General features: G+C 40.4%; 2 protein-coding genes across 2 annotated transcripts; both read right to left on the bottom strand.

The window, feature by feature from the left end:
* Window positions 1–38,478: 38,478 nt before the first annotated feature.
* HTR3A (5-hydroxytryptamine receptor 3A) lies at window positions 38,479–63,123 on the bottom strand. The gene is made up of 9 exons (XM_089673104.1): window positions 62,607–63,123; window positions 61,769–61,917; window positions 59,072–59,116; window positions 56,574–56,683; window positions 55,813–55,982; window positions 49,993–50,150; window positions 47,907–48,117; window positions 41,190–41,420; window positions 38,479–40,356 (listed from the first exon to the last, which is right to left on the bottom strand). Exons 1-9 carry the CDS (start codon window positions 62,671–62,673, stop codon window positions 40,073–40,075), a joined length of 1,425 nt encoding a protein of 474 aa, XP_089529230.1. The 5' UTR covers window positions 62,674–63,123; the 3' UTR covers window positions 38,479–40,072.
* A 31,077-nt stretch (window positions 63,124–94,200) lies between these two features.
* On the bottom strand, window positions 94,201–143,938 carry HTR3B (5-hydroxytryptamine receptor 3B). Its single transcript, XM_089673109.1, has 11 exons — window positions 143,896–143,938; window positions 143,563–143,602; window positions 138,840–138,892; window positions 137,979–138,139; window positions 133,428–133,472; window positions 130,785–130,894; window positions 126,728–126,897; window positions 122,308–122,465; window positions 101,047–101,257; window positions 98,040–98,240; window positions 94,201–95,038 (listed from the first exon to the last, which is right to left on the bottom strand). The coding sequence occupies exons 1-11, from the start codon at window positions 143,936–143,938 to the stop codon at window positions 94,773–94,775; spliced, it is 1,458 nt and encodes a 485-aa protein (XP_089529235.1). The 3' UTR covers window positions 94,201–94,772.
* Window positions 143,939–144,179: the final 241 nt, after the last annotated feature.

Genomic DNA, 144,179 nt, shown 5'->3' with positions numbered 1-144,179 from the left:
CATTCCATTTTATTACACATAACTTAATTTCTGAACTTAATTGTTTTGGTGTTTGTTCTTGGTGCATGTATGAATTGCATAGGTTGTGTCACAAGTTAGCCTGCAGCCTCTTGTTTGTTTTGTCTTACCTCCTTGCTGTTCTTTCAAATGTGTGTTTCTCTGTGCTCACCTATGGGCATTGTCTGCTATTCCCTGGGTTTTATGTGCTTCCCTTTCATCATTTCCTGGCCCGCCTCCTAGCTGGCTTGTCTATTTAAGACATGCTCAGTCTATCTCACTTTGCCTGAGCAATGTTGTTGTCTGAGCTCCCCTGTGTTCCTCTGAGAATCCGATCAAGTATATCTGTGTACCATCCCCGGCTTGTCCCTGACATTCCTCCTATATTGCCTATCCGTGTACCGACCCCGGCTTCGTTCCTTGTCTTCCGCCTGTCCTGACCTCGGCTCGCCTACTGGATCTCCTGAGTCTACTCCCATTGTACCCTGCTCCTGCTAGCGGTCTCTTCTACCTCAGCTGGGTGTACCTGGGGGCCGCGACCTGGTTCCAGCCTGCTCCAAGTCCATCCCCACCATCAGGGGCCCTGGTGAGCAAGCAGGCTGGGGCTTAGACTCCGCGCCCTGGGGAACCCCAAGCTGTGGATTAAGAGCTCACTACCACAGGTGCTGACAGGTTGTTACCTTTATGTGATGAAAATGTAATGTCAATAGAAATATATTTGCTGAGAAAAATGGTGCCGTGTTCAATACCTATTTTACCCACTGTATGTATTGGAACACACACAGCTTCATGCTTTTGCAGACCTCCTATCTGGGGTCTGCGTTCCTGGTAAAGGGCTGTGTTGGATGGTGGTGGATACACTGTACACTGAATTGATTTACAGAAGACACTTAATCATGGGAGATTTTATTGATATATGGATTTTTAGATTTTAATCGTTTTTATTGAAGTTTTAGTAACAAGACATTGTAGGTAAATACGGTTCAGTTAGAAATAATGTAGTACAGGAAAGTAAACAAAACAATATTTTCCCCACCATTTGGCTGGAGGTAATACTAGAATAAGTGGTGTTGGCATGAGAGGTATGCTCAGTATATTCTGAACCATGTAGGGTTGTAGAAGAGATCTATAGAGGGTGGAGAACAAGGAGTAGGGAAATAGGGGAGGTGGGAAAGGGGAGAGGGAAGGGTAAGTGCACCAGTCTAGGCAGATGGGTCAAGGTATTTTATAGTGAATTTATCAGAATTTTATGGAGCAGTTTGGGTTTTGTAACCATCGAGACCAATGGAGCTTAAATGTGGTAGAATTGTTTAGGGCAGATCTTTTTTCCATATCGCATTGGAAGTTAAGATCTGTTATCAGTAAAGTAAGAGAAGGGGATTTAGTAGTGTTCCATAATTTAGTTATGTTTATTTTAGCTTCCGATAATGTGTAGATAATAATGGTAAGGGAGTCTCGAGGGAAATCGTTGATTCCAATATGGAGGAGTGCTAGAGCAGCGTTTGGGATTATTGGAGTTTTAGATAATGTTGAGAGCATTTGGAAGACGCTATTCCAGAAGGATTTGAGTGATTTGCATGTCCATAGTGTATGGAGCATTGATCCTATTTCTCCGCATTGTCTCCAACAGGAGGAGGAGTGTTGTGAATAATGATATATGGATTTTTAATTTATTTAATCTATTTGTCACATTCAAGTATGTTTTTATTTTAATATATGGACTCACTTTATATGACACTCTATTTATGTAATATGTATGATTTTTAATTTATATATTCAGCATAACATATATTTAAACGAGTTTGAACACATGGTTTGATGTTGTTGAGTGCAGCTGGATAATTTATGGTTTAATTTGGGTTATCTCCAAAGCGCAGTGTAAAAGGTTTTGTACTGTTTTCACATATCAGGAAAATGAAATGTTGGATTTACATATCCTTTAATTCTTATTTTAATCTTTAAATGTAATCCTTTGCATACCCTGAAACTGAACCTACCACTAAATCCTAAACCTAAAATGTAATTTTAAAGCTAATTTTTAACCCTTAACCCAATACTTAGCATAAAACTCATTTTTAACCCTTAATCTTAACTTCTAACCTCAACCTTGCTTTCTGTAATTTTAAAATAGTTTTTTTGTGGACCCAGCTTGTCCAAACAAGCAATTACCTTCACCAATAGATGCGCACACTGTGAGCGCTGTATGAACTATATGTAGAGTCAGCTACATACACTATACTGCTCTGTGTTCTGGCAGCACAATGGGGACTTCCTGTTCCACTCCTGGGACAAAAACCAATCAGGCTGAGTGCTGGTCAACCATTCACAGGAAGCTTTGTATTTTGCAAAGTTGTGTGCAAAAGTGCAAAGTTTCCTCTGATTGGCTGAAGTGGGGAGGTGGGTTGGTTACAATCTCCACCTCAACCAAAAAAGAGAAAGCTATGTACTCATTAATAAAACACAAGGTTTCCTGTGAATGGCTGAGCAGTGCTCAGCCCAACCTGATGTGGTTCAAGGAGTGAGACAGGAAGTCCCCACCCGACTGCTAGAACACAGCACTGTATACTATATGGAATTAATACAGTTTATACAGTGATCACAGCAGGAACAGGGGCGGACTGACTATTCAAGCACTCGGGCACTGCCCGAGGGCCTGGAGTCAGTAGGGGGACCCATGAAATGCCTCTGGTACCTTTTATAGGCTTTTTTGGGTGTGCTTTGAGTGTGGGCAAGGACACAGAGGCCCCATGATTCCTTATTGCCCGGGGGCCCCATGAGTTGTCAGTCAGCCCTTGAGCGGGAGTATCTATTAGTGAAATAAATAGTGCATTTCGACCAGCTTGGTGTGACAGAAAGCTGGAGTTTGGCTTTAGTACCCGGTAATACCGGTGCGATTTCAAGAGTGATTTGTGAATTGAAATCTCACCTGAAATGACATTTAATGAATTTCAATATCAGTGTCTTAACATGTGTGATTTCTAAAGTAGCTCTTGCATTACTTTTTCTGCAGTTTATTGCAATTTCAAACACATAGAATATAATGTAAATCGCAATGCAAATTGCAAGAAATCGTTGAAAATCTTCACAAGTCTTCAGAAATCACACCTGAAATCACGGTGAAATTGCACAAAACTCGCTCAATTTTAAATCACAGCAGTATGACCGGCGACTTAACCCTGAAAGCTAACCTTAAAAAAACCACATAAATACTAACCCAAATCTGTAACCCTTAACTCACATCTCTAACTCTAATCTTTACTCTTACCCTTAAACATTACTACTTGGATGCATGCGCAGGCTTGATGGGCAGCCCAAGGACCAACTGGAATAGAGCACAGCTGACTGACAACATTTCTGCCAATTTTAGGGCAGTGGCAAACCGTTGTCAGCCTGAATTAGGAAGCACTGTCACTGGCAGGATCTAAACCAATAAATTTACTTTTCTTAAAGTAGAATTATAGACAAAACTTTTTTTTTTAATTTTGCATAGAGCAAGGGAGGGTTATAACCCCTGTCAGATTTTTTTTGGCCATTTGTGTCCCATTGGGGAGATTTCCCTTCACTTCCACTCCCATAGAAAAAAAGGAAGTGAGAGGAAATCCCTGCAATTAAGGGAATCCCCTGGGGACCCCCAGGTTACCAGAACTAGTGCCCCCATTGGAAAATTTCCCCTCTATTACTTTTCTGGAGACAAATCAAGAGTTGTGATTTTCTTTACTTTCACTTTCAATGATAATGGTAAACAGGACAAATGGAGAAGGTGGATTCCTTAAAAGGGGCAAAGACAGCAATAACAACTGACAGGTGTTCTAATTCCTCTCCATTCTATCCAAATCTTAAAAAAATAGTTTTGCCTTTAGTTATACTTTAAGAAAACTGTACACAGTGAGACATATGATGCCAAACTGGAATTACTCAGAATGCAATTACATCACGTATTTATTTAATAATAAAAAAAATGCCTGCTGTTAGGAGCGCCGGTCACCTACTGTTCCAGTGTTGCCCATGCAGTCTGTTTTGGCCTCCTGGAAGACTGCAGCTCACCCATCCATGAGAGTCAAAGGTACCCCCCTTAGACACACACTTCCGGCTGTGCCACTGTTCTGACTCTAGTCAATCTCTGGATTACCCTCATGTCTTCTGCCTGCCCTGACCCTTGCCTGTCTCTGGATAAGGATAATGTGTGCCTCCTGCCCTGACTCTCTGCCTGTCTCTGGATAATGATACCATCTGCCACCTACCTTAACCTTCTGCCTGTCTCTGGATAATGATACTGTCTGCCGCCTTCCCTAACCTTTTGCCTATCTCTGGATAATGATACTGTCTGATGCCTGCCCTAAACTTCTGCCTGTCTTTGGATAATGATACTGTCTGCCACCTGCCCTAGCCCTCTGCTTTTCTCTGGATAATGATAGTGTCTGCCACCTGCCCTAACCTTCTGCTTGTCTCTGGATAATGATACTGTCTGCCACCTGCTCTAACTTTCTTCCTGTCTCTGGATAATGATACTGTCTGTCACCTGCCCTAACCCTCTGCCTTTCTCTAGATATGGATACTGTCTACCACCTGCCCTAACCCTCTGCCTGTCTCTGGATAAGAATGTTGTCTGCCTCCTGTCTTGATCTTTGCCTTTTTCTGGATAAGATTACTGTCTGCCGCCTGCCCTAACCCTCTGCCTGTCTCTGGATAATGATACTGTCAATTGCCTGCTCTAACCCTCTGCCTTTCTCTAGATATGGATACTGTCTGCCACCTGCCCTAACCCTCTGCTTGCCTCTGGATAATGATACTGTCTGCCACCTGCCCTAACCTTCTGCCTGTCTCTGGATAATGATAGTCAATTGCCTGCTCTAACCCTCTGCCTTTCTCTAGATATGGATACTGTCTGCCACCAGCCCTAACCCTCTGCTTGCCTCTGGATAATGATACTGTCTGCCACCTGCCCTAAACTTCTGCCTGTCTCTGGATAATGATACTGTCTGCCACCTGCCCTAACCTTTTTCCTGTCTCTGGATAATGATACTATCTGCCACCTGCCCTAACCCTCTACCTTTCTCTAGATATGGATACTGTCTACCACCTGCCCTAACCCTCTGCCTGTCTCTGGATAAGAATGTTGTCTGCCTCCTGTCTTGATCTTTGCCTTTCTCTGGATAAGATTACTGTCTGCCGCCTGCCCTAACCTTCTGCCTGTCTCTGGATAATGATACTGTCTGTCACCTGCCCTAGCCCTCTGCCTTTCTCTAGATATGGATACTGTCTGCCACCTGCCCTAACCCTCTGCTTGTCTCTGGATAATGATAGTGTCTGCCACCTGCCCTAACCTTCTGCCTGTCTCTGGATAATGATACTGTCTGCTGCCTGCCCTAACCTTCTGCCTGTCTCTGGATAATGATACTGTCTGTCACCTGCCCTAACCCTCTGCTTTTCTCTAGATATGGATACTGTCTGCCACCTGCCCTAACCCTCTGCCTGTCTCTGGATAAGAATGTTGTCTGCCTCCTGCCTTGATCTTTGCCTTTCTCTGGATAAGATTACTGTCTGCCACCTGCCCTAACCCTCTGCTTGTCTCTGGATAATGATACTGTCTGCTGTCTGCCCTGACCCATGTCTGCCCCCCGAATTATGACACTGTCTGCCACCTCCTTCCTGACTTAGCCAAAGCTGACAGCTGCCTGTAGCCTTTCAAGGTCTCCCCATCTACAGCTGAACTGATCCTAGCATGCCCCAATAGCTCCTAAGAGAGATTGCCACCAGACAGTACATGGCTTCTTCTATACTTTACATAGTATAACTGATAACTGAAAACCAGAGCCCTTGCTAAAATGCTAGTTGCCTTCTCAGTCCTGCATCAATTTACCTTCTGGTGCAGAAAGGACCAGTTAAAAAAGCAATCACTCTGTAGATCTACTGTACTGTTATAAATGTATTTCTATTTTAGTAGCAATGGCATACTGTTTATACTCACAATTCAACAACCTGGACATCTGGGATCCATATGTTTGTTTTTGGAATTGAGATGATGCTTATATTTTCAAATTCTTCTGGTTCCCACTGTAAAAACTCATCTTTCCATGACTGTTGAGAAAATTAAAAACACAGTACTCTATAAGAGAAATTTACTAAAACTGGTGCATTCGGAATCTGGAAAAGCTGTGCATGGCAGCCAATCAGCTTTTAACTTAACCTTGTTCAATTAAGCTTTGGCAATAAAACCTGGAAGCTGATTGGTTTCTATGCAGAGCAGCACCAAATTTTGCACCATGCAGTTTTGGTAAATTATTATGTGTATTTATTGGCATTCAGTATATAACATGATTATAAAACACAGCATGGAAAGCAAAAAGAAATCTCAACAAACTATTGGTATTTGTTAATGAAATATGTACATGTGTTCTTGTCACATTCCTAAAACATGTTGTGTATGTATACATTTTCATAATATTATGACAGTAATGTGAAGAGCTGTCAATTTTTTATTTCTTTTTTATTTAGTGGCTGATTTAAGGTCACTTTTAGCTGCTGTTCCATCCATAGTAAACTGTTTTTTACTCTGCAAGGTTTTAATTTTAAAAAATGGGTTTTGTTTCATGAGACAGTATTTTGAAGTTTTCATTTATTTTGTGGGTTTTTTTTTTATTACTGTATTTTAGGTTTGTTTTTATTTTTTTATTATATTTACATTCTTATTATAGGTTCCTTTTAGGGCCTTTTTAAAGTCTGGGGTGCTAAAGTAAAAGCAGGTAAATTACTTTTTGATAGAAAAGCATGTGTCGCTGCTACAACTGAAAAAAGCTTTTTTTTTAAAAAAAAAAATGTATTATTCAAATAATATAGTGACAGTAATGTGAAGAGCTGTCTATTTTTTAATTCTTTTTATTTAGTGGTTGATTTAAGGTCAGTGGTCACTTTTAGCTGCTCTTCCATCCATAGTAAACTCTTTAAATCACAAGTGTCCTAAATATAATCACATTAATCCATTGTGTTACATTTCAAAGCAATAGACATGATCCTTGCCGAATCGATCGGACCTCTAAGCTACAGCAGACCACCTTCATGATCATCCAACTGGTATTACTCAGTCCCCTGATCACGTGTATTCATACGAAACAGGTTGAGTGGAGCTACCTGTGCTGGTGGCCTTATGTTTTGAGTACAACGCTTGTTATTACTGTTTCTTGCGAGTATATTTGTATAAATAAAACATACAACATTTCGGGTTATGGAAACTTTTGGATGGTTGGTTGGATGAGCGGGAAGGTGGTCTGCTGGAGCTTTTGGAGAGGGGTTGGAGTCAATTGATGTGATTTATTCTGGTTGTTGTTTGCTGTTCCTTCCTAGATCAATGTATGAGCGACCTCCTATAGCTTAGAGGTCTGATTGATTCGGTAAGGTACATGTATATTGGTGGTAGGACATTCTACTGGAACATCTTCATTTTGGAGGAGTTCATACATTTGGGAATTTATATTGCTTTTTATGGCACTTGCACTTTGAACACTTTCTTTGATCATTGCATTTTATTTAATTATTGCACAGAAGTTGCATGAAGTCAAAATTGAATTGCACTTTATATGAATGTAATATTTGCAGAATTTAGTTTTACAATTATTTGTATTGCTTAAAACAGGCATGTCCAAAGTCCGGCCCGCGGGCCATTTACGGCCCGGGGGTCGGTTTAATACGGCCCTCCAACAGCCCTCCCTGCTCTGTGTAATGTGGCCCTCCCACGGCCCTCCCTTCTATGGCAGACAGTCTTCTGCTTGAGAGCAGAGGACAGTGCGCATGCCTGACTGCGGCGCGTTCTCCCTGGTCTGTGTAAATGCGGCTGTCGCACGACCCTCCCTTCTGTGGCAGACAGTCTTCTGCTTGAGAGCAGTGCGCATGCGTGACTGCGCCACGCTGGGAGCGACAGAGGGCGGTGACGTCAGGGCCGGGCTTCCAGCGTGAAGTGCGTTTCTCTTCCCCTTCCGGCTGCCGAGCAGAGACTTCAGCTCCAGCTACCTTTTTCACCCTTCACATTAGTGCAGGTAAGTTTTTTTTTAATTTATTTTCAATACATTGTGAAAACTCAGCTGTCAGTTGATCTTAATGTTTTGAAATGAAAAGTATGTCGTTTGCAATTAACTTGGCATAAAATAATTTATTTGCATTTAATTGTAATGGTTCAAAGAATGTTCGGAAAAATGTTCGGCCCTCCACCATGTTCACTTCATCCAATCTGGCCCTCTTTGAAAAAAGTTTGGACACCCCTGGCTTAAAAGTTTAACACAATGAATGAATGTGTTTGTATTTAGGACATTTATGATTTAAAGAGACAGCACACTCTGTTCAGAGGAGTAAAGTATCTATTGCTGTCCTATTTATTGATTGGGCTTGTAGATTCCTACTCTGTATACTGTAGAGTTGTATAATGTGGAGCAAACACATTTATGTAATGCAGAAGGCTATTGATACTTAATAGATATCCATTCATGTTTATCTTACCCGGTTACACATGATGTCAATTTGCATTATATGATTTTTTTCATTCTGTAGTCAAGAAAACAAAGCAAATATTTTAGTACAAGCATGGAATGTATAAAAAGACACAGTTTTTGATTTAGGCTGCTTTCACACTGAGGAGTTTTTCAAGTGTTTTTGCATTCAAAAAGGTGCCTGATAAGCTCAAGAAAACTGCTTCCCTGTGTATATGAATGTATATCTATGTATGTTTTTACACTGCTGTGTAAAAACTCCTGCTTGCAGCATGTCTGGGGAGTAAAAAAAATACCCCAAAATCGCCTCTTCCCATTGATTTCAATGGAAAACACCTGAAAAATGCCTGAAAAGCACCTCAAAAACACCTCAAAGCAGTCACGTGTCACGTGTCACGTGTCATGTGTCCCGTAAACAATACTCAGAAAGCACGTTAAAAACACGTTAAAAATGCCTATGCGTTTTTGCAGTGGATCAGTGTAAAAGCCTTAGTAAAGACAAAAAAGGTGTTTACTTTACAATAGAAGTTATGCTTTGCAACAGATTTCCCCCAAGCTTAGTAAATGTAGCGAAATTTCACTTTGTAAGGAATATCCAATCATGTACAAGGAAAATGAAAAAAAAAATCTGCATTTTTGCTTGCACATGATTGGATGATGGAAGTCAGCAGAGCTTCACCGCATTTACTAAGCTGTGGGGAAAATTCCAAAGTGCAACTTCCTTTGCAAAGTGATCTGTCTATTTGTTTTTTGAAATTCAACACCTTACTTATATAAAAAGTTGTCCAAATGCACCTAGATTAGTGGTCATCACATGGATTTGAGTGCAATTGAGACTACACTGTTGTGTTTGAAGCGATCTTGCTAAATACATTTCTTCATTTTATTATATTTTTCTTTCTGTCAGTGTTTCTAGCTAGGTGTGTGTGATAACTGTTTCACTTTCTTTTCAGCTCCCAAACTGTGCTTTCTGAATATTGTCTACAGAACAACTTCAATATCAGTTGAGAACAGATTTGTGCATTAACATGTCAACAGTCTCTGAGAGTCATTGGTTACATTTGTGAATTATTCGATTGTCTTTGGCTATATCCATGCAGTCTATCCCAATCCTTAGTTACTAGCGAGCAGTATCTGATAAACATTTGTTACATGAAACATTAACAATAACATATAAAGCTATTTATAACTCTGCCCCAAATTACATCACCAATCTTGTCTCCTAATATCACCCAAACTGTCCTCTCCGCTCCTCACACGACCTCCTGCTCTCTAGCTCCCTTGTCTCCTCTTCCCATGCTCATCTCCAGGACTTCTCCAGAGCTTCCCCCATCCTCTGGAACTCTCTACCCCAATTTATCAGACTATCGCCTACTCTTCTCACTTTTAGGCGGTCTCTGAAAACCTATCTCTTCAGGGAAGCCTATCCTGCCCCAGCTATCAGAATACATTTCTGCCCCAATATCAGAATCTTCTATTCCTCCATCCCTCAGTCCAGTCTATCCCCCACAGTTACTACCTTTTGTACCACTAGCCACTCCCTCTTAAATTGTAAGCTCCAATGAGCAGGGCCCTCCTATCCCTCTTGTATGGAACTGTATTGTTGCTGTATTGACTCCCGTTATATTGTAAAGAGCTGAGCAAACTTGGCGCTATATAAATCCTGTATAATAATAATAACATGAGAGCAGGTTCTGGCAAGAGCTTGTAGCATGTGAACGGTCCCTGTCAGTCTCTTGTAATTTTTTTTTTGATACTCACAACTGATAGTATGGAGTATATGATGATATCTATGTTTACAGTGACGTTACTATTCCAGTTTTTTACAGGCCTCAGGTCCTTGAAAGTATTGTTCTCCAGGTATTGTAAAAGTCGTATTTGAGGTCGGTCTGGCTTGTTTGTTTCGTTAAGGCAGGCTTTGGCTCCAACAATCATAGAAACTAAGAAACATGAAGAGACAAAAAAAAAAAAAAAAAAAATACAAAGCATATATTAAATACTGGTATCCATTTTTGCAATAAAAATAAAATATGTTTACATGATCTACATGTTTTTAAGTGTTACTAAACCCAGGAGCCTGCATTCACTATATCTGGTCTCCCAGGACCCTGCATTCACTATATCTGGTCTCCCCGGACCCTGCATTCACTATATCTGGTCTCCCCGGACCCTGCATTCACTATATCTGGTCTCCCCGGACCCTGCATTCACTATATCTGGTCTCCCCGGACCCTGCATTTACTATATCTGGTCTCCCACAGTACACCGAACATGGAAATGCAATTATTTTAGTAAATATAAACTTAAAAAAATATATAAACCTTTTCTTATCAGCAGTATATAGCAGTCTAGTGACTTCTATTTTTTTCTAGTTTTCAGCAGAGCACTGGTTAAAGATTGCAGGAGGAGTTTTCATTTTGCTCTAGGAGGATGCAGAACCCCTGACCTCTGTCTGGACAGTGCTGATTGGCCCTGTGCTGATCACATGCACTCTCCCAAGATAAAAAAAAAATTTCTCTAGCAATACACACTAAACTGAGCACGTGCAGATGGCATTGGCTATGGTTTAGTCTGGCTTATCAGGATATCAGATGTGGACATTTGAACAAGAAGAGAATCAGAGAAATCAGGATCAAACAGCCGTTTTACACAATGCAGTGGATTAACCCCTTAGGTTTCACAGTGAGTATAACCAGCATGCTTTACTGCATATACAGACTGATTGTACTGTTGTGGGTTTAGTAACACTTTAACTAATTTATTTTTTTTTTATTCAGAAAGAACAGTATAAAAATGAAAAAAAACCTGTATAAAAATGAATACCTCATTAAGCCTGGGTCACACCTTAAGTTTTGTAGTGCTTTTTGCATTTTGCAGAAATGCACTACAGTCCATTTAACATTGTTTCCTATTTGGACTTATTACATCTATGCATTTTCACGAGCTGTGAGACATTTTTACCTGCAGCAAATTGCATTTTTGCTGCAATAGATTTCAATGGAACCTCGCTAAAAATGCAAGTGTTGTGTTTGTTGAGCATTTTTTATGCATTTTTTTGCCAATTGGAAAGTATTGAATGCAACTTTGATGTAAGTTTACATTTTCTGGCACTCAAGTCGCATCAAAGTAGTGCAGGAACATTTTCAAAGTCACAGCGAGTGCCAGAGAGTGTAGCTGTACTTTTTTGCAAAAAAAAGCATAACACATCAAAAAGCATGTTCAAAAATGCAAAATGCAGCAGAAAAACACATCAATCGCAACACGCATAGGTATGAACCAGGCTTAAAAGATAAACTAAGACCATTTTTTGCTGAAATATTCTGTTTCTGTCCAGATATTTCACCCTCCCTACTTTTTATTTCTGCTGCAAGATAACTTCATTTCAACCAAGGCTGCCCTGGACCACCCCAGCCTGTTACTGGAGAGTGAAAGGAGAAGCAGCACAGTAATGAGTTTGTCTCACTTTGACTTTACTTTTCTCTTCCTATAAGCATGATTCAGCACATGAACTAAATGTCCCTTTTTACTGCTCCCACTTATATGCCAGCTCTGCTTTATAGGGACTATACAAGGCCAATACCAGGTCAAACAATCTTACACTGCCTGCTTTAAAAATAAATGTATTGATAAAAAACCTGTATTACTTTGTGTCATTTACATCCATGTAGGGTCCAGGTTCAATACATTTTGACCACCATATTTGGGATGACCTGAACCCATGCTGTTCGCAGTTTACTATGAACTAATTATTTATTTATTTCAGGTACTCATATAGCGCCGTCAATTTACGCAGCACTTTACATATATATTAGACATTCACATCAGTCCCTAACCCTCAAGGGGCTTACAATCTAAGGTCTCTAACTTACATTCATACATACACATACTAGGGCCAATTTGGACAGGAGCCAATGACCCTAAAAGCATGTCTTTGGAGTGTAGAAAGAAACTGGAATACCTGGAAGAAACCCATGCAGACACAGGGAGAACATGCAAACTCAAGGCAAGTGGTGCTGTGGCTGGGATTTGAACCAACAATCCTAGTATTGGCAGGTGGAAGTGCTAACCCAGCAATGGGCAAACTACGGCCCGGCGGACCTTTTAATTCGGCCCGTGGATGTGGCTGTCAGGATGTGTGTAGGCGGGGCAGCGTGACGAACGTGAGGGGAGGGGAGCTAGGCTCCTCTCACAGTCCGCCCTGAAGACCAGAACGGCGCGGGAACACGGCGAGAGGAACGCGCGGAGGAAAGGTAAGTGAATTGACACAGGGGGGACTTGGCTTACTACTTGGGGGGGAATAGCACTGTGAGGGATGAATTAATATGGGGGATGAATTAATATGGGGAATGAATTACTATAGGGGGGATGAATTACTATAGGGGGGATGAATTACTATGGGGGATGAATTACTATATGGGGGATGAATTACTATATGGGGGATGAATTACTATGGGGGATGAATTACTATGGGGGATGAATTACTATATGGGGGATGAATTACTATATGGGGGATGAATTACTATGGGGGATGAATTACTATATGGGGGATGAATTACTATATGGGGGATGAATTACTATAGGGGATGAATTACTATGGGGGATGAATTACTATGGGGGATGAATTACTATATGGGGGATGAATTACTATGGGGGATGAATTACTATATGGGGGATGAATTACTATGGGGGATGAATTACTATGAGGGATGAATTACTATAGGGGATGAATTACTATATGGGGGATGAATTACTATATGGGGGATGAATTACTATGGGGGATGAATTACTATATGGGGGATGAATTACTATGGGGGATGAATTACTATATGGGGGATGAATTACTATATGGGGGATGAATTACTATGGGGGATGAATTACTATATGGGGGATTAATTACTATGCTTACTATGGGGGAATATTACTATACTTACTATGGATGACACATACACATCATTCATCTACTCTTGGTCCGGCCCCCGGGTCCAATATATGAACCCATTGCGGCCCTCAAGTCAAAAAGTTTGCCCACCCCTGTGCTAACCATTTAGTCACTGTGCTGCCACAAGGAAGCAAGCGTTTTACTTGGAATGATTACTTTCAGCCAGCCACCTGTTTATTTTAATTTATAAACAAGCCTGTGGGCAACTTGGGTGATATGATTGACCAAATATTGTCAATTAATATTTTTTGTGAGTGTTATCATTCATGGAGCGGGGTGGCCCAATATCTGGGGGTCCCCTTATTTTACAGAGGGCTTCCATATTCTAACAAGTCCTCATGCCTGCAGATCCCCACCTCCATTGGGCCAGGGACATAGGGATGAGGCCCTTATCTCCATTAACCCCTTGACGCTGATCGCACGCAAATTAGCGGCCTCACAGAACTGGGCTTTTTTCCGTGGGGGCGCTAATTCGCGTACCTGTCTTTGTCAAATTTGGCATGCTCACAGCACAAAGACCGGGGTATCACTGAGAGTCCCGGGCCCTGTTCTAATGATCTGGACCAGGAACTCCCAATTCTGGGTCACCTGATTGCTGTGATAGCCTCCGATTGGCTATTACAGTGATAAGTCACTATGAAGCCATCCTCCCTTGACCCATTGTTTTCTATCTATGAATGAAGGAGAGAGATGCATTGTATCTCCCTCTGTCCTTTCAGAGAAAAAAAGGTGTGTAAAAAAGAAATAAATAAAAATAATAATAAAAAAACAAACAAAAATACCTAGAAGGTTTGATCTAGGTCTGTGCCAGGGATAGTGTTTGGGTCAAGGTCAGTGTCAAAGGTCAAAGTCAGGGTCAAGGGTCAGGGTCAGTTTTTTTATTTTTTGTCCAGGTTTTGTTTTAATTTTTAAATTAGTATCAGTGTCAGTTAGTGGCCGGATTATAAAAAAAAGCAAATTGTGAACTATTGTTTCTGGGCGTACTATGGGTACAAACAACAACTAACATACACATCGCTGCAATCATCAGTCTTTGGTGGTAGGTTATGGCAGTAGCAAGAAATATACAGCTACATTTTAAAAACTGGGTTTTTTTTTTACTATTTTGGGCCAGTTTTCCTTTGGTAATAAAGAAAAATCAGGAGATATCCATTACCATTTACCACCAAATGAAAGCTCAATTTGTCCTGAAAAAGACAAGGTATAATCCACCTGGATGCACAAAGTAGTTGAGATGATATGTACGGTTTTGCTAACACATGTCAAAGTTGCAAAGTTGTGCTTAGGCGTTGACTTGTTTACCTTTAGGCATGAAGGGGTTAACCTAATAGGGACAAGGTGCCTTGCCAGGGTAGAGGCTTTGCAGCCCCAAGGTGCTATCCAATTTTAAGTGCATGTCTCAGTAGGGGGGTAAACACTTGTTGGCCCTCCCTTTCCTGGCCAACCAGGCTACAAACATAGTTAAGAGGCTGGTATTGTTTTTGGGGGACCCCACACCATTTTCAGGGGGAGGGGTTCCTATAGCCCCCCTCTACTGGATAAAGTGTCTTGGTTTTAAGAGGGATCTCATACCATTTTGTATTTTTTAAGGAAAAATACATATTGTTTACAAAATTCCTGATAAGGCTCTGGTATTGATTTTGAGAGAGACCCCAAAATCCCAATACTAGACACTTATTCAAACATGGCCAGGAAAAAAAGGGAAATGGACACATGGCCTGAAACTCCTTAACCATACAAGGCCACATGCTGCATCAACATAGGGACAAAGTGCCTTGCCATCTCGGGAGGCCTTGCTGTCCCCCTGGTAAGGTATTCTCCCTATGTTGAGGGGATTGTGGCTTAATATGTTTCAGGAGGGAGGATCACACACTTGCTACATCTCTCTTTCTTGACCAGCCAGGCTGCATGCATGGATAAAGATTTGTTTTGTAATCTTTGTTTTTCGCTTGGGGTCCCCCTCTAATGGGAGAGCTGGATATCTTGGAGCCTCTTATTTTAGAGGGGGCTTCTTATTCTGATAAATCCCCAATCACCAGGCCAGGAATGTAGGTATGAGGCTCTTCTCTCCATCAACATAAGGACATGGTGCCTTGTAGGGGTGCTTTGTGCTTCCCCCTGCAAGAAACCCTCCCAATGTTGAGGGCATGTGTTCTGGTATGGTGAAGGGGAAGGCACAGACTCTTGGTCCCTCCCTTTCTTTGCCTGCTAAACTGCATTCCTGGATAGGGGATGGTTTGGATTTAGGGGGATCCATGCCTTTTTATTTTGCCAGGGTTCTTCTTATGTTCATACCAGCTCCTTTTCAAAGAAAGATTCTGGTATTCATTTTGGGGGACCTCACTGTTCTTTTTCTTAAAAGGACAGTGCACATTTTTTGTAAACAATAAGTGAGAAGTCTATCTCAAAATCCTTAACAGTTCCTTATGGATATAGAGGGGGACCCCTGTGCTGGTTTTTGTTTTTTTGTTTTTTACAGACATAAGCCCAACAGCTGGGAACTGCCATTTAGCAACAACAGTTTTTTTTTTCATTTTCTACATGTCTTATTTGCAGAGTACATGTGCAGGTTCAAGGCATCCCTCAAGTATGTTAGTAAAGGAATGTTGTATATTTTTTAACCTCCTTAGCGGTATTCCCGAGTGTAGCTCGGGGTAAAATTTCTATACCAACAGCGGTAACCCCGAGCTACACTCGGGTTTACCATGCGGCACTGCTCTGGGGGTCCCTGCAGCACTTACCTTGTCCTTCGCTCCCGCGATGTGTCCCCTGCAGCATCCCCTGCCATCTCCTCTGGCTGATGCCGGTATCCGGCTTCTGTGTTCCGGTCCCTGTGACGTCGGAACGTACGGGCGCCGGAACTTTTAAATGTTTAAAAAATGTCATTTTTGCTGTCATTGCTGTTTCAATGCATTTCACATATATTTTGTCCCTACTGCTTTGTCCTGTGCCCTGCCTGCATTTTGAATGTTCTTTCTGCCTGGAAACTTAGAAAAGTCCATGGCGTCCAAAAAGCGTCCCTTTACGTCAATAGCGGTTTTAGAACAGCGATAGTAATTTAGAACCACTTGCAGAATTGAGTGATAATGATTCGTGGGGGAAATTTGTCATCAGACACTGAAAACGATTTTGCGACTTTGCTCAGCGATGTGCGAATTTGCCTCTGTATTTCAAATTTCAGTGTTTTTGGTTTGATTATATTATTGAATTAAATTTATTATTATTATATTATTATTTTTTATGAGTAATTATTAAATTATAATTTATGATTTTGTGTTTCAAATTTTATCATATCCGGAATGTTTAATAGACTCTTGTTCGTACAGATTTCAGTGAGTAATTCCTAAAAATTACAGCCTACAATAAAAAACTACATATTTCCATGCAAAAAAATGGTACCGCTTTCAGCACAAAAAATCGGAAAGAATCATACCGCCAAGGAGGTTAATGTTTCCCTTTAAGCTTGAATGGTATTTAAGAGCACTGGTACATGTCCCCGTGGAAGTGCTCAGCTCAACCCCTTTTATCAAAAGCTTGCAAATAGGCCTTGAAAAAGAACAGAATAACAAGATTCAGCTCCCATAGACTTTAATAAGGTTTGATTGCTACGTTTTGGGGTTCATGGATTTCAGGCCACAAACTGTAACAAACCCTAGCTAGTTTCTTCATCAATAAACCATATATCTTATCTTACTTTATCTACATGTTTACTCAATTATCGACTATGAGTGGTAGTAATCTTTAGACAAGCGTTGCTATACACAGTCACCGGCCACCTAATTAAGTACTCCTGCTCAATTACTTGGTAACACAAATTGCTAATCAGCCAATCACATGGCAGCAACTCAGTGCATTTAGGTATTTAGATGTAGTGAAGATGACTTGCTGAAGTTCAAACCAAGCATCACAATGGGGAAGAAAGGGGTTTTAAGTGACGCTGAATGTGGCATGGTTGTTGGTGCCAGGCGGGCTGGTCTGAGTATTTAAAAAACTGTTGATCTGCTGGGATTTTCATGCTCAACCATCTCTAAGGTTTACAAAGAATGGTCCGAAAAACAGAAAATATCCAGTGAGCAGCAGTTGTGTGGATGAAAATGCCTTGTTGATGTCAGAGGTCAGAGGAGAATGGGCAGGGTTTGAGATAATAGGAAGGAAACAGTAACTCAAATTAACACTCATTACAACCAAGGTATGCAGAATACCTTCTGTGAATGCGGACCACGTCAAAAAATGAAGCAGATGGGCTACAGCAGCAGAAGACCACATCGGGTGTCATTCCTGTCAGCTAAGAACAGGAAACAAAGACTACAAATTCCAACAGGCTCACCAAAATACTAATAGAAGATTGGAAAAACATTGCCTGGTCTGATGAGCTTCAATTTCAGTTGCCACATTCTGAAGGTAAGGTCAGAATTTGGTGTAAACAACATGAAAGCATAGATCCATCCTGCCTTGTATCAACGATTCAGACTAGTGGTGGTGGTGTCATGGTGTGGGGGATATTTCCTTGGTACACTTTTGGCCCCTTAGTACCAACTGAGCATCGTTTAAACACCATGTCCTACCTGAGTATTTTTGCTGACCATGTCCATCCCTTTATGACTACAGTATACCCATCTTCTGATGCACCATGTCACAAAGCTCAGATCATCTCAAACTTTTTTCTTGAACATGACAATGAGTTCATTGTACTCCAATGGCCTCCACAGTCACCAGATCTCAATCCAATTGAGCACCTTTGGAATGTGGTGGAATGGGACATTCGCATTAAGGATGTGCAGCCAACAAATCTGCAGCAACTGTGTGATGCTATCATGTTGATATAGACCGAAATCTCTGAAGAATGTCTCCAACACCTTGTTGAAGCTATGCCATGAAGAATTATGGTAGTTATGAAGGCAAAAAGGGGTCCAACCCGGTACTAGCAAGGTGTACCTAATAAATTGGCCGGTGAGTGTATATATCCACAGTTGAGAGTAGGACCACACCTGTATAGTTACTTTAAAGTGAACTTGTGCCCAAACTATGTGCATTAAAGTATTCACATATTCTGAACAAGCAATAAAAGCACTTTAAAACAAGCCCAGATTTGCCTTTATAGCTATAGGCATTGGAAGAAATGTGTTCTCAGAGCCCACAACAGAAGTACAGAAGTCTCAACCTTTTTCTGAGACCATATTTTGGCAGCCCGCTCATGTAAACCTGCAGGTGTTTTTAAAGTGGAACTTCACTCTCTCAGTCAAAGTTGACTATGTTTTAAGCTTTAAGCTTTTTTTTTTCATTTCTTCAGTTACTTCCTGGTTTCCATGCCTAGGCAAATGATGTCATACATCCCAGGAGTCTTCAGGAGGGGAGGAGGGGTTTTCTCAGCCAAATTCCCTCCTGAATGCATGCCTGAGCTAAGGGCAGATGGATTGCAGGAACGAAATGCCACGTGAATTATCTGCCCTTACTTGAGATAGCCACTGCCAGAAATGCTAGGGGGGTGCTTTTCAAAATGATTTCTCAGCATAATAAAGCATGAAGACATTACTGGATGTGTGAGTTTTCTTTGAATATTAAAAATGAATTAAATAGTGTTTTGGTTTGTGGTGCTCAGATGCAGTGTAGTTCTGCTTTAAGCTGTTAGAAACAGACTAAAACTGAGTCTTTAAATAAATAATATAATAGTGTAGCGCTTGATAACATATAAAAACTAAAATAAATAAATTAGGTACATAAACCTAGTGACAACGCACATAGTGTCTAAAATATACGTGCTCTTAGCAAGTGTGACTTAACTCATGAGTGAAAAAACCTCATAAAATATAATAGTGTAATTATAACCATACAACATAACATTTGGTGTTAGTGCCACTCCTAATTAATGTAACATGTGATCGTGCCAAATCACTAAAGTAAATATATTGTCCAATATCCGAAAACACAAATATAAAACAGTGAAGTCCAAGTGATGCTTAGATACACATGCAATGTGTTAACATGGTGTCACTCGTGAGATATCCACTCTTCCACTTTGGCTGCAATGCTTCCTCACCTCCTTTCTACGACCCCTAGGGGCCAACAAGCCTTTTGGATCAACTTGGATCCTCAGCACTCCTGGATGGTACCTCTCAGGCTATCCTTCTGTTTTGACCTCCTCCGCACCTTTCCGCCTCACGGAGACCTCTACTCCGATCCTCTGTAAATCCTCACTCTCACAATGGTGAGTTCAAGAAAAGAGATCCTCCATAGTGTAGTAGTTAAAACACCAGCATTTTATTTGTAAAATAGAAAGTCACTCACATTTGTGTACAGCGTTTTCTTCTCCCCTGTATGGGTAAACTGCACTCATGTAAGGCTCTGGGAAAATGGCGTCCCGTACCGGAAGTGCATCACTCGGGACTCCGGAAACTGCGTCTCTGCGTGCCTACGCGTTACGTCACGTACCTCCTGACTTCATCTGGGTACCGCTAGAGAGACTCAGATCTCTTTTATAATGAATGGGAGGTGTATGCACCTCCCCTTCATTACCATGTATATGGCCGCCGCCATTTTCATGAAGCCTACTCCCAGGGATTTCTATTAGGCAAACAGCCTAGTGCTCAAATCATTACAATGTCTTTTATATACGATTAGTTAGTCCACAACCTTCAACATTAGGCTATCTGTCTTAGCTGTGCTGACATAAATATATATTTAGTAACCTCTTTAATTAATGGCATAAAATAGATAAGAAATACATAAAAAAACTTTTTAATTATTAAAAAATTCATATTAAAAATCAATATTCATAATTTTGATTAAATAGACTTATGAACATAATTAATTAATTCCCTGTACCCCCTGTCTACAAATATGACTAAATATAATCAGATACCCACCTCATATACTCACATGAGTATACACATATACCCATATGCGCAAATATAAATAGTAATCATATAAAAAATGAATATTAAGTAAAAATACATTTTTTATATATATATAGCAAAAACTAAAATCCTTTATGCTTGCAGTTTACCCATACATCACAATCTTAAAAGCTATCTTAAAATGGGTCTAAAGCATAAACTACTCAGCTTCCACAGTATATTTAATATAATAAAAAAACTAATTAAAAGATTAAAAATCACTAATAAAACAATTGAGGTCAAATTCAACGTTTAAACCTCTTGGGACCAAGGTTCTCATATCATGTATCCAACGCGACTCTGCTTGACTTAATGATTTGACCTTATTACTACCTCTCCAATGCTTTTTGTGTCTCTCTATGCCCCAAAATTTCATTTTACTAGGGTCCCTGTTATGGTATATGGAGAAATGTTTTGATACATTGTGTTTCGGATACCCTTTTAAAATATTTCTCACATGTTCCCCCAGTCTCTTCCATAGTGGTCTCTTGGTTCTGCCTATGTATTGGTATCCGCATTCGCATTCCAGGCAGTACACCACTCCTATGGTTTTACACGTTATAAAATCTTTGATAGTATATTCCTGTCCAGTAGTGTTAACCCTAAAACTTTTCCGTTTCATATTTTTTGTGGCTTTACAAGCAAGGCAATTTTTACATGGGAAAAAACCTATATCATTTAAAAAAGTCAGTCTATTTGTACATGGAGGATCTAGCACACTTTTTACCACCCTAGATTTGACCGTGGGTGCTTTGCGATACACAAACCTCGGATGGTCTGATATGACTGTAGTTAGCCCAGGATCCAATTTCAAAATATTCCAATGTCTTTTGAAAATTGATTCTATTTTTTTATATTGGATATTGTAATCCAATACTACAGGAACCTCTTCATTATTAATACCTTCTTTATTTTTATCTTTATCCTTCAATAGTTCCTCTCTTTCCATATTGCCAACTTCTCTTATCTTCTGAGTAATCATATCTTTTGAGTAACCTTTCTCTATAAATCTGGATCCCAGTTTATTCGCTTGTTTCAGATAATCTTCATGTCTAGTACAATTCCTCCTCACTCTCACAAACTGGCCTTTCGGTATATTGTATAGCCATGGAGGAAAATGGCAACTTCCCATTGGTATGTAGCCATTCCGGTCCACATCTTTAAAGAATGTTTTTGTTGTAAATGTACCATTCCCAAGTATTATATTTAAATCTAGAAATTTAATTTCCTCTTTACTATGTTCCCATGTGAACTTTATATTTTTATCATTAGTATTCAATTTATATAGAAAATTCACCAATGCTGTTTCTTCTCCTTCCCATATTATTAAAACATCATCAATAAACCTCTTGTATACTTTTAGTTCTTCCGGATAGTTAGTATATATCTCCGTTTCCTCCCAACACGCCATAAAAATATTCGCCACACTTGGTGCATACCTAGCACCCATTGCTACGCCTCTTATTTGTTTATAGTAGGTACCGCTATGCCAAAAGTAATTGTGACTTAAAGAAAAGTCCAAGCATTCCAGCAGGTTGAGGATTTTGGATAAACAAATAGGGGAGATTAAAGAAAAAATTGTACCATTCAAAGATACAGTAGAGATACAAAATCTAACGAATCGCCTCAACAAAGACCTAGAAAGAGTAGACCAGGAAGTTAAATACAGGAAGACAAAAAAATACCAGAGAGATTTAAACGATATGAAGAAAAATCAAGTATTTAAATGGCAATCAGCGAATAATGAAGTTGAGCTGGCCTCAACCAATACTACTCCAGTAAAAGAAAGAGAGGAAAATAAAGGCGGTCCTGCACCAATTTATAAGAATCAACAACCCATTCAAGTGCAAGATAACACTCAGAACTATAGAACACCAAAAAATGGTTATAAACCAAAAAATGGAAATGGTGGCTATAGGGGACCCAATAATAACAACAACTATAAGAAAGGCCCGCCATATAATAATAGATATTATCAAAATAATAGGCCGTACTACCCACCGGGGCCCAATTACAATAATTTCCAGCAAAGACCATATATCCCAAGACCATATGGACCTAGGTATGATGGTCCAGATCTATATGACAGGTGGGATCCCCCAAGATATGAATATAGAAGCCCCATACCCACCTATAATAGGTTTGAGCCGTTGAGGCAGGAGTACAGACAAGGGGATTTTTTAGAGAGACACCCAGGGGAGAGGAGCCCCCAAAGAGAAAAGAAAAAGAGCCCAAGAAAAGGAGGGGATGTAGAGCCGGATTCAAAAAGCAAAAGAAAAAGAGAACAATAGGGGATGGGGTGTTTAATATTAGTGGCTCCTCATTATCCAAGAGGAGCTTATGGTATTGGATAGAGGCCTGAAATATGCCCCTCCTGCGGCCATGAACAAATTTAAAGTCTATATAGATACCCAAAAATTCATCAGAAGACTAAATATAAAAAAATATTTTATAGGATTACCAGGGGCAAAAAATTGTGTGAGTAATGCCCCGAGTAGCAGTTTTACCCATACTAATCTTAAAAACAGATCACTTTTTAACCCACAGATTAATAATAATAGCCAAATAGAGGTTTTTAAGAAATTAGTCAATCAGGATATAGAAAAATTGAAGGTTCCGATAATAAAGAAAAATATAGGCCTAGAAACAGGGATCAAGAGGTTATCCAAACGAGAGGATATAGTGATTAGGCCAGCCGATAAAGGGGGTGGGATTGTCATATTATCGAAAGATTATTATTTGAAAGAACTCTCCACTCAGCTTAATGATGAATCTACATACCAAGTGTTAAGGAAGGATCCTACTTTGATGTATAAAAAGGAATTAGAAAAACTGGTAAAGAAAGGTTTGGAAAAAAAGATTCTTAATAAGAAAGAATCCAAATATTTAGTCCCTGACCTATGTAGGGTACCTGTAATCTATACAGTCCCAAAAATTCACAAAAATAATGAAAACCCACCTGGCAGACCAATTGTGAATGGTATAGAATCGGTACTAGCCAGAATGGGGGAATATATAGATGAATTCCTGCAACCAGTAGTGAAAAGCACAAGGGCTTATCTAAGAGATACAAAACATCTTATACAGATTTTAGAAGAGTATAAAGGAACAAAAAAACTGTATGCAGCCAGTGCTGACGTGGCATCATTGTACACAATAATAGGACATGATGATGCAATGAAGTCAGTAGACTGGGGACTCAGAAAATATAGTAACTTAACATGGACCCAAAGGAAATACCTGCTGGAATGCTTGGACTTTTCTTTAAGTCACAATTACTTTTGGCATAGCGGTACCTACTATAAACAAATAAGAGGCGTAGCAATGGGTGCTAGGTATGCACCAAGTGTGGCGAATATTTTTATGGCGTGTTGGGAGGAAACGGAGATATATACTAACTATCCGGAAGAACTAAAAGTATACAAGAGGTTTATTGATGATGTTTTAATAATATGGGAAGGAGAAGAAACAGCATTGGTGAATTTTCTATATAAATTGAATACTAATGATAAAAATATAAAGTTCACATGGGAACATAGTAAAGAGGAAATTAAATTTCTAGATTTAAATATAATACTTGGGAATGGTACATTTACAACAAAAACATTCTTTAAAGATGTGGACCGGAACGGCTACATGGGAAGTTGCCATTTTCCTCCATGGCTATACAATATACCGAAAGGCCAGTTTGTGAGAGTGAGGAGGAATTGTACTAGACATGAAGATTATCTGAAACAAGCGAATAAACTGGGATCCAGATTTATAGAGAAAGGTTACTCAAAAGATATGATTACTCAGAAGATAAGAGAAGTTGGCAATATGGAAAGAGAGGAACTATTGAAGGATAAAGATAAAAATAAAGAAGGTATTAATAATGAAGAGGTTCCTGTAGTATTGGATTACAATATCCAATATAAAAAAATAGAATCAATTTTCAAAAGACATTGGAATATTTTGAAATTGGATCCTGGGCTAACTACAGTCATATCAGACCATCCGAGGTTTGTGTATCGCAAAGCACCCACGGTCAAATCTAGGGTGGTAAAAAGTGTGCTAGATCCTCCATGTACAAATAGACTGACTTTTTTAAATGATATAGGTTTTTTCCCATGTAAAAATTGCCTTGCTTGTAAAGCCACAAAAAATATGAAACGGAAAAGTTTTAGGGTTAACACTACTGGACAGGAATATACTATCAAAGATTTTATAACGTGTAAACCCATAGGAGTGGTGTACTGCCTGGAATGCGAATGCGGATACCAATACATAGGCAGAACCAAGAGACCACTATGGAAGAGACTGGGGGAACATGTGAGAAATATTTTAAAAGGGTATCCGAAACACAATGTATCAAAACATTTCTCCATATACCATAACAGGGACCCTAGTAAAATGAAATTTTGGGGCATAGAGAGACACAAAAAGCATTGGAGAGGTAGTAATAAGGTCAAATCATTAAGTCAAGCAGAGTCGCGTTGGATACATGATATGAGAACCTTGGTCCCAAGAGGTTTAACCGTTGAATTTGACCTCAATTGTTTTATTAGTGATTTTTAATCTTTTAATTAGTTTTTTTATTATATTAAATATACTGTGGAAGCTGAGTAGTTTATGCTTTAGACCCATTTTAAGATAGCTTTTAATATTGTGATGTATGGGTAAACTGCAAGCATAAAGGATTTTAGTTTTTGCTATATATATATAAAAAATGTATTTTTACTTAATATTCATTTTTTATATGATTACTATTTATATTTGCGCATATGGGTATATGTGTATACTCATGTGAGTATATGAGGTGGGTATCTGATTATATTTAGTCATATTTGTAGACAGGGGGTACAGGGAATTAATTAATTATGTTCATAAGTCTATTTAATCAAAATTATGAATATTGATTTTTAATATGAATTTTTTAATAATTAAAAAGTTTTTTTATGTATTTCTTATCTATTTTATGCCATTAATTAAAGAGGTTACTAAATATATATTTATGTCAGCACAGCTAAGACAGATAGCCTAATGTTGAAGGTTGTGGACTAACTAATCGTATATAAAAGACATTGTAATGATTTGAGCACTAGGCTGTTTGCCTAATAGAAATCCCTGGGAGTAGGCTTCATGAAAATGGCGGCGGCCATATACATGGTAATGAAGGGGAGGTGCATACACCTCCCATTCATTATAAAAGAGATCTGAGTCTCTCTAGCGGTACCCAGATGAAGTCACGAGGTACGTGACGTAACGCGTAGGCACGCAGAGACGCAGTTTCCGGAGTCCCGAGTGACGCACTTCCGGTACGGGACGCCATTTTCCCAGAGCCTTACATGAGTGCAGTTTACCCATACAGGGGAGAAGAAAACGCTGTACACAAATGTGAGTGACTTTCTATTTTACAAATAAAATGCTGGTGTTTTTAACTACTACACTATGGAGGATCTCTTTTCTTGAACTCACCATTGTGAGAGTGAGGATTTACAGAGGATCGGAGTAGAGGTCTCCGTGAGGCGGAAAGGTGCGGAGGAGGTCAAAACAGAAGGATAGCCTGAGAGGTACCATCCAGGAGTGCTGAGGATCCAAGTTGATCCAAAAGGCTTGTTGGCCCCTAGGGGTCGTAGAAAGGAGGTGAGGAAGCATTGCAGCCAAAGTGGAAGAGTGGATATCTCACGAGTGACACCATGTTAACACATTGCATGTGTATCTAAGCATCACTTGGACTTCACTGTTTTATATTTGTGTTTTCGGATATTGGACAATATATTTACTTTAGTGATTTGGCACGATCACATGTTACATTAATTAGGAGTGGCACTAACACCAAATATTATGTTGTATGGTTATAATTACACTATTATGTTTTATGAGGTTTTTTCACTCATGAGTTAAGTCACACTTGCTAAGAGCACGTATATTTTAGACACTATGTGCGTTGTCACTAGGTTTATGTACCTAATTTATTTATTTTAGTTTTTATATGTTATCAAGCGCTACACTATTATATTATTTATTTGAACACTGTTTGTGGGTATCAGCCAGAGTGTTAGCGGCTGTTAACTAGGGAAGGGGAGGGTGGTCCATAGCAGCGCAGGAGGACTCCCAATATAAAACTGAGTCTTTGCTGTGATCTTTGAGGGAGATTTACTCAACATTACAAGCAGTTGAAGAGATGACTGAAAGCATGTTTTAAAGCTCTATTCAGGGGCGGACTGACCATTCTGGCATTGCCCGAGGGCCCGGGGTCGGTAGGGGACTTGTTGAGAGGCTCACTGGGCACAATTCACTAAGCAGTATCCTACCCCATCCGAGTATGCGGATAGCAAAAAATGTTTGAATTCACCAAAAAATGCTACTAAAATACTGCATAAGTTATTTTATCAAGTCATGTGGTATTTTAGTAGTAAAAGTATGCGTTAATGTTTCAGCTGTCAGAGGGGTTCCCCACTGACAGCTGAATCTAAAAGAAAAAATTGCCAGCAATTAAAAAAATAATTGAGAAAAAGGTGTGGTATGGTTCAGGAGGGGGGGGGGGCACTCGCTCGTCCCCACCTTTCCTGACCTGCCTGGCTGCATGCTCAGATAAGGGTGTGGTATGGATCTTGGGGAGAATCTCACGCCATTTTTTTATTTTGGCATGGGTGTTCCCCTCAAAACTTATACCAGACCCGAAGGGCTTGGTATAAATGGAGGGGAGACCCCATGACATTGTTTTATTATTTTTTACATTATTTTTAATGCCCTTTCTATGCAGCTGAGCTGCAATATGTAGGTGGGGTGTTGTGTGGGTGTGGCTTTGGCTTGAGGTGGAGACACAGGGGACCCCATTATCTCTTATTGCCCAGTGGCCCCATGAGTTGTCAGTCCACCCTTGACTCTATTGTTGCTCTTTAACCCCAACAGTGGTCTTTGACTGTCACATAATATTTGAAAGTGTATGAAAAAGAGATATCTGTTTTTTTTCATAATATTTTAGAAGCATGATTTACATTTATTAGCATTTGATAGCTGGCAAACCAAATGCTGAGAATTTGTTGTTTTTGCAATTTCACTGGTGAAGCACTGGAGTTAGCAAAGGAAGCAACTGCCCAAGACCTCTGTCCATGAACTCTCATCTAAGTGTTCTTTTCTCTACCACCATTTACTGTTGCCAAAAACACCAGTGAGTGTATTGGTTTACACACCATATGAAAGTTTGCCATACGTGTAATGTATACAGGGCCGTGAATAAGGGGGTACCACCAGTCCTCCTGTACAGGGCCCAGGTCAGCAGGGGGGCTCAGGCAGCTGGATGAATTGGATGTCGGCAGGGAGGGCATTCAGCATGGCAGGGGGGCAATTACTGGAATTGATCCCCAGTATGGCTCTCTCTGCAGAAACTGATAGCTGGCTCCTTTTCCTCCCACTGGCTTTCAGCTGCTGCAGATAGAGCCATGCAGGGGATTGGTTCAAGTAATTGCTCCCTCCCGCACCCATCACCCTCCCTGTGCACTGTTTCCCCCTGCTGACCAGGCCCCCTGTATGCCCTCACCCCCGCAGTGCTGCCAGCTTCCCTCCTCTCCTTTCTACAGGTGGCTGCAAGCACACAATAGGATCCTTCAGAATGGACAGTAGGGGAAGGATCCAGTAAATATGTCACATTTACAAGCTCCTTCCTTTCCTGAATGAACCTAATGATTGGTACCGATCACTCACTGTATTCATTCAAAACTGAAGCATAGTAAACTTTGTTATTTTTTATTTTGGGGGGTGGGGGCATTAGGTCGGCTGTATGGGGACCTGTGATTTCTAACAGCAGCCCTGAGTATATGTGCGTAGAGATGTTGTTTAGCTATATTGTTCCTTGCACCTCACAGAAAAGTGCCTTGTGGCATATAATTAGCTCATAGTAAATAGCAAAACAAAATCCTAAAGGGGGTAAATTGTCAATTGTACCATGTATCTTAAGACAAATCTTGAACCCTCTGTGCTGTATAAATGGCACCATCAAATGTCTTTCTCAACCTTTTATCCCCATTGCAGGCCACTCACAGGATGCATTGATTTGTAGAAGTACAGGGAGCAGGGAGAGCTTGGGTGGAAGAATTGAGATTTCCCTCAGGTGTCCTAATACAGATCAGGGTAATAACAGGAAAGACAATGGAGATTGTGTTCTACAGAAGCTTCCTATAAGCAGTTTCATTAATAGTGTGTCTTATGTAGTGTATCTATAATGTATGAAGATGTACCTGAAATATAAATTATTGTCCAAATTCTATATTGAACATTAAATGTATTAAATGCAGAAGTTGTCAAGTTATTGGCTGCAGTTTTATTATTGTCCTTGTGGACAATTAAAGTCCACCTGGTTTTAGGGTGAAACATGTAGCATGTTCCTGCTCCTGCACCCTGATCCCCCCCTTCCCATGACAGCAAGCTGAAATCTTCAACCTGACACCATTTGAAAAGAGCGCAGCTATGTGGGCGGAGCCCCATACAGTCATGTCCTTCATTCACAGAGTTCTGTGAGTAAATTTACTACAAGTACCAACAGCCTTTGAATGTCAGCTTGTAGTTCTCAATGAACTACCAGGGCGCTGCTAAGTGCTCTAGGTAGTTCATTGATTCTTCCTGTCATTGTGTAATTGCCTGCCTGTACGAGATATAAACAGACAGATACACTTACAGTCTGCAGGAGCCCAGTATAGCACCCAGGACCTGCTAATCATGGGTGCGATGCTTTCCAGGCTCCTACAAAAAAAATAGTACTTATATTAAAGTGGTTAAAAAGGCTCAAAGTTTTTTACCTTCATGCATTCGTGAATGGACACACGGAGCATAGGCTGGCGAGTGCGTATGCTTGGTTGCCCCCATATCAAGCTGCTTACTGTGGGGACCTCCAAGAGGAGGGAGGGGCCAGGAGCTCTGGTGGGGGACCCAAGAAGAGGAGGATCTGGGCTGCTCTGTGCAAAACCACTGCACGGAGCAGGAAGGATAGACATGTTTTTTATCTTTGTAAAAAAAAAAGATGAAGCCTTTAGAATCACTTTAACATTTTTATGGGGGAGATTACTACTCCCTCATTTCCTATCCTCTTTGACAGACAATTGAACTTCAATGTCTCTGTGTCTTTGTACTCTACGAAATACTCCAGTATCCTTTTGTATGGATATGTATGGATAACCCAATTCTTTTGTCGCATTGAGTTATTTGTATTTTTGTATGCTTTGTTCTCTACCTTTAATATTAAAAGTAATGAACAAGAAAAAAAATTATAAATGCACATTTTTTTTGTGCAAAATAATTTGCAGGTTTTTTTTGAAAGGCGAACATATCCATTGAAGTGTATGTATATTCAAAACTTTATGTAGTTTAAGATAAAGTAGGGAAGGGTTTAAGCCCTGTTAGAGCATTTCTTGTTGTCTCTGTCCTACTGGGGAAATTCTCTTCACTACCTGTTGAGAAGTTGACATTGAGAGGAAATCTCCCCAAAATGAGGGGAATACCTCTCCTATACAGTTTTCACCAGAACATTTGTCCCTTTTAAAAGATTTCCCATCACCACTTGCTCTTATGACAACCATACAATTTAAGACGTATCCTTACATTCTGTCTTGAAGACAGTAGCCACCAGGAAAAATAGGGGGTGAACTTCCCCAGCGATAATGCAAACCACAAAAAAAAAAACTAAAAAAATAAAGAATTTGCCTTTGCACACTCAGAATTAGCAATTTCAGTTATGTGAAGAGGTCAGATCAGAAAGATTTTATGCAGATACTCTTTTGTTAAACACCAAACACAAAGATCTTTGCTACCTAAAATTGTTGTGATCCAGAACAGCTTACTCAAAGACGCACTGGGAACTTTTAGACTTGCAAGTGTAGTTATATGAAGGAAAACGTCAAGCTCAATAGCTCTGGAGAGGCAACTCCCATACCACAAGGCTTCCCCCCAACGGGAACCCAACAGTAACACAAACCATAGATATAAAGAAAGGAGCACAAGACCAAATTTGGATAAGAGTCTAGGATTATTTTAAATATTGATAAAACAAAAGTCATATAAAAACAACCAATATGTTTCGGGCAATATCGCTTTCTCTTCATCAGGGTTCAACAAAGGATAATGCAGTAAAAATTATCTTGGATTTGTATTTGTATTTCTAAAATTATTGTGATCTCTGAGAAATGATGTGCATGTATTCCCTGTGATACACAATAAAGCATTTACTCATTTAAAAGAATTTACCTGAGTAGATTAGGATGAGGAAATAGAACTCAATTCTCTGAATCCAGGAACTTGCCATTTCCACTGTTGGTTGCCTAAAAATGTCTTGAAATACTTGTCGATATCAGGAGACAGGTTGAACAGTGCAGCCGCTATGTTGCATCTAGCTGGAATAAGCCACCAAAAATGGTTTGCACAACTGTCCTGAGATAAATTCAGGCTTCTCTATGGCTGGGAATCATCAATCTGTCTGTCCACAGCAAAGAGCAAGAATTGCCTGAGCTAGTTACAGTTCTTCCGTTTTATAATGAACAATATCCTTTCTCCACCCTCACCACCATTTTCATGTTTTTGTGTTGAACTAAGTGTCCTTTCATCTATTACACCATTAATGCATTTGTGGGTAAATATGAGGTTTGCCATTTTATAACTCTATCACGTGGTTTATAGATGTTATTTTTCTGAATATGGTAATACATAAACCCACAGAAAGCAAATATATAATAGATATATGGGAATGTAACTTAAAACATAATGCAATACAAAATTCCATTCACTAAGCTCTGGGGAAAATTATTGCAACTGCACTTACAAAGTGCAGTCTATTTGCCTTTAGTAAATCAATCCCATAGAGTATTCTGTTCCATATAAACTCTCATTTTAAAAAAACTTTGCATTATTTGCATTGAATTATATTTACTTAGTGAGAGCTTGTAAATGTATGCCTTCCTCTCCTCCCTTCTGCTAATCACTTGCTCCTGTAGACCCCCCATCACATCCGATCACTCTACTGCATAGCTCATGCATGGCAAATTGACATAGAGAAATAAGTGATAGGCAGGGGCGGACTGACCATTCCAGCACTCGGGCACTGCCCGAGGGCCCGGGATCAGTAGAGGGCCCCGTGAAATGCCCCTGGTACCTTTTATAGGCTTTTTTGGATGTGCTTTGAGTGTGGGCAAGGACACAGGGGCCCCATGATCCCCTATTGCCCGGGGGCCCCATGAGTTGTCAGTCCACTCCTGATGATAGGCGTGCTCTTCCTTAATTCTGACATATCTTGCAAAGTTTAGCAGGCCTGGCAACATTTAGGTGCAAACACAGAGTGTGGAATTAATAAGAAAGTATCTGAGACAAACTTTGTCTCAACTGGAACACAGTCAAATGAAAAATAGAAGCTGATTGACTGCTGTGGGCAATGGCACCAATTGAGACAGAACTTGTCCCAGACACTTTTTTTTTAATACCCCCAGAGTGTATAGTCACAGTGTGAGAAACTGCATACAACTGATAAGTTTACAGTGATTGTTGATAACTATATTCAGGAGATTTCATTAAGAGTGTCTACAATGAATTTGGGGCAGGCACCATGTGTGGAGGCACAATAAGACTGCTGTGTCCATATGGACACTCCATCCTCAGTGCAGCTGAGCTCCCTTCTGCTGTTGCTACTTTCTCAGAGACAGGCAGTTGCTGTGGGGATTTGAACCTGGGTGAGCAGAGCCTGATGGAAATTCGCAGATACTAGTTCCCCTTCAGGTCCACTTAATCTTGTGAGTGACAGCAAACAATAGACCGATCCTTAGTTTTTAGATAGCCTGCTTTCGGCTATAGAATCTGCCCGCTGTCTGCTTGTAAATCACAAGGAGGCAGCGGACCTGATAGGTAACTAGTGTCTTAGCTTTTCCATCAGATTCTGCCTACTGTATGGCCCAACCCAGAAGTTTTGAGAATGACACAAATATTACTTTTCACAAAATCAGTGTTTTTAGATCTTTTTGTCAGATGTTACTATGGTATACTGAAGTATAATTACCAGTATTTCATAAGTGTCAAAGGCTTTTATTGACAACTACATTAAGTTTATACAAGTTTAAAGAGTCAATATTTGCAGTGTTGACCCTTCTTTTTCAAGACCTCTGCAATTCGCCCCGGCATACTGTCAATCAACTTCTGGGCCACATCCTGACTGATGGCAGCCCATTCTTGCATAATCAATGCTTGGAGTTTGTCAGGATTTGTGGGGTTTTTTTGTTCACTCGCCTCTTCAGGATTGACCACAAGTTCTCAATGGGATTAAGGTCTGGGGATTTTCCTGACCATGGACCTAACATTTCAATGTTCAAAGTGGAGCCAAACTGTTCTTGGATGGTTGGGAGAAGTTGCTCTCGGAGGATGTTTGTGGACCATTCTTTATTCATGGCTGTGTTCTTAGGCAAAATTGTGAGCAAGCTCACTACCTTGCCTGAGAAGCAACCCCCCACATGAATGGTCTCAGGATGCTTTATTGACTGATGGTAATGCTCACCTTTTCTTCTCTGGACAAGGTTTTTTCCGGATGCCCCAAACAATCATAAAGGGTATTCATCAGAGAAAATTACTTTACCCCAGTCCTCAGCAGTCCAATCCCTGTACCTTTTGCAGAATATCTGTATGTCCCTGATGTCTTACCAGGAGAGAGGTAGCTTCTTTGCTGCCTTTCTTGACACCAGGCCATCTTCCAAAAGTCTTCATCTCACTGTGCGTGCAGTTGAACTCACACCTGCCTGCTGCCATTTCTGAGCAAGCTCTGCACAGGTGATGCCCCAATCCCGCAGCTGAATCAACTTTAGGAGACAGTCTCCGCATTTACTGAACTTTCATGGATGCCTTCTTCACAACAATTGAACCTCTTTCCTTGAAGTTCTTGATGATCCGATAAATGGTTGATTTAGGTGCAAACTTAGTAGCAGCAATAACCTTGCCTGTGAATCCCTTTTGTGCAAAGTAATGATGACTGCACAGGTCAGGTGCAATGCTTTGGCCAATCACAAGGCATGATGACATCCCACCCCCTTGTGACGTCATCAACCTATTTAACAACTGTGATCGCGGCGCAGCTGTCAGACGGCAGGAGTCAGTGTTGAGAGCAGAGCAGTTTTTTTTCTCTTTTATCGGGTCGGCAGTGGCGACGGGCATCGTGATTGACATTGGATCTACTTTGGGGGACATTTTTTTTATTTTTATTTATAATAAAGGACTTGTCAAAGACTGTCTCCTGTCTTTTTTGACACAACACTTCTTTTTTGTGAATGGGTAGTAGTACCATGTACCGCAAACTCATTCACGTGGGGGGCAAGATCTGGGGGCCCCCTTATTAAAGGGGGCTTCCAGATTCCAATAAGCCCCCCACCCTTAGACCCCCACAACCACTGGCCAGGGTTGTGTGAAAGAGACCCTTGTCCCCATCAACATGGGAACAAGGTGCTTTGGGGGGAAACACCCCCTGTCCCAAAGCACCCCCCCATGTTGAGGGCATGTGACATGGTATGATTAAGGAGGGAGGGGATGCTCACTTGTCCCCACCTTTCCTGACCTGCTGGGCTTCATGCTCAGATAAGGGTCTATTATAGATTTTGGAGGAACCCCCTTACCATTTAAAAAAAAGTTTAAATTTGGCGTGGGGGTTCCCCTCAAAATCCATACCAGACCCAAAGGGCTTGGTATGGATGGAAGGGGGGACCCCATCCCATTTTTTAAAAACATTTTTTTAATTGTTGGGCAATGCCATCAATTCTTTTAACATTCAGCTCTCAGTGGGGAACCCCACTGAGAAGCATGAATGAATGTTTCACTACGAAAATACCTCATGACTTAATAATACAACTCATGCGGTATTTTAGTAACTACGCAGTATCTTTCCGCATACTCAGATGTGGTAAGATACAGCTCAGTAAATTGTTCCTGTTTGAAGTTCACGGTCAAAGTTTTGGTAGGTTTGAATGTTCGACTGTGAACCGAACAGGGGGGTGTTCAGCCCATCACTAGTGGCAAAATTGCCATTTTGCTACATAGTGTACAAAGGCAGTAACTGTGTTCTGAATTGGAGGTAATTATTTTTGAGTTTGGTGCAGTAATAGAGCCACATTGTAAAAGTGGTGCTATTAAGGACTACCTGAATCAGAAGCATATTTCGGTACTGGTTGCAGGGCATTTTGAATCTGATGCAGGTCATTATAAAAGACCATATGGCCAGAAAAATGTTAGAGATGTAATAGATTTAATTGAACTTTAGGTTAAAGGGGTGGATTTACTAAAGGCAAATAGACTTTTCACTTTCCAAGTGAAGTAGTTCCAAAGCTTAGTAAATGAGGGAAAGTGGAAGAAGTTGGGAATGGTTCTGGTAATACATTTCTTCTAAGTAAATTAATAAATAAATAAATATTTCTTGTAGAGATTACTTCATACCCCCATGTGAATAATTTACTTAAAGGAAATGTATTAGAAGAACTAGTTCCAACACATTCTCAGAATACATTCATAGGTGTTAATTATTATACATGTATTATTCAAGTATGTTGTGTACTGAAAATTGTTCTGTGAAGAGAGAGAGGAGAGAGAGAAGAAGAGAGAGAGAGAGAGAGAGAGAGAGAGAGAGAGAGAAAGGGGACAGAGTGGGAAGGAGAGGGAGGGAGAGAGAAGAGAGAGAGATAGAGAGAGAGGGAGGGAGAGAGAGGGGGGAAGAGAGAGGGAGAGAGAGGGAGAGAGGGGGAGAGGGGGGGAAGGAGAGAGGGAGAGAGAGAGAGAGAGAGAGATTTTCTGAACATTTATTGAGCAGAACAAAATACAACATGGAACAAACAAACTAGTGAGAAAATAAAAAGGTAATCCACTAGATGGATAATTATTGTCAGGTACGTTTTTTTAATGTCAGAAGAGTCATACTGTGGGGCTTTTCGCTTTGCGAGGAAATTTTGCCTTAGCTTAGTGAATGAGGTTAAGCTGTGCTGACTTCCAACACCTAATCATGTGCAAACACAAATCCTGTTTTTTGTTTTTTTTTTGTCTTGTATGTGATTGGGTATTCTTTGAATTTTTACCACATTCAGTAAGCTAGGGAATATTCAATTGCAAGTGAATGGTTTATTTGGCTTTAGTATATCAACCCCTATATCTCTTTTTCAATTAACGCCAATTTTCTTCCCAACAGCAATCTTAGGATTGTACACTGAGCCATGCATGTGCATCTTAAAATCTTCGTATATCTTAGTGCTGGGATGAACTAGCTCTTGTGTGCATGCGCAGCAGTCATGTCATCCCAGGTTATCCAGTGAAGATGGCCAAAGGCACTGGTCCCAGAAGAAGTCCAAGCAAAGAAGTCAGTGACTGCAACAGTGAGGGAGATCACGGCTGCCACAGTGTTGGAGGAGTCCCTTTGTCAGGTAGATATGTCAAATTGTTCCAGCATGTTGTGTATACTTTACATTGTACATTATGGCAAAAGCCTATTTACATGTACATGAGTTTAGCCCCACTTTAGTGGGTTTTAGTCAGTTTTATTTTAGTTGTTAAACTTTTTAGTTTTTAAACTTTTGTTTTATATCTTGTTAGTTTTTTCTTTTTCCTAGTCCTGTGGGCGGGGCAAAACATGTTGAGGGGCGTGGACTATATGGAGTTAGGCTGAGGCTGCTATCACCTATTACATGCTGGGCTTGCATGGTGTGCAGTGGCTGAGATTTCTCTCTTTGTTCTGTGGATTATATGGAATCAGGGTGAACTCTTAGCCTGACCTACACCCTCAGTGAAATATACTAAATAAGGGACATAGCTGCCAGAGTGGAAACCCTGAAGTTGGTTTAGGTACACAATAAAATATGTGGTTGAGGTATCAAGGACTACTTCCAAACATTCTGAGAATGAATCCACAACAAGAATCCAGAACAAGAAAACCTGCATAAGCAGTCAAGACCATGGGTTCATGGTGGCCCTGGCTTTGGTTAGATTATGGCATGTGGACTGGCATTTTTTTTTTTATTTATCTCACCCAATTTTAGAGCACTATAAAAAAAACCTGTAGCTTATTCCATAGGTACCTGGATATCCTGCAGGAAACTATTTGACAAACCAGTCTTTGTTTGTTTCTTCTGCCAAAATAAAATGTCTCCTTTCTCCTACCATTTTTTTTCTTGTGTGTGGGTGTACACCGCCTGTGGCTCTTTAATGTGCTGAAACTCTGTTATCACCTATGCCACCAATATGTGCTGTATTAAGGAGAGACAATTGTCTAAAGAAGCTTCAGAATCTGACACTTACTAGATTTTCAGGTGCCTGAACCCCCACTTCATTCAATGGCCTCTACAGCATTGTAGTGAAACACACCAATGATCATTTTTTTCAATTACAAAAGTATATTACATGTGACATTTTCATTACCATGCATTTTTTTTGGAAAATACTGTACATTTCCACAAACCGTATTACTCACAGATCAGCTGGATTTGATGCCATGTGTTCTATTCTATACATTTTTTAAGTATTCTGGCTGTAAATGTCAGTTCATAAAAACTGTCACATAGGCTGTTGTTCTTTAGAGTGTTATTAAACCTTAAATGTTTTTACAAAACACAACTGCTGACCTCAGGACTTACCTTGTCTGCTGCTTCTTCTCCTTTGAAGGTTGCCTTTCATTCCAGCACAGCCTGTCCAAATATCAATACCTCAGCTTGCTGGGTTTTTGTGTGACTATGCTGCCTTGCATGGTCGTATGGAGCCCATTCTAGGCACTCACTAGGTTCACAGTCATGTCAGGGACTACAGGTTGTTGCTACAACACTCTGTGCGCCAACATGCACAAACTTCTCTAAAGCACAGCAATCCAAGTCCCACTTGTGCTCCTCCTCCAGGGGAATTGATTGGCATCTCAGCACAAGGATGTAGAGCAACAATGAAAGCCACTCCCGTGTTCCTCCTCCAAGAGAACATTGCAACTCTTTAAGCATGGACAGGCATGAGCACTATATTTTAAGATGATGCTCGACATGATATGACTTGTAGTCTCATATCCCGTGGTCATGTAGCCCTTTTACTATGACAACTACTATGTGAACTCCCTGTTGGAGGTTAGGGGTAGAAGCGCTTAGTGAGAAGGAGTAAGTGGTTTTTCTAACATAAAAATTTAAGTGTGTGAGGACATATTTGGGGCAAAAAGGTTAATACACAGGTTAGTGTGCTGAATATCATTATTTTAATGTAAAAAAAGAGGGGGTTGCTAAATATTTCAATAGTGATGACTATTGAATTTAAAAAATGGAGCTGCTTGAGATAGTGCCAAATTACAATTTGGATTTCAGTGGTTAAATACCTATTGTTTTGTGAACAATAATTAATCTGTATTAAGAAATATTTATGATAAATCTGTACAAATAAATATTTGTAATAAATCTGTACTAAAAAATATTTATGATAATCTCCTATGATAAAGTGAACACTTTTAGGAGAAAATAATTGTAGAGTAAATAAAGAGACCCTCACCTATCCTATAGAAATGAGCCTAAGTATTGATACTTGTGTTTAATTTTTGATTTGCATTTCCCTCATTTTCTTTTTTTCCAATTTATTTTACGTTATAGCTTACAATGTTTCCTGATTGTGCCTTCAAAAAGGCCTTTGTAGATATTGTCAGTGGGAACGTTTGTTGTGCACGCTGTCTGAAGAATAGTATGTGCCATACACACAAGGTACAGGTTTGCAAGTTGACATTCATTTACACTGGGATATGCTAGTTTTGAAAATGATTTGTATTTTACTATAAGAGAATAATCTTTAATTGTGCATGGACAGCCATATGATGCCACCTAGGGATAATGACTTTTTTCTAGAATGGACATAGTTTAATAGAAAATACTGTAAAATGTGCTCTTTGAGCTGATATTTTAGTATCTAAAAACACACCTCTAATAAAACCATAAAAGTTAATTCAGTTTTCAGTCTAGTGCTAACCTCAAGTCAACCAGTGTCCATTTTAGGATGGTTCCCATTTTATACTCCAGTTTTGATCTACAATTTCTTTTGTTAGACAATCACTATAAATTGTGACATGCATATTGCTTTGAGTCATGTATATTTTTGAAAACATGAAACGGGACATTTTATGACCAGCTGTATGTGTCCTCCTTTGGTCTATCTCATGACAAACTGAATTAGGCATTGACTATGACAGTTTAAGGTTGGTTTTATTTTATAGCATTTTATAAGGAATACAAATTAGAAGAGACATTTCATTTTGCTAGTAATTACATGGGACACCACAAGGGATACATTATATAACAGTCATTTTAACATTAAACTCCAGCCAAAACGGTTTTTAGTTTTCGATTGGATGAGTAAAAGTCAGAACTTTTGCCAAGAAATTTGTTCTGTCTGTGACCCCTTTGTGGACTTTGGGTGGAGGAAGTTGTGGACATTAGTGGGGCAGGAAGACACAGATAGCAATAAAAACTTTAGCAGAAGTTCTAACCCTTCCCAAGTCTTTGTTTTTGTCTGTATACCCTTAGGAGAGATTTCCTATCACTTACTCTCTTGACAGGAAATGAGTGTAACTCTTCCCTTTCTAACCATAAACATCTGATGGAGTGTTAAACCCTTTCAAGCTATATTCAAAACTAAATAAAAGGCTTTTGCAGGAGTGAGACTACAAAGTAAGTCCACTATCTCCATATCTAAAGCACAAGCCAACATCAGTGAATTTCATAAACGTTTTGAATTTTGAATTTAACTGGAGAACTCAATTATCTAAAAAAAACTACAATAAAATGCACTGAAATTGGTACACATAACTTAGACATAAAAGTAAGATGATATGTACATATTCTGCTCCTTCCCTTTTCAATCATGGTTCAGAAAAAGCAAGAAAGTACGTGGAAGAGATATAGGAAATAAATGGACGACGGTGTAAGGAAATGTAATGAAATATTATATTTGCTGTGTGTTCTCTTCGGTACTTCTCAGTCCTTGTAAATTCTTACCGTTTCTAATAGTCTTTCTTTACACAATTTTGACCATCATGGGAGGGAGAGATATGGCGGTGGAGTATGGCTATGTGACAAAACTTAATGGCTCCTTGATAGAACAGACAAATCCTTCTACAGTATAATGCACATTTGTAATAGAGATAATATATTTATGTAAGTTAAAACAAAGCTTAGTTAACCATATTATTATATATAAATACATACAGGTATATACAGCTAGTTCATACATAAAAGTGTATAACGAGATTCATATATAAAGTCCAATGAAACTTTTGGTTTAAATTAGTTAAATACTTTCCAGGCACATCAAAACAAAAGACGTACTAATCCTTATAGTTCATTTTCTTTAGGGTGCAAAGCCTGGGTAGAAAAGTCTGTCCCACGTGCAGGACACTTGAGAAGCACCCTTACTCGTGTGGAAACAGTGGTCTCCCTGCAGAGGTCCAACACACTCTTTGCCGAGTTAGAGCTAGAACCTTTCCATAAATAAGGGGACAGGGATCGAAGGCCAGTCCTGAGCTTAGCCAGGTGACATATCAGCTTCCGTGGAAGTCTTACTTGCTTGGATTGGCTGAAATTTCTGCTCTGACTGGAAAAGAATAAAACTAAACACCAGCACAGACCCCAATCTCTGAGAGATTAGGCTGCACTATATTAAAAGGAGGGAAGATTCAGATTCTAGTTAATGCCTGGTAATGATGGGTACTTGTTAAACTTATTAATGTATACAATCCATGCTGAATAAGGCTTTGCAGCATACTTCTTCCAAGTAAGGTTTTAGGCCTGCTGCCAATAAGACCACATAGTTGCCAAGGTAACTGTGTATGCCAGCACCGCTACCAGATAAATGCGGAAAAGTAGAATATCAAGGACATAGCCAACCTGTAGCCACTCTCTTGCTATATCACGGTATTCATCTCTCTTTTCCAAATACTGCCGGATAGATGCAATTTCATGGAGGATGCTATCCACTACTACAGAGCTTTCCTTTGTAGGTAGAATGACTCCTATTGATCTGTCATATTCTTTAGTGTTTTCTGAGTTGAAATGGGCCAGCTTAGCTGTAAGACACAATGTTTGTTATTTTAAGATTTTTCTTCTATAGCCATCAGTTGAATATTAACTGAAAATGAGGAAAGAAATGAAATTTTCTAACGAGTTAATAAAAAATCTTCTAGTTTAAGAAAAACAGAGATAAGGGTAGCACTATCCCCAAAGGAGCTTCTGGAAAAGTTTAGGTTCTGCTGCCCTTCCCAGTGGTGACCCACCCATAACTGGACTCAACAACCCACATACTGTACACACCGGTATTGGTAAATGAATTTTACCTTGGATTCCTCTTGAGCTCTGCCCCCCCCCCAGTGTCTGTACCCAACATTCTCTTGTCTCTCTCCTGGGGTCCCTCTTCCCAGGTATGGTGGGTGGGACCAAAGATGTTTCCTTGCTGCAGCTCTCAACAATCACAGCGTTTCTCTTGTTTCTCCTTCTCCTGCCTGACCAATACTGGCAAAGAGGATAAGCAAACTGTGACAGTGACTTTGTGGCTCTTGCAACCTAAAGGGGTGGTCAGCCAGGGCTACATTAGCACACTAGCTTTGCTGGTTTAGGATTTTACCAAATATCACTCCAATTACTCCTAATGTATATACTTGACAATAATGGGTAAAAGAATAGTATATTTCAGAATTATATTTTTAGTTATGATTGCAATAGAGAAAGTAAATGTACAAAGCCACTGTGTAATGGGCAGTAGTTCCCTCACAGCAGTCAGAGTGGTTATTACCTTGGACAGCATTTAGTTTCAGAAAAGATAGCCAGAAGCCTAGAAGTAAACGTGTTGGGCAAACCAATAAGCCAAAGTTTGGTAAACGATAAAAATAGTAAGATATCTTACCTGTGCTGCTATTCTCCATTTGTTGGGACATATTAGAACTGTGGATTCGTGAGGTACTAAATTTCTTCTTGTCCCGAATGCATAACAAAAATGTAATCTTTTCCAGTACCAACCTTTTCACCCATTCAGGAACGTGAGGTTGGAGATCTTGCTTATGTACTAATCGGACAATCAATATTGTCTCAGTCAAGCTGATTACCAGGAGTGCCATGCAAACCACAAAGTAGACACCTACCAAATCAGGGCAAAAAGACATAATCAAAATTAACGTTATCAGCACAGAACATGCTAATGTCTCTAAGGTGTTTTATTTTACTAAATCTGGAGAGTGCAAAACTAGGCTCACTTCTGCATAGAAACCAATCAGCTTCTAATCTCAGCTTGTTCAATTAAGCTTTGGCAATAAAACCTGGAAGCTGATTGGTTTCTATGCAGAAGTGAGCCTGATTTTGCACACCCTGGCTTTAGTAAATAAACCCCTATGCAACCATATACTTTTTTATTGGCATCCTTAGAAAACTAAACACCCTCAAATTATATATACAGTACATTATTTATTGAGAAACACTGAAGCAACTTATTATTACATCTCCCCAGAAGCAAACTGTAAAACATATACAAAATCTTGTTACATTTCATCTCAAAATATTATTTGACACGTTATTAGCCACCCATTAACAGATTATAAAACATTAAAAGGAAAACTTAATTTTAGGTAAAAAAAATCTAACATAAGTAATTACTTTGCAAACTATTTTCTAAACAATTATATTCTGTATGCAAATACAAATTCCCCAAACATTTTATTTTCTGCGGTAAACCTAGCGGTGTCCTTTTATTACAATACTCAGACAGATCTTGTGATTCTACCATGCAGAGCCTTGCTTAGAATTCAGCAAGAAGTGACTAGAATCCACCAATCCATAGTTGCTGTCTTTAATTTTCCTTTTTATGTTGGTTACGCATAACTATGAGTTTGTCTAAACTGTTTTTACATTTAGATATTTTTTTCTAGTTAAAAAGCAGCAGTTTAGTCACTGGGTATCAATGGCTACTTTACATAGTCTGTGACACACCCACATCAATCCTGCAGCAACATCCTAATTAGGGTAGCATTTGCGTAATAATTTATGATGCCAGTATAGGCAGGCTTACATGATGTCTAGGACAGCTGGTGTACAGAGTATGGCAACCTCAGTATTCTAATGGAGGTTTTATCTTTGTTCAGATACTTCACACAGATTTCTGCATGTCTAGATCAGTGGTCAACCTATTTGATATAGGGAACCTCAAGTGCTGCTGCTAACTTCACTAAAGGGAAAGATTTTCACTAAGATAGATATATGGAGGTATAACCAATTGAAACAATTTGTGGGGAAATTGACAAAACCTCTTAGAACTAGAGAAGATTGGAATTTATTTGAGAAGTATTTGGAAGTTCGAGGTGATGGGAAGCACGGCACTGCTAAAGTATATAAAATCCTCACTGATTTAGATAATAAGTTAAAATTAAGATATATAGAAAAATGGGAAAGGGATTTAGGGGTGGAGTGGGAGGATCACACACAAAGAAAAATATACAGACTGGTACATGAGAATGTCAGTATGCGTGATGTGGAAATGAACTACAAATGTTTGATAAGGTGGTATGTTACACCGACGGTAGAGCACAAGATGAGTGGGGAGAAACAACCTTGGTGTTGGCGAGGGTGCGGAGGGTTGGGCACGATGTTTCACATATGGTGGGAATGTTCAAAAATACAAGTATTTTGGAGAAAGGTTATAAATCAAATTAGGATTATTACTGGAACTGAGATTGGATTGGACCCTGAAACTTGTCTTTTTCATAATACAAAAATATCAGTGAATAAATATAAAGAACTGGGTATATTGTGCTATTTAAACGCAGCAAAAGGTTTGATACCTAGGTTTTGGCGTAAAGTTGAGGCGCCGGAGGAAGAGGATTGGAGGAATAGAGTGGATCAGATTGTTAGATTGGAGAAACTATACTACATACAGGAAGATAGGATGGAGGCATATTATATGAACAGGGAGAAATGGGAGGAGTTTAAAACAAAGAGGAAATAAGTAAATTTGTAATTAAATACAAAAAAAAAAAGAAAATAAATAGTAATTTATCTTCTTTCTTTTAAATCTTTATATCCAGAGGATGTGAGATAAAAGTTGTTTAGATAGATGTCAGGGGTCCATTGAAGAGGGTTGGGAGGGAGGGTGGGAAGCGGGTTAAGGAAAATTATATGAAATAAGTTGTTTTATGAGAATGGTTTTTTTTTTTTTTGTATTTCTATATTGGATTTTGTATTATCATATCTGAAAAAATAAATACATTTTTAAATTGAAAAAAAAAAAAAAAAAACTTCACTAAAGGACCACATATAATACTGAGTGATTGTAATGCTAAAGAAAGCTGTTAGGGATGGCAGACATGCAACAGGAGATGGTCAGATACTACTGCCATACTACAGGAGATGCTCAGAGATTGACGACATACTAGAGGAGATGGTCAAAGATTGTGAACATGCTATAGGAGTCGTTGGAGACTGAAGACATACTTCAGGAGAACAATTACAGACCAGAGGCAAATTACATAGGACTGCCAGAAATCACTGTTATTACAGTCCCTTTACACATGCTTCCTCATTTGTGCTCCGTACATCCCTATTAAAATCACTTGTGCTACATTTGATAATTATCCAAGCAATATTCATTAAAAAAGATCAGAGGGAAGAAAAAAACATACTATGAGAAAAGGAATTGATGGTACATAGAAAGTGGGTCAATGAGGAAGAAATAAACCAAAGAATTGAACTACTACTGGAATATGTTTTTTTTCACTGGCTTGGGTAACACCTAAAATCCACAGTTGGACAGTTGGGCACCAACTGTCCAGAGAGATGCTGTTTGTTTTGTACTATTAAATCATTTGACTGAAGTAAAGCAGAAGCTCTGATTCAACCCAAACATTTGAGAGATTCTCATGGAGTTGAATATTCTGCATGGTGAGTTCAAAAACAGATTTGCAAACTTTAGCAATGGATAATATATTTTCTGGATTGGACCTGAATAAGCACTCATGTTTAAAGTCACCAATGCTTATTGATATTGATTCAATCCGAACCTACTAAGATAAAGCGAAAAGTCAAAAATGGAAAGGAAGAGAAGAGATAAGAACACCTAGGCTCTTCCCAGGTCTCGTCAATCAGGTAAAATGTAAATGATCCAAGGATCCCAGGTCTTATTGAATTTTGTTTTATTGTTCTGGAGAGTACATGTAAATTCAATGTTGATCATAATCCATTTCAATCTATGTTTGACATAATCCATGTTCACCACAGTCTGTTTCCAATACCTTGCTATAGCAATTCTGACCACAAGAATTATATACGAGATTAGCCATTTAGTCCACTTGGGAATTTCAAGATCCATTTCTGAAATATGGCCACTTTTTGGAATCTAGATATATATTTGGTCCCATAGCAAAACATTTTAAAATGGGTACAGTATTGGTTGTTATGGGAAATTAATCAATTTTCCTTCACAAATTTTCATATGAACTTTTACAGTACAACATTTTGTTACTACTATACAGTGAAATTTCAGTCTCCCATTTAAATTTCTTATTTTTTTTGTTTTAGTTTTTTGGCAAATACATTTTTAGAATCTGTAGGGCAATATTTGACTTTCCAGAAGGCCCAATACCCGCCAAAAGCGAACACACACACACTCACACGCTGAGGTTGACACAAAAATAGTATATTGCTCATTCAACCAAGCGTAGCAATTTTAATGTTAGACATCCTATCACATGCTAGTGAAATTAATCCACACATACACACACAAATAGTTGGGTATTTGACCTGAACCCAGCATCAATGAGATAAGTAAAATGTCTGCCCCATTAGCATATCATCCCCAGTGTATACCACCCATATTTATTATGTTCTATGCATTAATGAATCACACAAACAGATATTGGTATTCTGCTATAACTACTTAAAATGTTTATTTGTTTAAACACCAGATGTTTCCTTTTCTTCCTCTTTTTATCTTGACTCTAATGTGCTCTCCATGGTTGCATCTGTTTCCTTTTACTACCTCAAAGACATTGATGTATATGTTCAGATCATTAATTTTTATTGTGCTAAGACATCTCAGAAATATTCAGACATCATTTTACTATTTGATAGTTCTGTACTGATACAGTTTTAGCTGTAATAAAATAGCAACACCCTTGGAAAAGTAATTAGACCCAGGGACACAATAGTCCTTCTTGCTCTAGGAGAGAAACTAATAACATTTGAAAATGTCTCACATAGAAAAACAATTCATCCCTGTAAAAGGGTTATTTATCAAACAATGAAACACCATTGAGGGTATCTGTTGACAAGCAGGAAGTCATAGATGGACTATGTTACCTTTACAGTTAAGCCGGTCATAGATGGATTGAATCCCTGTTGAATCCAATAGCACTGCACAAGGGATTCCCTCACCAACACTGACTGTGTTAATGGGAATCAAGTGATTTTCTTTCCTGCAACCATTGGTATTAGAAAATAGCACAATCTATGGCTTGCCATAGGGTGGGTGCCAGTGGCAGAACTACCAGGGTTGCAAAGGTCGCGCTTGCAACTCTGCTCTGGCATTCCACCACTGTGGGGGGCCTGGGAATCAAGAGGAACAGGAACTGGAGGGGCGGTGGGGGCAGCATTTACTAGAGCCAATCAGCTGTATTGTCCTGCAGCATTTCAAAGCCTACTTCTATTCCTCCCCCTCTTGTGAGCATAAAGCTGCTGCAGGATAATACAGCTGATTGGTTTTAGTAAATTCCGCTCCCGATGCCCCCTCCATCCCTGTTCCTCCTGTTGCCTTGCCCCACCCTGTGCCTTTCTGCCCTCCACCTTCCCTCATGCACTTCCGGCTTCCCCCCTCTCCTCTCCCACCAGTTTCTGTGGGGGATGTGTCAGGATGGAGCATGGTGGAAAGAGCCAGAAAATATGTCATTTACAACTCCCTTCTTTTTATTAGTGAACACAGTGAGCGATCGGTACCAATCAATCACTGTGGTCATTTATAACTGAAGCATAGTAAACTGTGTTGACTACTGTATGCTTCAGTTTGTGAATGAACTGGGAGCACTCAGCACAGAGCACTTCTCATTAATTCTTTGTCCAGTGCAGCTTTGACTGCAGAGAAAGGGACTGATGAATCTCTGTTCTTAGTCCCTTTCTCTGTCTCAAAAGTGAGACATCAGAGGTCTGTTTAGACCCTTGATATTTCAACAAAGCCCCCCCCCCCCAACAGGGCTCCTTAAAAAGTTTAAAAAAATAATAAAAATAAAATTGTAAAAAAAAATTAAGCAAAAAAGTGAAAAAAAAAGATAAATATAAAAAAACTACTTACACCATCCACTGCTTTACTGACACCAATGCTGCACCTCTGCCAGTGCCAGAACTACCAAGATTACAAAGGTTGCACTTGGGACCAGGCGCAGGCATTCTGCCACTGTAGGGAGGGGATCAAAACAGCAAGAAGGGTCTTGCTGCAGGACCATATTAAAGAGCCCTGGGATCAGTGGGAAGAGCCCAGACCCAGAGGGAAGGGCCCTGGGCTTGGATGGAAGGGGCCCTAAGATCAGAGAAAAGGGCCCCTGGACTGATGGGAAGGGTCATGGTTTCTTGCACCAGGGACATGGACATTCTAGTTATGCCTCTGACCTGTATGGAAGCTAAATAAGCAAATACTCACAATAGTTAGTCTTGCTTTACCAAATGAGGGTTGGAGTATAGAAGGTTAGAGGCTATCCTTCATACTTACTCATACTGATAGATATTTGCCTTTGTATGCTTACTGACCTATTCAGGAATTTATTTTGATCGCTGCAGCTTTTAGGCATGTGACCTCTAGCACCCCTTTGTTAGGATCATCTCTTTAAAACAGAACATTTCCTTGTTTTACTAGTCCACCCTGACTTTAAATATTTGGATAATATGTACATAACATTGAATGAGATAACTGATAGGAGAGTATTGCTCAGTTATCCATATTGATCAACTTGGATTCATTTTTCAGCATTTAAAATTCAGTCAACAAAAACTGACTGGTTGCCAGGAGTTTCACTTATTTGGCTTCTGCACAGATCTTTTTCAGTTTTTTTTCTCTATTCCCTCTCTCTGCCTATATTAGTGAAGACAATAGATGTAACAACAAATGTAACAAAATCAACCAAATACACTATATGGCCAAAAGTATGTGGACACAAATTATTGCATTCAGATGTTTCAGCTGCACCAATTCTTAACAGGTGCATACAATTAGGCACATAACTATGCAATCTCCATTAACAAAAATTGGCAGTAAAATAGGTCATATACCTACAGGATGAATTGGAACCAACTCGCCAAACATGAGGCCAAGTCTTATCATCCAACATCAGTACCTAACCTCCTAAATGTTTTTTATGCTGAATGGGCACAAATTTCCTCACATTTACTTCAAAATTTTGTCGAAATCTTTCCCATCAAAATGGAGGTTGTTAAACCCAAGAGGTGGGAGAAGCAAGCCCATATTAGTGACCATAGTTATGAAAAATGATGTTTGATCAGCTCAACTAGGGATGATGGTCAGGTATCCACAAATGTTTGGCCACATGGTGTAGAATAGAGCTCCAGAGCACACAAATAAATCCCTCCACTGTACCTATTAATGGAGTTCCAATGGCAGTAGCTGGTAAGGTGTCTGAAACAATGATGAGGAAAACTGAATAACCCAAAAGTAGGGTGATCTTGAACGAGACTCTTTCTCCACTGTCAGGAGGAAGATAGAACCCAATTATGTCCATCACCATGAGGAACATGCTGGGAAGAAGCAGATTGACAGCATAGAAAAGGGGACGCCTTTTAATTACAACCTGTTAAAACAAATAAGAAAATGATCATTGAAAATTAAATATGAGGAAACTCAAATATCAGTTGAACTCTTAGGCTTTCATAACTGCGATAGACCATTATGTCATCTAAGTTTTCGGTGGGTAAAATTGGCAGAATCCCTTCTGAATAGTGATAGGAAAGCATTGGAGGGCATGCAAAGCTGCATGCTAAATCCTACAATAGTTCACCAAAATGTTAAACTGATGATATGTTTTGCTGTGAAACACAAAAAATACCAGATATACTAACTAAACTGGTTGGGAAAAAAGCTTGGTACTCCCATCTATAGTCAAAAGCCATTCAGAGGCAGCTTTATGTAGCACTACAACTCAACTGGAGGCTTCTCCCATTTTCTCTATTTAAAGGGAATGTAAACCCCGACAATTAACTTTTCTTATTTGGTCCCTTTTAACCTGTTAAATATACAGTTAAAAGTTTTTATATGTGTTTGATAAACGTAACAAATACCTGATTTACCTGGTTGATTCTGCCAGAAACTCAGCAGCTTATAACATCCTTAGATCTCTACCTGTGCTGTATTCTTATCAGTTAGCATTGCTCCCAGCTATCTTTACAAAACACCTCTTATCTATTTTATAGAAAAGAGGGAGGGGAAGGTGTTTGTACTCCCATCCTATGGTGACAACGTTGCGTATCCATAGATACAGTACGTGAGTGAGAGTTGCCACCCTAAGACAGAAAGTGTGTTATTTTCAGATTAACTAAATGGAAATAAAGGGGGGATCCTGAAGAAACTAATGCAGCCATCACATCTAAGAACTGATAAACTACAATTTTTGCTGTTGGGTTTACATTCACTTTAATGTGGTTGTAAAGCTCAGACATAAAAAGTGAGCAAAACACATCCTCCTATAGTGTGTTCTAGCCCAAATCCAAAGCACTGAGGCTGTTTCTTCTTTGATCTCTGATCATTCTGCTATCTTCACTGATAGAACTCTAAGTTGAAACCTCAGCCTCCCGGGAGACAACCTGCCCTCCTCTCTATGAGCCTATTAGAGGGGGTGTGTTCCTTCCCTCCAATTAGCTATCAGATTTCCCAGAGCTCTGTGCTCTACTTCTGCAATGTGTGTGACCTCTGATCTCTGCTTTCTGCTGCTGAGAGATGCTGTGTAGAATGTGTATTTTGGAAAACCGTAGAGGAGAGACAGCTGCAAATAAACAGGTACAACTTATGTAGGAGGATTTGTTTCATTTCTGTGTATCGCTTGAGGCTAGTGACTTCACTTGATATATGTAAGGATTTACAAACACTTTAAATTTAATTAAAAGAGAAGTATTGCCAAAGCTTCTTTGGCCATGCATCTCTTCTGGGTCACAGGAGTGCACTTATTTCTGCACTCCTGGAACCCAGATTTACCTGACAGCCTGTTGTCAGCTGACTTCCCAGAGCCATTGCAGACTCTGCAAAAATCTTGACTTTAAGGTCGGGACCCACCCATAAGCCTGACCAGGCATCGCTGAGAGCCTAAGACAGCCACTCCCAACCTTTCTACAGCCCAGTACTCCACAGAGCACAGGAGGGGCAGGGCAGAAAACGATGATTGATAATAACCTGCTCTCAGTAAACACCAAGACTGTCATCTGATCACTCAGTTCTCAGTCTTAGAGCCAGCGGAGGACAGCTGTAGCATCTGATCAATGCCGCAGCCATATAGGTGAGTATGTATGTTTGTTTTTATATATCCTCCACTTCTCCTTTAAGCACTAAAAAGTAAAAAGTGCATTAGAAACAGCTATTCCAAATTTTTGAATTAAAATATTTATATCATGGCTAAAACATCAACCTAAGTAGTTACTATGAAGACATTTAGAAAAAACATCAATCCACAACTCACATAAAATTTCATTTCCGCAAAGCTATCTTCATTTTCCACAAACATTCTATATTGAGGTAATACATACAAGAGCTCCCACTCTCCTTTGTTCATAAAAACACTTTTGTCCTCTTTCACTTCTTCTGGTGTCCTCCATAAAGATACATTGATGTCCTGAACTAGAAAAGGAAGGGTGTTAGCATTAACTTTTAGTTTGGTATATTGGCAGGACTTAACAAATTTCATAATGACCCTACTGTGAAAACTGGAAATGTTCAGTAGCTCAGTCATAGGTGAGCTCAGCCTATTGCATTAGGGTGTGTGCCCCAAAGCTCAAAAACACATGCATGTGTGTGTATATACATGTGCTTTGTATAGAGTGCAGGGTTGGGGAGTGCACTATATATAGAAGGCAGGGTTGAGGAGGTTAAGTGAAGGGTTGAGAAGTGCGCTGCATACAGAGTGCAGGTATGAGGAGTGCGCTTTGTACAGAGTGCAGGGTTGGGGAGTGCACTATATATAGAAGGCAGGGTTGAGGAGGTTAAGTGAAGGGTTGAGAAGTGCGCTTTGTACAGAGTGCAGGTATGAGGAGTGCGCTTCGTACAGAGTGCAGGGTTGAGGAGTGCGCTATGTATAGAGTGCAGAGTTGGGGAGTGCACTATATATAGAATGCAGCGTTGAGGAGTGCACTACGTACAGAGTGAAGGGTTGAGAAGTGCGCTATGTACAGAGTGCAGGGTTGGGGAGTGCACTATATATACAAGGCAGGGTTGAGGAGGTTGAGTGAAGGGTTGAGAAGTGCGCTGCTTACAGAGTGCAGGTATGAGGAGTGCGCTTCGTACAGTGTGCAGAGTTGAGAAGTGTGCTATGTACAGAGTGCAGGGTTGGGGAGTGCACTATATATAGAAGGCAGGGTTGAGGAGGTTGAGTGAAGGGTTGAGAAGTGCGCTGCTTACAGAGTGCAGGTATGAGGAGTGCGCTTCGTACAGTGTGCAGGGTTGAGAAGTGTGCTATGTACAGAGTGCAGGGTTGGGGAGTGCACTATATATACAAGGCAGGGTTGAGGAGGTTGAGTGAAGGGTTGAGAAGTGCGCTGCTTACAGAGTGCAGGTATGAGGAGTGCGCTTCGTACAGTGTGCAGGGTTGAGAAGTGTGCTATGTACAGAGTGCAGGGTTGGGGAGTGCACTATATATAGAATGCAGGGTTGAGAAGTGCGCTATGTACAGAGTGAAGGGTTGAGAAGTGCACTATGTATAGAGTGCAGAGTTGGGGAGTGCACTATATATAGAATGCAGGGCTGAGGAGTGCACTACGTACAGAGTGAAGGGTTGAGAAGTGCTCTATGTACAGAGTGCAGGGTTGAAGAGTGCGCTGCATGCAGAGTGCAAGTATGTGGAGTGCGCTCCGTACAGAGTGCAGGGTTGAGGAATGAGCTATGTATAGAGTGCAGGGTTTATGAGTGTATATAATGCAACCAACCCAAACTGGTTACCTCCCAAATTCTCCATAGCCTTTCCCCCAGCCCCAATACAGACCTCTCCTTCCATTTCCCTCAGCTTCTAGCACAGAGCTCCCCCTGACCCAATCCTTTCTTCACCACCTTTAAAATATCAGAGAGGGGGCCAGTGCCCAAGAGCAACTACAAACTACAACATGTGACTGCCAGGGCCAGCTTCAGGAGGAGCTTCCACAGTCAGATTAGCTGCTATGTAATTTCCCCTCCCTCCTCTTCTGTCATAACGACATTCAGTGCAGGGAGGGTTCTTTGAACCACCAGCAGAGGAGAGCTGTCACTTATAAATACAGAATTTGCATTTCTGTATTTACAAGTGATGGTAGTGAGTGGCGAGCCAGGGACCACTGCCAGATGCTCCAGATGAAAAAAGCCATGGATAAAACTAATATGCATGGGGTGATAAGGGTGTGCTCAGGCACACTCGGCACACCCTGTGCACACTTCTATGAGCCCAGTTAATTTCAAAGCTGGTTATAAAATGATCATGAACTGACTGCCCATCAAGAAATATGAATCCCAACTAAAATATTAAAGGTCAAACCAAAGATTTGAGTACTTGATGCTTTTCCTGATAATAACCTTATAAAGAAGCTGAGGATTTAAAAACTAAGGTAGAGTGTTTAAACACGAGTTAAGGACTAGCTAATGGTTTAAAGACAAAGAGCAGTTGTAAATGGAACATATTTAAACTAGAATTAATATACCAATGGTGTAGCCCATGTATTGGTATCATGCCTTTATATTATTAGATGTTTTTAATTACCTAAAAGGTTGAATTGAAAATAAAATTGGCATTTCTACTGAACACACAACATTATGCAGAATTTTTACAACTCAGTAGCATAGTAACACCTTACAGAAAGACCTTTCCAAAATGGCAATATTACCAGTTAAAGGGCAGTTTCTATTGAATGCTTATAAATGTAATGTTATGCAGATAAACAGTTGGAAAAACATTAATTTAAGAAATCTAGTTAATGTGGCAAGCTAAGTAGAAGCACTCAATGTCAAACAGCAGCTTTAAAAACAAATAACATCCTATGATGTATGAAAAGGAGATAATAGTATATGATATAAGTACAAAATCAAAAAAGTCACATTTTGCATATAGAGTATAATTCTGAGCATGGTATTACTCAGGACATCACTCAGGAAGATCAAATAACTCAGCAGGAGATAAAAATCATATACTTTAACAATATCAAAAAGCAAACAGCGAGCGCTGTAAAAGTAGGAGCAGCTAGCACCAGAGAGAGTGACAAAAAATCTCAGTAAACAAATATATATAAGGTGCAGAGCATAAAGACATATGAAGCGAATAATAAAGCAATTACGCGACAAAAAATAAATGTAAATTGAATGTACGTGTATCTCAGTGCAACCAATATAAACAGGGCTCCACCCTATGTGCTGATGTCACGCCGATGGGTCCATGCTTCGGAATGGCAGCCATCTTGGTATGTGGCATACTTAATGTTTTTATTGTTCTCCACGTGGAATACTTTTATGTATAATTTTAAAATAAAATATTACACTATATACCATTTTCCGGGCTCTGTGTGGTGAGTATCTCCTCTCAGGATATAACTGGACCATTGGAGTTGTGGGAGAGTGGATAACACAGATCCCTTGTTACATTTTCTACCTAACAAGTAGCCCTCTGGTGAGTGCACAGTGGTGGCAGATTTCACATTGGACTTCAGAGAACTGTGTAGGACTGAACACGATTTGCTGTGATTGTTACTATCACACCACTGATACACAGATTCATACTGAAAGGACTTTTTTGTTTATATTGGCTGCACTGAGATACATGTACATTCAATTTATATATATTTTTTGTCACGTAATTGCTTTATTATTTACTTCATATGTCTTTATGCACTGCACCTTACATAGTGAACAAAAACAAACAGGGGAGCACTCCCATCACGAATTAACGTGTTACACCACGTATTTATTGAAAAATAGTAGAAATATACTCACAAACCAAAAAGGTTAAAAACAGAACAGGTAATCCGTAAGGGCAGTCCAGTGGATTCAAACACCTATATGGGATAGGCTAACGTGTTTCGGGAGATGAACCCCCTTCCTCAGAGCTAAAAGAGGAAAGGGGTTCGTCTCCCGAAACGCGTTATCCTATCCCATATGGGTGTATGAATCCATTGGACTGCCCTTACGGATTACCTGTTCTGTTTTTAACCTTTTTGGTTTGTGAGTATATTTCTACTATTTTTTAATAAATACGTGGTGCACCACGTTAATGCACGATGGGAGTGCGCCCTTGTTTGTTTTTGTTCACCATTACCTAGATTTCCCGATCTCTGAAGGGCTGCACCTCGACGTTTTGGCATTCAGAATTTTCTTTAGTCTGCATGAAGATTTGAGCGCTGGTTTCGTTTTGTTCTTTTGGATGCAGCTGCACCTTATATATATATTTATATACTATAACAAACACACACTAATTAAAGAGAAGTAAAGTGTATGAAATACAAATAAGAAAACATAGAACCGCAAGTAAGTAAAATGTCTTGTCAAAAATTACTTTCACTAAATGCATCCCTGGCATCTGCTGACACTCTGCAGTAGGCGGTATAGGAAAACACACAGTCTGCATCGGAGAGTGATAGTCTTTGTTAATTGCCCACTTTGCCCCTTTGCCCCAATTCTGGCTCTGTATACCCAGCATTAAGAGACACTGTTGACTTAATAAAAAAGAAAAAGCAAAGCCAACCTGTAAAATCAGAGACATTATACTTTTTGTGTGTAGTGAGCAGAATAATAGACATTATACATTTCTGGTGGGCAGTGAGCAGAATATTTGCTCTGTTGAAGAGCTAAAAGCATTGTTGCTGTCTGAGACTGCTGTTTGATAGTGTTTCCCCCACTATATGCTGTGGTTTCTGCCATCAGCTGCCACATCACTATTGTGTTCTGTAATTACTTAGAGACTGGTGGAAGGATCTACACAACTCAATGGGAATAGGTGTTTCCAGAGCCATGATTTTTTTTTATTGCAAATATTATTTTTAGCTACCATGTGGAAGCTAATAGGTTAAATGAGTTTGGTGAGTAGTTGGGCTTCCTCTATCTGAAAAGTTAATTAACTTGTTTGACTGGTTCAGAAGGGGCTTGTTGAACAGGAAGTAATGTGGGCAGGAAATGTGGGGAGGAAGGAAATTAGATCACATAGCCATATGTTTGAGAAGGACACAGAGCTGCAAGACTGGAAAGAGTAGTAGACAGACATGCTGTGTGTTCCCTGACCAAATAAAATTCCCATCTAGACTAGAAGCATACAAACAACATCAGAAGTGGTTTAATTCCCTGATTTAACACTAAGTAGCCATGTATTATTGCTTGTGAATGCATGTGTATAGCTTTCTATACACCTTTTTACATCTTTAATCCAGTAAAGATACCCTTTGATACCTTATTTTAATGTGAATACCTATACCGCCTTGAAGATTGCTGTACAACCCAAGACAATTAACTAGAAAAAGCAAGGCAGGGATGCACTATCCAAAGCTCCAGGAGGTGACAGCAGTGGTGCTGACAGCTCTTCAAAAGACTGAAGATTACACTTACTTCCCATCATAAAGGTAAATGTAACCATCTTCTTTTACAGCAGTGGTTCTCAACCTTCCTAATGCTGCGACCCCTTCCTCATGTTGTGGTGACCCCCAACCAGGGGGCAATAGGGGATCATGGGGCCCCTGTGTCCTTGCCCAAACTCAAAAAATCCTATGAAAAAGGTATCAGGGGCATCTCATGGGGCCCCCCACTGTCCCCGGGCCCTCGGGCAGTGCCCGAGTTTCCAAATGGTCAGTCCGCCCCTGCCTCCAACCATAAAATTATTTACCCAGTAATTATAATTCATGAGTGTCATTTTACCTCCAATACTGCTGCTTTCTACACAGTAGCTGCTTTTAACAGAGTAGCTGCTTTCAACACAGCAGCTGCTTTCTACACAGTAGCTGCTCTTACACATTGGAAATATGTGTTTTCCGATGGTCTTAGGTGACCCCTGTGAAAGGGTTGTTCGACCCCCAAAGGGTTCGCGACCCACAGGTTGAGAACCACAGTTTTACAGGGTGGCTTTGCTCTATTAGGTTATTATGGTGACAGTCTTTCTAAAGGGTGAAATGGATACATTCGTGAAAATAAAAAAAAATTTCCAAACAGTATCTAAACAACATTCTGCATTATTAATAACCATAAAAAAGCCATGATTAAAAATGGTCACTGGATGTAGATATGCATAATAGTATGGTGCAATTTGGTGATTGAGATCATAAAAACACATAAAGACTATAAAACGTACTCGTGTGAAGCCAGCTGGTGAATGTCAGTGAGCAGTTTTGAAGGTCAAAAGGGAAATTGTAGATATTGAGGCTACAGGCAGTCACTACTTGAATAGGTTTGTAATTCTGAACTCTTCCTTCATGGTTGACATAGACATAAGGGATATCTGGGGATTTTCCAACATCCACACTGGAGGGAGACCAAAGAAACTTTGTATGGTAATCTGCACAAAGATAGTTATTACTTTTGCTTTTTTTCCATTCATTACTATTGGTTTAAAATCATAACAATTTTTCAAATTGTGTGCAGTTGTTGGCATAACCATGGAAAAATAAACTAAAAACGGCCATTCACAAAATGATCACTGAACGTAAATGAAATAAGTAAAAAGACCAATTAAGGAATCATTAAAAACTAAAATAAAACAGCGGTAAAGCTAACAGCGGTCTTTGTTTTATTCTCATCATTTTGTGATGGAATAAGGATGTCCATGAGTTCATAACCTCAGGGATATTGTTAAGAAGAATAATAAGTCAAAATTATTTTAATTCAAACATGATTTGTAATACCATACTTAAAATGTTATTGGATTGTTTTACAAATTAAACATTTGTTTATTTTTTTTTACTGTGTTTTATCTAAAAAGGCAGTGTGGCAGAATGCTTTCACAATTACAATGAACTCTAATATTCTGAGAACAATTCAGCCAGTTCATAATGTAATGTTAATGTATTGATCGGAACATAGATGTAATGCTTTCTAAAGCAAGATGTTACTTACAACTCATTGATTAGAATGTCTGGGACCCAGATCTTCTCAGTGGGAATGGATATTTGAGACACATTTTCATACTCCTTGGGGTCCCAAGTGAGAAACTCATCCAGCCAAAACTAAACAAAAAAATCAAATTACTGTCCTTCTGCAGAAAAAGTTTGTAAACAAGTTCATAAATGAAATTTGGGAAACACGGTATGTCTGTTACATATCTACAAATGTCTACATATGTTTTGTTAGATAATAAAAATAGGTAAAATATAAACATTGTCATTGTGAGACGGCTTTGAAGAGTCCAGGATAGTCAAGAGGCAATTCCAACTATCTTAGTAGAAAGGAGACAGAAGAGGGCGCTTCTAAGTGCAGCAGATTAACCTCTTGCCTACCAGGCACTTTTATCCCCTTCCTGCCAGACCAATTTTCAGCTTTCAGCTCTGTTGCACTTTGAATGACAATTGCGTCGTCATGCAACCCTGTACCCAAACTAAATTTGTATACTTTTTTTGAGACAAAAAGAGCTGTCTTTGGCGGTGTTTAATCACCACTGGGGTTTTTATTTTTTGCCGAACAAACAAAAAAGACCAAAAATTTTGAAAAAAAAAGATTTTTCTTAGTTTCTGTTATAAAGTTTTGTGAATAAGTGATTTTTCTCCTTCACTTATGTGCGTTGATGAGGCTGTACTAATGGCACTGATGAGGAGGTACTGATGAGGCTGCACTGATAGGCGGCATTGACAGGCATCACTGAGAAGACACTGATAGCCAGCACTGATGGGCAATGATGGCCAGCATAGATGGGCACTGATAGCTAGCACAGATGGACACTAATAGCCAGCACAGATGGGCACTGAAAGGCAACACAGATGGGCACTGATGGGAACTGTTGGCCACACTGATGGGGCTACACTGATCATCAGTGCCCTGATGATCAATGTAGATGCCCCCCTGAGAAATGCTGCTTACCGGCTCTCATCTCCTCACATGGTGTCAGCTGTCAGCGTGAGGAGAGGACTGCCGATAACCTGTATTTTCTATTTACACTGTGATCAACTGTGATTGGAAACAGCTGGTCACATGGTAAAAGATGGCTTTGATTGGCCCTTTACTTGGACACGTGATCAGCTGACTAGCCGACCACGCTGTAGCCATCTTTTGGCTGTAGCGCAGTCGGGAAATGGTTAAATAATTTATTCATAAAAAATTCAAATTAGCCACTCACATGAAGTAGGAATAAAAAAGCATATCAAGCTTAAAAGCCATCATCCATGGAGACCAGGGTCATCAGAAGCAGATGGGAGAAGCAAAACCAGTGTTCAAAGTTACACAAGCTCAAAACCCAGAGGATCAGTTCAGGAGCAAGTCTGACAGCATGGGAACTTGGCTGATGACATCAGACACTGAAGGGCAATGGGGGGGGGGGGTTATGGTTACATGTTTTGAGGCTGCAATGCCTCTTTCTCAAGCCTATCTTTTCAGGAATAATACCATGCATAGTAGTCATATACTATATACTCCATCATGTAATCAATGTTCATTTGTATGTACATATCAAATTCTGTTCTTAAAAAAAAGAAAAGAAAAACTCTGCTAAGCACTGTTTGTACCCGAACTGATACAGCAATTTAAATTGTTAATAGACTCAAAAGTGTACATTTATTATATTGCAGCTTACCAATTCCTAGATGTGATGGCTGCATTAGCTTCCTTTGGTAGGTTTTCTTTCTCCTATTTTTGGCTGGTAATCCAACCAGCAAGTCTATTGTTTTTCAAAAACACAAGTTCTCCAACAGAATGGATCAGTTTACATGGATGGGACAAACCATTTACACTGATCAGTTTTTATTTATTAATGCAAAACTTTTGTCAGAAAAGGAAAAAAATGTTTTCTGTAACTGACTGTAAAGTGTGAGCTGGAATTTGGCTTTGATTTGTTAGTGTATCTAAATCTACTAGTACATCGAATACTCTCCTCCCCCCAAGCAGACAATGCTTCTGTCCAAAGGTGCCCCTTGTGCTCCTTCATCCAGAGTGGAGCACTTTATTACAGGAGGTGTTTTACTAACTATATCACCAAGGTGAAAAAAAATAAAGAAATGGAAACTGAAGCAGTCACCATATTTACCGATTAGTAAACTTCAACTTAACACATTTTTGGTTTGGGGTTTAATTGCAGTGTTATTTGATCCTCAAGGTTCTAATGGTTTTACACTTTTTGTGGACCCTTGTAAGACCCCTCCTCCACCTCAGCATGTGGAAGCTAAGTGAGTCAAATTTAAGAAAAAAAAATCAAGTTCCATGAACTAGAAAAGGTTTCCTCCCTATGTTTATTTGTCAGCTATGATGATGTGATGGTGGAGGTGGTCACAGCATGGTTGACTCCCAAGACCATAAAATGGAGCAGATACATTTAGCAGCCTTTGATTGGTTCTGGTTTAGGAGTCTGGCTAATTTTGAGATTAATGATCCTCATAACTACATATATACATATATACATTGGACTGTACCTGTCTATACCATAAGTATGTTGTGAGAACTTGGTTCTTCTCATCCTGGCAATAAAACAATAAACATATTATATAAAGACATTTATAGATATCATTTCATGAACAGAAGAATGATTTTCACGTGTAACATATGCATTACCATAGTACATAGTCATTAAACATAGACATTGCCACTGCAAGTTGCGTATGAGGATTTAAGCAAATTTTGGGTGTTTGAGAAGGTCTAAATGGTGCTATTAAAGATCTTGCTGCATTGATCTTGGATATACATATATATATTTATAGCGTAGGAGTTAATTACCACCAGGCACACTTTCTAAACAAGTTTATTTTGGTTACAATTTGACATCAGGCTGTCCGTTTTTCTTCTCATAGGGTCACCTGATTTTCAGCCTTTTCTATGTCCCATTATATTCGTGTGAAGGGACCAATCAATGCAAACCAGATCTGACAAAATTGTACATTATTTTGGTGATTACCTTACTTTTGTTTTTTTATTTGGTTGACCTTTACAATAGCTTACCGATATTGTGTGACACTATTCAGCTGTCTAACATTCCTAAGTTATTTAACCGACTTTCAATGTGCAAGTCAAATGGATGTTAACCCAGGTTAGGTGTACAACTTGCGTATACAATACGTAAATTAAACCTTTTTTATTTTTCACCAAATTCCTAACTGATATAAATGCTCCTGCAATGGGATACTAAGTTCATTTGTGATTATTATGAATCATAGGTTGGTATCACCTGAAAGTATGGACTGTCCTATCATTCAAGTTAATAAACAGATGCTGAAGGACAGTGCTCAAAACTGATCCCTACAATGCACCAAAGAGATCATTTATCATGTGACAATATGCATCAGTTGTGATACACTTTTGTTTTCTAGGTATCTCCTAACATACATACTTGTTTGCCTATTCTTAGGACAGTGTGCATGTCGGTAGTACAAAATACTTATCTACACAAAGAATTGATGCAGTTTAAAGGAAACCCATCATAAAAGCTGCTATTCCTGAACTCCTTATGAAAATTCTGATTGCCTAACTGCCATCTTGATCCTTTTAAGTCACTGTCTAAAAACAACTAAGCAGATTAAGTGTTTTGACTTCACTTATTGCATTTTTGTTTTAAGTGAGTAGGGTAAAATTACAAAAGGAATGGAGACTGTCCACTTAATTATATGAATATTCACTTTAGAAAGTGTATGTTCGCCAGCCTTGATAAACAAGGTGATGTTCTGTCCACTTTAAATACCCAACCATGTGAAGAGAAAATATTAAAAAACACAGATTTTTTTCTTGTACATGATTTGAATGATCCATTTAAGCCGGCCATAGATGATCCAAATCCTGTCCAGTTCAGCAAGGACCGGCCAAGGTTCAAACGATCTATGGGCAGGCTGGCTGATTGTACCCAAGTTGATTGTTGTATAAATTGGGTACAACCATCTTGAAGGATTTTGCATGTGATTATTGCTAAGGGCTATTATAGCTGCTAGCAGTAATCACTTTTTTCTCTGTTTGGCTCCCCACACACACTGCTCTATGGGAGGGATTCCCCCATCAGCACTGACTGTGTTAATGGGGGAATTAAGCAATTTTCTTTCCTGCAACCCATGGTTGCAGGAAAAAAAATCACATTATCTACGGCCTGCTTTAAACACAGCTTCATGGTATTTACTAAGTATACAAGCACTTTGGATAGTAAGCATGCACTTTGCTAAAATAACAATCTATATTTCTTTAGTAAATCAACCCTAATGACTAAAAATATTACAACCACATATGGCTGATAGTGATTATATTTTGTACAGATTATAAATCATTTTTCTTCTATTTTTACAACACAAAATATAGATTTGTGCATCTATACAGTAATTAAGTGAACATTTTAGGGTTTGTATACAATGTTGAGTTCTATAGTTCAAGTATTGCTAAGATCCCTATAAGATGCTATTAATGTGTAGAGGCATTCAACAAAACAATGACAAATGTATTATGTTGATTTATGTGACACATCCCTTTTAGTCCCTAAATTTAGATTTTTTTTATAGTGGCTTTTGAATATTTACGGTAAGGTTGAGTACCATTCAAACTGAATATTGCATTTTTTTTTTTCTTTAGGGATAATTTAGTGTCATCTGGCACTAAATTATCTCTAAAGAAACTATTGGCTAGAAATGTGGATTGCTGTTCATATTTTCCTGCTGTGTGATATCTGAAGTCTGTAAATATTAAACCTTTTATTTTTTCTAATGTACAGCACTGACTTACTAGGTAGTATGTTGGCACTTCTTAACTAAAGGAAAATAATAATTATAACATTTTTGGATTTTTTTTTACTAGACATAACATCAGAGGGTTTTGAAAAAAAATCCACTTTTACACATAGCTTCTTAAATAAATGATTTAAATAACATATCCAAGTTGCATAATCTACATAATGTATTTACGACTCATCGGATGACATACACCATGGCATACACTCCTAATGTACTTACTGCTCCTAGGATGACATATACCATGGCATGCACTGCTAATGTACTTACTGCTCCTAGAATGACATATGCCATGGCATGCACTGCTAATGTACTTACCACTCCTAGGATGGCATATGCCATGGCATACACTCCTAATGTACTTACTGCTCTTAGAATGACATATACCATGGCATGCACTGCTAATGTACTTACCACTCCTAGGATGGCATACACTATGACATCTATGAAGACAGTGGTTGTCTGCCTCCAGTTATGCACTGGCCTCACACCCTTCTTGTAGCCTTCCATGAGCTCATCTGATAGACGCATCAGGACGGGCTTGGGATTTTCCATTCCATATACTTTAATACAATAATATACAACAATTAACTAACATGCACCCTATGTAATCTCATTATTCACAATTCCTTCAAATGTAAAGCAAATAAACATAACTTTTAATCCTCTGGCTCATAATATCACAGTCTTTACTAAAGTATGGCTTGTGGGCATTACAAGGAAATTGCCTGCCAGTTCCATTTTGGTATTGGTTTATAGCTGTATCAAGTATCAAACTATTCTTTATTACCCACATGAGCCAATAACACATCTGAAAGCATAGAGAACATTGTTTATGAGGAGTAAAATATTGTATGTCTCATAATTCTGCACACCGATTCTTATTTCAAACACTCTGTTAATTCAGTCTGAGGATGAGTAATCATTCTTCTTTACAGGTTTTCAGTGAACTCATCACAATCACCCTACAGCTACATTATTTGGTTTCATTCAATAACTATTTGATATATATTGCAAATATTACATTGTTTTATCTATATATCTATCTCATATTATCTTTATAACTCTGTTTTGTCTATATATTAATCTATTTTTTCTATCATCTATCTATCTATCTATCTATCTATCTATCTATCTATCTATCTATCTATCTATCTATCTATCGAGTCAAATAAACACTTCTGACAAACAGAGCAGAACATACCAAGAAAACACAATATAGTACTTCACAGGATGGTGTATATTAACTTACCAGCACTAATCATGAAGAGGGCTGGTACAATCACGTTAGGCTGGATCCAGAATTTTCTTGGCACCATTTCGGCTGTTGGCCTTCAGTGATGATTGTAACCGCTAAAGGTCGCTTATAGACCTTTTTTAGACTTCAGAATCTTCTGTTTTGCTCCACAGGCAGGAATCGTCCAAACGGTGCTGCGTCAAAACCTTTTATTCATTTGGTACCTTTGAAGTATCCTATCTTGTCCTTTTGATGCTACAATGATTGGATCCCACTTCTAGACTTGGAGGTTTGTTTCTTGGTTTCTTCTATTTCAATCTTTTATTCTTTCCTTCTCCTCTTATAATGTATAATGTATGATATGTTGCCTGTATACAACTGATCCTTTCTGATTTCTCCTCCTGTCCACTGCTCTGAATGAGTCTAGCATCAGTCACTTTCAAGTGTTCTTTTGCAGGGCTTTTCTCTCGCTACCCACTTGCCATTAGCCAAGCCAATGAGTTATCTTTAATATTGTCGGTAAATTACATAAATTATTAAATCATTAAATAATTATTTTTGTTAGAAATGCCTAGTTACTATGATCGACAAACAAGACATTTCTGACAAATCACTCACAAATAATTATATCTCGTAGCCCCTATTTACCAAATTCTAGCAATACTTATCTTGCTTTCTGGTCATCTCTTCTGTCTCTTTTACTTGATGTCCAGTAACTTTCCTGGTGAGGTTTTCTTGTTGTCAGCAACTGGCAGCTTGTCACTCCTCTGCGTGATGTCACTCTGTAATCTAAGGAGTCAAATTGAACCTATTGCCCCTGTTCCCTCTGGCCCATTAGTGCTGTCATGTCCACTTAATGTTAATCAGACAGACGGATGGTTTTGCACAAAGCAATTAGTTACCTGAGCTCTGATTAACCCGTCTTCTGCTGCATCTCTATGGCAGACATAGTCATATGCCATTGCTGTGTTTGCTGCTTGTGAAACCAATAAATCAGAGGGCCAGTTAATGGATAAGGTTTCAAGTTATCTCATATTGCTAATGAGAACACAGGCCACAAGTCTGAACCAGCTCTTATCCTGCCTGGTTTATATCTAAATTATGAGATTTTGATAAAATCAAGTGTTCCTTCCCATCTCTCATCATTCTGTAACTCATTTACACATTTATGCTAAATTTGTTTTTCCTTCATCACATTTTTCATTTCCATTTGTGGCATTTCATTATACATTGTTGGTATTATTATTTTCAACAATATAAGTACATTATATATACTACAGACAGACAGACAGACACACAGACACACAGACACACAGACACACACACACACACACATATATATTGTGGGAACTAGCATCACGGATAGAGCATTTGAAGCACACAGCCACTCTCTTTTCCTCTTTTTAAGGGCCGTTTTTGGCCAATTTTATTTAAAAGAAAGTTCCACACAATACAGGTGTCCCACGCAGGGGTATCCACCATCAATACAAACAAAACAAAGATTCAGCCTCCTGGCTCTCTCAGGTATACATCTAGCAGCCCCTTGCTGCACTGGCTCCCACCTTTCCTAGGTGGAGCCCTCTTGACTCCTGGGCAACAACCTCCTGTCTGTCGGGGTGGAGCCCAGCCAGAACCCTGGTACTGACTCTAGAAAAAACCCACACAAACCTGACCAATCCATCTCCTGGCCATTCCCAAAACCTGGTCCAAGGATTGGAGATTTCATCCCTCCAAAATCACTTTGAAATCTCCAGGCTCCAGGTCCCAAAATGGACTTTACAAACAAATGAGGAAAGTGAAAAAAAGCCAGTTTCCTCTGTATTAAACTAGTACCCTGGAGCCCCTCAACCTGCCTTGTTGAGAATCCCAGGTGAAATATCCTTTCTACACTGAGACAGGTCGCCACACTGTCACTATATATATATATATATATATATATATATATATATATATATATACTATGGTGCAAAGGTTATAGACAAGTGTGACGGAATGCTGTAAAGTAAGAGTGCTTTCAATAACATATATTTTAATTGTTTATTTTTATCCATTTACAAAATGCAATGTGCAATGAGCAACGTGCAAACTGAAGAAAAATCTAAATCAGGTCCAGCCACCCTTTGGCTTCAAAAAAGCATCAATTCTTCAATTCAGTTTTTTGAAGGAACTTGGCAGTTAGGTTGTTCCAAACATCTTGGAGAACTAACCTCAGACCTTCTGTGGATATACGTAGCCTCAAATCCTTCTGTCTCTACGTAATCCCAGACAATCTTCATGATGTTGAGATCAGGGCTCTCTGGAGGCCAAACCATCTCTCTCAGGACTCTTTGTTCTTTACGTTGAAGATAGTTCTTAATGTCATTGGCTGTATGTTTGGGGTTGTTGTCCTGCTGAAGAATAAATCTGGGGCCAATCACACATCTCCCTGATAGTATGACATGATGGATAAGTAGAGTATATGCCTGTATTTCACAGCATTATTGAGTCTGTCTGGGATTACATAAAGAGACAGAAGGATCTCAGGCAGCCTACATCCACAGAAGATCTGTGGTTAGTTCTCCAAGATGTTTGGAACAACCTACCTGCCAAGTTCCTTCAAAACAATATGTACATAAGCACTGTGTATACTTAGAGGAATTGATGCTGGTTTGAAGCCAAAGGGTAGTCACACCAAATATTGATTTGATTTGCATGTCTCTTCTGTTCATTTACTCTGCATTCTGTTAATTGATAAAACATAAACAAAATATTAACACTCCTATTTCTGAAAGCATGCTTAATTTACAACAGGTATTAAAGCTTTATGTATGTATATATATATATATATATATATATATATATATATATATATATATATATATAAAACATTTCATAAAATATAAATAATAATGTAATCATGGAGCATGTTTGTTTTTTTTTATAAAAAGACTGACTGCAAATAACTGGCAGTCATGTTAGCCATCTGCTGATAGAACAGAGCCTTGGAAGCAAGCTGAACATGCTCAGTTTGGTGCCTATTGCTAGAGAGTTTTTTTTTCTTTGGGAGGGTGCATGTGATCAGCACAGGGCCAATAAGCACAGTCTAGACAGAGGGCCAGGGGTTATGCAGCCTCATAAGACAGTCAGAAAGGTTGAAAACTCCTCCTACAACCTTTAACCAGTACTCAGCCAGACACTGATAGAAGTCACAAGACTGCTCTAACTGCTAATGAGAAAAGGTATTTAGCAGTTTATATTTACTAATATAATTGCATTTCCATGTTGTGTGTACTGTGGGAGAGCAGATATGGTGAATATAGGATCATGGGTTTAGTAACACTCTAAAAGGAAAGGTCTATTATTTCTCCCATTCCTTTTGCAGCTAATCATTCACATTGATAAAAGTGCATTCTATAAATGTGAACCAAAAATGTATCTGTCACTTTTTTGCATGGGGTAAGGTATAGTGTAAAGTCTTGTGAAAAAATTGAAAGCAGCTTCAGATTGCCACCAAAAAATGCACCTGGACGTCACGTGACAGTGGATTCGGGTAAGTAGTATGGGATTTTGAAGCTTTAAAAAAGAGCGTGGGGTGGGAAATGGCATTTGTTTGCCCAATGTTGCGCTTTACGTTCACTAAGTGTCCATTTATCCTTTAATCTCTGAAAGAGCATCTTCCACCCTGCTCTCTTACTTAACAGCATTGTACTTATTACTACAGTTCAGATGCTCTTAAATGATGTTGACATTGCTGTAAAGGAAACATGAGAGCACATGGTAACATAGACATATGGGATATTAACACAGAACTTACACCACTTAAACATTTGTGTGGGTATAAATTGCTCTTTTTATTACTGAAACTCAATAAGAAACAAACAACTCAGGAAGTGGGTCTCTCTCCTCGGCTTACTATAAGGGTGAATTTAATTAAAAAACAATTTTAAGTCCCAAAGATTGCTGACACCAGCCATATTAATAACAGTATGGGGAAGCAGGATGGTCAAGAAACCAATAAACTGATGTCCTTTTACAGAGAAAATAACCTGGAGTTAGAGTGACACTTGAAGCTCCTGATACCAGCTTAACTATTGCAACTCTCACCCCTGTATGCCCAATAGGGCCAATGGATTTAGTAAGAAATTTGTCAGTAACTATGATAACAAGTGAAAGGTTTTAATTTATAGAATTATCTTCCAAAAATTACTTGAGTTTTCTATATAATGTAAAGGCACAAGCATATAATAACAAATACATGTTTATTTTAAAATATGTAACGGTACATGATTGTATTGCAATGCTACAAAAAAAAATACAAAATAGCAATAAAAGGTTAAAGTCACTTATGATCTGCTACTAACAACTGCAAGAAAATATAATGTAACATTATCGCTACATTGTATTTCTGAATGACGTGCATTGGCCGTTACACCAATGATTCACAGAGGAGTCTCTCTTGCACATGGACCAGAACCTTACTTTCAAACATACTCAATGGAAAGCTGAGGAAAAGTCGACTCCTGGTACAAGAACCTGTGGCCCAGGGACTGCATGCGGACAGAAGCCTGTGTTTTGTTGCTTATTCAAGCCAATAAAGATAAATAAATAAATATTCCTTGGACTGGCTTCTAGAGGATGCCTACACCTTTTTCCTTTTTTTTCTGGGCTTCACCAACTGTGTGTCCACAAGGGAAAGGCATGGAGCCGGCTTCTGATCTAGGACCAGAAGGTCCTAGGCTAGGCTGGTAGCGTTCTTGGTTGATTCAGCTCTGAGGAAGGGAGTACAGCTCCCGAAACACGTCAGCTTCATCAACCCACAGGTTCCAGGATGGGACCCTACATCTTACCACTGAAGCTATATGTTTTATGCCTGTTTATACGTTTGGTTTGAAAGTACCGATTTGTCTTTGATTTTAATAAAGTTTTTTCTATCACAGTAATGCATGAGGTGTGTGCACCTTGTGTGTTTTTCTAGTGGCTTAAAGATTCCCAGATCTGTGGATGGCTGCACCCGAATGAGTGACCCATACCGTGAGACAGTGTCTAGCACCCTGATTTGAGCACTGATATGTGTTGTATACAGGGGCGGACTGACAACTCATGGGGCCCCCGGGCAATAGGGGATCATGGGGCCCCTGTGTCCTTGCCCAAACTCAAAAAAGCCTATGAAAAAGATACCAGGGGCATCTCATGGGGCCCCCTACTGACCCCGAGCCCTCGGGCGTTGCCAGAGTTTCCAAATGGTCAGTCCGCCCATGGTTGTATAGTTAAATGGCATGTTTGTTCTTTGCATACTGATTTTTTTTTCTGTGTTGTCTATCCCTTTTCTCTTTTTATGTCTTTATTTCCTTAAACCTGTAAAATGGATGTCTGTAAGCAGGGGTTAGTAGTCTTTTTAAGGAGAGCCCCTCCCCAGGGTGGATACTTGTGTTGGGCTAGTTAAGTTTCTTATAATCTAGAGTCAGAAGAGCTTGGGGCGGAGGTTGATCTGAAGAGCCTATCCTCACTATATGACACTGTAAGCTTGTAGCCTAAGGAAGTGACCCTTCAGGGTAGGCCCTGTATAGGCTCTATTGGAGAACACAACTAGGAGGACCTATAATGTGGGTACTAGAAGGCAGAATGGCATTCATTGAGTTTAAACTGTGCAGTGCTACTGATGTTGGGAGTAAAGAGTCAGAAGAGAAGTTGTATTTCACAAAGAGCTGTACATTCTGTTCCTACTGCAATAAAACACTAAAAGACTGAATGTGTGGGCATTCTTGTATTTCTGGGGATGGACCTCAGGCCAGGAGAATATGAATAACCATGTGGTGGAGTTCCCCCATGTTGTAGGTGTGTGGTACTCTACCTCAAACTTGTGGGAGGAAGGTGGGAGATGCCCTTGGCCAGCATGGGTGTTGCTGGTGGCAAATCAGTGACCTGCTTACATAGTGCTAAGTAATTTTTAAGGGTGAACAAGGTAGCACAAATGTGGGAGCACTGATTTGTAAAGAGAAGACTGTAATAGCAATAATTTCTAGTATCTTAAAGTAATACTTCAATCTATGACTGTTTCTGGAAGCATGTCTGCTGTCTCTTGAAGCATACCCAAAGTCTTTGGACATCTCCTGTTGCAAAGCTGTAGTGTCTTACTGCAGACATGCAGCAGGGTGTCTATTTGTAGCATTACATAAACTGGATATCATGTTTGGTCCTTTACTGATCTCAAGGACTAGACATGTGCAATTTTTTTCATTTTGATTACTTTTTCGGTCCCCAATTTCATTTTCAGAGATCCAGATGTATCCATCGCCAAATGTACACAGAAATACATGGCAACTAATCCGAAAAAAAACATAATGAAATTAGCAAATACATTTCTTTCAGTTGAATGATGTCACATGATGCGATAGCAGTTCAAGCCCATGGGAAATGAATTAAATTTTCAAATGTGCTCAATAATTTGATTTGGATAACGAATAGATCTAAATTTTGTTCCTTTCGTTAATTCGGATGCACATGACGCCAATTGACATTGTCCACTCGGCTCATGCCATTTCTCTTGGTAGCTTGGACTAGTATCCTAAAATATGGAATCCACCTGATGCAAATCTGTCTAATTCAATAATATACTGAACATATAGCAATTTTCTGGAAAAAACTGCTACATTTTTTAAATCCACTCGGACCAACAAATATACAAAATGAATGCCAAATATACAAAACGAAACCTGAAAATGGATCAACTCAACATAACGAATATGACTAAACAAAATTGTTCAATTAACGAATGCATGTGAAGCGAAACGATGGGACTGCATTTGAATCCTCTATTTTAAGTAAATTGACTATCACTGGTATGCACGCTTGGATATTTTATAGTCCATAAGTGAATAATAAAGAACTTGCTAAGCATTATTTCCATGAAAAATACCTGGCATGACATTTTAGAGAATGTGGCTATAAACACATAATGGCTGATTTTAAAGCCAAGTATTTTAATTTATTTTTTGAATAAACGTATAATTTCAGTTCTTTTCCACAATTCTAAAACTGTCTGTAATTGCAAATGTAAAAGGTCACTATTAGATTTTTTTTTCATTTTAAACTTGATTTTTACATTTTTATGACTTCTCTGTAAAATATGCTTTATGATATTTATGAGGATTTGAAGTTATTTCATAGGTGCAAAATCAAAACTTTGCTACTAGCCCAGTAAACCAGGCAAGTTAGCTGGTATCCAGTTGACAAGTGGGCAGTGAAGTTAAGGCCCTTCTAATCTTGATATCAACATTTATGAGGGGTGGATTGAGAACAGTTCCATCACAACCGTAGTGCTAAGGAAGGTGTTCTAGAACACTGACCAACCCAAAGTGAAATTGCCAAACATTGCTTTGCTTTATCCAAGGCTTGCTGCTAGAGGATCTATTGTTGCTGGAGGCGATATATTTTTGAGTGGGGCTCCATTGTTGCTGGTGTTGGATCTATTGTTGCTAAGGTGTCTTCTGTTTCTGGGGGGTCATTTGTTACTGGGAAAAAACTAATGTTGAGGGAGGGAGTCTATTATTGCTGGCTGCTGGAGTGTGGTGGTTTATTGTTGGTGGGGGTCTATTGTTGTTGAAGTGATCTAATATTGCTAGGGGAGCTATTGTTGCCAATGAGGGTCTATCGTTCCTAATGGATCTATAGTTTCTGGGGGATCTATTGTTTCAAGAGGGTCTATTGTTGTGGGGGGATTTATTGTTTCCAGGGGGGTCTACTGTTGCTGACTGCAGGGGATATATTTTTCTGCTTTTCTTTTTATCATTCACAAACTCTAAATTATTTAGCACAACAATATGATGCTTGGTTATGTATTCTCTAAAAGGGGCAGTACTAGGAGGTGGGTAGGGGGTGGAACCAAGGAACGGTGCTCGGAGGAGGGTAGGGGGCAGAGACAAGGGGTGACTAAAAAGGTGGGGAGTTCCTGCACCTATTCTCTGAGAAAAAAAAGCTCTGACTTTATCTATATGGTGTCATTTTCTAGAAAGCATATTAACCACTTACCCTCCAGAGGATTTACCTGGGAGTGGACAGATCCATAGCTGCCATTGAGTCTTATGGCAGCTTTTGAATCTTCCCACTGCTGTTCTACCAGGATCTCGGTTTGATCAGATGCTTTTGAGAGGAGGGATCTGGGGTCCAATAAACCCTGTCACTGCTCATGCTGTCACAAGGAATGTTCAATAAAGTTGATTACAAAAAAAAGTAAAAATATAAATACAAAAATTACATTAAAAATAATTTAACCACTTCTTCACGGCTGTACCCATATATGCGGTCTCTCAGCGGATGGGCCTTAACACTGAGTGGCCACATATATGTGTCCCTATGAAAACACATTGCTGAGCTAAGAGGGCATTCCCAGCCCAGTAACTGGTGGGTACCAGAAAGCTCCCGATGTATACGTGCGATTGGGAGCTTTCTGATCATGTGACTGCTGAGACTGCCAATCACAGTGGTCACATGATCACAATATCCTCCTTTTAGAACCTGTTAAAGGGCTGGGAGGCTGTGGCAGGAATGGGTTAAAGAGGCCCTGCCCCCCCTTGCTCACCGCATATGGAAATGGCGATCGCACCACGCATGTGAAGTATTGCCGCAAATGTCAGAGTGAGGCCATAACTCTAGCACCAGGTCTCCTGTTGAACTCTAAACTGATGAAGTGTCACCTATAGAGATTTGTAGGTATCATAGATTGTCGCCATCTCACCGGTGTGTGCGCAGTTTTAAGCACTTGCCCTCCAGAAGATTTACCCCCCTTCCTGACCAGGCCATTTTTTGCAATACTGCGCTGCGTTACTTTAACTGACAATTGCGCGGTCATGCAACTCTGCACCCAAATGAAATTTATGTCCTTTATTTCCCACAAATAGAGCTTTCTTCGAATAGTATTTGATCACCTCTATGTTTTTTATTTGTTGCGCTATAATAAAAAAAGGATGAGAATTTCGAAAAAAAAAGCAGTGCCTATCAGTGCTGCCTATCCATGTCACCTCATCAGTGCCCATCAGTGCTGCCTATCAGTGCAGTCTCATCAATGCACATCAGTGAAGGAGAAAAATTACCTGTTTGCAAAATTTTATAATAAAAACAAAGAAAAACTTTTTTTTCTCAATGTTTTTGCTCTTTTTTTGTTTATAGTGCAAACAATAAGTGGCAATTAAATACCACCAAAAGGAAACTCTGTTTGTGTGAAAAAAATGATAAAAATGTCATATGGGTACAGTGTTGCATGACCGCACAATTGTCATTCAAAGTGTAAGAGCGCTGAAAGCTGAAAATTGGCATGGGCAGGAAGGGGGTATAAGTGCCCGGTAGGCAAGTTGTTAATTGGTTTACATGAAAGTTATAGCATCTACAAATGGCGGTATATATACTGGAATGTTTTTTTTTAATACTAGTAAAGCGGCGACTAGCGAGACTGCAAGACTGCGGCGGGCATTCTAACACTGGGTGGGAACTGACTAACTGCCACTGACATCCCAATTACACTAATACAGTGATCAGTGCTAATAAACAGCACTGACACTGTAATAATGGCACTGGGCAGGAAGGGGTTAACATCTGGAGAGGTAAAAGAGTTAACTGTGTGCTGTGTTTGTTTTACTAGGGAAACATGCTGTTGTGTATTTCTCCGCTGTGCAGCACAATACACAGCAGCATGTTACTGCTGGCAGGAGAGAGATCTTTGTTGTTTACACACTGGTCTCTCCCCAGTCACTGTTCCTCAGCAATTGCCAGGTGTTGGCAGCAGGGGCGGACTGACAACTCATAGGGCTTCTGGGCAATAGGGGATCATGGGGCCCCTGTGTCCTTGCCCAAACTCAAAAAAGCCTATGAAAAAGGTACCAGGGGCATCTCATGGGGCCCCCTACTGACCCTGGGCCCTCGGGCAGTGACCGAGTTTCCAAATGGTCCGTCCGCCCCTGGTTGGCAGAGAATCTCCGGCCGGGACCTAATAATTGACATCCATAGCTGCCAATGGCGGGGCAGGTAGGGTACGTGTGCACAAGCGCGTGCCGCCCTACCCGCACCTCCATTGGTGGCTACGGATGTCAACCACCAGGTCTGGGCCAGAGATTCTCTGCCGGCACCTGGCGATCGTCAAGAAACAGTGACAGGAGATGCAAATCATGTATATTTATGTATTTTTGCGCAGCCTTACCACCCTGTAGCAGTATTTCCCTGTGCAAGGAATGGTATTGCTGCTAACTGGTTGTAAAGAAATTATTACTACTTTAGCAATATAGTCAGTCCCATATAACAGAGTAAAGTTGTATCTAATATTGTACGTTGGTAATGTTAAATACGGTAAACTAATCTGACTTTGATAAAATACTGCACAGGTGCTTTTTTCCTTACAATATTTTAAATACAGTTCAATTTTAAGATATCGGCTCCTGTTTTTACACTCCAGCCCTAGTCCTCTGTGGAACCATGAACCTAAACCTTAAATACCTAGGGATTATTGAAATAGATTTTCTCTGTTTGTGTCTGGTGTATAATGAACTGAGGCTCAAGTATCAAATTCTCCCTGAATTCAATTGCTATAATGGGATTTCATGCTAGTAACTTGCTGATCTATAATTGTGTTTCTGGGAAGCAGGTTTATGAACAAATTCTGCAAATAATTCAAATGAAAACATATTAGACTACAGTAGTGTTCTAGAATCAATTAAAGTAATGTGTGTTATATAAATGTTCTATATCTATTGTGTTCATGGCTAAAATATAAATATCATTGTATTTAGGTAAATATAAAATATTACTATAAAAATTGAATATTTTTGCAGTAGCGGCTCTGCTGTCATGGTTCTGAGTAATTCATTCTACAACATTATTTTTATGATGGTGACGCTCCAACATGTTTACTAGACTAACTTTAACTGCTTTGATGAATGAAGTAGTGGGTTGCTGGTGCTCAGATTACACACACAGCTGAATGAGTGAGAGGAACACACACAGCAATCTGCAAGGGGGAAACTACTTCTGCATTCCCTCTTTAGAAGCTCTTAATGCTCTGCAAAACCAATGTCATAGATATACCCTGTAATGAATGGTTATTTGTTTACAGCGGAGTTCCAGTCATTTTTGTGTTTATTAAAAGTCAGTAGCTACAAAAGCTGTAGCTGCTGACTTTTAATAAACACACACTCACCTGTCCCAGGGTCCAGCGGTGTGCTCACCTGCACCGTCCGTTCTCTGCCTCTTCTCTTCCCGTCGCCGGCATCTCAACTGTGGGCACCCGGCTGTGACAGCTTGCAGCTTCACAGCCGGGTGCCCACTGCACATGCGTGAGTCACACTGTGCATCCTGTTGGTCCAGCAATCTTCTGGGACCTGTGAAGTGTCCCAGAAGACTGCGGGAGGAATGGGGGGCAAACTTCCGGCTCACTTCGCCGCGGTGAACTGGTGAAGTGCTAGCGGGTATCCGTCAAAACCAGGTATCCGCTCCCCCCCAAAAAAGTGCCAAATATGGCACTGGAGGGGGAGAGGAGGTAAACAAGCGGAGCGTCCACTTTTGGGTGGAACTCTGCTCTAATAAGTATTTTGTAAATAAAACCTGATTTAAAAAATCTTACTATATTAATAAAATATACATAATGCTATATTCCACTGGGGGCACCATATAGGAATATAGAATAAGAACACTAGGGTAGTGACACGTACAACATTGGTGGTTCTTACAGGAAAATCAAAGCAACAGAAAAAAGTAGGTAGGCTGTGAAGGTAATACCAGCCCCATTTATGCAAGAAAGAAACAAGCTGGTGGGATGTATGAGGTTGGATAAACAGATTGAGACCTGGAAAACTAGCTAGGCTGGTAATACACGGCTCAAAAAAATTAAAGGAGCACTTTGAAAACACATCAGATCTCAATGGGGAAAAATCTCATGCTGGATATCTATACTGATATGGACGGGGTAATGTGTTAGGAACGCAAAGATGCCCCATCGTTTGATGGAAATGAAAATGATCGACCTTCAGAGGACTGGATTTAACCACTTCCAGTCCGGACACTTTTACCCCCTTCCTGTCAAGGCCAATGTTCAGCTTTCAGCGCTATCACACTTTGAATGACAATTGTGCGGTCATGCAACACTGTACCCATATGAATTTTTTAGAATTTTTTTTAGACAGATAAAACTTTATTTTGGTGGTATTTATTCACCACTGAGATTTTTATTTTTTTTGCTATGTAAATGAAAAAGTCCAAAAATTTTGAAAAAAAGTGTTTTTCTTATAAAATTTTGCAAATAACCAAAAATTATAATTTTTTTAACTTTTTTTATATTATTATTTATGGCTTTTTTAACATACTGTCACCCTAGCAGTACAGTGTCCCCATTGTGACACTGTACTACTTGTGGGGGGTGATGAAGATTTTTTTTTTTTTACACTGATTGCTTAAAGGCTGTAAAAACAATAATTTCTCCTTCTCTCTAGCTGCACTCTTGCAGCCACTGAGAACTACTGTGTGAGCTGTGATTGGTCACAGCTTGTCACATGGTACAAAGCTGTTGTGAATAGCTTTGTACCGTGTGACCTCTGCGATCATTCACAGATTTCACACGTAGTACGCAATGATGTCACAGGTGACATCTTGCTTACTACTCTGCATGTGATCACTGATTGGCCAATCAGTGATCACATGATCGGGACCTCGCACAGAGGTCCCGTCTGACGATTGGTGTTCCATTGTGTCCGGAGGACACATCGGGCACCGGATCGCGGTGAAGCGCGCTCCCAGGGAGCGTGCACAAGCAGGGTATGGGGAGGCCGTTTATAAATGGCCACCTGACCCTGCACTGCCACCGTCCGGCCGTTTATATACAACGGCCGGACGGGAGGTGGTTAAAGACACCCGAAAATCAAAGTGAAAAAATTATGCAGCAGGCTAGTCCATTTTACTGAAATTTCATTGCTGTGACTCAAAATGGTACTCAGTAGTTTGTATGGCCCCCACATGCTTGTATGCATGGCTGACAATGTTGGGGCATGCTTCTAATGAGACAATGGAGGGTGTCCTTGGGTATTTCCTCCCAGATCTGGACCAGAGCAGCAATGAGCTCCGGGACAGTCTGAGGTGCAATCTGACATGACATCCCAGAGGTGTTCTATTGGATTTAGGTCAGGTGAGCGTGGGGGCCATTCAATAGTATCAATTCCTTCATCTTCCAGGAACTACCTGCATACTCTTGCCACATGAGGGTGGGTATTGTTGTGCACCAGGAGGGAACCCAGGACCCACTGCACCAGCGTAGGGTCTGACAATGGGTCCAAGGATTTCATCCCAATACCTAATGGCAGTCAGGGTGCCATTGTCTAGCCTGTAGAGGTCTGTGTGTCCCTCCATGGATATGCCTCCCCAGAACATCACTGACCCACCACCAAAATGGTCATGCTGAACGATGTTACAGGCAGCATAATGTTCTCCACGACTTCTCCAGACCCTTTCCTGTCTGTCACATGTGCTCAGGGTGAACCTGCTCTCATCTGTGAAAAGCACGGGGTGCCAGTGGCAGACCTGCCAATTCTAGTGTTCAATAGCAAATGCCAATCGAATTCTATGGTGCCGGGCAGTAAGCACAGGGCCCACTAGAGGATGTTGGGCCCTCAGGCCACCCTCATGAAGTCTGTTTATGATTGTTTGGTCATAGACAATCACACTAGTGGCCTGCTGGAGGTCATTTTGTTAGGCTCTGGCAGTTCTCATCCTGTTCTTCCTTGCACAAAGGAGCAGATACCGGTCCTGCTGATGGGTTAAGGACCTTCTACAGCCCGGTCCAGCTCTCCTAGAGTAATTGCCCGTTTCCTGGAATCTCCTCCATGCTTTTGAGACTGTGCTGGGAGACACAGCAAACCTTCTGGCAATGACATATATTAATGTGCCATCCTAGAGGAGTTGGACTACGTGTGCAACCTTTGTAGGGTCCTGGTATCACCTCATGCTACCAGTAGTGACATTGACCCTAGCCAAATGCAAAACTAGCGAAAACCAGTCAGAAAAGATGAACAGGAAAACAAAAAATGTCAGTGGTCTCCAGCTGTAAAACCATTCCTGTTTTGGGGGGTCATCTCATTGTTGCCCATCTAGTGCACCTGTTGTTCATTAACACCAAAGCAGCTGAAACTGATTAACAACCCCCTCTGCTACTTAACTGACCAGATCAATATCCCAGGAGTTTCATTGGCATGATACTATACTCTGGTTAAAAAGCGTTCCTTTAATTTTTTTGTGCAGTGTATATCAGAAGAGGAGGCTGCAATAGACCTAAGAACTATAAGAGAGCAAACTTGTCGTGCTCCGAAGAACCATAAGCAGCGGAAGGGATAAAGTTTCCATGTTGTTGACATAAACATGAAAAAAAAGAAAAGAGAAACCTGAAAGGGAAAAAGAAAAACGAAGAAAAGAAGTAAGAGGAGGAAAGAGGAGGAAGGGATGGAAGGATAGATCCAGTGTGGTGAAAAAAGGTTCGAGGGAATGTGTTGGGGGGAGGAATAAAAAGCTCAATTTAACACCATGATGAAGAAAATAATATTTTCTTGATTATGGCTCACTAATGTCTAAGAATACCAAAGCCTGGTTAATGGGACATATAAGGACATAAGGATGGTTTTACCTTAACTGAACTAATGCTATAGGAATGTCATAGTAAACTTGTTATATGACCAAGCCCACTAATTTCCTTTTAGGAAATGTATGTTATCTTCTTTAAAGGTGATATCACTTTCCAGTTTTCATAGGTTGTGATATACTCATTAGTCCTGTATATACTACAACTAAAACGTGTAATAGTCTCATCCCAGAGCTGCATTATACACGTGTCTGGTTTGATCACCTTTGCCAAGTCAGAAACAGGGGACTCGTTGGTGGAAAAGGCATCTATAGCTAAATATTCTTGTTACATCTTCCAATATTATTACATTTGTTAATTTATCTGTTATTATTTAATTAAATATAACACATACAAGTGTTTGGGTGATCTCTCTTTGCACATCTCTAAAAAACCCAAAAATTTGAAGTGTCATGTAACTGTGATAAAACAGACCAGCCATAGTAACTAGCTTCAAACAACCATCAAACTACAAGCTGCAAGATTGAAGAATGAATAAAATAGGATCACTCTCCAGGAACTCAATAGTGTCCAACAAATAGGTTGCTCTCTTTCCAATGTAGATTTAATTTGCAAGGGAATGTCCTTAATATATAACTTATTAAATGTGGTGAAAATGAATTCTGCAAAATTAAAAAACACTATTTTTGCTTACATATGACTTCAATGATGAAAGTCAGCAGAGCTTAACTTCATTCACTATGTTTACGGAAATTTCCCTTGCAAATTGAAAATTACAGAGATCACTAGGGATTACCTGCTTTCACTTGTCATTATCCTCACATCAATCACTACATATTGTTACTCATACTTCTCACTTTTCACACTTTAAAGGATTGTTGTACTACACCTGTTAAATATATACAGTATTTAAAGCATACGTCACTATGCCCTTACTCATGCTTCAACTATATCTTGTGATTCAGTTATTTATTTATTTATTTATTTTTACTCTTACAACCATCCTACAAATAAAACCATTTCAAACAGAATTTTTGCTTAAATCAGCAGGGATTTACTTCTTAAAAAATGTTATAGATATGTTTTCACTCTTTATGTTTAACTCTGCATATACAAACTTTGCATTTTCCTAAATCTATCATTTATTGTCTGTTCACATCAAATTATTATTATTATACAGGATTTATATGGTGCTGACAGTTTACACCGTGCTTTACAACATCCAACAACGCCACCATCAAACCCGCCCCGCAGGCCAGAGTACTGAGTGTCATTCTGGACTCCAACCTATCCTTCCAGCCCCAAGTCCAATCTTTAACACACTCCTGCAGACTCCACCTCTGCAACATCGCCAAAATACGCGCGTTCCTAACCCCAGAAACCACTAAACAGCTCATCCACTCCCTCATCATATCACGACTCGACTACTGTAACTCCCTCCTCACTGGCCTGCCTCGCCGCTGGCTATCCCCGCTTCAGTCGATCCTGAATACGGCTGCCAGACTCATTCACCTTTCCAACCGCTCCATCTCCGCCACCCCCCTCTGCCAATCCCTCCACTGGCTTCCGATTGCGCAACGGATCAAATTCAAAATTCTAACACTGACGTACAAAGCTGTTCACCATACTGCCCCGAACTACATCACCGACCTAATATCCAAGTACCGCCCAGCACGCACACTCCGCTCCTCACAAGACCTCCTTCTCTCTAGTTCCCTGGTCTCCTCCTACCATGCCCGCCTCCAGGACTTCTCCAGGGTGTCACCCATCCTCTGGAACTCCCTGTCCAAACCCATCAGATTATCACCTACTCTCCTCTCCTTTAGATGCACCCTGAAAACTCATCTCTTCAGGGAAGCCTACCCCACCCCCTGCTAACCTGCTGACCTCCTCCACTCTTCCTACCACTCCATCCCCCACAGCTATCTCCTCCTGTACCACTATCCCCTCCCTCCTAGATTGTAAGCTCCAAGGAGCAGGGCCCTTGATCCCCTCATGTTTTGCATTGTATTGGTATTGTTCTGTCACATGTTCTGTCCCCCTTTGTAATGTACAGCGCTGAGCGAACTATTGGCGCTTTATAAATAATGTATAATAATAATAAGGGAAGACAGTACAATTCCAATACAATTTAGTACAGTAGGAATCAGAAGGCCCTGCTTGTTAGAGCTTACAATCTAAGCGATACAAAAGGTAATAACTCTGGGGGATGGGTCGATGGAGAGAATAGTGTACAGTTGTTAGGTAGGGGCAGGATGGGCTTCTCTGAAGAGATGAGTTTTCAGTGAGGGTCTAAAAGTAGACAGAGTAGGTGAGTGTTGGACAGATTGTGTTAGGGAGCTTCAAAGGATGGAAGAGACTCTGTAGAAGTCCTGGAAGTGCGCATGGGAGGAGGTGACAAGGGAGCTAGAGAGCAGGAGGTCTTGGGAGGAACAAATAGAATAATTTGGTTGGTATTTTGAGACAAGGTTATTGATGTAGCTGAGGGCTCTGTAAGTTGTTAGTATCTTGAATTGAATTCGTTCGGTGAGTGGACGTCAGTGGAGGGATCGGCAGAGAGGGGTAGCAGACACTGAGTGGTTAGTAAGGTGGATTAATCTGACCGCATCATTCATGATGGACTGAAGGAGGGAAGGCCTGTGTAAAAGTAAACCAATAAGGAAGGAGTTGCAGTAGTCAATATGAGAGATGACCAGGGAGAAAATTAGAAGCTTTCTGGTTCGTTGGTTGGGAAGGGGTGTATCTTGGAGATGTTGCAAAGGTTGAGGCGGCAAGCTTTGTACAGTGATTAATTGTGGGGCCGAAAGGATAGTTCAGAGTCCAGGATTACACCTAGTACCCTGGCATGTGGGGATGGGTTGATAGTTAAGCTGTTGATCTTGATGGAGAAATCAGGGGAAGGTCATGTGGGGGAGGAAATATTATGAGCTCAGTGTTGGATAGATTGAGTTTCAGGAAGTGGTGTGACATCCAGTCTGATATGTCTGTTAGTAGATTAGTGTTGCATGCGGAGACTGATGGAGTGAGCTGAGGGGTACAGAGATAGATTTGGGTGTCATTCAAAATACTGCCACTGTTTGCTCTCATCTATACATTGGAACGTTACCAAACCAGGGGCGGACTGACCATTTGGAAACTCGGGCACTGCCCGAGGGCTCGGGGTCAGTAGGGGCCCCATAAGATGCCCCTGGTACCTTTTTCATAGGCTTTTCTGAGTTTGGGCAAGGACACAGGGGCCCCATGATCCCCTATTGCCCGGGGGCCCCATGAATTGTCAGTACGCCCCTGTACCAAGCATTATATATACTGGGCCACCACTGAGTATCAATGTGATTCATGTACTGTCTTCCACCTGGTTCATTCTTTTATCCTCCCTAGCAGTCTGATTATGTCAGTATTTCTGTGCTCAAAGCGGTACATTTTTTTGCATGGAAATATGTTGTTTTTTTATTGTAGGCCTTTAATTCTTAGGAATAACTCACTGAAATCTGTCCGAACAAGAGTCTAGTAAACATCCCGAGTATGAAAAAATTTGAAACACAAAATCATATATAATTTAATAAATAATCATAAAAAATATTCAATAATATAAACAAACCAAAAACACTGAAATTTGAAATATAGCGCCAAGTTCACACATTACTGAGCTCAGTCGTAAAATCGTTTTCAGTGTCTGATGATGAATTTCCCCCACGAACCATTATCACTCAATTCTGCAAGTGGTTCTAATTTACTATCGCTGTCCTCTAGCTGGTCGAAGACCGCTTTTGACCTAAAGGGACACTTTTTGGACGCCATGGACGTTTCTCAGTTTCAAGGCAGAAAGAACAATAAAAATGCAGGCAGGGCACAGGACAAAGCACTCGGGACAAAATGTATGTGAAATGGTTTGATACAGGAATGTTTTACTATGTGATTTTAGTGTATTGAGTGAATGGCAGTTTTTAAAATTTTTACATTTCCCGCCGGTTCCTTCCCCGTACGTCCCGACATCGCAGGGTAGGGAAACCAGAAGACGGATGCCAGCATCGGCCGGAGGGGGGACATCGCGAGAGTGAAGGACAAGGTATGCGCAGAAGGGATCCCGGAGCAATGCTGCAGGGTAATCCTGAGTGAGGCTCGGGGTTACCGCTTGTGGTGCTGAAACTTTACCCCGAGCTACACTCGGGAATACCTCCAGGGAGGTTAAGTATAGTCCCTTCTCTATTTGCACAAAGGGGTACACCAGTTGCATTGATGTATATTAATTTAACCACCTCCCGCCCACCATATTAGGTAGGCAGTGGTTCTCTCAATCTGAGAGGACGTCATATGACGTCCTCCCACTCTAGCTGTGCATGAGTGCCCCCTGGGGGCGTGTCTGGGACACAGCAGATCACTTAGCCTGCATCAGAAATTTAGCATCCCTTGAAGAGATACCAACAGATCCATCCTCTTCAAGCCTTTTCCTCACCCTAAAAATTCCATCTTGACTCCAGATGGGTTTGATATCTTGAGAACCTACTTCAAGCTAAATTCCAGGTATGGATTTTATTGCAAAGTTACATTGGTTCAGCTTGGACCATTATAAATATGCATATGCCATACTTTTGGGATCGCTATGGAAATGGAAAATCACTGTAGTAGTCGTTACTATTCTCATCTCCATTCAATGCCAAGTGGAAGTTTTGCTACATAGTAACCACAGGGGGTCACTCACTTGGTATTGGCTCCATTCAAATAATGCCTTGCATTCTTCTCAATTATTGCAAAGTGTTCTTTAACTGTATGAGGTGGAGATTATCATGTCACCACCCCGCCTCTCCCCCTTTTCCATTCAGAGAAAGCCTTGCATTCATTGAGAAAAATGCAAGGCATTCTGTGAATAGCGCCTATGTTGAGCGAATGCCTGGATGCCCACCCCTGTGGTTACTATGCAGCCAGGCAGCAGATCAGCACGGGACTCAGAAGACAGTGGTAATGACTGTAGTAGCAGTGACTACTGCAATGGTTTTCAGCTTCCACATTGGTCCCTCAGGTATGGTATATGCATAATCCAAGCTGGATCAAAGTAACTATGCAACAAAAGCCATACCTGAAATTCAATTTTAATATACCGTAACAAGGGCTCCTCAAATACCGGTATTTAAATTAAGACTGGATCATATTAACGTGTAGCAAATAAGAGTTGTGAGAAATTATTATGGGCAAATTACAATTGCATTTTACTGTGTTTGTTGTAACTGATATGTACATATAATAATTTTATTTTTTTAATTGCCCCTAACTAATGATAATATCTATGATAACTTGTCTTCTGATATTCTGTGTCTTAAATATCGAATTGCATGTATATCTAAATGAAGACAATTTCCATCAATGTACTTTATTGCAATTGTACACAGACAAAATACATATTGAATTGAAAAAAAAATATTCATTCAGACTAATATAGAAACATAAATTTATTTTAAGAATAAAGTAATATGTGTGGTGAAGCTGTTCATAATTTGCAGGTATCTCAAACTTGGGTAAGGTTCTAGAGGCAACAGAATTATTGGATTTCCATTTTTTAAAGCAGTATCCACTATCTTTACAAAAAGATTAGCAAGTACATTCAAAATTTACATACTATATGTAACATGAGAATTATCATTCATGAGAAGCAATTGAAAAGAACAGAAAAGGAAATATTCCAGGTGGAAATAAATTAATGATTCATAAGTAAAAAAAAACATATAAAACAAAACGAAGAAATAATTAAAAATATTTTTTATTTGTCATACAGTGTACTTAATTGACCTTATTGTTTTTAAAGATGACCTGTACTGTGGATGGTGTGACATCACCATATCTCACCTCAGATCTCATAAAACTAGCATTCAAAGGTACAGTGGCTTAGATGACATCACTCTGTAGATATAAAACTATATTCTAGTTTTATATGTTGGGTAGTCCTCCAAAACATTTGCATCCCTAAAACACCAGTTTCCACATATCCAAGATTGCACACAGTTTGGATCCAACCTATCTGTGAGCACAAGTCCATTGACTATTACCACCTAAGGAATTCAAATTCAATAGCTAATATCAATAAGCCAAACCTTTCCAGATAAGAATGCATACACTCTCTAGGAGTAATAATACATCAAACGTCAGGAGTGTGTAATGCTCCTTTTCCATGGTAGCTGCTGGTCTCATTCCAGCATCCTGATTTTGAGCTGCACTGTCTCAGTCTGATTGTCCACCTGCAGGGTGATTGGTGTAGACATAACCTCTGGGTAGAATCCAAGCCGGTTTTAAGCCTGCCAAGCCCTTATTCATGCTTGTGATAGTGCTTCAAGCTCCCTGTTTACCTGCTTTGATCCTATGCCTTGACCTTTACTTTCACCCAAAACCTGGGCTCTGCCAGCTAGCTTGGATTTCCTTGTTATCAACCTCATATTAGACTTTGGATTACTCTCTGAACTCAGCCTACCTTTTAACTATGGATTTGACCCTGACTACTCTCTGAACTTTGCCTGCTCTGAACCTGGACTGTCATTGGACCACTCTGCCTGTCTGCCAACTGCAAGTACCCATTTGCTGTGCTTAGCTCGTGCCTTCCCTGGCATGGTAGCCAGGAACTATAGCATTGTGTATAGAATAAGACCTGGCGGCAATCAAGTACCAATAGACCTGCTTGCCTTGGGAAAAGGGGGCACAGAGCCAGATATAGGGCCTGACCACCAAAGTTAGGAGTAGGCATGCCAACAAATATGTAGATTGCTTCTCCTGAAGCACAGATAGGGATTCCTTTTAATATCTGCAGTTACGTAAATTAAATATTTTCATGAAATATATGATCTATCAAGCATGTCAAAGGCTAAACCCATTTTAAATAATTCCATATAAATGTAATAAGGTAAAAAAAAATGCTTACTTTTGGAAAAAATAAGTTTCATTTTAAAGAAATGCAAAACCAACAACAAAAAGACAGAATAATTGCACCTTAATGTAAATATTGCAAACTGAAATCCCTGTACATTTCAACTGTACTCTAAAAAATCTAAATAACTGTAATATTTCACATAAATATGTAATTCAAAAGCACATGCAATACTGTGCCTCAATGAAAGCATAAAATTCATAGCATAGATGTGTTTGCGTTGAGAACGGCAATGTTAAACTGACTATTTAAAGCAATCTAGCCAAGCATCAGCAGGAAAAAAAGAATTTGAGATTATTTCTGCCAGTTGTGAAGAATTCCATCTTGGAGTCAGCTGCAGCTGTCAAGCTCAATAATAAATAGTTATAAAGTGCCAGGGCATGGGTTCCACCGCGTTGCCAATAGATGGCCTTTGAAGCAGATGATAGTGTTTACAGAATTACATGTCGTTTATAATTTAATGCCAAACACCTGATATCCACCACCATTTGTAAATGCTGTTCAGATGGGAGATTCATTTTAATGCATGTGAATGCAGACTTGTTCATATGCAGAAAAGTAATATATTCTCCAGATTCATGCAAAGACAGGGAAGTGTGGGTTTTCCTGCATGTGCAGCCACAATGATCTAACTCAAGCAAATTCTCCTGTCATTGTCACTGATCAACTCTATAACAATGGTGTTACACTGTAATACAAAAGAAAGAAATTGCCAATAAATAAATGTCTGGTAAGAAACAGCCTTTTCAAGTTCCAACTATGTTTGCATAGAATGGCAAAGTTAGAAATATTTCCATTATGTTTTATCATTATTTCTATTGTTATTGTTGTTTTGTTGTTTTTTTTATTATTATTATTATTATTATTATTACTACTACTATTACTATTATTTCTATTAGTATTTGTATTATTTAGATGATGGAGTATGATTATTATTATTATTACTATTGTTATTATTAATAATAGTAATCAATTATTAATATTATTTATAGTTATCAAGTTAAAATGTTTTCCCCTACATGACTTTTCTAGCACCCCAAAATGTACAAGCATGTGTACCCAGAGTGAAAAAACAGAAAATCCACAAGCCCTCTTCTATTTTAACACTGTACCTGCAGGACTAGATTTATGCATAGCAAACATAAGCTGTGGCCTAGGGCGGCATTGCTTCAGGGGCAGCACACAGCCACCTACACATCATGTTGCTGGTATGTTCTGTACACCTAGAACCAAAACTGTGCTAGCACAGTAGAGCAATAGTTTGTGACATAAGCGAGGATAGACACTGGAAAAAGAGGTTCAGCACAGGGGTTCAGAAAGTGTTTAGCATTATGGGCATTGTTGAGGTAATGAGTGGTGGGGATATGAACAATCATGATAACAGAATGTCTCCACTAGGTTATGGGTACTACTTGGGCCCCAAGGAAACTGGGTAATTAGCCCTGTTACATGGGGCCCTGTTGAAGTATACGTTTTAATTATCTAATCTAAATATTGATGTTCTTCAAGGCACCCTCTAAAATTATGGACAGTCTTGAGGCACCCCATTCTAGAATGTAAAAACTATTCTAATAGTTTTATATAGGGCAGCAATATCCACACATGGAGGACACCCAACATTAGAGGGGATTTATTCTTCCAAAGCAAATACACTTTTGCCCACTGGTACTGACTAATATTCCAATGTTTCTTTTCTCCCTCAATTTTTCTCCATCACTGAGCTAATGTGATACAAGCACTGACGAGAAGGGGGCAAGGGAGGGTCAAACAAGGATGCTGTGAAGGCAACCGACATCCTTCTTATCAAGTGATGATGTAATTGGTTGTCAGGATTCCAGTGGATAGAAGGTCGTAATGGTGCACAATACACCTGTGGCTTTGTGTAAAGTCCACTGGCTGGTATACAAGTCTTGGGCAATATTTAGACATTTTGCTAAGGCACCCTGAAGAATCCTCAAGGCACCCCAGGGTGCCTGGGCACCCTGGTTAAAAAAGGCTGCTCTAGATCAGCCTTTCTTAACCTTTTTACCTTAGAGGAATCCTTGAAACTCCTGCTAAAAGCAATTCATTGAGGGCCAGTGGGAAAATGTCCCTTAGATTGATGGTCAGTGAGAAGAAGCCTCCTTCACAGTGGTGGTCAGAATGACACCCTTAAATATTTTTTTTATTACCAATGATTTTTATTGTGGCAAAATAAAAGCTGGAACAGTCACAAATTGTACATGAGTGGTTAGCTTTAGCTTCAATGAACAATGGTGTATTTATTCTTTGTGCTGCCCTAGGCAGCGCTAATATCGGACGTCCTTACTCTTCTATTGCACGTAACAGAATGTGACAGGAGCAAATAGTCAAATATGCTTTTTTCCTGTAATAGAGAAAGGGTGCATAATTTATTTACCTTCATAGAGTTTAAGAGGTTGCAGATGGGACAATTCTTTCTGTAGTAGTTGTGTTGTTTGACACAGTTCCCCCCACACGGCTAATATGTAAGGTAAAGTCTACGGGCTTGGAAAAATTCAGTTTGTAAATTGATAGAAAACTGGCTAAAGGACCAAATTCAGAGAGTAGTGGTTAATGATTCATACCCTGAATGGTCTAAAGGCTACTAGTGGTGCACCCCAAGGTTCAGTGTTGCGACCCTTACTTTTTAATATATTTATAAATTGAATAGATTACTAATAAATAATGAAACAGCACTATCACTACTCAAAATTGTGATGCAAAATTGCAATAAATGAATCAATCATTGTATAGTGTGACAAACAAATATCACTCATAGCAATAAACATATAAAAGAGATTTACATTTCATAACCCAATAAGGTTTCCAGTGTTTATAAAGTGCAAATAATTAAAAGCGCAATTGATATTTTGATCAAAATGTCATATGCTTTCATAAAGTTTATAGTTTGATGCTAAAAAAGATTGTGCAGAAAAAAAACATTCTTCTCCCACGTTCATAAAGTGTCTAGTGCAAAAAATATATCATAAGGTGCACAAGGATGTTGTACATAATAAGTGCTTACCACTGTATATTACATACTCCTGAGAAAAGCCGTTTCTGAATGATTTAATGAAGATCGTTTGTAAGGTAGGCTCAGACAAAGTATTAGCTCTTTGTCCATATGCTGCTGTTTTTTTGGGGTTTTTTTTAGTGATCTTTTAGGTATTTGTGTGCTTGTGGAACTTTCAGCAAGCACATGGCCAAAGAACAATCTGAGGTGTCTCCTTACTGGACTACTCAGGTACATTATTTAGATCAATGATCGTTAACTTTTGATCTGCCCACCTTTTATTTGCTCATCGGCTATCCTTATTGTTAGTGTATTTTATGTGTGGCCCAAGACTATTCCTCTTCTTCGAATGTGGCTCAGGAAAGTCATAGGGTTGGCCACCCCTGCTTTAGGCCATGCCCAATATCCAGTGCAGTTTATCCACACCCACTTATCTCTCTGCAGGTCACATGTGTTTCTTCTTCAGGTTCCAGGTACTGAAGGTTAGGATAGTCTTTGAGACTCTTGCTTATGGCACAGTAATTAAAGCATATTTTGTGAGTATTGAAGGACTGTGGTAAATGTGTGTCATGTATACAGTGAATGCTCTTGGGTTTTAAGTAACCATACCCCTTCCAGCCACACCCACTTGGCACAATTTGGCCACACCCATCATTTCGTTTCTTAGGGTGTCCAAACGTGACCCAGGTCTTCTACAATCGTCATTGCACCCTTGCTAAAGGCAATTGTTTTTAGATTTGGCTAACGTGATGAGGGGCTAGAACTACTGTCATGTTTTTATTGCTGTCTAATTGTCCTGATCCCCTGTGTCACTAGGAATAAAAATAGAGGTAAATCCAGAACAGCAACAAAGGGTAAATATTCCAATAGGGAAACTTGTACCTATGACAACTGTTTAAGAGGTGATTTTCCTCACATTGGAAAGATATCTTCTTGTAGACGAGTGCCAATTGACTCAGATGCAGACACAGGCTCCTTTAACTCCTTTCCCCACATCTCCCTGGATTTTTAGACTTGCTCAGAGAAAAATAGGTTTCTTTGTTTCTCTCCCTCAGCTCAGAAAAGCCACACCATATGAGGCAGAGATAACTGGGCAAGTGATCTGCTGCCAGGTGGGAGGCCCTCCACTGTCAGAACCGAAGTGTGTGCTGGGCCAGAACCTGTTAGCATGCAGCTTCTCCAAAAAAAAAAAAAACAATTGTGGGAAGCCCCTCAACAATTGCTACCAGAGTACTGCAGTTCCATGTGGTGGCGCTTCCTCCTTGGGCCTTGAATGCCTTGTTCACCTGTGTTACCAGAGCTACCTTGGACATCACTGAAAGCAACACTGTTTATGAGCAGAATCACAAGAAGCTGTGTTCTATGCTGTTTTACTCCAGTGGTGGTTTTCAGCTTGACTGTCTAGTGCTATAGAGTCTAATAAAGACTTTGCTTTGCAGCTGCATTACCTTGATTGAGCTACAGAGATATTGCCATGAAAAGCCCATGTTTGGGCAGATTTTATAATCTGTTTTGTACTATTCTTCAGTGTATGAATGTTCTTTGCCATTATGATCCTATTTTACATTATTGATTCTAACTTTGCACCTGCTTAGTAAACTAGGAGGTGCCAGGGCTGTACGGACAGGGGTCACAGGGGTCGTAATTGTGACCCAGGCCCATGCTCCAGAGGCTATCAGTTCTTCTATATGTGCCATGTATTGGCCCCTTTCTTGTCTGGATAAGTACCAATCACTGACTGTGTTTACTATGCTTCAGTTTGTGAATGACTGGGAAGCTCTGTACAGAGCTGTTCCTCTTCCATTCATTCTAAGCAGCTGAGGTTTCCAAATGGAGATTGAGGGCTTTGTCCTCAATCTCCTTTCCCTGTATCAAAAGTGAAACATCAGAGGTCTTCTTTGACAAAGCAATAAGGCTCCTAAAAATTGTAAAAAATAATAAAAAATTAATAAGTAAAAAATAATAATAAAAATAAAACAACAGAAATAAAAAAACTACTGACGCCAGTGGTGGAACTACCAGGGTTGCAAAGGTCGCACTTGCAACGGGGCACTGGCGGTTCACCATAGTGGGGGGGGCCCAAGATGGCAGGAAGTGAGCCCACTGCATAACATGTGAAAGAGTCCCACAGCAGAACTGCAATAAAGGGCCCAGCAACAGCAGTAATATGGAAAGGGCCCCAGCTGGGGGTCAGGGGGGCCCTTCATGGTTTCTTGCACCAGGGCCCTGAAGGTTCCTGTTATGCCTGTGGCCAATTACCCATCCTAATACACTGTCACTTCCTGTTGAGTCTACAGGACAGGATGTAATGGGAAATCTCTCCAATGAAACCAAAATAGACAAAAAAAATAATAAAACAGACAGTGGTTTTAAATCTTACAAAAAAGAAGATTCCAATCTAATTAAGTAGATATAGAAGGGGAAGCAAGTAAAGGGAAACTTTAACGGCAACCCCAATAAATAATACTGACATAAAAATGTTTTGCCAGCCAGCTGGCTGTTTGAATCTGTTGGCCACTGGCTTATTTAACTACTCTGGTTTATTGGTTGGTGGGGAGTCAACTACTTGTCTTTCAATCCATCTAGTTTTTGAAATTGTATTTTGCCTTGACTCCTTTATGGTTCAATGGTGTGTCAACTATTCCAGTTGGATATTAATATTAGTGGATTTAAAGTTTTCTTCTTCCTTACAAAGACCCTCTTGAGTGGGAGAGTCATTGGTGTCCTTTGTGCTCCAACAGACTGAATCCTGTTTACATGGGATTGAATATTTAGCCCCTGGTGAAGCTTCTGCTATATAGTGTTGGTCCAATGTAGCCACCCTGATGTTACCCCCTGACGAAGATTCATAACAAGAATTGAAATGTGTCGGGGTTGTCATATGTACCATTGTACTCAAGGTGTATTATATGTTTAATGGTGCTTGTATAGACTCTTTTTTTGTGGACTAATTTCTCTTTACTTCACTGTAGTTATATGTACAGTGTTTTAACATGTTTTTGTAACAAACCTTTTTGATTTTTAAGTCAGTATTATTTATTGTGCTTACCATTAGGTCCCCCTTTACTTGCTTCCCCTTCTGTATGGTTTTCACTCCTCTCAATTTTGGAATTAGATATACTTTATACAAACTCTTAAATCCCAAGCTGTAGCACCAAATTAACCCCCAAAAATATACGCATCTAATCAGGTTCCTAAAATATCAACACTAATTGTTCAATAATGGCACTATGAATTTAAAACTATAACTGTCATTACTAAATTGTTTCAGTCCGCTTTATTTTGCATCCCATGTGACATGACAGAGACCTTAGAGCTAAAAAAAATGTGTATATACTGGTATAAATGGTTGTTTATATTGGTATAAGCAGTTAAGAAATATTTTTACCAGGCCAAATCTGGGATACATATACAAATATAGGACATTCTCAGATTCAACAGTCCCGGTAATCTGATGTCTGTGGCTCTGTGCCAACCTATTTTACCAGGATCTGTTTTAGAAACTGCAACTACCATTGTTGCTATACCACTGACACCATTGTTAATATTGCTTAGAGAGTGAGGCATGTTTTCAAGCAACTGCTATGGTCACTACCAGGGGCGGACTGACAACTCATGGGGCCCCCAGGCAATAGGGGATCATGGGGCCCCTGTGTCCTTGCCAAAACTCAAAAAAACCTATGAAAAATGTACCAGGGGCATCTCATGGGGCCCCCTACTGACCCCGGGCCCTCGGGCATTGCCCGAGTTTCCAAATGGTCAGTCCGCCCCTGGTCACTACAGAGCCAGGAGAGCAAAGCAGAGATCAACTTTAATACTGGAAGGTAAAACTGGAACTGGATAGGACTGGAAGCACAGCAGAAAACAGGCTTAACCCTATTCTTATCAATTACATGATTTTATTAATAACATTTTAATTCAGTTGAAAAAAAAAATTATATGGTATTCTAAAAATGTGGCATAACGTTTTTATGGATACTGTTTTATAACATTTCTATACAGCTTAAAAAAGATACATTTTTTTTATTTGTTGTTACTGACTATGATATCATTAGATATTGTCTCAAATAGATAAATGCACAAACATACAGTCAGTGCTAGCTAAATACATTCTTCTCTCATGGAAGAATGGCATGCGGCTAATGAACCAATATAATAATGTGACATGCACAAATGCATCATTAGCATTATTTAGTCCAGAAGACAGATTGGGGTTTATTTACTAAAGCTGGAGAGTCCAAAATCAGACTCCCTTCTGCATAGAAACCAATCAGCTTCTAACCTCAGCTTGTTCAATGAAGCTTTGGCAATGAAACCTGGAAGCTGATTGGTTTCTATGCAGAAGGGAGTCTGATTTTGGACTCTCCAGCTTTAGTAAATAAACCCCATACTATCTAGCGGCTGTAAGGCATTATTGCAAGAGGGCCATCACCAGGGAGAAGGTAACCATTTAAGCTAGTGTTGCTTTTTTGAGTTTTTTTATTTTTGTCAGGCACAAATCTGGGGGGGGGGGGGGGGGGCAATTGATATAAGGAGACATTCTGTTGGGGAACATTTGTTGTAAGGGGGACTCTGATTGCAACAATTGATATAAGGGGGCACTCTGAAGGGGACACTTGGGGTAAGAGAAGTCTCTGATAAGTCTCTGAGTCACTGTGAGGGAGGCAATTGATATATGGGGGCACCCCTGGTGTTGACAGTTGATGTAAGGGGCACCTTGAGAGGGGAAATTGATGTAAGGGGTCATTTTAATACCAACAGTTGATGTAAGGGGGCACTCTGAATGGGATACTTGATCTAAGAGCAATCTCTAATAGGGATAGGTGATGTAATAGGCACTCTGAGGGAGGCAATTGATGTGAGAGCATATAAATTGATTTAAGGGGGCATTCTGAATGGGATACTTGATCTAAGAGCAATCTCTAATAGGGATAGGTGATGTAATAGGCGCTCTGAGGGAGGCAATTGATGTGAGAGCGTAGAAATTGATTTAAGGGGGAACTCTGAATGGGATACTTGATCTAAGAGCAATCTCTAATAGGGATAGGTGATGTAATAGGCACTCTGAAGGAGTCAATTGATGTGAGAGTGGGGAAATTGATGTAAAGAGGCACTCTGATGCCAACAGTTGATGTAAGGGGGCACTCTGGTGAGTGACCCACTTATAAAGAGACACTCAGATGAGAGACCCTGATGTGAAGGGGAACTCTTATGAGGACTCCTGATGTAAAAAGGGACTCTGATAGGGACATCTGATATAAGAGGGCATAGGTTCTGTTTAATCATCCCAATCCAATGACAGCCGAATACATATTGGTATCGCCTCTGCACTACCTATTAGATGTTACTTCCGGGTCGTAAATGTGTGACAGACTGTCACTCAATGTTGTCACTATGCCCCCTGACCCTTTTTACTGCACCCCCAGATCAAATAGGATAGATCTGGCTTTGTTTTTTCTGCACAGTTAAGCTGTATAAACTCCTGGAACAACATGCTGCTGTGGTATCAAATTTATGGAGATTGGAAGTAGATAAAAGCAAAAAGCAGATAAAAGTGTAAGCAGATGAAAACAAAACCCCAATGACACAAACATTATAAGATATGTACTGTAGATATTTTTTTGATTATGCATGTTAGAATTTATTTACATAAAGGAACACAGTCATCAATAAAAGCATTTATCATGTGGAATAATTTCCAATCAAAGTAAAATGTATGTATAAATAATATACCCAACTTCTGACTTTCTAAACACCTGCTAATACTGCAGTATTGATATAAGTCACATTTCCTTGTACCTAAAAATGCTATTAATGGCTGGAAAAATATTTCATTTTTCGACAACACTGACACAGCATTCAGAGATGGAGCTAAGAGGAATACTATAGAGTGTCACTTGGGTGACAGCTCTGTGTCTGCTGGGGCTACTGACATCTCATTCAAGATGGCAGCACTCAACAGCAGGCTCAGGGTTTTTGGATGTCTACAAAAGAGAGGCTTTTACAGATAAATAACATGTTTAATACATGTTAAATGAACATATAGAGGTTGATTTACTAAAGCTGGAGAATGCAAAATATGGTGCAGCTCTGCATAGTAACCAATCAGCTTCCAGTTTTTATTGTGAAAGCTTACCTGAACAAGCTGAAGTTAGTAGCTGATTGGCTACCATGAACAGCTGCACCAGATTGTGTACTTTTCAGTCTAAGTAAATCAACCCCATAATCTTGTTAGAAGATAATTGTTGGAACTATTGGTCTAGTGACAGAGTGTTTTAAACCTTATTGGCAGGGGCGGACTGACAACTCATGGGGCCCCCGGGCAATAGGGGATCATGGGGCCCCTGTGTCCTCAAAAAGGCCTATGAAAAAGGTACCAGGGGCATCTCATGGGGCCCCCTACTGACCCCGGTCCCTCGGGCAGCACCCAAGTTTCCAAATGGTCAGTCCGCCCCTGCTTATTGGTCACTCTCTTTAATTCCAGTTTTACTCCAGTGTTCATTGCTACAATGCTCAAAAAATGAAGAGGTTACTAAAGTTGGTTGAAGAGGTTACTAAAGTTACAAAAATTCTTGGAACTTCGGAAGTGATATAATGTATTATATTGTATTGTATCATTTCGTTTTCCTGAGCATGGTCCTTTTTTTCTTTACAAAATTGTACTGATTACATGAACATTGTTCGCTCTGGTATTGTACGAGAAAAAATTTTGTGCTTGTCCCTTTGGATAATTTTGCTTAACTGTCATGATCGGCTCTCTAAAGCTGTGTACTAACGATCAGATTATCGCTTTGAAAGTGGTATTTTTCATTCAATTTTCTTATCATGTACCCTAAGCATTAAGATAAAGCCCAGATTGTGGAAAGGATTTAGGTACTTCTTTGTTTCCTGGAATATGGAAATTATGTAGTGGTAGTCCCTGTGACTATATCCTAAAAAGCCTTAAAGTACATCCATAATCAAGGCATGCAAACCAAGGTTCAGTTTACAGTAGCAGTAGATATGAGAAGATTGTCATCTATCTAATGTTGCAATTTTTGGCTTAATCAAATTACAATCACATGTCAGGAATAAAGATCATTCTTAAAATGTTGCCCCATATGTCAAGCCTTAGTAGTGACTGGCTGGCTCTTGTTTTAATATATCAGACAGAAATATGAAGCAAAACAGGAGTTTCTTCAAAATATGAATTTGTTAAAGAGAATGTAATAATAGCAGTAATATTCTTCCAGAGTAGCCGAACAGTAAATGGTTATTAAAAAAATTTGTAAAAATGCAGTGAGCGCTCTCAATAATTAGCAGCTGAACATTCAAGGAAAACGCATAAAAGTCCCAATAAGTATATATATAAGTAAAATGCAGCGCTATTAATATATCATAAATGGTTAAATGGATAATGATAAGACACAGTTTAGTGAAAGGTGCTCGTTGATTCCCGGTGCAAATGGTAGAAATGCGCACTAACCAGAAGCGTATAGGTAATACGCATGTGAATATATATCCTGAAGATTCCCCTCTCCTTTCTGGTCTGATCACGGGAATAGCTCCTTGCTGCACTTGATTCTTCACATGTGTGTTTGTCTGTGCTCACCTGTGTTATATATTATTATGTGTAATATATTATTATGATATATTAATAGTGCTGCATTTTACTTATATATATAGTTAATGGTTATTGTTTCATTTCGATACATCATATGAGCTCCATGACCACCATAGAAGGCACAGAGTGGCTGCATAGGTTGAAAAGAGCAGCAGGTAAGCTCTGAACATAAGGCTGTCTAATCTGTAGCAAAGGCTGAGCCAACGGGTGTGCCAGGCTTCCTCTGACTTCATCTCTTGTACATAGGAACGGATGGAGGTCACCTCCTGCAGGATATGCTCCATCAGCTGGTCATCGACTATTGCAGGGCTCTGGAATACTTCTTCAACATCACAAATGCTCTCTAGAAGACAAAACAGAACTAATTAAAGTGTATGTAATTTTTTTTTTTAAATCACAAAATTAATTTTAAGACATATAGCCTTGCCGTGCCAGACTTTTTTCTTCTTCTTTATCATGCAAAACATGCAGAAATATCTGGTGAGTCTGCCAGTCTTCCTACTTGTGCACCTGTTTCCTGCTCTGTTCTGTCAGCACTATCTGCCAGCTCTGACCCATGGTAGCATTGACAGGTATATTCCGTTTGGCCTTCAAAGGAAACACCAGGCACAGCAAAACTAGCACAAGCTGTCACCCACTTATTGCAAAGGATGGGTGTTTCAGCATGCTTGTAGTCCACTGCAGCCCTCGTCTGTCAGTTGTGCTTCACTTAGCTATGCTATCCACCTCATTCTCCTTGTCATCTCCTGGCTAGTAGTGCATTAGGACAGGGTCCTGTTCTAATGTGGTCTCCCAGTATTGTACATTGCAGTGCATTGCATTGAGACACACACCAACAGACTGAATGTAGGCACCATATTGTATGGTAACCTCATAAAACTTAAGGTCTCCACTCAAGCTCTTGTAAGTCCATCCAGTGTTTCCTGCAGTGGGTGCTGGCTGAGCAGGAGTCCATCTAACTCCTCACATACTGTAGATATGCATAGAGAAAGGTCCCAAGCATTGCACACCTAGCAAAGCCATTATGTAAGGGATTTCCGGCAAGAAGAATCGCGATCGGAAATGCGCATAGGAATTCCCGCAGGAGAATTGCCAGTTGTGCGCATGCGCGCAGGAATGCGCGATCGTACGCACGCATATGTGCACACGCACGGCGAAGATTGGCGCCAGACGGCCTATTTAAGGAGTGCCTCTGCTTATCTTCAGTGCTGACTGGTCTTCAGCTCCCCCATGTCCTGCTTGTTCCTGTGTGATTCCTTTGTTGCTGACCCGGCTTGTTCCTCACCTGACTCTGACTGCTCTCCTGATACTGGTTCCTGACTTCGGCTCTGCTCCTGACCTTGGCTTTTCCTTCTGATTCTGTACCTTGCTGCCCGACTGTTGATGGCCCTGGCTATTCCATGACACTGCTCCTGTCTCTTGTCCCCACTACCTGCCTTGCTCTGGTGCACACCTGGCAATCAACAAAACCTGCTCTGCCTACTACTACTGTGCCAAAATCAGAGGATCATCAGCCTTCCAAGGTCATCATCTCCAAGAGCTGCAAACAACTACTGGCACTCTTGTTCCCCTGGGTCCTAGACTCCCTCTGTTACAACTCCAGCGGGGTCAGGGCAACTGACACAAGTGAGGCTGACCTCATCATTTCAGTCTCCCATCAGGTACATGACACATTAGTAAACAAGTGAAATCAGTCTCACCCAGCTTCATCCAAAGCCACGCTCTCCAACACGTTTTACCCTGAACACAGGGCTTAATCATGGAGGCTGCTTTCACCTGTTTACTAATGGCTTTCCTAGGTGTGCAGTGTTTGGGACATTTCTCTATGCATATCCACCAGATGTTATGGGTACCAGCAAAACGGATGACCACAACAATAAATTACCAAATGGGTCCATATACACTGGGTTTAAAAAACACTGTATCTACAGTAGTTTTGCATTTTACCCATAGAAGTAGCTCCATGTTATCGTATGTGTCCATGCACATTAGGACGTCTAGAGGAATATTTTAAGCTCAACGTTTAGAGGCAGAAAAAAACCCTTCTGGTTTACGTTTTTGAGAGGAGGTTTCTAGCAGAAAAAACTCTAAACGCTAGTGCAAAAAGGTTCTATGCGAGTGTTTTTTCTGCCAAAAGAACGGGAGTTTTTTAAGCACAGTGTGCATGGACCTTATAGGTTGAGGTGAAAACTCTGAAAACACATAGCAAACTACTTAACAGAAACAAATATACACATTATAAGAACTTCAGCCTTTCCAACCCTACCCCCCCTCCACACACACATTTTTTCCCACCTGCTTAACTTTCACTGTTCTGCAGAGTTAGAATAGTCTTCTAGCCAGCAGATCCAGCATTGAGCTCCTGCGATCCTTCTCTCTGGAGCCTCTGCATGGGTCCAGTGCTGCCATGTTGCCTGTCACAACTGCAAGCTATCCTATGTAAGTCCCACCCCCCTCCTCCTTAATGAATGGGACTGCACGTCACGCATCCCAGGAGGCACAGGGAGAACCGAGTCATTTTCCTAGGCAAATGCCAGAAGTTGGGGGGCGGGCCGAGCCTTTTAAGAAAAAACAGTAATCAAAACAAAAAAAAAAGAACCCGATATCAGTGCTGCGGAGGGGGGACTGGAAGGAGTAGAGGAACGTGCTGTGAGAGGGTCAAGATCCACTTAAAGTAAGGTTGGATAGTTTTATCTGGCACTTGTTTACATAGGTTGCATTTTGTTTTTCTTTCATAAATATTATTCTGCCATTTTATTCTGTATTGTTCATTAAATATCTAACTATCATTTGCCCCATGTTGTGACCTTGTTCTGAGAAGTATGGTTATTTGCAGTGCTTGGTGCAAATAAAATAAATGGCATGGCATGATAAAAAAAAATGTAATGAAAACAAACATCAGCTAAATAGAATTTAATCTCTAACTACCATTCATAGTGAATCTTTTGTACCAACTGGTACTTACAAATAATTAACCACACAGAAGAAAAAAGGCTAATTTATCCACCTGGTTATCATCTGAGTGAACATTAATCCCTAGGTTTCCCACAGAAACAATTAATAGTTTTTAATGTTATAAGAAATAATATTATAGTCCCAATGTGAAGCATATATTATACATGTATTACACATATTACTGTGTATGCTCATATTTACAGTAAATACTATCAGATTGTAATATAGGTTCAAACAGAATCACTTTTGCAAAAAATTATGTAGGATTGCAAGTCAGTAACCGCCACTGTTAAATAAAGGGCATGTGTGAAGTTACCCTCCCTGAAGGAAATGCATTCATGAACTGTTTTTACAGCCATTAGTTTTCAGACATTACATAACTGTATTACCTCCTGTTTCATTGATTGAACTTATAGAGTGATCCTCTGTGTTTTCTTCATGGTCATCCTGTCTCTCCTGAGTCAACCTTCGGCATCGGGATATCAGAAGACTTTTAGATCCTTCCTTGTCAACATGAAGAAACTTTACCACCATAATCGATTTGCCAAGACTAAGCACCATTAGGGCCATGAAAACCACAAAGAATACACCTAAATCACATAAAAAGATTTGAAAACGCTTTTAGATACAAAAGATTTATTTGGTTACCCTTATCATATTAGTGGCAATGATTATACCATCTATCACATTATTGCCTAAACCTGTACTTAGAGTATTATCAAGGCTGATGGTGCTGAATCCCTAAGTTGGCCTTTGCTTATCCTATGCATTCTATGGATAGAAATTCAATAATTTAATTCAGCTAGTATGTAACAATTCTTTTTTATTTGGGAATTTGAAAAATATTGACAATAATGGCCATGTCACATTGGCAATCCTTAAAGGTGTTGGGTAAACAAGAGTGCTGCACCAAACAGATTATGAGTCCAAGAGTATTTATTTCAATAAAGAAGTCCAAAGATCCAAAGAATTTTTTTGGACCTCTATAATGAATAAGTAATCTTGGACAACTAGACTTTTGGTGTGACACTTGTTTTCCCTAGAAATTCTGCAGAGCCCTCTGCACACTGGTATATACCCTTTCTAACAGACTTTGCAATAAATAGGGATATTTGGTTCACACATATTGCAATACATGTTTAAGCTGGCCAACTGCGCAAAGTAATCCCTCTCTGGCCAGTCCTACTCTGCTCTACCTACGCAAATGCTACTGTGGACACAATGCCAATATAGGGGAAAAGACAAAGAGGGGGAGAGCTACCAGGTTCAGGTCTGGCTACTGTTTGTTTTTTTTTACTTTTGTTTACCCTACACCTTCCCAAATTCACTCTCTGAGGACCCCTGGACTTAGCTGCATAGACATTGACTCAATAGTATGGACTTACTGTATCTTTAACACTGACATACAAAACCAACATTGAAGCCAGACCCAATTTTTTTTTAAAGATTAGCAATCCTGTCAGGGATGGCAACTCACCAGCAACATATGCTAAAAACATTGCTCACCTTCAGTGTTCAATGAAACCTTGCTTGTTTGAGCACTGAAGGAGCAACAAAATAACAGCAGGCTAGTGTCTTCTCTGTTCTTTTACTGATCCTGTTGCTGACAAATTGCCATCAGCAACTTGGTCACTAGTATGACCTCGCTCTAAATCTGCAATAAAACCTTTGCATTTTTCATAATTGTGATACAATGTGCTTTTGCCATGATATTCATGTGCTGTCATTCATCCACTATGACTGATGTAGCAGACAAGATTTGATAGAAGAGTGATGACAGAGAAAAGATGCAGAAGTCTATCTAGTCTGGCCCATTTAAAAAAAAAAATATATATATATATATATATACTGTATATACGTATATGTGGTGCATGTTTTTGTTCTTTTTTTCTTTTTCAATTGTCAAGGTATTGGTGTTTGCATTAACAATGTCTGATCTAGAGTGTCAGAGTATTTGAGAGGCTTGCAAAGTCAGGGCAATAACCGGGGACAAACATCCATTAGGGGCCCCCACAGGGGTAGCGCTACTTGTGGGGGCTCATCAGGCGATGTCCCAACTGTTAGCCTTAGCAAACCATACCATGAACCAGTAGGTGAACACATAATAGACTCCACCACCACTTTTTTTTAAAAATATATACACATTTTTTTGTCTTGTTTTTTATTGTTTTTTTAGGGGGTTTAGAGATCTTTGTTTGTCCCAAGCATGTTTGAATGCACGTACTGCTGACTGACTCACTATCTCTTATGGAAGTCTATTTCAAGCACCAGCTACCCTTTCATTAAAATAATACTCTCTAAGATTACCATATTTTTCTCTCCATAAGACGCACCTGACCATAAGACGCACCTAGGTTTTAGAGGCAGAAAACGGGAAAAAAAATATTCGGAACCAATGGACTGCAGACATAGTACAGGAGATGACCAGAGACTGTGGACATAGTACAGGAGATGACCAGAGACTGCGGTCAGTATAGAGATAACCAGAGACTGTGGCCAATACAGGAGATAACTGCTGACCTTTGGGGAGGGGGGGGAGCGGGTACCTGAATTTGACAGGTACCCGCTCTTACTTCCGCAGAGTTGTTCTTTGGTTAGTGTCCGCTCTGCAGCGGGACCTTACTTGTTCCTCTATCCAGCCGCGCGCTGTCTTCCCGGTTTCTGTAGTGTGGGCGCTCGGCTTGACAGCCGGGCGCCCAGTACGCAGGAGCGAGAAGCGCTGCGCTTTGTGATTGGTCTGGCGGCTTCTGGGACCTGTCATGTGTCCCAGGTGCCGCCTTACCATTCACAAAGAGCACCGCTTCTTGCGCATGCGCACTTGGCACCCGGCTGTCAAGCCGAGCGCCCACACTACAGAAGCCGGAAACACAGCGCGCCGCTGGATAGAGGAACAAGTAAGGTCCCTCTGCAGAGCTGAGCGGCCGGCCCGGCGGCGGTGGAAATACCGGACCGGCCGCTCTATATTCGCTCGATAAGACGCACTGACACTTCCCCCCTTTTTGGGGTGAAAAAAAGTGTGTCTTATGGAGCGAAAAATATGGTAGTTTTGAACTTTCCTCCTGCTAATTTAAGGTCATGTCATTGATTTTGACTTCATACTGAAAATACGACCTTCCTGAACCCTATTCACCCCCTTAATGTCTATAAAGGTTTCATTCATGTCTCCTCTTTCCGTTCTCTCCTCCAGACTGTACATTAATATTGTTTAACAACAAGCCATACATAAGAATCTAGGTGTGAATAAAACATGACAACATAATGTTTGATCAGTATTTGCTCTGAATGAATATAAACCTAAATACAAGAAAGGAACAAACCAGATCACTGAGGACCTTGATATAACACATACAACATAAGATATGTTACTTTATTTTGTTTATACAAAGTAGTACCTACCAATTAATGGCACACTCAAAGTGGTAGCTGGCAGTTCATCCGCCATATTAACTCTGAAGACTGTATAGCCAACAAGAATGGTGGTTTTGAACATGATTCTGGTTCCACTGTCTGGGGGTAGGTAAAAGCTCATGAGATCTACAAACATAAGCAGAATGCTGGGCAAGAGGATGCCTACAATATATAGAAGAGGGCGCCGGCGGATAACAAGCTGCAAAAAGGATCAGAGGTCATGACTTATGGATATTGTATATGTATTATCTGCCATTTATAAAGTGTACAAACAGATGATATTATTAATACATAGCACTTGAACTCAACAGGTAGATGCATTTGTATATCAAACCATAAAACAGGATCAAATTAGAGTGGGGGTCCTGCTCATATTAGCATGTGTCTAAAAGGTGACGGTCCAGAAATAAGCTGAGAGGACAAGTTATGTATCAGGTATCAGTTATCGTCTTGTCAGAGAAAGCAGCTGGGGATCAGTTACTAAAGGTACGGAAGAGTGCAGTAATTTCAGAGCAAAATTGTTGATTTTCTAAAACCAATGGCTTGATATGGTGATTGATGCTTTGTTGTTTGAAAAAAGGGTTAACATTAGAGTTAAAGTAATATTAAAGGTAGATTTAGAAAACAAACATGTCATACCTGCTCTGTGCAGTGATTTTGTGCTTTTTGAGTAGCTCCAATCCTCCTCTTCTTGGGTCCCCCGATGGTGCTCCTGGCCCCTTCCTCCTGCCAAGGGCAGCAAGTAGCTTGCTATGGGGGCACTCGAGCAGGCTCGTTCCTGAACTGCTGCTCTGTCTGTCCATTCACAGCCTCTCCCCCCACTCTCTACTCATTAGCTCACTGGCAGTGATTGGCAGTAGTGGGAGCCAATAGCTCTTGCTTCTATCTCAGCCAATGAGGGGGGAGAGACCTGAGAGAGACGCTGCTCTCATGCACATCGCTGGATTGGAATCAGGCTCAGGTAAGTATTAGGGGGGTGGCTGGGGAGGCTGCTGCACAAAGACATTTTTTACCTGGGTAGAAATCCTTGAGCCTTTACATCCACCTTATGCTGCCCATACACTGATTTTTTTTCATTTAGCCTGCAAGTTACACATTTCTGTATCCACACTAACAGCGCAGATAGAGAAATCCCCAATGCCGGACTATTGTATTCTGACAGCCACTGCCAGCAGAAGTCAGAATACCTGAACAATAGCTACATCTGATTGGATGCAGCCACTGACTGGTTGACAATTTTCCACCCAGCTCCTTCAATTTTTTATTTGTCAGGAACCAGATGAAATTTGTAAAGTGTATTGCCATTTAATGTCATTGGACCATTTTTGGCACAAGAGCATGTTCTAGATCATTGAAAGACTGTTTTCTAAACCACAGGGGCCATTTAAAACCAGGTGCATCCTAAAAACCACCTTAAAGCCCAACTGAAGTCTGATTTTACATGTTAGCTGTCTTACTGCAGTGCATTAATGTTTTCATTTGCAAAAGCAGCAGAAAACCTTCAGTTTCCAAAGGCAGGTTGTAGAGAGGATCACTACTATGTGTGTGTGAGCAGTGGCCTCCTGCAGCAGTCTGATGTGACCCTAGATAATCAGCAAAGCTTACATTCAATGTTGATTACCTATCTCTAGCTGTTGCTCAGCTCCCAGCACATAGCTTTAGTAGGACCAGATTTTTGCATAAGTCAGGGTGGCAGGACTGCTGGGGGAAGTGGGGGCACACAACCACCCACACATAATGTTGCTGACTTCAGTTATATATTTCCTTTGTATATTAAAAGGTTCTAGACTGCCATCTTGCCTGCAAGTGCAATCCATCTAGGTCCAACTGGAAATATTATAAATCTGTAAGAGGGTTCAGAAATGACAGCCGCATTAATTCTCAGAAAAACTTTCCTTAAAAGGGAAATGATAGCATATTTTCTTGAATATTTTGAGTCACTGCAATAACATTTACCTAAAAGTATTTTTTTAGTAAACTCAATTTCATTGAAATTTCAAAAATAACATAGAAACTATAAACAAGGCAACATGTTATAATCACACAGAGAAAGTACCACCACAGAACAAATATCAATCCTCCTAACAGCAGAGGACAAGTCCCAAGCTTCTGGAGGGAGACCAGGTGGATTGCAATGTAATTGGGAAAACTGAATTGGGATACTTAGAGAAGGACCCTAATATGTAGAGCAATGCCCTACCTTCAAATCAGGATGCAAACGGAAATCAAGCCATATTCACAGTATTGGAGTACCCAAGTAAGGGGGACCACACGTTATCAAATTTGCATCCTCTGTTGTATGTGGCTCTATACAATGAAAGGACATTGTTCACTATCAATTTCCATATATCTAGAGTCGGTGATGTAAGGGATTTCCAGTGAAGGACAATTGCTTTTCTGGTGTAAAAAGCAAAATACCAAACAAGAGTCAACAAGGCCCAACAAACAATTGTCATTCCCCTGGGGCACCCTGACTACTGTGACCATATAAATGGAACTCAGGACCGGCTCCCAATAGTCATGAGTAGCTGGACAAGTGTAGAAGTTATGTAGGAAGTCTGCACTGAGAGCAGAACACCACCAACACTCTGTAAACTGGGTTTCCAAGAACCTCCCCACCCTGGCTGGAGTAAGATAATAATGATGAACAATTTTAAACTGCATAAGTCTATCTCTGGCCAAAGTCAAAGAACAAAACAGATAATCCTAGATATCATCCTATTTATTGCTATCCAAATTGGAAAGGTCCAGGGCCCATTTTCCCTGCATTTCATTTAACCAGGCCCTATGATGCAGGCTGCTGAATAGCCCTATACAGAGTTGAATGAACCTTCTTTAAGGACTCACGTCTCAGAAAGGATTCCATACTCGTTGTTCCTAAGTGACAAGAGGCTAAGTTAGACTGATCAGAGCAAGTGCGTTGTAATTGAATATATCGGTGTAGGTATTGAATGGGAAGGGAATATCTCATTTTCAAGCTGTTGAAAGAAGGAAATTTACCATCTAGAAACAAGTCTCTTAGGATCTTAATCTCCTTTGACACCCAAACGATCAGTTCTGGAAGCTGAAAGAGATCTGAAGATTCAGATTGTTCCAGAGGTGGGCATGAGGGGACCATTGGTGAGAGTTAGATGGGGGAGAAACACCATGTTCTTATAGTGGACTTCATAGAGGATAGGGGGCTTGACAGCTGCTATAGAGGAGCAACTGAAGCACCAATAGAGTAATTTTAATTGGATTTACGTTTTTACATGATGGAGGTTCTGTACTTTGAAATCTTTCTGCTAATGGCTATGTATATATCAAACAAAACAGGCAACAACCATGCAAAATTTCTGCTGAGATAAACTGGTGATCAGTTCACCAAGAAGAACAATGGGGTTGATTTTCTATAGGATTAGAAGGTGTTTTCTTAGCATAATGTATGCTCATGTAGCTAAATATGTAAGATGAAGCTGTGTTCACTGTGAACATCCAATCAGGTGTAAGCCTAAAAAAAAAAACTTGTTTGCACACAGGAAGCACAGTCTGCTTATATAATGAGCATATAAGGCTGCCCCCATGTTTATATACATTTAAAAACTGTTCAGTAACCTCATTAAATCCGCACTATAGCCGAAAGATGGCTACAGTACGGCTTTCTAGTTCTGGGAGGATGTTCATGGATATCCTTCCAGAACCCTGCCCCTTGTGCGCCCCAGGTTATTTGGACACAGCTGATCACACATTAGGATAAGGGACCAATCACAGCAGCCCTTCACCATGTGATAAGCTGTGTCCACTCACAGCTTGATTACATGTAAACAGACATGCCTTGTTTTCTTTCTTCACACACTTTGTCTGTTTGAGGAAAAGAGAGCCGATAACCAGCAAGGCTTTTAGTACATGGTTTACACTGATAATCAGTGCCCTGATCATCAGTGTAGCCCCATCAGTGCCCATCAGTGCCACCTATAAGTGCCCATTAGTGCCACCTCATCAATGCAGCCTCATCAGTGCCCAGCAGTACTGATCAGTGCAGATTATCAATGCCGCCTCATCAGTGTATCCTCATCAGCACACATCAATGAAGAAGAAAAACTACTTGTTTGCAATGTTTTATAACATAAACTAAGAAAAATGTGGCTTTTTTAAAATTTTAGGAAAAAAATTAAAAACCAGGCCTGATTAAATACAACCAAAAGAAAACTCTATTGGTCTGAAAAATTATAACATTTTCATATGAGTACAGTGTTGCATGACCGTGCAATTGTCATTCAAAGTGCAACAGCACTGAAAGCTTAAAATTGGCCTGGGCAGGAAGGGGGTGAAAGTGCCCGGTATTCAAATGGTTAAGCATGTCATTTGTAAAATATTGGCACACACTGATAAGATTTTGAAAATCTATCATATTAACAAGTATATCTATAATCTTTAATAAGACTGTCTATGGAATAATATGCTAAGTAATATAAATAGCCCATATTGGATTGCAATTGTGTAAGCAGTAAATATTTTACAGCATTGCTTCTAATTGTTTCTACTAAAAAGATAAAATAATTCCAGAAGAAAAGAACACTGGATTTGTTTTTTTCCTTTGTTATTTGTTTCTTAGCGTTGCCAAAGCACCATGGTGAAACTGTACCTTTAAAGTGGGCTCTGCTGTGTACACTATTGTTTCGAATTCCCATTGATGATAATGAAAGGAATAAATCTAATTGGGAATTTGTACATGATGAGCACACAGAAGATGAAATAGAAGCCCTACGGTGTTAGCCTAATTGCTGTGCTGCTCGTCTAACCTTCTGCTGGTTCATTTGATAAGGTTCTTTTTATGATGCTATGAATTTCGGAAGTGCTCATTTATTCCACACATAATTCCCCCTACCCCCCCTTTATTTCACCCTCTGCTCATTTGTGAGCCGTTGTCGCAATGATAATGATTTTGCCATTAAAGCTGAAATCACTGCTGCATGAGAGAGCTATGTCCCAGGCTGGCCATTCATCTCGCTGTGTTTTGTGTGGCTAACTTCCCGTCAGGGTCGTTGTTAGTCCTGGACATGCCAGAGCAAAGGAAAGGAGTGGCAGTATAGAGATCAATCATTGTGAAAGAGTGGGGCAAGCTGACAGATTATAACAGAGTACAGGCAAAGTTCTATTAGGTGATCAGCACCCCCCTTGTCTCTAATAAAGCCCGTGTTCACTGTTTGGTGACTTAGTATTACCATGTACGTGGCATGGTTGTACGTTCAACTTTGGAAAAAATGTTCTCCTGTTCTGCTTGGGAAAATAAAAGCAGCTTTCCAGGAAAACAACCTTCAGTGGAATTAACTATAGATCTTTTGTAAAACATGGCAGCAACAAACATTCAAGGCGCACTCTGTGATGTCCTTTTTTTCACCTCAAATCAACGTAATTGTAGCTGTAACACAGCGAACAATGCACAGCCCATCCTGCTAGACAATATGACTTCTCCTCTGGTGTATTTCACTCCTGGTAGGACCTTATCACAGAGATTCCTACAATTAGGCCCCTACTAGGGGTGAAACGCATCAGGGAACAGTCATGTCCAGCAGAATGGACTGGGCACTGCAAGCCCTATTACTATTTCAAGGGAAAATAAGGTCATCAGTGCAGTGCAGCTTAAAGTGTTACTAAACCCAGGACCCTGCATTCACTATATCTGGTCTCACACAATACACAGAACATGCAAACGTATTTATTTTAGTAAATATAAACTGCTAAATAACTTTTCTCATCAGCAGTTAGAACAGTCTTGTGACTTATGTCAGTGTCCAGCCGAGCACTGGTTAAAGCTTGTAGGAGGAGTTTTCATTCTCCCCTGATTGTCCTGTAAGGCTGCATAACCCCTGACCCTCTGTCTGGACAGTATTGATTGGCCCTGCACCGATCGCATGCACTCTCCCAAGAAAGAAAAAATCTCTAGCAACACACACCAAACTGAGCATGTGCAGCTTGCCCCCAAGGCTCTGTTCTATCAGCAGATGGATTGGGTACAATAGAAAAAGGAGAGGATCAGAGAAGACAGGATCAAGCATCCTTTTTACACAATGCAGAGGATTAACCCCTTAGGTTCCATAGTGAGTATAACAAGCATGCTTTACTGCATCTACAGACTGATTTTAGTGTTGTGGGTTTAGTAACACTTTAAATGTTTGTTGATTGCATATTGAGGAAAATTACAGATCCAGTGTTGTGTCCAAGGCTGGTGAGCTCAACACAGGCTACCACCCAGAGCAACACAACCTTTCATGGACTTTTGTCAAATGTGTTGGATGTCTCAGTTACTCATTACAAGTTCCATTCTAATGAATACAGAATATTCATGCTTATTCAATCAAGCAAAGAACAAAGTAAAGAGTGTAATAATCCACAGCAGCCAATCAGAAATAATCTTTCAGTGATGAGATTTCAGTTGGTTACTGCATTTTTACATTTCCTGTTTGCAGGTTATGCTACCTTTTGATAACCCCCCCCTCCCCATCGACTATGAAATGTACTTCCGGGTAATAACATGCCTAACATGGCTGACCTGTATGTAAATGCCCTATACAAGCAACCTGACAGTCCTTCCCAAGTTAGAACCTAGATCATGGACAGGACAGTACAGTACAGGGTCGGACTGACCATTGAGAAACTCGGGCACTGCCCGAGGGCCCGGGGTCAGTAGGGGGCCCCATGAGATGCCCCTGGTACCTTTTTCATAGGCTTTTTTGATTTTAGGCAAGGACACAGTGGCCCAATGATCCCCTATTGCCCGGGGGCCCCATAAGTTGTCAGTCCGCCCCTGGTACAGTATCACCTTAGTGAACCTTGCCAGCACAGGACAGGTCATTGGGTTTAGTATGTAAAGCACCAAAAGGAATGTCTTCCCTAGAGTGCAGACAATAAAACAGGAGATTTGAAGTTTTTTCTCCACTGGAAGCACAAATACATAAGCCCAAAAGTAAGCATAAGCCAAAAAGCAGAAGAGACTTTATATAATGAATTTTTTTTACATGACAGACCTCTACATGAACTTCCCATCCTTGACCTGATCCCCCAGGAAGCAAAACTCCTGACAGGGACTGGGGTACTCATGGTCCAACCTAGCCAAAACCAGGTGGAATCCCATTTTTCAGGAGTGAGTAAAGCACATGCTGTGCAAAACAAAATGCATAAAAAAAAACATACAAGGAATGACATAAAGGAAAAGTGCTTCAGTGCCAAAGTGCTATACAATGGCTGGCCAAATATAAAAGTTCCTAGGGTCTCGGGGCAAAAGGCCTAGCCCAGAAGGCAGGTATAAAAAAAAAAGCATGCAATGAATGCTGTGACTAAGGTGCCATACCAACGTAGTAAGTTTCCCCACTGTTCATTTTTCTGGAACCCCTGGACTGCCACTCCAGGGGCACAAGCAGGGTTTTCTCTGGCCACTGGATGGTTTACAAAATGGCATGGTTTTTAGGGCAATCAGAACACTGACCATTGGACTGAAATGTTTCATTCAGGGGGGCTTGTAGCACTCACCCCTGGAGGGACCGCTGAGAATATGCCCAGATCTCCTTTTCTGGTACAGAGGCTGCCAGTAACAGTTCCATGCACATTGACAATACAGGCTCAGTCTAGGGGATGTTTTTTTTAAAATAGTATTTTGAAACAGAAGAGGGGTTCAGGATACTCCAAAACAATAAGAGGACAAATTCTAGCTCAAATCCTTATATATGAAGACACACATGAAAGTTCCACAGTAGGTTAACTCACAATGTCCCGGGAGTTGACTGCCACCCAGCTTCCACAGGTAGTTCCTCAGTGAGGGAAATAAAAGGTCCTTCTCCAGACGAAGACTTTAGAACACTGCCTTCCAGCAAAATCCTTTAATAATTTTCTCCAGGCCCTCAGACACCTGATGAGGCCCAAGCTGCAATTCTGGTCTCAGTATAGCTTTGTCCAAGGGGCACCAGGCAGGGCTGCTGTTAGAAACCACGGGGCCCCATACAGCCAACTTGACAGCCCCCCCAATAAAAAAAACACTGTTTACTATGCTTCAGTTATAAATGAACACATAGGTGATCAGTATCAGTCACTCATTGTGTTCATTTAGGAAGGGACTGGTAAATGTGACTTATTCCCTTTCCCCATTCTCCATCCTAAAGGATTCTATTGTGTGCTTACAGCTGCCAGTGGGAAAGAGAGGATGAAAGCTGGCAGCACTGCGGGGGTGGGGGCACACAGGGGAGCCTGGGCAGCAGGGGGAAACGTATGGTGCACAAGGAGGGTCATGGGTGCTGTGGGGAGGGCAATTACTGGAACTGATCCCCTGTATGGTTCTCAGCAGCTGAAAGCCTAAAGAAGGGATAAAAAGCCAGCTTTCAGCTGCTGCAGAGAGAGCCATACAGGGGATCGGTTCCAGTAATTGATCCACCGTGCTGATCACCCTCCCTGCCCACATCCGATTAACCCAGCTTCCTTGGCCCCCCCTGCTGTCCTGAGCCACTTACAGGAGAACTGGTGGCACCCCCTTATTCACGGTCCTGGCACCAGACCCAGGAGAACTGGAACCCTGCCTGAAGAGAAAAGAACCCCCTGGAAAGGCCTCTCCAAACATTTATCACATCCCAGCCACCTTCTGGTCACCCCCTTCCAGGATATCCACTGGTTATCTGACTCTCCCTGTCCTTAAAGCTTCCCAGCTAGGAAGCCCTGACCAGACAAAAACAATAGATTGATGTTCCACTGACAACAGTGAGGCCAAAAACTAGCTTAATAACCTAACTAGGCGGGGGGGGGGGGGGGGCGGTGATACATTTATAAGGAGCAATAGGACATGCTAAACATTGCACTAGGCTCCTTTCACACCAATGCGTTTAGTACTTTTTGCAGAAAAGCACTACAGTCCGATTAACATGGTTTCCTATGGAACATGTTCACATCTATGTTTTTTGAGTGGCTGCCTTTTTGGAAAGGGTTGGGAACTTTTTTAAAAGCAAAAAGCAGCATTTTTGCTGCAATAGAGCTCAATGGAGGAGCTGCTGAAATGCATGATAGTGCGTTTTTGCCACGTTTTGTGTTTTGCATTTTTTTCTGCCCAGCAGCAAAAAAAATTCCACTTTTAACAAAAAAAAGAGCCAAACAAAACACAGTAAAAACATGACATAAACTCATGCAGAAAAATGCAAAACAAACTGCAAAAAACAAGGGAGAAAGCATCAAACGCAAAAATGCATACTGTATATGTGAACCGAGCATAGCCCAGAACTCCTTGTTCTTTCTGTGAGAAGTTGTTGGCAAATGTTAACTGCTTCCGCATCGCCCTATAGCAGATATACTGCTACAGGACAGCACGGCTGCGCAAAATCATGTATATATGCATGATTTTGCAGTTCTGGGTAGGGGGCGCACACGTGCCCTACCTGTGCCGCCATTTGGGCCTCAGCTGTCAATTATTGGATCCCAGCCCAGGGGCGGACTGACAACTCATGGGGCCCCCGGGCAATAGGGGATCATGGGGCCCCTGTGTCCTTGCCCAAACTCAAAAAAGCCTATGAAAAAGGTACCAGGGGCATCTCATGGGGCCCCCTACTGACCCTGGGCCCTCGGGCAGTGCCCGAGTTTCCAAATGGTCAGTCCGCCCCGTCCCAGCCAGTTATTCCCTGCTGGCACCCGGTGATTGTTGATTATCACCGATGGTGGGAGAGACCTGTATGTAAACAATACAGATCTCTCCCCTCTGAGCTCCTGCACATTGCTTTGTATGGCTCTGCGTAGCACACATACAGCACACAGTGAAACAGCACACAGTTAACCCTTTGATCGGCCTACATGTTAACCCCTTCCTGTCCAGTGCCATTAGTACAGTGTCACTGCTTTTAGTTAGCACTGATCACTATTTTGGTTTCACTGAGGATGTCAGTGACACCAAGTCAATTCCCCCCATTGTCGCCATTACTAGTAAAAAAAATTTTTTTTTTTCAAATTCCAGTATATATACCGCCATTTGTAAAAGCTATAACTTTCACGTAAACCAATTAATTTACACATATTGGGATTTTTTTTAGCAAAGACATGTAGCAGAATACATTTTGGTTTGGTTGAAATTTGGTTTTATAAATTTTTTTACTAGGCATGTTTAATAGCCAAAAGTAAAAAATATAGTTTTTTTCCCCAAAATTGTTAGTCTGCACAGGTGATCAAATACCACCGAAAAAAGTTCCATTTGTGGGAAAAAAAGGACATACATTTCATTTGGGTGCAGCATTGCATGACCGCACAATTGTCAGTTAAAGTAAAGCAGCTCCGTATCGCAAAAAATGGACGCTGATTTGTAAAATTCATATATAATTTTCATTAAAAAAATTATAGAGAATAAAAAATAAAATATGGCCTGGTCAGGAAGGGGGGGGTAAATCCTCACCAGGGCAAGTAGTTAACACAGGGGAGAATTGTCTCAATGTCTCTAATTAAAATTACCTATTGAAAAAAATGAGATTAATATTTGTAAAGTGTACCAGGGGCGGACTGACCATTTGGAAACTCAGGCACTGCCCAAGGGCCCAGGGTCAGTAAGGGGCCCCATGAGATGCCCCTGGTACCTTTTTCATAGGCTTTTTGAGTTTGGGCAAGGACACAGGGGCCCCATGATCTCCTATTGCCCGGGGGCCCCATGAGTTGTCAGTCCGCCCCTGAAGTGTACTATTTTATCATGCAGATTGCTATCACTGTACAGTAAAATTACAAAGAAGGCCCCCATCGCATTATGGGAACAAAGTTTTTTTTTTGTACCAAAGGTTTGCTACATTATGATATACAAAATGGAAGGAGTAATCACATAAGAGCATTAAAATGTATGTATGTACTGTATCAATGGCAGTTAGGAAAAAAGGAAACCATTTAAACAATAAAGTAGTAATTAGAAAAAAAAATGTAATGCAGGCCATAGACGGGGCGAAAACCGGCCGTTTTATTTTTAAAAAAAAAAACTAAAAATAGGTCGTTCAATCGGCCGATGTTACCACCAATGGTAAAAAAAATCAGCTGATTTTCGTCCCGTCTATGGCCGGAAAATATAATAGCGGAGTGTTTCTTCTGTCCCTGCAGAGAGCTCCGCTATTATAGTTGACATTAAAAAGTATTGCGGTTGCAACATTGTATCTATTTGTATCCATTTCGGATACAAATGGTTTTATTCGGATACAAATAGATACAATGTTGCAACCGCTATACTTTTTAACGTCAGATATAATAGCGGACTGGAATTCTTTTTCTTCTTCTTTTTCTTCTTCTTTTTCTTTTTCTTATTCTTTTTCTTCTTCTTTTCTTCTTCTTTTCTTCTTCTTTTTCTTCTTCTTTTTCTTCCTCTTTTTCTTCTTCTTTTCTTCTTTTCTTCTTCTTCTTTTTCTTGAAGGTCACGGCTCAGGCGCAGATTTTTTTATCGGTAAAAAGATTGGGCGATTTGCAGCGAAAATCGGGCGATCAGCAAAATCAGCCAATTTTTTTCCAACTTTACCGATAAGAAAAAAATTTGCCAAAATCCAAAAAAACAGCCGACCTATTAACCCACTAACGATCTGAAAATCGGCCGATTTTTTTTTCGGCTGAAAAATTGGCCGATTTTCGACCCATCTATGGCCTGCTTAATAGATTGATTTCAGAATCCTGCAGGCAGAGCAGATAATAGAAGACTGCTGATCAGTTGCTATGGTCTCCGGTACTTCTCATTGCTCAGCTGTATTGAAGTCTAGCGTGTTTGTAGAGTTTTCTCATTTCACTCCTTTACAGAAGAGGAATCATTTGACACTGATGGGTTTCTCACCTTCATTCACTGAGTGGAACATTTACATAGTCACGTTTCTATTTGAATTTTAATGTTATTTCAGGTGAATCAGATAGCACTTTACATTTTATTGATCCTTTGAGAGTTTATTCACAGACACGGTTTTGTAGCTGTTTATGCGTGGCACATTTAATGCAGATAAGCAGGTACTGAACTGCTCGAGAAATGTAATGATCCCTGTCATAGCAGTTTCTTCCTGCCAAATCACAGACATGTTATATCCAGTTGTTTACCATGGCAGAGTAAATGCGGAGTATTGGTACTTTACTTTTTAGGACCTCTTGCTTAAGCAGCAGAAACAGTGGCGCCTCCACCACTGAATGAATGCAATGGCAAGGGGTGCTGCGGTGAGCTGGAAGGTCTATTGATGCTGACTGCTGGGGCATCTATTGTTACTGGAGGGGATCTTTTTCTTGCATGGTGGTCTATTGTTGCTGGGGAGGTCTGTTGTTGCTGGTGGGGATCTATTGTTTCTGGATGGAGATCTACTGTTGAGAGAGATGTCTATTGTTGCTGACTGCTGGGGAGTTTATTGATGCTGGCTGCTGGGGGTTATGTTGTTGCTGTTGGGGGTCTATTTTTGCTGTGGTGGTATTTTGTGGCCAGGGTCCAATGTTGATGTGGAAATATATTGTTGCTGGGGGTGGTCTATTTTTGCATGGTGGTCTATTGTTGCTGGGGAGGTCTGTTGTTGCTGGTGGGGATCTATTGTTTCTGGATGGAGATCTACTGTTGAGGGAGAGGTCTATTGTTGCTGGCTGCTGGGGAGTTTATTGATGCTGGCTGCTGGGGGTCTGTTGTTGCTGTTGGGGGTCTATTTTTGATGTGGTGGTATTTTGTGGCCAGTGTCCATTGTTGCTGTGGGAATATATTGTTGCTGGGGGTGGTCTATTTTTGATGGTGGTCTATTGTTGCTGGGGAGGTCTGTTGTTGTTGGTGGGGATCTATTGTTTCTGGATGGAGATCTACTGTTGAGGGAGAGGTCTATTGTTGCTGGCTGCTGGAGAGTTTATTGATGCTGGCTGCTGGAGGGTCTGTTGTTGCTGTTGGGGATCTATTGTTTCTGGATGGAGATCTACTGTTGAGGGAGAGGTCTATTGTTGCTGGCTGCTGGAGAGTATATTGATGCTGGCTGCTGGGGAGTCTGTTGTTGCTGTTGGGGGTCTATTTTTGCTGTGGTGGTATTTTGTGGCCAGTGTCTATTGTTGCTGTGGGAATATATTGTTGCTGGGGGTGGTCTATTTTTGATGGTGGTCTATTGTTGCTGGGGAGGTCTGTTGTTGCTGGTGGGGAGCTATTGTTTCTGGGTGGAGATCTACTGTTGAGGGAGAGGTCTATTGTTGCTGGCTGCTGGAGAGTTTATTGATGCTGGCTGCAGGGGGGTCTGTTGGGGATCTATTGTTTCTGAATGGAGATCTACTGTTGATGGAGAGGTCTATTGTTGCTGGCTGCTGGAGAGTTTATTGATGCTGGCTGCTGGGGGGTCTGTTGTTGCTGTTGGGGATCTATTGTTTCTGGATGGAGATTTACTGTTGAGGGAGAGGTCTATTGTTGCTGGCTGCTGGAGATTTCTTTGATGCTGGCTGCTGGGGGGGTCTGTTGCTGCTGTTGGGGGTCTATTTTTGCTGGGGTGGTATTTTGTGGCCAGGGTCCATTGTTGCTGTGGGAATTTATTGTTGCTGGGGGTGTTCTATCTTTGCATGGTGGTCTATTGTTGCTGGGGAGGTCTGTTGTTGCTGGTGGGGATCTAGTGTTTATGGATGGAGATTTACTGTTAAGGGAGAGGTCTATTGTTGCTGGCTGCTGGAGAGTTTATTGATGCTGGCTGCTGGGGGGGTCTATTTTTGCTGCGGTAGTATTCTGTGGCCAGGGTCCATTCTTGCTGTGGGAATTTATTGTTGCAGGGGAGGATCAAACTAGGATGCTGTGCTGGCAGCCGACATCCTCCTTATCAACTGATGATGTCATTGGTTGTTAGGACGCCAACAGCTAGAAGGTCAAAATGGTGCACAATGAAAACCAGTGACTTTGTGTAACTAAAAGGCAGGCTTGTTCCGCCTGCTGGCTTGTATACAACGTTTGGGCAATTTTTAGACATTTTGCCAAGGCACCCCTGAAGAAACCTCAAGGCACCCCAGGGTGCTTGGGCACCCTGGTTGAGAAAGGTAGTGTTAATTGACACAGAGAACAGCAGCTCAGGAGCAAGCCTGGCTGGGTTCAACCAGCAGGAGGGAGGGGCCAGGAGTGCCAGTGGGGAGAAAAATGAAAAACCACTGCACATAGCAGGTAAGTATGACGGGTTTTTTTGTTTTTGTTTTGTTTTTTATAGGAATAGCCTTTAATATCACTTTAAAGAAGAATTCCAGGTACAGCTATATTATACATTGCTACATTGGACTAACTTTGACCAGTGTAACCATGTATACACCATACCTGACCATAACTATGTAAATACCATAGCTAACTCATGGAAGCTGGAAATCACTGAATTAGAAAACTACTCCAGTCATCTCCACTTGCTTCTTGCTCCCATGCTGAGAGTCTGGCCCGATGCATTGTAAATACAGGAGGTTGGCCATTCGGCACGGGTGCCATTAAGAGATAATTATTAGCATTTTCTGAATTAATGCAAATAATTATTTGCATTTCTGAATAAATGCAAGGCATTCTCTGAATGGACGAGGTGGAGAGCGTGACATTACTACCCCACCTTTCCTTATCATCCAATCAGCACTTTGCATTCATTAAGAAAATGCAAAGCATTCACTGAACGGTGCCCATGACAAGCAGCAAACTTCAAGTGTTTTGTAAGCAGGAGTGCAGCCAATCGGCACTGGACCTGGAAGCAAGTGGAGATCACTGGGGTAGTGGTGTCTACTTCAGTGATTTCCAGCTTTCAGGGGCATCAGCCAGGTATGATATATACATGCAGTAGTTACAGTGATCAGCATAAATGAGTACATCGCAACAGATTTGTCAAAAAACCTTTACTTTCCTTTCAGAATCAACATTTTCTATGGGACAATATACTACAAAATCCTCCCACAAGTGCAAGTCATTGGTTGCAAACAAGATGTGTTATTCTTGCACACACTAAAAAATTATTTTTCCTAACATATTCATGGAAGACCATGTTGCAAAAATGAATATACCCCAATGAAAGTCTTAGGAACAAATCTAAATTTTAGACAACAAAATCCTAATTAGCAAGAATTCAACTCCAGGTGAATCTAATTATTCATTAGACAGGTGTCCAGCAGGCAGTTGATTACAAAAGAGTGTTACTAACTCCTTCCTATTTCATGCTGTTCAGCAATGGCACCACATGGAAGAGAAATGTCACAAGGCCTGAGAAAGAAAATCATTTCTTTATGCAAGAAAGGTGAAGGCTACAAGAAGATCAGCAAAGCTTTCATTATCGGTCAAACTACTGTAACAAAAAATGTAACAAAGATTACAGAGACCATCTCACAGAGACGTCCAGGCAGTCCATGCAAGTTAACACCTCTTCTCTGATGAGAAGAGTTAAAGAACATCGCCATGCAAGTTCAGTGCAGTTAGCTAAAGAAGTAGAACGCCAAGCTGGGGTGATTGTTTCCCGTGACACAATACAACATACACTGCAGAGGAATGGCGTGCATGGGTGTCATCTACAAAGGAAGCCTCTCCTAAAGCCCGTGCACAAAAAAGCCCACCTAAAATTTTCAAAGGCCCATGCTAAAAAAAGAAGGAGACTACTGGGATTCTTTACTCTGGAGTGATGAGAACAAGATAAATGTTTTTGCAACTGATGGCTTCAAAACTGTATTGCGTTGTAAAGGTGAGGAGTACGAAGAAAAATGTATGGTGCCTACAGTGAAACATGGTGATGGCAGTGTCCTTCTGTAGGGCTGCATGAGTGCTGCTGGTGTTGGGGAGCTGCATTTCATTGATGGTATCATGAATTCACAGATGTAGTGCTCTATATTGAAAGAGAAGATGTTACCATCATTCTGTGCCCTTGGTCGTCGTGCACTTTTCCAACATGACAATGATCCAAAACACACATCTAAGGCCACTGTTGCATTTTTGAAGAAGAACAGGGTGAAAGTGATTCGGTGGCCAAGTATGTCTCCTGATCTGAACCCAATCAAACATCTATGGGGAATTCTGAAAAGATAAGCATCACTCTCCATCCATCATCCAGGCTCTAAAAGAGGTCATTCTTGAAGAATGGAAAAGAGATGTTGCAATATGCCACCAACTTGTTCATTCCATGCCTAGAAGACTTAGTGCTGTCCTTACAAATCATGGAGGTCATACAAAATACTAGATGTAGTAGTTTTTGTTGTGGGGTGTATTCATTTTTTAATCAACTAATTTGAGTAAAACTGAGGATTTTGTAATCTAAGTTATATTAAGAACCTTACTTTCATGTAATTAGCCAAACAAATGTTCTATAAAACTCAGTTTTGTAAAATTTTTGGACATTGTTCTTGTGTTCTTTGGAATATTGATTAAAAATCTTACTTTTCAAAATGGATGTAATCATTTATGCTGAGCCCTGTATATTGGTCCATGCCTGGAATTAATCTATAATTACTAGTTTCACTAGACAGCTGTGGGTAAATTTAGCAGCAGAATAAAATGCAGAAAGGCTAAACAGACTGCACTGGGAAGTCACAATGCCCTATTAGTTCATGGTATATGCAGCTATGTTATCTATTCAGACTTTATCGGTGGATCATACCATCTAATTGAAGATTGAAAAAAAGAAGGCAAACTGACAGCATATTGGAGTCAACTAACTAATACTTATTACACAAAATATATATGAACTATGGCATGGTCATTGCCATATTTGTTCAATGACATCAACCAGATGACCCCACCCCTTCACAAGGCAAGTGACAGGATCGGAAGTGTTAGCAGGTCAATGGGCATACATAATAATTGACATGATGTACATTATGGGCCCCTTTTTATGTTTTTTTTTCTTTTAATGAAGGACGGCAGAATGTTTTTTTTACTGTGAACTTTTTTGTGAATACATAAGTGTACTATGCACCTCTTACTCATTTACATAGGGGGATATATTATCTGGGATCCCCCTTATTGCTAAAGGGGGCTTCCAGATATCAATAAGCCTCCCAACCCGAAGGCTCCAACAATCATTGGGCCAGGGTTGGGATTAATTTTTTTGGGGGGATGCCTCACTTTTTTTATTTGATTTCTGTGTGGGGTTCCCCTTCAAAATCCATAGCAGACTCAAAGAGTCCAGTATAGAATTTGGGGGGGGCTCAGAATATTGTTTGGGGATTTTTTTCATGAATTCAACCTTTAAATTAACACCAAGTCTGAAAGGCTTGGTATGAATTATTAGGGAACCCCCACGCTGTCTTTTTTTAATACTCTCTCCACTTCTTGTTTAAATTTACATGTCAGCTCAGAATCCCCAGCTAACAGCTAAATGAAGCAGGCGCAGATGAGTCACTGGTTGTTAGGATGCTGGCAGGTGCTGGCGCCCTGACAAACAATAGGCCTGAGCCGGAGCTGTCACATTTAGCAGTGGTAGTTGCATTCAGCGGTCTAGCCTGCGATAAAATAAAGAGTTAATGAATCCATGTTTTTTGTGCATTGACTAATGTTGAGATAAATACCCCATGAGATATTATAAGGCAAAAATCCATGTGTTATTCATCTCTGATTGAATTACTACCACTTTCATATTAGAAATCACACTCTACTGGCTGGTAACAGGTGGGTGTGTGTATACTCTGTATATATATATATATATATATATATATATATATATCATACTTTATATACTGTATATATTTAAATTAAATGTGCAATAACCTTTCATTGTGCAGAAGTACAATTTTCCAACTTCTCTGCTAATCTGTCCATATCCATGTATTTCAGTGCAATCCCTCTAACAGGTAATGGTGTGTGGCCTAATAGCTGTTCCCTGCATTACTTGATGTGCAGTTGTGTATTCCATACAACACTTGCTATCCTGTTTCATGGTAATGAGGCTGTATGGCTCATATGCAAATTAACGAGCTGTGGAATTTTAGCTTAGCGAAAGACGACATCTATTTGTAATTCAGAGCTAAACCACCAATTCAGGTCTTACAGACAATAGATAATGATGTTTCATATTTGTTTTCATGGTTAATACAATGCATGGATCATGAAATGCTTAGATTACCTCATACAGGAATCTCTTGTCTGCTTCAAAACTTAATTTTCTATATCATCTACTAATCCTTGAAATCATAGGAAGACATATGCAAGTCAAGGCTTGAAACTTCAAAAAGAACATTTAAAATTAGAATGTAATGATAAATGGTTGATTGGCTTCTTACATGAGCAAAACTGAATAATTATATAACAATGCGTTGATGCAGATGTATATATATTGGGGTATAGCCGAAATACGTCTGAGGACTGCATTTTCAAGGACTTCAACAAAAAGACAAATGTCTTATTTGGTCTGATTAGGAGACATTCAATAGAGTCTAGTTAAAGCACAACTCAACTACCCCCTCCCTGAAGCCACCCCAGCTACCTAAAACTATCACATTATGCACGCCTTTTTGCCTTCAGTACTCTGGCCGGTCCTTCCTCTTCTTCTTCTTCAGTGGCAGTTCTTAAAGTGGTTGTAAAGGCTCAAGATTTTTAACTTCATGCATTCTAAAATAAAAAACCTTCGGCATGCAGCAGCAGCAACACCCAGACCCCTCAATACTTACCTGAGCCCCATCTCGATCCAGATATGTGCACAGCCTCGGCTGTCCTGGGTCTCTCCCTCCTCATTGGCTGAGACAGTAGCGGAAGCCATTGAACCAATGAGGAGATGGCAGGGGTGTGGCTGAGCTGTGGCTGTGTGTGAATGGACAAGCTGCTTGCTGTGGGGGTACTCGGCAGGAGGGAGGGGTCAGGAGCGCTCGCGGAGGACTCAAGAAGAGGAAGATCATTTGTGCAGGGCCTCTGGGATTGAGGACCTACTTTAAGATGTGGGTCATAGAGGTGTTGAGACCCCCTTCCACTATCACTTAACTTTGACTTGGGCACTGGCCACTAATAGGTCAGGTGAGAAGCAGAAGAAATTCTTTGATGCCCAAACCATTTTCCAGATTTGTAATATCCAGAACATGCTGGACAGTAAGCTCCTCCATGACTGCCTATGTGTCTGGTATTGGGGCATGCAGAATGCATCTCTCATTTCCTATTGTCATTGTTTTGATAGAAAATAGAAGGGATCTATTCTGTCTGACCCCATTTGGATATTTTGGACGGTGAGAGAGTTCTGGGCATCAAAAATGCCACTCTTTGCCTGCAACTGTTTATAAACATTGAATATGTTTTTGTACTTGAATAGGAGGTGGTAGCAAAATCTATTTTTACACAAGGGCCCTTTGCTGACTATGTCCACCACCATGTGCCTTCCTGTTGCAGATAGGTTTCTCAGGTCAGATGACACCACAGAATCTGGCATTAAATACAAGTAGCACTCTTATAGGTAGCTAGGGGGAGCTAGCTTAAGTTTTTCAGCTAGGAAGGCTGAGAAGCAGCCTGGGCAGAGTAGGAAGGGTTATTTTAGGTCAGGGCTGACAGGTTCTGCAGGTTAGTTCCCCTATACCTCCCCCTGCTCTAGAATCTTGGAGAAGATTCTAGAAGTAGTGAGAGGGGGTGAGGAGGGGCTGGCCTGCACACTTAGGGGACCCTAAGCCACTAAGCCCGCCCCCTCCTTCATTGCTGCATGGAGAGACAATGCCTACTGGGATATATAATATGCATATCCCAAAAGGCAAAAGGTGCACAGTGCATCATTTGCCTTGGTGAATTATGTGCACGGGGAGGACGGCCTGAACACTTTTTTTTTAAAAAAGGGTAAAAAAAAAACTAAAACCAGCATTATTGAAGGAAAGGAAGGAAGGAGGGGTGGAGAGGAGGGAAGATTGTCTAGAATGGGACATTTTTTTTGTCTATGTGCAGCTTTCTTCTCTATTTTACTCCTTTTGTGATGCAAAAAAAAAAAATCTAAACAGGACACTTCTAGAATCAATACAGCCAACCATGGGCATGGTGTCAGAGTCAGAAGACCAGGCCTTCAAAGTATATTTCCTACTAAATATGATTCAAATTGTGGGTGTTTGACTTTTATTTTTAATTAGACAAATGTTATCAGAGAGATAACATTTGTGACAGGACGAGACTGCCAAGGTGAAATTGGTCATCAAAAGGACACGGGGTTTACACTTTTGACGAGTTCAGGACAAGGCTGCATATGTTGTGAATGGAGAAAACTGCATTTGCAGCTTTCTCCAAGTTTTGGTAATCCTGGATGGGGCTCCCTAGTTTGGAGATTCCATATTGCTTTGGGCGGGACAGAATCTCCAAGCCAGTATCCAGGTTTTGTGGAGTGAAACAGCAGGATGTGTGCCCAGGTGCACACTGCCCTTACAAGGGAGGTTTAGAAATACCTCAGGGCTCCACCCAAGAGAGACAGGAGGTCTCCTACAGGAGTCAGAGAGGCTGCAGTTGGCAGATGGAGTATGAAGGTCTGAAAGAGACAGTTAACAGCCTGAGGAGCTGTGTGCATCTGAGTTATTGGCCGGAGGTCTTGGCCAAAGGAGTCATGTGGGGCTCTAAGCTGTGTGCCTGAAAGAGCTGGTGGTCAGAAGGACCAGTAACTATAGCAGCAGTGCTGCTGAACAGTAGACAGGTGGGCTAGTATTTTCATTTGGACTGTGTATATTTTACTGGAGAACAGGGGCGGACTGACCATTTAAGCACTCGGGCACTGCCCGAGGGCCCAGGGTCAGTAGGGGGCCCCATGATTTTTGGGTGTGGTTTGAGTGTGGGTGAGGATTTAGGGGCCCCATGATCCCCTATTGCCCGGAGGCCCCATGAGTTGTCAGTCCGCCCCTGCTGGAGAAGAACCCCTGCACTGTGTTTTGGACTTGTCTTTCTTTACTGTTAATAAAAGTAGGCTACCAAACCCTAAAATATAGTTCCTGACTGGCGTGAACTCACTTGCAAATGCATCTACCACTGAGCTAATCATCCCCAAATGTTACACAGTATTCACAGAAAAAAACATCTTATGTTAATAAGTTACTTAAAAGATAAATACCATTTAAAGACAGAGGAGTTGATTTACTAAAACTGGAGGGTGCAAAATCTGATGCAGCTCTGCATAGAAACCAATCAGCTTCCAGGTTTTATTTTCAAAGCTTAATTGAACAAGCTGAAGTTAGTAGCTGATTGGCTGCCATGCACAGCTGCACAAGATTTTGCACTCCCAGTTTTAGTAAATCAACCCCATAGTTTACATTCAGCTGGTGATTTTAACATATGTATATAAAATATTAAAAATGTTCCAGATCTTTTTAAATGTAAAAAACAATTAATGCAATTAATGTAATTAATTAACATAATGTACTTACATTAAACTGAACCTGAGCAAAGCTCCCGCCATGAGTGTGTAGGATCTCATAGGTGGAAGGCACAGCTAGAAGCTCCCATTCTCCATCATTAAGAAAAATACTTTTGTCATTCCTAATTTCCTCATAACTCCTCCAGATGGAGAGATTTAGATCATTCACTGCAATAAATGAAACACAGTACAGATAAAACATTTTCAAATCTTATATCAAGTTTGTAATAACATACTACGGAAGATTAGGTCAAGCAAGGGCATAATAACAATGATAATAATTGACAGATGATGAAGTAATATGAATGGAGGATAGATAGCAGAAGGACTGTGCTGTTCTGCATGATGATGACTATCACTTTACTTTCCTAAAGTATATGTGAACCCTCACCTTGTAAAACAGCCTATTCAGTTTAAAATATAACTGAAAGGGAAAACATTTATGTATATACAGTGATCAGTATAAATGAGTACACCCCTTTTGAAAAGTAATCAAATTAATCTTAATGAACACAAGAACAATTTCCAAAATTTTGACAAAACTGCATTTTAGAGAACATTTGTTTAGCTCATTACATGAAAGTAAGGTTAATAATATTACTTAGATTACAAAACTGTCAGCTTTACTCAGATTAGTTGATGCAAAAATGAATACATCCCACAACAAAAACTACTGCATCTAGTATTTTGTATGACCTCCATGATTTGTAAGGATAGCACCAAGTATTCTGGGCATGGAATGAACAAGTTGGCGACATATTGCAACATCTATCTTTTTCCATTCTTCAAGAATAAACTCTTTTAGAGCCTGGATGCCAGATAGAGAGTGATGCTCAACTTGTCTCTTTAGAATTCCCCAATAGGTGTTCGACTGGGTTCAAATCATACTTGGCCACTGAATCACTTTCACCCTGTTCTTCTTCAGAAATGCAACAATGGCCTTAGATGTGTGTTTTGGATCATTGTCATGTTGGAAAAGTGCACAACGACCAAGGGCACAGAGTGATGGCAGCATCTTTTCTTTCAATATAGAGCACTACATCTGTGAAATCATGATGCCATCAATGAAATGCAGTTCCCTGACCCCAGGAGCACTCATGAAGCCCCACAGGAGGACACTGCCACCACCATGTTTCACTGTAGGCGCCATGCATTTTTCTTTGTATTCCTCACTTTTGCAACTCCATACAGTTTTGAAGCCATCAGTTCCAAAAACATTTATCTTGTTCTCATCACTGCAGAGGACAGAGTCCCAGTAAACTTTTAATTCAAATTCTAGGTGGGCTTTTTTAGGAGAGGCTTTCTTCATTGACGACACCAACACAAGCCATTCCTCTGCAGTATTGTGTCATGGGAAACAATCACCCCAGTTTGGCTTTCTACGTCTTTAGCTAACTGCAGTGAATTTGCATGGTGATTTTCTTCAACCCTTCTCATGAGAAGATGCTCCTGTTGAGGTATTAACTTCCATGGACGGACTGGATGTCTCTGTGAGATGGTTGCAGTTCCATATTTGTTAAATTGTTGTATCACTTTTGCTACAGTAATCTGATAAATAAAGCTTTGCTGATCTTCTTGTAGCCTTCACCTTTCTTGTGTAAATAAATTATTTTCCTTCTCAGGCTTTGTGACATTTGCCTTCCATGTGGTGCCATTGCTGACACCATGAAATGGGAAGAGGTTTTCTTTGTTAAGTAACACCCTTTTATAATCACCTGTCTGCTGGACACCTGTTTAATGAATAATTAGACTCACCTGCAGTTGAATTCTTGCTAATTAGGATTTTGTTGCCTAAAATTTAGCTTTGCTCCCAAGACTCTCTGTCACGTACCTGATTGGAGACTGAAATGACGAGGTCGGCCTCACTTGTGTCACTAGCCCTGGAAGTGGAACAGAGGGTGTCTAGGGACCAGGGGTACAAGAGCGCCAGCAGATGTTGTTTGCAGCTATTGCAGTTGGAGACTTTGGAAGACTGATGAACCTCCGATTCAGGATCAGTAGTGATATGCAGAGCTGGTATGGTAGGTAGCCAGGTGTGCACCAGAGCAAGGCAGGAAGCAGGGATGGGAGACAGGAGCAATGTCATAGGAATAGCCAGGGTCATCAACGGGCGGACAGCGAGGTACCAAATCATAAACAAGCCAAAGTCAGGAGCAAAGCCGAAGTCAGGAACAAGTATCAAGCAGGAGAGTAATCAGAGTCAGGTCAGGAACAAGCCGGGTCAGCAACAAGGAAATCACACACAGGAACGAGCAGGACACGGGGGAGCTGAAGACCAGTCAGCACTCAGCACAGGCAGAGGCACTGTTTAAATAGTCCATCTGGCTTCAATCTTCACCGTGCGTGTGCGTGATCGTGCATTTCTGTGCACATGCGCACGTCTATTCACCAGCCGTCTCACAGGAATTCCCTTACACTCTCATTGGATTGTATTGATTTTTACAACATGGTCTTGAATGAATTTGTTAGGAAAAATACTTTTATGTGCGTGCAATCTAACAAATCTTGTTTGCAATCAATGGCCATATTTGTGGGAGTATTTTGTAATATAGCGTCCCATAGAAAATGTTGATTCTGAAAGTAAAGGTTTTCTTACAAATCTGTTGGGGTGTACTCAATTATGCTGAGCACTGTGTGTATGTATATATACATACATACATTCATACAAACATACACATATATATAAAATATAAACATTATAAGAGAAATGTTGATCTGTTGATCTTTACAGTAGATGAGGAATTGTAAGCACAATAACAATAAAACATTTGTAAAAGGAAAAAAAAACATTATAAATACCTTTTTATTCCCTTTTTAGTAAGTGCTCACATACCCTCTGTTCTCAGCTGCATAAGGAGCTTAGAGAGTTAGAGGATGAGAAAGAACAGCACACCGGTCCTCACAGGGAATGGCTGTGCGTGGGGGATGGGGGGTGTGTCAGTACAAACCTGATCACTGGAGGAGAGCAGGTTCAGTTCCCAGCACAGCCAGAAAACCGACCATGCTGTGCTCTACTGCCTAGTGTGGTCACTTTTTAAAGTTGTTGTAAACTCTGGATTAAACTTTTACCTACAGGTCAACCAATAATAAGTCTTACCTGTAGGTACAGTAAATATCTCCTAAACATGCACCATTTAGGAAATATTTGAATGTGTCATCCATTGAGAGTGCTGTACTGTGCCGTGACTGTGACATGCACGGAAGTGACATCATTGTGGTTTGGCCATTCAAATGGCCAGAGCATGCAAACCCAAAAGGAAGACTGGTTAAAGATGGAATCCCTGTCAGTGGTGACAGTGCGTTGCTGGAGGGATCCGTTTTATAGGTAAATCTGTTATAATGTGCTAGTATGGGGTGCATGATAGCACATTATGACATTAACCTGCAGCTTTTGGGGTTTTTTTTTTAGTTTACTACCACTTTAATAAGAAAGCAGAGGGACTGGCAGGAAGTCCAGGAATTTCGCATAAAGGAAGCAATACAAAAAGAACTGGATACTTTTTCATACAAGTACATGGTACCGCAGGCACATATCAGGAATATGAAATGTTGGGTTTACATATTCTTTAAATCATGAATGATTGGTGCGTTTTGAATGAAACCTGTTTTTAGAATCCCCAATAAGCCATAAGATATCCAAAGGTCATGATAAAAGTTACCTTTAAACGATATATGGCTTAATAAGAACTCATTACTAATATGCAAAAAGAGAAGTGAGCACCTAGGGGAAAGATAAAAGCAGCTATGCACACAAATGGTAACCACTAGCCCAATGGATTAAAGTATTAAACATAGAATCGTGCAGCTCTAAAGTAAATATATGATGTCCACAGGGACAGTAAAAACCAATAAAGGTGACTAATAGCTCAGTGATTTAAAAGGTTCCAATGTGATGACTTTTGTGCATCTTGGTCCGGCAAGTAGTGCTATGGTGGTGTTAAAAATGCGCACTCACCGGACGCGCATAGTAATAGCGCTTTGATATAATAAGTCTATTGAAGCCTGACGTTGAAAGGTCCTCCCTCTATGGGATGGGTCATCAGGTAATGTGCCACACACTATGGATCCTTGTTCTTTCCCGGGGTAGTATCACCAAGTATCCATGAGGAATATCAGCCTGTCCAGGGATGGCGGGTCTATGGATTTAAAGTATTCCCCCAAGTGTGTGGCCCAAGACCTCATTACTGTTACATTGAGGGTTTGCTGAATCAAGTGTTGGATGCAAGGCAGTTGAAGTCTATGGCATGAATGCTGCATCCAGCTACAAAGCAAATGACTAAATTTGTTTAGTGTACTTCATTGGAACCAGAACTTATATAGTGGTCAAGAATGGTCAGAACTGCCTGCCATAAGCCCAATTTACTCTAAACAAGCCTTCAAATAGAAGCACTGATTTGTATTTGGAAATCTAAGGAGACTGGCAGGTTTACCTGTATGTAAGCAGCTGCTAAAGGTCAGACTGCAGTTCTGTACATCAAAGGGAAAGGCATAGGTCTCCAGGCTACATGCCGACACCACTTGCATAGGCTTGTTGTTTTTGATGGTCCCAGAGGAGCTCACATAGACATAGGGCAAATCGGGTGACTTTCCATCCTCAACACTATGGAAACATATTATGCAGTTTGTAGAAAAACACATTAATCACAACTTAGGAGAGTGAAAAATTACTGCAAAACCAAGCGGCAGACACTGTACTTCATCTAAAGTCATCAATTGCATAAAAAAGAAATCATTTAATCAAGTTCCGCATCTACAATCCACTGAATGTAAAGGGGGCAGTGGTAGTAAGGTGTTACAAGGAGTGACAAAATTGTCTATATGTAAATTTAGTTGAAAATGTATTTACTTTTCAAAATTATATTTTCTGGTGAAAAAACATAGCTTTTGATCTAGTGGCTCCAATACCTTTTAGTTACTGATAAAGAACAACTATGAAAACCAGGAAAGTCAGAAAGTAAGAAATCTGCTTGTTTCTTCCTAGCCCATTGACTCCTTAAGTTTGGATCGGTTAAGGTGCTACTAAACTCAGGACCCTGCATTCACTATATCTGGTCTCCCACAGTACACAAAACATGGAAGTGCAATTATTTTAGTTAAAATAAAATGCTAAATACCCTTTTTCAGCAGTATATAGCAGTCTTGTGTCCAGCAAAGCACTGGTTAAAGCTTGTAGGAGGGGTTTCATTGTCCCCTGATTGTCCTTTGAGGCTGTATAACCCCTGACCCTCTGTCTGGACAGTGCTGATTGGCCCTGTGCTGATCACATGCACTCTCCCCCCCAAATAAACCCTCTAGCAATGCACACCAAACTGAGCATGTGCATCTTGCCCCCAAGGCTTTGTTCTATCAGTAGATGGATTGGGGACAGTAGAAGAAGGGGAAGACCAGATTAAACATCCTTTCTTGCACAATGAGGAGGATTAACCCCTTAGGCTCCACAGTGAGCATAACAAGCATGCTTTACTGCATTTACAGACTGATTTTACTGTTGTGGGTTTAGTAACACTTTAGGTTAATGCTTTATTTAAATGATACAACCAAAAGTCTACAGTTGGAGTCTGCAAATTAACAGAGCATTGTTAAAGCAGATTTGAGGAAAACCATTCACTTCTAACAAATACTCTAGACTGTAAACTCCTCAGTGGCAGGGAGTGATGTAAATAATTGTATTTACTCTGTATAGTCTGTTAAATACAATATATCTTCACATATGGAAATTATAAAGTCAAGTTGAAGAAACTACAAGACATAAATCCTTGCATTCTCAGAACCCTAAACCAAAGCTGATCCAAAAGAAGATACAAATTTTGGTTCAGTTTCCTTTAACAGGAAAGCCCTTGATCAATATTTAAAAATGTATTTGATTTTTTTATTAGCCATTTAAATTTTAGGCTTCTAGAAATGCATTCAAATCATTTGTGAAACAACCTGCTGAGTTACTACAACCAGTTCCTTAGGAAGACCATGCTATCTTTGTTTCTTTGTGATGACCTTCAAGCAGCGTTATGGCTATGTGAATGACATTGATTTATTTACAGATTCTTTACAAATGGTAAATAATATTTTACCAGGTCTAAACTGACCTTTCTAGCCACAGCCACTCTGGAACAAATCATCCTCAAAGTTCACAAGAGGTGAAGTTGTTCAAGTCAGGTCTCTGTATATGAAAGCCTCAGTGGCAGCAAACTATGTCAAAGGGAGGTTATGGGTGGAGTGTCTCAAAAAAGAAAAGATTTGTATTAAAGGGATCCCCAGTGTGGGGTTTCATTATCTTCACATGTAAATAGTGTAGGGAAGTGACAGGACCCAGAGAAGTTTTGTGAGTGACATAGCTCAGCTCTTACTTTGCAGATTTTAAAGCTGAAGAGAAAATTAAAGTGAAGGTGTTTTTACTGTAAATTTGAAGAAAAATGACTCCACAGTACTTACAGCTACAGGAGTAAGTGGCAACTTGTTTTAAAGATTACATTGCTTATTATTTATTGAGAATATGCAAAAATGTGAAAGTCCATAGCCTGGCCACAGAACTTTCCAGTGGATTCTCTATATAGACTATTTATCACTATTTAGTAATCACACTCCCTTAAAGTGGTTGTAAACCTCAGACATGAAATATGAGCAAAGCATATCCCTCTATAATGTGTACCAAGTGTTTTTTTTTCTGTCTGCTGCCTCATTCCTCTGCTATCAGCTTCAATCACTTCTGACAAGTTTTCCTGACACCAAGAGAAAAATGGTGATGGGGTGGGACCTCCTGCACATTGATAGCCTCAAGCGTTCCTGTGTGCTGTGTGAAAGGGGGGGGTGTCCCTTCCCACCAATCAGCTCTCAGAGATCTCTTCACTGAGCTCTGTAGTATGTAATTTCAGCTGTCCGCCCCATTTTTTCTGGAATCTCAGACAAGCTTTCTACATTCAGCACTTTGAATGGATGTAGAAAAGAGAACACTGCAGATACACAGGTACAACTTATGCAGGAGGATTTTTTTTCATCAGTGTGTTTCACCTGAGGTCAGTAACTTCACTGGGTATATGTACGGGTTTACAACCACTTTAATTTCCTCTACTCAAAGCAGAATTTGATCATGTTAATTAAATTAATACATTTCTAATAAGCATAACTGAGGGCAAATTACATCATATATGAAATGTCAATTTACATTTTTTATGAGAAAAAAGTAATTTTATGATACTGTAGCACCCTCCTAGTCAGGTGTTAGGATGTGTATAGTTAGGTTAGGCATAGCTGTGTTTCTCACCAGAGAGGCTGTCAGGTAAATTCAGTGTGGTATTCTGCTTAACAGAGTGCTGACATTGATTTGTCAGGTCTGCTCATGCTCCTCTGGTGTTGTTGGAGTTGAGAGCCTTCCAGAACATGGGAAAGGGCTAGGCAAATGCACAGCATGAATATGGATACAGCCCTGGCCAATTGCAAGGAAAAGCAGTCCCATTGCATGCTGGGAGTGGTATTTACAGCAGGGGCGGACTGACAACTCATGGGGCCCCCGGGCAATAGGGGATCATGGGGCCCCTGTGTCCTTGCCCAAACTCAAAAAAGCCTATGAAAAAGGTACCAGGGGCATCTCATGGGGCCCCCTACTGACCCTGGGCCCTCGGGCAGTGCCCGAGTTTCCAAATGGTCAGTCCGCCCCTGATTTACAGTATATTCTAGGAACACATGGGTCCAGGGTCTTTCCCAGGAGTGGATTGCACCAGCCAAGCTGGAGGCCGGCTGCCTCTCCTGGCAACTGCTGCCATGTGGCTTCAGGTGGGTCGACCTGAGGGCCTGAAGCTAAAGAGACATAGATCTTGATTTGCAGGAAGCTGGCTGCCAAGGCTCTGTCTGGTATCACTGGAGGGTTTCGCTTGGAAAATTTGAAAGAGGCATCCACTCTTTCCTTGGACCTTGTGAGCACTGACATTGACGAACTTGGAGACACTGTGTGCTTGCTACCTTGGTGTTTGATAGTCAGCATGGGTCTGGAACAGGGAACACTGGCTAGTGTTCTGAAGAGCTGGTCCGAGTGTTGCTACTGCAAAGGAACTTTGCTCAGCTACGTTACCTTTCGGCTGTCGCAGTCTGTAGTAACTGGCTTATACCTGAGGAGCTCAGCCTTGTAACTACTACTACTGCTAAAGGGACTTTGCTCACTTCTAAAACTACTTGCTGCTATACTGTATGTTACAAGGAAGTCTACTATCTACTGTCAGCCAAGACTTCATAAGTGTTCTACTAAGAGATCAGCTAGATGTCCTCAGTGTGATCCCCATCCCTATCCCCAGTTCTACAATAAACTCTAAAAACAAAACATCCCCTAGACTGGTCATTGAAGACAACGAGCTGAAATGTCTGTGAGTGTATTTGGCTGTGGAAATGCACTATTCCTGGCTGTGGGGTGAAGAAAGGGGAACAACAAACAAGTGGCTCCTGCAAGGGTAGCACTATAATACTTTCATGAGAAATGTTATAATAGTAACTTTTACATACAATTCATTAATGACAATATCAGGCACCCAAATGACGTTGAGCGGGAGGGAGATTTCTCCAATTCCATCAAACTGACTGGAGTCCCAGGACAGAAATTCATCTTTCCACATCTAGAATTAAAAAAAGTAACATTGGAAATCGCAACTAATCCACGTGTATAATTATGGGCTTAACTGGTCTTTCCAACAGAAGAATATTTTCTTTCTGCTTTTAAACCTCACATTATACCAGTGTTTCTCAACTCCAGTCCTCATGGACCCCCAACAGGTCATGTTTTGAGGATTTCCATTATTTTGCACAGGTGATTTGATCAGTTTCACTGCCTTAGTAATTACCACAGCTGTTTCATCTGAGGGAAATCCTGAAAACATGACCTGTTGGGGGTCCATGAGGACTGGAGTTGAGAAACACTGCATTATACTAACAATGAGAAGCCCCTTCATTGGAGGGACAGTTGCTTTTTGTCCTATGTGACCATCTGAATTTAAAGCACCACCTGAAAAAAAAATAAAAGTGAGCAGCTACAAAAACTGTAGCTGCTGACTTTTAAAATACAGACACTTACCTGTCCCTCGGTCCAGCGGTGTCTTCACCACCGCTGGTTTCACCGGCTGTCTTCTGGCACCGGCATCTTCAGTGTGGGCACCCGGCTTTGACAGCTTGCGGCTTCACAGACGGGTGCCCACTGCACATGCGCAAGAAGCACTGCACTTTGTGAATGGCCCCATAGTCTTCTGGGACCTATCTACGGGCAGGGAGAGAGGGAGGAGGACAACTTCCACTTCCGATCACCTAGGCCTTGGGTACCTACAGGGGTGGACTGACCATTCTAGCACACGGGCACTGCACGAGGGCCCGGGGTCAAAAGGGGATACCATGAAATGCCCCTGGTATCTTTTTATAGGATTTTTTGGGTGTATTTTGAATGTGGGCAAGGACACAGGGGCCCCATGATCCCCTTTTGCCCGGGGGCCCTATGAGTTGTCAGTCCGCCCCTGGGTACCTATCAAATTCGGGTACCCCCTCCCTCCCGCTCCCCAAAGGTTCCAATCCTCAATAGGGAGCGGGGGAGAAAGGCTTAAAGCGGAACTTCCCCTTTTGGGTGGAGCTCCACGTTAAGCACCTATTTTAATACAACACAAGCTTCATGTTTTGAAAAACCTAAGATGAAAGGTGAAAAAGGCTGTTAAGCAAGAAGGCTCAGGTGATACCGTGAGGAAAACTGTTCTCATCACTCATAGCAACCAATCAGCTTCCAGGTGCCCAGAGGTCTTTAGAAAATAAAAGCAAAGAAAGGAGTGCTTGCTATGGGCAACACAATTTTTTTCCTTCCTCAAGTCTTTGTGAATTTGTCCCAGTATCTTTTATTTTAAAAAGGCTTTTACTTGATACCTGCTGCATATTCACATTCACTCTGTGTGTTTCAAACCTTAAAGTGTTTGGCAAACTTAGTATGGCCCCAAATACAGAATTAGTTCAGGATAGATATAGCTGGTATTTTTCAAACCTTGAAATGTCAGCAAGACATCCCAGCTATGCCCCTGAAACCTTACCCTAAGATTAACATAGACTCTAATGTTAACCCTAACAATAATCCTTTGTTTATAAACAAAGCCATGTGATCATCATGGTGATCATATGCAGGGGCATATTTACCACAAGGCAAACAAGGCATTTGCCTAGGGCAGCATTTTTCAGGGGGGCAACACCGCCCCACTGGAAGAAGGGATGGAAGAAGGGACACATGCGGCTTGGGGACCAGAGATGTGAAGGTCCTGGGGATGTCCAGAGATGTGAAGGTGAGTGTCTCTTTCTCACCTTTTTTTACAGCAGACATCTGTGGACCTGTGATGGCTCTATGGGCAGGCAAATGTAAATGGACTTGTGTCCGCTTACATCAGGCTACCTCCGGTCCCAAACACTTGCCTGAGACAAAGCGGCACAACTAGGAATTGCAATGTGAGTAAAGGCTAAGTTACGCTTGCGTTAGCCCTCGTTTAACCTCTACAACCTGATATTTCTCGCTGGTGTGGGATAGTTTAGGCATGGCCCCATTCTGGGGAATAGGTCGCGTTTGGTTTGTGGTACTCCCTGTCAAGTATGACAGAGGGGACATTTCTTTCTGCTGCCGTGAAGCAAAGCGTTGCGGTCATAGCATGTGTACACCCCTGTCCACTGCCTTTGCAGTTTAAGAGGGAGTAGACGGGGAGGGCAGTAAACTGTGACTTGGCTGCAAGTTTTTAACATCCCTCCAACCACAAGTGTAAACAAGCCCTTAGATCTAGTAATGAAAATAATTCAAAAATAGCTCCTGTTCTGAGTGAATAACACAGGCTGCATTACATAGAACTGGAGCCCTGTTCTCACTTGCATAGTAAATCATTCTTTGTCAACGAATGTAAACATAAATAAAGATGTGTGAGTTTCAAATGGTTTACACTCTTTTCTGGAGCTAAGTTCAGATTGTAACCCAATTGCAGCAACAAGGGGACAGTGGCAGTTGAGCTCTGTCATTCTATGAAGGTCCAATTTTCTTCTAAAAACCATTGATGGATGATTGCAGAGAAAAGGCAATGAATCCATACATGCATTTATGAATCAGTATTGTATGTTTTATGAATCATGAGAGTTCTTCAAGCTTACCTGTCGATACCAGATACTAGTTGTCAGCTTTTGATTCTGTCCATCCTAGAAAAAGAAAATATAATTGATAATGTTATATACTATATGGCCAAACGTATATGAACATCTGACCATCACACTGATATGAGCTTGTTGGAGATCCTATTCCATACCTATGGGTATTGTCAGGATCTGGACCACCTACTGGTGGCATTGTGGTTTCTAGTGTGGAAGGATGTAGTTCTGGTGTTCACCAGCAGGTGTCTCCCAGCAGCCACCAGATCCCAGTAATCAGTTTCTATCTGTTGCTGGCTGTTGGGAGGGTATTTAGTCCCTACCCAGTCCCTCCTCTACTAGAGCCTCTCGCTTCATTGTTTTGCTCTGCTAGCCAGATACTGCTTGCCATTTATCCTGACCCTGATCTGCATCCTGACATTTTTCACACATGTGGTTAGCTCATTGCTGTTTCTTCCAGATTTTCTCTTTTTACGATACTGGAATTAAACGGGTGATTTAAAGTGGAAGTTCTGCTCTTCCTCCTCCTCTCCCCTCAACTATGTGCACATTACTTTTTTGGGGGGGAGGGGCAGCTACCTTGTTTTGACAGGTACCCACTCCCACATCCCCCCCCACCTGCAACCTTCTGGGACACTTCGCCGCAGGTCTCAGGAGGCTGTGGGACCATTCACAGGGCCATAGGGAGGCCTGCTGTTAAGCCAAAAGGAGTCACAGCTGGCTTCCCACAGTTGACATGCCAGTACCGGGGACCAAAAGACCAGTGAAGAACCAGCTCTGGTGAGGATGACCTGGATCCCTGAACCATTTTACAGTTTTTGTAGATGCTCACTTTTAATTTTTGGAAACCTGGCTGAAGAACCTCTTTAAGCTGAAGACCTCCTCATTCAGGAGATGGGACAATGCTGCAGGAAGTAGGATATCAAAAAAAACTCTGTAAAATCATGCTCTTCCAGTAAAAACAGGAGCATGTAAGACTTTGCAATGAAGATCCTCATAATGTATGCAACTGACCAAGAGAGGATTGCTCCTTCCTTAGTAAAATGGAAGTAACACATTCATTTGATGGTTTTAGCCCATAAAAATAATCTTGTTACAGCCATACTCTTTTAGAAGTGTGTCATGACCATCCTGTAAGTAGCTACAGTTTGCACACAAGGGGAAGAACAAATGTAAATGGCAGGGTTCAGTTTGACCTGAATAGTTGATAGAAGACACCATGTTGGGTTTTCCTTGTAAAAGTGATAGTGAACCTAGCTTATTTCACACTTTGTCAGAAATCCATTGCAAGAACCGAAGTGTGCTTTAATTGATTACATGTTGTCTGTGGAGCTGTTCCTGGTTTATCTTTTGATTAAACTGAACGTCACCTTCAGATGACACATTAAACAAATCACCAGCCTCTCTCGCAATTTTAATTAGTTGCAAAGTCATTAATCAGGTTGTTTGGGAGAATTATATTACTTAGAGGTTCAGACTGCTGCTGCTCTTCATAAGCAGATATCTCACAACAGAAACTTATTCTCAATAAGCTTCTCAACTGAGAGACTTGGTGTTTACGCTAAGCAGAAGCTGCAACCACATTTCCATGCATGAACAGAAGCGATGTGAGATGCTTAAAGCGATATTAAAGGCAATGTAGAAAAAAAAATAATAATAACATGTTGTATTTACCTGCTCTGTGCAGCGGTTTTGATCAGAGAGGCCCCGATCCTCCTCTTCTCGGGTCTCCCACTGGCGCTCCTGGCTCCTCCCTCCTGTTGAGTGTCCCCAAAGCAAGCAGCTTGCTTTGGGGGTAACCAAATAGGCTTGCTTCTGAGCCATTGCCCTGCGTGTCCATTTACACACAGAGCCATGGCTGGGCCCACCCCCTCTCTCTCCTCATTCGCTCACTGGCTGTGATTGACAGCAGCCAATGAGGAGGGACAGTCACCAGAGAGCCGAGGCTCTCGTGCACATTGCTATATTCTAGGAACACATGGGTTCAGGGTCTTTCCCAGGAGTGGATTGCACCAGCCAGGCTGGAGGCCGGCTGCCTCTCCTGGCAACTTCTGCCATGCTGCCTCAGAAGGGTCGACCTGAGGGCCTGAAGCTAGAGAGACATAGATCCTGATTTGCAGGAAGCTGGCTGCCAAGGCTCTGTCTGGTATCACTGGAGGGTTTCGCTTGGAAGATTGGAAGAAAGCATCCACTCTTTCCTTGGGCCTTGTCAGCACTGACATTGGAGATGCTGCATAGAATGCATGAAGGTAAAAAATGTTGAACCTTTAAAACTACTTTAAGGACACACAAAACAGTCACGGAAAAGACGGATTGGTGGCTTCACACTTCAATACAGTGCCCAGGTATACTTCAGGCTTTGCCGCCCTCTTCTGACTGGGAAAATCTTTGATTTTAAAAGACAATAAGACAAAAAGGATGTACCAGCCTCATGAATTACTGTAGGCACCATTTATTAATAAAAGAAATAAAGAAATGCAAAAATACTCACAAGAGCCACATAGTCTTAAACTTATAAGATGACTTGAACAGCATTCTCTGAAAGCATCAAAAATCAGGAACTGAACGACATTCCACAACAGAGATAAGAAAAGAATGAGAAAAAGGAGAGAAGCGCCTCTAAGTGGAATAAGTCTTTTAATTCAAGTCTAAATGTAGAAACACTCACATGTGTGAAGTAATCATAAGCTTAAAAACCGTGGTTAACAATAGTTAACGGTGGGGTGGTAACCCGGGTGAAGAGCCGTCATCTTACTGCGATGTGGGGAGGTCAGTTCTCGGCTGGAACAGCGTGGTGGCTGGAGGGAACAGCGGTGAGGCCGGCCGGCGTGCATGTCCTCCCTCAGAGTCGGATGGAACGCACGCTGGAATGTAGCGGCGGAAGTGCACTCCTTTTTCAAGCAGCTCCTTTTTCAAGCAGCTGCTTGAAAAAGGAGTGCACTTCTGCTTTCCACGGCCAGTGCATGCTCCGAAACGCGTCGCAGTGCACCCTGGGATCTGACGTCATCACGGCCACACCACCGCTACGTTCCAGTGTGCGTTCCATCCGACTCTGAGGGAGGACGAGCACGCCGGCCGGCCTCACCGCTGTTCCCTCCAGCCACCACGCTGTTCCAGCCGACAGCTGACCTCCCCACATCGCAGTAAGATGATGGCTCTTCACCCGGGTTACCACCCCACCGTTAACTATTGTTAACCACGGTTTTTAAGCTTATGATTACTTCACACATGTGAGTGTTTCTACATTTAGACTTAAATTAAAAGATTTATTGCACTTAGAGGCGCTTCTCTATTTTTTCTCATCTACAGAAGTTGCTACAGCTTATTTGGAAGCCTTGCCCTCAGTGCCACACGGAATCCTACACTCTTCATACAGTAGCCACTAATACCACAATCAACCCATACTACCATTTCCCAGGACTTTGCAGTGTTTGCGCTGTTACAACCCTTCCTCATTTTTCCAGAACCACAACAGAGATAAGGACTAACGCATGTTGAGGGTTATACTACTCTGAGGAAAAGGGTAGAAGCCTTGAAACTCATTAGCCCTTGTCGCTGTTGTGTCATTCCGGTTCCCATAATGAACAACCAGATTCTTGATGCTTTCAGGGTCTGCTGTTCAAGTCATATTATAAGCTTAGGATTATGTGGCTCTTTTGAGTATATTTGTATTTTTTTTCATGCAGGCTGTACGTTAAGCGTTAAGGTCCACCCATCGAGCAGCCCTGTTAAAACAACTTATCATGCTGGGAGCACACTGGCCGGGATCGGAAAGCCGGCAGGGATCAGTAAGCTCCTAATGCATACTTGCGATCGGGAGCTTTCAAACAGCCAATCACAGCGGGCACACTTTTCAGATATATATTTGTAAAAAGTTTTTAAACCCATTTATTATTTTCCTTCCACTTCACAATCATGTGCCACTTTGTGTTGGTCCATCACGTAAAATCCCAATAAAATACGTTTACATTTTTGGTTGTAACATGACAAAATGTGGAAAATTTCAAGGGGTATGAATACTTTTTCAAGGCACTGTATATCCCTTAATAGTCATAGAGGATATAAATCCACTTTGCATGCTCTAAATGTCTTTGCAAATCCAGATTTTACACCGACATAATCTCTGTGCTGTACACAGCCTGTACACAGAGCAGAGCTAAGGGAGGGACCCAGCTGGCTTCATCCACTACAGGCTGTCTGCAGACAACTATAGGGGGGTGGAGACAAGACCGATCACCCTGCACAAGTAGAGAGAGCAGCAGTGACCGGTCTTTATCCCAGAAAGCTCCTACACAGAGGTAAAGGTTCACACTGGATTACTGCAAAGGAATAAATACACAAAGTACATCAAAATTCACGTAAGAATACATATGACTCTTGTATTTAGACAATATTTGCCTATCCTGGAGTTCCACTTTAAATAAATAGTAAATATGCCCCATGAGCAAATCACACTTTCAAACCCGAACTTTCCATTATGTCTCTGTAAACAAAGATCATTTAAAAGGAATAAATAAAAAACAGTCATCTACATAATGAAATATTGCTGGAACTTACAACATCCAATACTGCGTGGACAAAGAGATCGATATACACCGTGGTAGCCTGGGTCCAGTTTTTCACTGGTCTGACACCTTTGCTGTAGTTCACCAAGAGATTTCTTGTCAAGTAAAGCAAGCTTGAATTCTTCATTTGTGAAAAGTTATCAGTAAAAGACTCTGGGAGGGGAAATACAAAAACATATCATGAGTTATCAGGGGCTATGATGTCTTTTTTTGTGTTCTTCAATTGAGCAGATGTTGTTGTTTGCTACATTTTAAGTAAAGGCTTTCTTTAAAATAATAAACATGTTATTCTTATTTGCTCTGTGCAATGGTTTTGCACAGAACGACCCCAAACCTCCTTTTCTGAGATCCCCCGTTGGTGATCTTGGCTCCTCCTCCAAGCCAGGTTGTGTGCATCAATAGACACACACAGCTAGGGCATCATGGGCAAAGTAATGCACTGGGGCCACTACTAGCCTGCCCTAATTTACACACCTACTGTAAAAATGAATGTATAAATAGTTGATATAATTAAACATAATTATTAGTACTTTCAATAAAAGTGATTTTAAACAATAAGAAAACATACCATAAATCAAAGACTAACCAACACAAGGGCAGAGTACAGGGGGGTTCAAAGAGCACAGTACAGGCAGAGTTAGGAGGGCACAATACTGGAATCAGGAGGTTCTGGGACGCTGCCAGGTCCATCTCAGGACAGCTTAGTAAAAGCGTGACTATCCCGGCAAATCCGGAATAGCAGGTATGATGTAATCCAAGATTATCATGGGGCCCCTATGCACCTGGCCATGCATTAAGACAGCCCTGCACACAGCTTCACTCAGCCCCGCTCCCCCCCCCATTCCCTCCTCACTAGATCTGACTGACAACAGCAGACGCCAATGGCTCCCACTGCTGCCGAGCGTCCTATGAGAAAAGAAAGAGGGGAGAAAAGTTGCTATTCATGGGCACAGAGCTGGATCATGATCACGCTCAGGTAGGTGTTTAAAGAAGAGAGTTGGGGGGGTTTGGGGGGGAGCAGATTTTGAATGCATTAAAGTAAAAAAAAACTTTTATCTTTACAACCAATTTAAAGAAGTTCTTCATCCTGTTATTAATAGGACACTTACCTGTCCAGGGATCCAGCATCATCCTCACCTGGGCCAGTTCTTTGCCGGTGTTTGGCGCCGTCATGTTTAGTGTGGGAAGCCAGCTATGACTCCCTGTGGCTTCTCATTGTGCATGCACAAGCTGTGCCTTGCTTTGTGAATGGTCCCACAGTCCTCTGGGACCCATGACACCCAAATCGCCTAGTCGATCAGATGTGAGAGCAGACATCTGTCAAAACCAGGTACCCCCCCCCCCCAAAAAAAAAAAAGTTCCAAAAGAAGAATAGAGGGAAAGGAGGAGGACATAAAGCAGAACTAACCCTTTAGGGTGAAGTTCTGCTTTAAAGAATATGTAACATTGCACTAAACCCAAAATAAAAACGTAATATATTGCAGCTTACCAATCCTTGGATGTGGTGGCTGCATTTGTTTTCTTTATCCTTTTATTTTACCTAGTGATCCTGCCAGTAACACAGTTCCTGTCTCAGGGTATCTGTATTCTGGATGAAGTAGTAAATAAGACACCTTTGGACAGAAGCATTATTGGTCAGGGGAGAATGGAGTGTTAGACTAGCAGAGTTGAAGCTGAACTCCAGCTAAGGCTGGCCACACAGGTGCCATCTTTATCTGTTAAACCAGCCGGCTGAACACATATGGTGGGATTGCCTGAGAATACAGGATTACTGGATTACAATATATTCAGGAAATATGTGGGATTACTGTACAAAGAGACCCATGGGCATGTTTATTTTATAAATTTGAACCTTTAGTAAAACTACATAAGAACAGGGTACTACGGTATATCATCTAATCAGTGCGGCTAAGAGCTTGATTCCCAAATTTTGGCTTGCCCCAGACCCATCAAGAATAAATGACTGGGCTAACAGAGTGGAAAATATCTATAGGATGGAGGAGTTGTGTCATATTAAAGAGGAGAGAATAGAAAAATTTAGGAGAATGTGGATTAGCTGGTTAATTTTCAAAACATCTAAAAGATATCTGGAACTGGTGGGAATATAGGTGGAAGAGTATCAGAGGGAGTTTTAATGGAATACCCGACAGAGAGAAGGAGATGGGAGGGAAGGGATACAGATATAGATAGATAATCACAAGAAAGGATAGAAACTAGGATTTTAGTATGGACTGGGGAAATTGGTGGGGGAGAAGGTGGCAGGAAGGGTGGGGTAGGGGATAAGACGATGCAAATGTAATTTATGTATTTGTGAAGCTCTTTTTATTATTGTGTGCATTAGATGTTCTTTATATATTGGAAAAATTAATAAAAGATATAAAAAAAAAAACAGCCGGTTGAAGTAAAAAACATAAGTCGATTCCTCCAGCCATACTCTTGATGTGGATGAGGGGAATCCCTCCCACTTTGACATGGTAATAAACTGATCAGCACCACCGGTTATATACGGCGACACTGATTGGAAGAACATTTTCCAATATGCTGGTGGTAGCCTGCACATACATGGATAAAAATTTGGCTGGTCCCTACTGAAACGGCCAAATTGTGATCCATGTATGGCCAGCTTAGCACTTTATAAGCAGTTACAGCAAACATTTTTTTCCATTAGGGGTAAAGGTTTCACATAAACCATAACATAACAAAATCTGACCATTGCAAGCACTCCTGTCAGTGTTAAATGGTTTGTCTCAACTCTCTGACTGCTACTTTGCCTTGTCAGCTTGTTCTGTTAACGGACGTGGAAAAGTGGCAGACTTACCAGCAGGATTACCAGGTGAAAATAAAGGAAACAAACCTAGAAAATGAAAACTTATGTAGTCATGGCAGCTAAGAATTGACCAGTTGAAAATTCATACATTTTTGTTTTAGGATTTAATACCGCTTTATGTCAGAACTTTTTTGCTATTTTTGAATAGAGTAGGAGATTTTTTCGAAGCGAGGACATGTCCTCTTGTAGAAACTTGTCCCCAGAAAGGTTGTTCCCATTGAAATATTTCCCCTAAACTATTATTACAGTGGCAAATTTTGGCTTTCCCATCACTTTCTGTGCCAGAGGCAATTGTCTTCAGGGCAAGTAGCGTGCAGGGGTGGACTGACCATTTGGAAACTCAGGCACTGCCCGAGGGTCCGGGGTCAGTAGGGGGCCCCATGAGATGCCCCTGGTACCTTTTTCATAGGGTTTTTTGAGTTTGGGCAAGGACACAGGGGCCCCATGATCCCTATTGTCCAGGGCCCCATGAGTTGTCAGTTAGCGTGGACACAATCTTTCAAATGTTATACAAAACAAAAACATGTGGGCTTTACATACACTTAAATCTTTACAGTGACTGTACAGTATATATTGAAAAAATTCAGAACCAGCCATCACAAGCAAGAGAATGAAAATATGGATAGATTATAAGGCAAAAATTCACAAAAACCATTCTGCACAAAATTAGAATATAATGTACATAACAAACATGAATAAAATGCAGGAGAATAGTTCAAAACTAATCTTTGAAAGTATTATTTCACTGAAAGAGTAGCTGATGCTTGGAATAGACTTCCAGCAAAGATAGTGAGTCAGGCAACAGTAAGTGGATTCAAACAAAACTGATCTATACTCAGACAACAAAAAAAAAAATACAGTGTGTATGTGTGTGTATATATATGTACTGTATACTGTATATATATATATATTTTTTTTTTTTTTTTTATTTATTTTTTTTATTTTAAATGATATATTATACTACTTAATTATGGTACAAACTCAGTGTAGCACATTATTCTGTCCTCACTCTCCATTGTTTCTATGGAAAAATTATATATTATTATTATTATACAGTATGTATAAAGCGCCAATGGTTCGCTCAGCGCTGTACATTACAAAGGAGGACAGAACATGTGACAGAACAATACCAATACAATGCAAAACATGAGGGGATCGAGGGCCCTGCTCTTTCGAGCTTACAATCTAGGATATATATATATATATATACACACACTGTATTTTTTTTTTTTGTCTGAGTACAGATCAATCTTGTTTGAATCCACTTACTGTTGCTTGACTCACTATCTTTGCTGGAAGTCTATTCCAAGTAGCAACTACTCTTTCAGTAAGATAATAGTATATTTAAAAAAAAATAGACAGACTCGATGGACCACTTAGTCATTTTTTTATGCCATCACTCTTCTATGTTTCTATGAAAATATTGTCACAACCACTGCATTTACAGATTATTTTAGATTCAATGTTAATCAAAAATAATAGCTATAACACTAACAAGAAAAAAAACACATGATATTATATTTCATTTTATCTTTAATTATTGTAATCTATTGTATCTGTTATAATAATGTTTAATCTATCGCACCAGAAAGAGGAAATTAGAAATATATTAAAAAGTACTTTGGTGTACTTTATCATCTCTGGATGTGACATTCCCATTAACCGCTACTTATTTTCAAACTAAGCTAGCTCATAGTAGGCAGATTGGAATCAACTTTAAACAGAATGGATTAGTTACCTTCGTATTTGTTGTGATTTTCTAAATAATAGATCAGGAACATAGAAAAGCTTATGAATCAGATTTCTTGTTTTATTCAAAGTAATGTCTAGTACACACGAAAAGAAAATTAGACGAAAAATATCGCTTTCGGAGTAATCTTCTGATAATCTTATTGTTAGTACACAGCTTTAGAGAGCCGACCACAACAGTTCATGCAAAATTATCTGAAGGGACAAGCACAAAATCTTTTCTCATGAGATAACAGATCAAATGATTTTCATTTAATCAGCACAATATTCGCCCATAAAAAAATCGAGTGACAAAGACCAGGCATGCTCAGAAACAAAAGAATACATTACAACACAATACATTACATCATTTCAGGAGCTGTATTCTGTTTTACTAGAATTTGTGTAACTCTAGTAGCCTATTAGTGTTCCATATAAGACTAGAATGCAAAAAAAACGGTCAATATTATCATCAATTCATCAATATTATCATCGTGTGTATGAGGCTTTAGATTGCACATGTCATGGGCAGCAAGTCCACTGTTGCTTTTCTTTTAAAATTCGTGGGACCTTCACTTGCAAGGCACGGGCATGGAAACTACAGGTTAATTGGGTAAGTACAACAAGTGTTAGTAATGGAGGGCATACTTATTTAAAGTGGATATAAATAGGGAGAATATAATAAAAACTCAGTTCTTATAACAAAAAAGCACTACATGACCTCTAGATTGTGGTTTGGTGATCAGCAAGGTAGGTTTGGTGGATCACTTCCTATGCCAGTGTCCAATGACCAGGAGTAAAAGAGATATATTGTATGTTTGCTTTCATTTTCATAGATAACCATGTAAAATTTTGATTTTGATGGTTATGTATAAACATGGACATTGTGCAAGTCAAGCTAAACATATCAATTGCTGAGTGATTTTTAGCATAGTTGACAAAACCTCTTCTTAAAGGGTCAATTCACCAAGAAGTGGTATTTTGGTTGATGCTGGAGATTTGAGACACCAATTTAATTTACCTCCTAAGGACTTTGGTGGCTAGTTCTTTAAGCATAGTCTCTAGACTAACCCACCAGCCACAGCCTTTCCACAGGGGTCTCCCATTCCCCCTTGGAGTTTTAACATGCTTAATATAAATATAAAATGGAAAAGTAAGACTCTACTGCTGTGAGAATCCAAGGCAGGTAGGACATAGTGAAAAATTATGACAATGAAATCTTAGCATTCTATTAAAACTATAAGAAACCAGAAGAACCAGAATTTATTCTGAAATGTAAGTTTTGGATGAGGAGGTCTTTTAATCATGAGAAGTAACAGCTGTCATATATACATATTTGAAAAGTTTCACTTACCTGATATATAAATGATCAGTATAGCTAAAAGCGTAAATGCCATCTGATAGAAGATTTTAGAGCTTGAACACGATGTGCAGCTTGAGGCTAAGAAGCTAGTAGAAGCCATACAAAGCCATATACAAATACCTCAAGGCCTGTAGACGGATGAAAAATCTACTGTTACCTGAAAATTATTACTGTCCATTTACCCTCCTTGCTCTGAGTAATCCTATTAAAAGTCTGATTTCATCTTTTCCAAGATGAAAGAACAGGAGATACCACAGATCCTTGGACAGCACCAA

The sequence above is a fragment of the Staurois parvus genome, unplaced genomic scaffold (genome assembly GCF_062004578.1).
Source record: "Staurois parvus isolate SC_StPar_1 unplaced genomic scaffold, SC_StPar_1.0 ptg000135l, whole genome shotgun sequence".
Lineage (NCBI taxonomy): Eukaryota > Metazoa > Chordata > Amphibia > Anura > Ranidae > Staurois > Staurois parvus.
The sequence above is the reverse complement of the archived record's forward strand: the minus strand, read 5'-3'. Positions and strand labels throughout refer to the sequence as shown.

Excerpts from the sequence above, each read along its gene's own strand:
- HTR3A (XM_089673104.1), bottom strand. The coding sequence starts at position 62,673 with ATGGTGCCAAGAAAATTCTGGATCCAGCCTAACGTGATTGTACCAGCC. Across the intron at positions 59,117-61,768 it reads TGTATGCCATCCTAGGAGTG|GATGAGAAGAACCAAGTTCT; the intron begins GTAAGTACATTA and ends TTTTATTGCCAG. Across the intron at positions 40,357-41,189 it reads AATGGAGAATAGCAGCACAG|CTAAGCTGGCCCATTTCAAC; the intron begins GTAAGATATCTT and ends TGTGTCTTACAG.
- HTR3B (XM_089673109.1), bottom strand. The coding sequence starts at position 143,938 with ATGGCATTTACGCTTTTAGCTATACTGATCATTTATATATCAG. Across the intron at positions 138,893-143,562 it reads GCCACCAAAGTCCTTAGGAG|GACGCTCGGCAGCAGTGGGA; the intron begins GTAAATTAAATT and ends CTTTTCTCATAG. Across the intron at positions 101,258-122,307 it reads TTGCTCAGGTTCAGTTTAAT|CTTGTTATCCGCCGGCGCCC; the intron begins GTAAGTACATTA and ends TCCTTTTTGCAG.